Raw genomic sequence first — 123,825 nt, 5'->3', positions numbered from 1 at the left:
CCACACGCAGTATTTAAATTATATTAATAAATTTAGCCCTTGGAGCCATAAATAGTATAGCTTTTTCCAAAATTGGGCTTTTTACAAAATTGAACCTTAGTCCAATGCTTTTAAAGCATCTCATCAAAAATAAACCTTACCCAATATATGTACAATGGGCCAAACCATACAAAATTAAATATTTAGCACACATGTGCTTAGCTAGATAATCTCGTCCAATGTCCACCTTGGTTGTCCTAGACTCATGATCTATACTCAACATAATCCACAATGTTAGATCACAATTACTTTGGAATCACTCACAAAAAATAATTCTAACAAATGGAAATCATTCACTACCATGCTTCACACATGAAGCATGCATCATACATAATTAATTGGATTCATTCCCATGATAAAATATTCTGAAAAATCTCACTCCCGTGATAGTCCTCCCATTTAAGAAGCAACCGTCCTCCCATTTAAGAAGCAACCGTCCTCAGTTGTAACTATTAGCAAATGGAAATAATTCTAACAAATAGAAATCATTCACTACCATGCTTCACACATGAAGCATGCATCACACATAATTAATTGGATTCATTCCCATGATAAAATATTCTGAAAAATCTCACTCCCGTGATAGTCCTCCCATTTAAGAAGCAACCGTCCTCAGTTGTAACTATTAGCACACACGGGTGATCAAACACATTAATCGTTCCCACATTGGATTCACTCCTAATGTCCTCACACGCATCACACGTGTCTTAAAGTTGATCGGATTCACTCACGATCAAACTCACAGAACCTTTACACGCGTCACACGTGTCTCAGAGTTGATCGGACTCACTCACAATCAAACTCCTACATCGGATTCACTCACAATGTTTTCATACACGTCACACGTATTCACAAAGTATACCACATGTTTCACACATATCACAGCTGGTTGGATTCACTCACAACCAACTAGGATCACCCTCATCAAGAATTAATTCAAAAGAGTTGATTTGATTCACTTATAATGAAACTCTCACATTTCTTACATGCATCACACATGTCATAGTTGGTTGGATTCACTCACAATCAAATTAGTCACACTTGGGTCACCCAAGATATTCTTTTCACTTATTGGATCACCCAATAATAAATTAATTATCGTAACACACACACACACACGTGCGTGCGCGTGCACACACACACACACACACAGACATACATTCTCTCTCTCTCTCTCTCTCTCTCTCTCTCTCTCTCTCTCTCTCAAGTGTGTGTTAGATGATTATGCTCTTTGAAACTATATAATTTGTATAAACATATTAGATAATTTTAATCATTAACTTTAATACCTAATTTTTGTCAAATTTAGGTACATTTGTTAATTACTTAATTTTTTTTTGGCCTTTGGACCAAGATCCTCTCGTACTTACCGATTTTTCACTACCCTATAGGTGCTTAATTATCAGCCCCTAGGTGATGCCACCAAGGAAGCACCAAGGGGGGTTTTGAACCCAGGACTTCTTGGTCCTAGGCAAACACCTTCACCACTTGAGCCATCACCTCATTGGCTAATTACTTGAACTTATATATCTAAATTGATGTTTCATTAGATCTAATAGTTATTTTTGATAGTTCAACTTTTCATGAAGCTTGAAAACATAGACTTTAAATTAGCTAAGTATCAATAGATTACTATAAGTAACAAGATGAATAACTACATTTATTCTAATTATTAATTTGATTAAATTTAGATAATAAATTAGAATAACTAAATTTACTCAATTTTCTTACTCATAGGCAAAGTGACACATTGAATAAAAAACACTTCCCATGGAGATAGTAATAGCTTGCTTTCTTTTGATCCAAAACCCAACTTACGAAGCTAAGTGATTTCGCAACAAGTTAAAGATCACATTTGGGGGGATGGGTAAGTTTCTCTAAACAATGGAATTAGCAACCACATGAATGAAACAACCCTTTCACCATTTTAGATAGTGAGTTGTTTGTCCTGCGAGATTGTATTTTTTCTTCATTTGCTGGACCTACTTTTGGAGAAAAGTGTTTTATGAAAAGTAGAAAATTGAAAATTATTCCATGATGCGTTGGAAAAAGGCCCTCATGGGAACGGACTCTAACGTGTCTTGCATGGAGCTTGTTTTGTTTGACCCATCATCTAAGCACTTTTTGCCATGTGTGTAGGAGCAAGACATTGCCTTGGGCTTTAAGTCTCACATGTTTATAAAAAACTACATCGGTAATCCAGTTACAGTTGAAGACTTGAAAAAACTATTAACAAAAAACCAATCAAGATAAAGGTAATCTAGTTAGAGGTGAAGACCTTTTTAAGAAATACCAATCAAGATAAAGTTAACTCGTTGATTGGATATGATATTGATAAAATAAAATGTATACTATATGTCAATTTTATAGATGTATCAAAAGTAATACCTTAATACTAGTTTGTAATAGGACATGCAAGTGTCCTATAACATTTTTATGTTTTGGTAAGACATTTTTATGCCTTGTCTTATTATAAAATTCGTAGGATTTTATTTACATATCAAAGGTGTCTTTTGGATCCGTCTCTTTTGGATCACGAAATTACATAGTGACAAAAACTTGACATTTTTCCAAAGAACAATTTGACACCTTCATCATGTTCATTTCAATGCAGAGCTTAAAACAAAAATTTCATCTTGGGTGTGTGGTTTTTTCTTCCCATGTCAGTAATTTTCCCACAATTTCTTGGTCAATTAATTGGAATTTTATATTTTAGTGACTTTAGGCCCCTATTGAGCATGGTCAAGGAAATGATCAAATAAACATTTTCCCAAATGTTTTCTATTTTCAATCCTGGCTATACCAATATTTATGTAGCAAGGTGTAATTAATTTTTTTCGTTCCAGAGTAATGTGGATTGAGCATAGATAAGGAAATTAGGAAACTGTTTTTTTTTAAAAAAAAGGAGAATTTCCCCAAAACATTTTTTTGGTCCTATAAAAGGCCTATATGGCACAGGGAGATTGGGTCTAGCACGGTCACCTTGCCACCTGATGCTAGATCCTGGGCGTTCTTCAGTTCCTCTGTCATCAGATTTGCAATGAATCAGAATCGTCGCAGCTCCACTGGCGCTGCGCCATGGTCCCTTCCTGCCGCCACCACCACCAATCCAGTAAACAAAGAAGCATTCCCAGATCTCAGAAGCTCCCATCTCTCCAGTGAAGACGATGATGATCACAGTGGCAGTGAAGAAGGTGACAATGGGCGCCTCACAGTAGACACCCTAGAGTCCAGCATTTTTCAAGGCTATGATGAACCACAGGGCTCCCGTTCTCAACCTGCACTCTCCAAGATCCGTGATCTCCTGGTTGCTTCCAAACTTAGAGCCATCTCTTGCCTCATATGTCTGGAAAAGGTACGCACCTCTGACCCCATTTGGCATTGCACATCAGGTTGCCATGCCATCTACCATCTCATCTGCATCCAAGCATGGGCCAGTGAAGCTTGTAAGGCCGCTGGAGAGAGAGCTAGAGCCAGGCTGCCACAGGAGCATTTCCCTGCTGCTGACCATGGTGCAGCTTGGCATTGCCCAAAGTGTCGGATCGAGTACCCTCGGGCCAATATCCCTCGCGAATCATTGTGCTACTGTGGCAAAGTTGTTGATCCCCCCATTGATCCATGGCTCACAGCTCACTCTTGTGGCCAAATATGTGGACGGATTTTGTCGGAAGGTTGTGGACATGAATGCAAGCTCCTTTGCCATCCAGGTGCATGCCCACCCTGCCCCCAGTTTGTGAAGGCCAATTGCCATTGTGGAGCAGGGACTGATGTCCGCCGATGTGGCCGTAAACATTTCTCGTGTGGGAAGAAGTGTGGCAAGGACCTTGTGTGTGGAATCCATGTGTGCCAAGAGGTTTGCCATGCAGGGAATTGCCCTCCTTGTAAGAAAAGTGGGGCACATAGCTGTAGATGTGGTCGAGTAGAGGAAGTTCGTGCATGTTCAGAGTCTGATTTTAGTTGCGATCAGCCGTGTGAGAAACCACTACAATGCAAGAAACACTGGTGCAAGAAAGTTTGCCATCCTGGGCCTTGTGGGGAGTGTGAGCTTCAAGGCAGACAGAGGTGTCCTTGTGGGAAAGTTGCTTACAAAGACATGGCATGTGATGCTATAGCACCTACTTGTGGCTCAACGTGTGAGAAATTGCTGCCATGCTCATTTCACCGTTGTCAAGAGAGGTGCCACACAGGCAATTGCAAAACTGTATGCAGAGTCGTGACTATGAAAATCTGCCGATGCGGGAGCTTGAGAAAAGAGGTATTTTTTTCATCTCAGAACTGCTGGCAACCTCTACCTAGATTCTATAGCGGCCTGCGACAGCACCACCAAGCACAACTTTTTACTAAATGTTTAGGTTTCTTATGGTCACCATAAATCAAGATCTTTGGTATGCTTTAAGTAGGAATGCCCTTTGAAATTATTTTGCCTTTTTTTGAAGTCTTTAACAAGCTGTATTTGTATGAATATTCCAGTTAGATCTATGGTTTGAGTTCTAGAGTTGAGCAATCTTTTGCCATTTTACATATGCAGGTCCCTTGCCATCAAGATTTGCAATGCGAGAGAAAATGTCAACGATTGCGTGATTGTAAGCGCCATCCTTGTAAGCGTCGCTGCTGTAATGGAGACTGCCCTCCTTGTTCTGAGGTAAGATAGTGGAGCAACCATGCCACAGGTAATTGACTTGTAAGTTCTGAACGGTAATCCTTTAACAGCAATTCTTTATTCCCGGATACCATTCTGATTTGCAGGTGTTCTACTAGAACTTAACATATCCTCCTCCTCCTGTCTCTCTCTCTCTCTCTTTCATTTTGAGTACTTTTTGTTTCCATGTTCATGGTTTACACATGAAACTTTTGTAACACATGTTGGTTTCATAGACCCATTGGACTTTTGTAGACATTGAAAGAATCTCTCTCTCTCTCTCTCTCTCTCTCTCTCTCTTATCATTCAATATGCTGAGCAGCAGTGTTGTGGGTCACTCTCTACTGGAGTCCAGAAATTATAGATACAGTCTGTTGAGGTCCAGAGAGACTTTTGAGCAGTGACATAGACTCCTTCACTCTAACGTGCTATAGAGGATCTCAAGAAGAGGAACGGGGAAGCTTCTAGTCTTGGTCAACAGACCATGCCCAAGGTTTTACATGATACTGTAACTTGGGGGGCATTTTAAACACGTAATCATTAATGCGAAGAAACACTTTAAATAGCAGCTAAAACATTAAATCCTCAACACTGAAACGTGTGATAGCACATTAAGGCCGACCTACCCCTGAGATATTTATTATCCAGTGAGTAAACTTCCAACACAAGCTATGAGGGCCTCTCTTCTCCCGATTGGAGATTGGCCAATTCATCCAGATACAAATATATATTTTAAGATATAAAGATCATTCATAGATATTGTCATGTGTATCTTGCACTTGGATGCCACGTGGACATAACTACAGTCAAGCGCAGAACGTGATGCCGGAAACCATGCAGTTTCATTGGGAACCCTTGTCTAGGGATGAGTTGCAAGTGTACAGCCTAGGTTGGTTAGTTGAGTCATGTGTGTCCCACACCTTTGCCATACCTGTCCAGTATGCATCAACACAGGTGACCGGCTTTTATCCTGGTTCTCCCATTGTTGTGCACCAGTTTGTGTGGAAAGGTTCAGGTTAGTCCTGTCTTCGGCAGATTTCACCCCTGCTATTTTTACTCATTGAATATGTGCAGCAATTAAGATCCATTCATGGAGGGGGCCCTTTAGTGGGTATTGGGACCCCATCTGGTGTGCTGTGCCCATTCTCTCTTTTCTCTCTCTTTTGCAAGTTAATGCACCTTGGTTCCTATCTCTAACAGGAAAGCTTCCGTGTATTATAAATATCAAATATCCAACTTCTTCTCTGTGTAGTGAATATTGATCTTCCCCAACGCGCAGGTTTTTCAACATTTGCAGGATAACCAGCACAACCAGTTCTTCAGATAGCTACTACTGGTTCTCACCATAAATACCTCTGGCACAGCAGGTAATTAGATGATGTTGGCAGCAACAAAGTGTAGAGATGATGTCAACAGCAGCAAGTAGAACACAAGGTACAGTGCATACTTGGATGACGTCAGCAGTAGAGCGGGGGGGAATGCGGAAATGAGATAAATTTCAGCAGATTAGGCTATCTCTAATTCTCTAGTGTGTCTTGCTGAGTTTTGATTAGCGTTAATCTCTTATGTGCATTGCGTTAATTTATGTTTAAGTCTTATGCTGCGTCACTCATGTAACATTGATATTAGAGCATAGGTTCATCTAAGTAGGGTTTGCGCATGCTAAATTAGGGCTTTTTGAAATTAGGGTTTGCGTATTGGAGTTTGTAGCCAAAATTACGTTTTCCTTATTTTGAATTAGATCATCCCTTTCAATAGTGTTCTCAGCCCCAGATTCAGTGTGCAAAGTTCTAAATTACAGTTTGGGTTTAGCATCTGCAATCAACTTTGTGTATGTACGTTAGGGTCATATGCATAGGTCTTGCATGTAGCGTTAGTTTGCATGCATAACTAGGTCAAGTCTAGGAAGGCAGCCATTGTACTCCAAGGAACTCACTGGATCTTAATCCAACTAGCTTCATATATCTAGAGCATCTGTCATTGTATGAGAAGATCACTTCTGCCGCAAGCATTGGAGGATTTTGTCACTTGAGAGTATTGGGAGGGTTGGTTGGAGCACTATAGGAAAGAGGTTGAAGATGAAAAAGAAGAATTGGCAAGAGTTGAAGAAGCATGGCAACAAGAAGCATTGTATGAGAAGATTGCTTCTGCCACGAGCATGGGAGGATTTTGACACTTGAGAGTATTAGGTGGTCACTTGGAGCACTATAAGAAAGAGGTTGAAGATGGAAAAGAAGAATTTGCAAGAGTTGAAGAAGCATGGCAACAAGAAGAATGTGCAACAAGGTTTCAAGAAGAGTAACGAAACACCCACATGACTAAAATGGTGATAGATAGTGTGTGTTACAAAATTCCTTACAGCTTCTATTTTTCTACTGTTCATGTGTGGCATGTGGAGCCCGACATGACATACATGTATGGCTGGTGTAGCCTGACATGGTGTGTCTGTGTGGCATATGGAGCTTGACATGACAGTACATGTATGGCTGGTGTAGCCTGACATGATAGTACATGTGTGGCTTGTGGGGCCAGACATGGTGTACATGTATGGCCATGGAGCCTGACATGATGAAAGTCTCTAGGACTAGCTATCTTGGAGATCTTGTGTATTTATGTTTTGGGAAGGTTCCGGAAGGATCATGAGCCCTGGACATTTTATTGGGTACAACTGAGCAGATGGTTGTTTCTGTTAGAAGTCATCTCCTGTCTAGATTTATACACCAGGGCCTTTGTTGTGGGTGTGCCCGCCCTTATGAGGTGTTTTATCATTTTTCCCCACACTCCGTATTTTTCCCCTATTTTTCCCATTTTTTCTGAGGCTTGGGAGGGCTGCCAGAGGGTGACAAGAGCAGTACAGTGCTGGCCGACTGGGTGTTTATCAGTCGTGGGCACTCTTGCTGCTGGCCGACTGGTTTTGATCAGTTTTGGGCACCAGATTGCTGGCCGACTGCATTTATGCAGTCGTGGACCTTTTTATCAGTCGTGGGCTTTTCCTTATGCTGGCTGACTGCCCTCTAGGGGGGTATATATAGGTCCTCAGCCCCCATACCTCATTTGTATCATTTCTCGGGATCTTCTTGTGTATATAGAGCAGAGTTACATGCCTACATCTGTCTCTCTCTTGTGCTGTTTTTCTGTCTGCGTTTTTGCTCTTGTGTTGCCAGATTTGGTCATCATCTCCGCTGCATATTCTGACATGGCATTAGAGCCTAGGCTCTAGATAGGTCTTGGGATTTGTGTGAGCAAGAGGGGGCTGTTTTGTGGCTGATTGGTGGACTGTTTTGGACTGTTCGGGAAGAGGAGAAGCAAGAGGAAGGCGGGCTGATTTGCTGGACAGCCACTTGCAGGTATCAGTTCTTCTCTGTTCCCACCCACCCACCCTTTTCAGAGTACACCCCCGCTATGGCAGATCTGTTTGAGATGGCCGAGAGACATGTGAAGATCCCGACACTCCCCACGTTCCCGGTGGACCGTCAGTTGGACGGGGGCAACTACGGCATATGGAAGGTTATGATGGAATCCGTTCTGGAGTCTTACGACCTCGCCGATTTCGTCGTTGTTGGTGTTCCACGGCCGGAAGTAGAGGAAGGGGAGTTACCGTCAACCCGAAAGGATCGAGAGACCCAGACACAGATGTGGGATCGTGTCAACGCCAGGGTCCGTTCGTTTATTTTCCTCAACTGCACACCACAGGTAATCAACCATGTAAAGCATATGACGCTGGCCAGAGGTATATGGCAGCATTTGGCCTCACTTTACAACAGGGTATCGCCCATGAAGAGGATTTCCTTGGAAGTACAGATGCAGGTTATGAGCCCTGCAAAGTCGTCGACGATACGGGAGCATATTAACAAGCTGGAGGCTCTTCAGCAGGAAGTTCTCCAGGCTGGGAAGGAGATATCGTCAGAGAACATGGCCATAACGTTGCTGTCACATTTGCCCTCTTCGTACTTAGCATTTTACTCCTCTTTGATTACCAGTGGCAGGCTCAGCACCATCACGTGGGAGGAGCTTGTGCCCATGGTCCTGGACCAGGAGGAACGATTCACGAACCCTCCTCAGGGTGGAGGTTCGGAGGCCTTTACTGGCCAACGGTCGAAAGGCCGTAACACGGGCAAGGGGAAGGCTTCGTCGGAGAAGTCTTCTGAGAAGATGTCCGTTAGTGACCGCGAGAAACTGAAGGCAGAGAGGACCTGTAATGATTGTGGCGAGAAAGGCCACTACTGGAGGCAGTGTCCCAAGCGGAAGACCGAGAAGGGTGAAGATTCCTCAGTAGCAATCATGAAGACTCCGGCTTTTGTGCACCTGGAGGTGATGGACACCGATGCTTCATTTTCTTCAAGCAGGGAGGAGATTGGAGGACTCTCCGCAAAACAGATACTCGGGAGTGGATTCTCGATAGTGGTGCTTCCAGGCACATGACTCCTTCCCGTTCCGGTTTACAGGATCTCTGCAGGCTTTCTGGTCATATTCTTACTGGGGATACGTCCACTATCCCAGTTCACAGTGAGGGCAGGCTGGAGATAGTTCCCGATGGCAGAGGGGGGAAGCATTCCTCCCAGGTGTTGTATGTTCCGGCACTTGGTTTTCATCTGTTGTCAGTGCATCAGGTTTGCAAGACTGGCGTACGGGTGGAGTTTGATGAGCATTTTGTTGCTCTCCGGGACAAAGCAACAGGCCAAGTGGTTTGGGAAGGTGGAGCGGAGAATGGAGTTTACAGGCTTTCAGCACTCTCTCTCCCAGGTCCTCAGGATTGTGATGAGTGGCAGTCTGGTAATGGCTACTCAGGTGTGGATACGCTGCAGGAGTGGGCTTTCCGAGACCAGGTGGTGGATAACTTGCCAGTAGATGGCAGCAGTTGGCAAGAACTTTCCAGTACTGATGTTGGTAGTTCTTGTGTTCGTGAGTCAGAGGAAGCTGAACAGGTCACTTATGCTCTGATGTCTCGTAGTGTTCGGGACATAGAATTTCCAGTAGTTGAGGATGTTCTTTCCACGGGGACCTTTCGGAAAGCCAGGTAGGTGGCATGTGCTTACTTGCAGAAGGAGGTGGTTTCTCCAGGCTTTGTGGTTCCGGATTCAGAGGGGGTGGTTGACAGGTTTCATCAGGTTTCCAGGACTTGCTTGTGCACCGTAACAGGTGTTGATCCTTGTGAGCAGTGTGATGTCTCTGTGACTCAGAAGCTGTATGGTTCATTGATCTGGTTGATGGACACCGGATTGGACGGGAGCTTCCTGATGAGGCAGTTGAGCTCTTGGTTGCAGATGTCTCTTTGTGAGGCAGGATTGCGTTTCCTGTGGTTTCTGCGGCATGCGAAGGATCATGGACTCTTGTACACAGGAGGGGGATTGTTGGATGGAGTCCGACTCCACGGTTGGAGTGACTCGGTTTGGGGAGGAGATCCGGACACGAGGAGATCTACTTATGCCCCAGGAGCAGTTTTACGGAGCAGGAGGAGGTTACATTGCAGGTTTGGGCTTCCACTGGTGGAACCCTTGGTCATCCAGAGGCACTTTGTTCGTGAACAGATTGTTGCTGATGACATCTTGCTGGAGTTCTGTTCGACGGAGGACAGTACGGTGGACCTCTTCACGAAGTCGCTCTCAGGATTTGCTCAGGCGGCACCCCAGCTCCCAGTGGTTGGTCACACAGCCAGGAGCTGAGAGGGGGTGTTAGAAGTCATCTCCTGTCTAGATTTATACACCAGGGCCTTTGTTGTGGGTGTGCCCGCCCTTATGAGGTGTTTTACCATTTTTCCCCACACTCCGTATTTTTCCCCTATTTTTCTCATTTTTTCTGAGGCTTGGGAGGGCTGCCAGAGGGTGCCAAGAGCAGTACAGTGCTGGCCGACTGGGTGTTTATCAGTCGTGGGCACTCTTGCTGCTGGCCGACTGGTTTTGATTAGTTTTGGGCACCAGATTGCTGGCCGACTGCATTTATGCAGTCGTGGACCTTTTTATCAGTCGTGGGCTTTTCCTTATGCTGGCCGACTGCCCTCTAGGGGGGTATATATAGGTCCTCAGCCCCCATACCTCATTTGTATCATTTCTCGGGATCTTCTTGTGTATATAGAGCAGAGTTACACGCCTACATCTGTCTCTCTTGTGCTGTTTTTCTGCCTGCGTTTTTGCTCGTGTTCCCAGATTTGGTCATCATCTCCGCTGCGTATTCTGACAGTTTCTTCCAATATAATTGCACTTATGTGTGTGCATGACTTTGATTTTATCTTTGGATGACTTGTCTTGTTTGCCTGGACAATGCCTGAGATTTCTGCCTGTGTTGTCCATGGGGCCGGGGACGCTTGGACACCCTGTGGACGTGTATGTGCACGCCTGTTTGGGACTGACAGGTGGTCTACATGTGTTTTGTAGGTGGTAAGTTTTCCCAAAAACTCAATTTACAGCTTTATGAGTGCACATGTTAATAATTATGGATGTAGGTTCACACTCACTTATAAGTGACCGGACAACTTATAAGTGAGTACACATTGAGCAGGACTTATTTAATACACGTGGTAGCCAAAGACCGGGCATTGGACATTATTTGGACTCCCTTCATGTAGGCGCCCCTTTCTGGACCAAAAAAGCACACGGGGGGGCTATTTTCAGCGGGGAAGTATTATTGACAAAACTCTAGATTGGAGGGGGGGCGCATGCTTTTCAGGAGTGCATGAGGGCTGGTCGGTTGGTTTTCAGCCTGTTGGCAAGTTTCTACAGCCATCCATTGCGACTGAAGTTCACCAGATGCATGTTCTCCACTGCTGGTCGAGGGATTTACAGCTTGAATAGAGGCTGGACAGAGGTTAAAAACAGGGAGGAAGAGTTGGTCGTGGGCTTCTAGAGAGTTTTCCTTCCGACCGGAGGTTTGCAGGCTTGTGCACAACTACTGGTCGCTTTCTTCTGTGGCTATTGAGGGCTGGTCGACTGCGGAAAACAGCCTTTGAGGGCTGGTCGACTTGCTTTATGAGCCAAGAGGAAGATGACGATGTTGAGTTGTCCCGGGCTGATGTGGGAGTGCTATGGGCTGTCCATAGTTGTCCTGCATGTGCTTGATGCCGGGAATGCTCACTTGTGCTGAAATTATCAGCAAATTCAGACATTGTGATGTTTTTCTTGTTTTCATATTGTATTGGAAGAAATAGGTGCAGCCAGTGGTGAACCTTGGGCACCGCAAAGTTGTATTGGAAGCAGACTCCTTTTTGGTAATCTAACCATAAAAAGGGGGGGGGGGGGGGGGTTCAGCCCATCTTCTGGCTCCTAGTGTGGTGTACTGTGCAGCTTTGTCATCTTGTTTTATCTGGCATGCATATGTGTATTTTCAGATTTCATGATTGATTAGATTTTCCGTGTTCAGTTGCCCCTTCCATTTACAGTGTGATGAAGCAAGTACTTGCCATGGCAAGTGTCAGAGTGGACTAGGGTTGAAGAGTAGCCCAAGACCGAGTGTTGATCCAAGTGAGGGAAGCTTCCAAGGCAAGAGGAGATCCCGAGAGGAGGAGGATGAGGTTATCCTACATAGAGCTTGAAGATTGAGACGGTGGACATGAGGTTGAGCTTATAGGTGGATTGGAAGAGAAGTGGAACAAAGGCACATGCTTTGCCTTGCAGCCGCTTTCTAGGCAAAGTATGTTGTAGAGTAGAGGAGACAAGGTTGAGTTGGTGAGATCGTATGTATATTCGAGTTGACTTCATACAGACCAGACATGGATATCCCCAGACAAGCTTGCCCCAAAGCTCCAGTCCTATAGACAGCACTTCTTGAGGGTCGTTGGGGATGGATTCCAGATCCCGGACTTGCTTCAGTGACACAGAGAGGCAGCCCCAGAGGTAGTGGACATTGAGGCCATCATCCATGTACTTAATCCTCCAGGGGGGTGACACATTATGAGCTCAATCACATGAGGTACTCTTGCTACTTCTATAACCTGTACACACAGGGACTACGTAGTACGTTGGCCCTGTATTTTATTTCAGCATGGCTAGTATGTTGGCCCTGTATTTTATTTCAGCAGCTAGTTTTTCAGTTTTTGGTGTTGTCTTGCATAAAGTTTACTCATGGATCACATGTAACATCTTTTTGGTCTCATAGATCCTTCGGGTCTTTCATTGACGTTAATAATACTTTCTTTCTTTCTACACTCTTGATGTACTATCTTGGTCTCATAGACCATTGTGGCCTTTTGTAAGACGTAAATACATTTTTGTTTTTTCCCTTTCTCTCTTGGATGGGTGATGGTTGGCATTTGCCTCTTTAAATTGAATAAAATATGCGGCTACTTTGCAGGTTTGTGGAAGGAAGCTACGCTGTGGCAATCATAAGTGCCCTTCTCTTTGTCACAGGTATTGTATCAATTCTTATCGTGAAGTTTGCTTTGGCCCTTTAATTGCTTTAGCAATTTATTAAATATTCTTAGAATGGAATCCTGTGGTGAAAAAGCCTCTTTCTTTCTGCATTCTTTTTTCTCTTCAAACCTTAAGAAGGGTTTGATGGGCATTAGAAGTTTGACATGATTTTAGTCTTTTTGAATCGTGATAGGTGAGGAGAAAACTCCTATTGTCTCCTCCTCCAACACCACAGGATTCTACCTATATGTCAGAATGTCAGCCAATGTAGCTTTGGTGGTCCTCCACCATACAAGTAAACTGAAACTCTTGCAATTCAGTCAACCACTTGGACAATATCTTGGAAGGAATGTCAGATTGGATGAGATGAGGAAGCAAAGAATAATGGGTCAAGATGGTGAGGTGGGTGCTCTATTCCCAAGGAAGTGTCCCATCTTCCCCATAGGTCTTCAAAATGATCCACAAATCTATCAAAAACATCAGATAAATTATGCTTTAACTTTTGAATCTCTTGCCATAAAGCATATGGAGATTCACTTTGCTTGTAATGCTGCACCAAAGCCACTTTGATGTCTTCATATGCCTGACCTTGATTTGGCTGGGCTCTCCATGCCTGCAACCACCTTTTAGCATCCCCCTCTAGCAACATAGACAACAATGTCAACTTATCTTCATCCCTATCCTTACCAAAGGTGAAGGCTGCCAATTCCATCCCTGCCAAAAACTCCTCTGGATCTTCACGAACATGGCCATGATACACCGGATATGTCATCATGGCAGCCATCTCCACAACTGAAAACTTCTCAAACCTGCAAACGGACTGAAGGGTGCTTCAAAGCCCTCCTCAGTGGGGGCACCAAAACAATGGTGTGTCGGGGGAGACCTGCCTCTATAGCTTGTTGGAACACACCACTGTAGGGAGGGCTCTATAAACGAGCACTACAACACCACAACACATATCCAGGGCACCAATCCACTCAGCTGATATCCTTAGTCCTTCTGTTGACACATAAAAGCTCTCAAAACCCCTCAAACCAGCTGAGCTGACTCCTCCAATTCATAGTTGTCTGCGGGACGCGTACCGCACCAACTGGACGTAGAGCTCGAAACGAGACGAAACGAAACAGTACGGTCGTTTTTGTACCGTACTTATTGTAGGCCGTGGGCCACGACTCTTATTTATGGCATGTTCAGTGTTCATTGTTCACGACTCTTGAGTCTTTGACATTTGTACTAGTGTTTTAACTTTTTTCTAGTTTACGACAAGTTACAACTTCTCTAGACTTTGCATCTCTAATTGTGTACAAATATCTTTTTTTCAAGTGTTTTTTAAAGTGGATCTTACCTCAATCAAACTTATTTTCAAAATTTAAAAGTCCCGTATTGGTACCGTTTTATCGTACCTTTGTTTCGTAATTGACAACTATGCTCCAATTGTCCTCCCAAGTCAATCTTGACCTCCAATAGCTCTGATCCTCACTTATAACCCCTCAACTGACCTTAGCTGACCACCAGTTGACCAAAAACACTCCTAGTTGACACAACTGATCAGTTGTTGACTGAAAACTAAATTAGATAGGTGTTGTTGACCCCAGTCAGAATTATGTCCACCAAGCTTCCTCAAAGTTCCTCCAGCCTCACCTATCTTCAAAAACTTACTTCAGAACCTCAAGAACCTGCCAACACACACTTGCTGACTGAGATTTGTCTTATCGACCTCATCTGACTCAGTTCTGAGTCAGATCTCAACACCCCAGTGTCTGTTGACACCTCCAATTCCTCAAATACCTCAAATCCCACCAAGAGTCAACTCCACAGATCTAAGGTTGGCAGTAGTTGACACCTTTCTGACTTGAGAAAGCCCTCAACTGACACCTAAACCACAATCCAGTCCACAACCTATTAGACCGATTCTCGACTATACTTAGATTGTCAGATTAGACTCCACAGGCTTCAAACAAGTCAAGATCCACCTTTCAATAGTATCAACTGACTAACCCAAACACATAGCTGACTCCAGTTGACTCTTGTCAGACCCTGCTGACTCCAAATTAAAGCTTTCTGACATAGACCTACCTTAGCAATCCCCAGATCTTTGCTCACATGAGTTCTCTTAGCAATCACAAATAGCACAACATAAACCAGAGCATAAACAACTCATCAATCAAAACCATAGGAAACTTTTTGCATATAGATGATAAAAGAGCTTCTCTCAACGACCCTGAGACATGGGGTTCACACAGTAAAGAGGAAGCACAAAGGAAACAAATGTATCCACCACAAGATGATCCCAACAAAGCTCTTCAAGTCTTTCTTCAATTCCACAAGAACAAGTATCATTGAACACCGCAGCTACACTTTGCAGGTCTTCACCATCAAACATAGCAGAGAATTGTCAAGCAAGCTTTGGACTGGTCCAAGCTCTAATAGAATTGCTATTCCCAGAGGTCCTAGGGCACCAACCTTCTACAAGACCCTCTATCACCTCAGCACCCTCTGTTGTGGACAGACCCAAACCTCCTCAAGCAATTCCTACGTCGTCTTCTTCCCAAACAAAATAAACAACCCAGCAAGCTTCCACAGAGTTGCTACACAACAAGACCCGTTGGCTCTCTCACAACCCTTCACCTCTATCTGCTTTCCCGCAACTCTTCCTTCTCTTGTGGCTCCCGAGCATCTATCTTTTCTTCCACTCACGCATGCAAGAGCTCTTTCTTCTTTAAGTTGGGGCTGACAACGGCTAGATCTATTATAGAAGGTGGCAATGCAACAGTCCTTATTTCCTAAGGTTCTAACCATACTGGACGATTTATTCTTATTCCTGGGTTTGAGCGGGGACATATCTATTGGGCACAATGGTCTTGACACAAAAAAACCTATCAAAGCGAATGATGCACACCTGTTTGTTGACTGCATTGTGTCTAATTTTTGCTGTAGGTAAGTATGGATTTCTTTTATCTAACACATGTTACATGTCATGAAGAATACCATCAAAGACAAGCCATAAGAGGGAGGGAATGTAACTATTTGGCCTTCCTAGCACTATTCAGATGATGGAACCCTTGCCAGGACACTGGACTAGTGGAAGAAGGCATGGGGACAGGGACCATAAGGTTGCACATCGAAAAGCATCAGATTTTTTCAAAAAGCAAAGAAAAGCAAAAAGTCAAATTGAGTTGACCACGAGCCAAGAGCATTATTGGCAAGAGGGGATTGAGTAGGACCGAAAAGCAAAAGCTGCTTTTTCAAAAAGCAACTCTAGGGCCAAAAAGCAAGGCTCTAAAGCTAGAAAAGCAAAGCACAAAAGCACTTTGGCAAAGCTGGCCATATTTGAATAGTATTTTATTGTAAAAAGTGAAAAAGAGGAAAAACAAAGAAAAAGTAAAACAAAGGCAAAGTAAAAAAAGTAAAACAAAAGCAGAACTCACTCGCCCTCATCACCTGTTGCTGTCGCGCTGTTGACGTCACCTTGTACCTCATCGCCAACCATCCGTACGTTATACGGATCCGTACAGTCGTGCAGAACTGTGCCCTGTTGTTGTTTGCACCGACTGGGCTGCTGTTGTACTACTGCATGCGCCGACTGTCTGCTGCTGCGTTGCTGTTCTGCGCTGATAGGCTGCTGTCGTGCTTTCGCGTTGCTGTTCTGCATTGATAGGTTGTTGCTGTACTGCCACGTGGACATGTTTTTGCCCATACACTGTAAGCCCAGCGGGGCGTGCAGTGACAGACTCAACCACGTGTCCAAGAGATATAAATAAAAATATAAAAAGAGAGGGGGAGAGAGAAAAGGGAATGGGGATCTTGCACAGTACACCACATTGAGCGGGGAATAGGCCCCACCTCCTTTCAGGAATTCATTCAGGAACAATCCACGGGCACGCTGGCCAGGATCAATACAATCAATGAATACAAAACAAAGAAATATGCCGATGTAGGATATCCATGTCGATGTTGATGTCGACGTACAAGATCTTTGATGTCGAGCACACCACGGGGATGACCCACAAATATCTCTCACTGGGCTAGTACCAAATCCAAATATCCAAATCTAAATCCAACGAATCCAAGTCCAATGAATCCAAATCCAAGTCGAAGTCGAAGTCAAGATCCAAGTCCAAGTCCAAGTCCAAGTCCAAATCCAAGTCCAAGTTTCAGAACCAAGTTCCATGTTCATGTCCAAGCTTCATGCCTACAATATATGTCCAAGTTCCATGTTTATGTCCAAGCTCTATGCCCAAGTTTTCCATGTCCAAGCTATATGTCCAAGTCCAAGAAACACTCGCTCATCCCATGAGTAATCTCCACAACTCCTATAGCCTTGTCCATGAAGAAAACCATGGAAAAGCTCTTTCTCGCAAGAAAACTGATATAAAACCTGTTTTAATGGTTTTTGGGCGATAAAAACATCCAAAAAGTAGTTTTTAGGGTTTTTGGAGCAATTTTAGGGTTTCTGAATTTTCTGTCCGTAAAGTTCCGTACATGCGTTCGTATTGCCCATGCATATGCCCATACAAGTCTAGGGCTGACCGTACATGTGAAAAGCATGTTGGAGAAGGTGTTGATGGCGAAGAAGAAGCTCTTCATGATCATAATGATGTCCACACATACTCCACGATCTCCTTCAATCTTCAATGATCTTGTTCATGGTACTACAAGAGAAGTCCAATCCTTTTTATACTTGTAAGAGATCTTGCTTTTTACCAAAAAGCCTTCATGCTCTTGCTTCTTGTATGGTCTTTTTGGTCTGTTTCTACTCCGAATGGGGCGTCTAATCTGCTGTTGAACATCATAAATTTTATCATCTACACTTCTCACTTGTTTACCTCGTTTACAAGCTTGGGGTCCATTGGATTTGGGTACTAGCCCGATGAGAGATCTTGTGGGCCATCCCTGTGGTGTGCTTAGGCGGGATCTCGTGCCTCGATATCGACTACGATATGGGTTTCTACATCAGCATATTTGTTTGCCTCTGTATTCATTGATGTATTGATCTTGGCTGCTGAGCCCGTGGATTGTTTCTAAATAAATTCCTGAAAGGGGGCGGGGCCTTCCCCCGCTTAGTGTGTCCTGTGCAAAGTTCTCTAAGCCCTCTCTCTCTCTCTCTCTCTCTCTCTCCCTCCTCCCTGGCTGTGGGAAGGACTGCAGAGTGATCTGGAGGAATGGCCCCGAGTCTCCAAGAGAAACTCGAGGCCCTCGAGACGGCAATGAAGGCACTAATCAAGGAGAACAAGAAGACATCCGATTCCAACCTCAATGAGGTGGAGAACAAACTACACCGGCACATCATGGCTCTCGAAGCACGGGTCACGAACCTCTAACAAGAGAACACGGCACTCAAGGAGGAGGTGAGTGCATTGAAAGTGGAAATGGTAGCCATCAAGAATACTGAGAAGGAAGAAGGGGAGATCAATGACAACACTCTCACGGCCATCAAAGAAGAGATCTCCAAGGAGATCACAAAGGACATGGAGGGAAAACTCGAAGCCAAGCAGTCAGGATGGGTTGAGGTGGTGAAGAAGAACATCCGTAAAGAAGTGAGGGAGGAGACTCAAAGGGAAGAACACCAAATCATTCACACCACCATTGAGGAGGAGAAGATGAGGCATGCCCGCCGCCTCAACATTCGAGTCACAGGTATTGCCGAGACACCCAACTCCACTCCCGAGAAAGATGGACAGCTTCTATGCATGAAGCTCGGCTATAGGGAAGAGCACCCTCTCCCCTTCACCAAAGCATGGAGAGCCGGGAAAGACTCAACACGCAAGTGAGCCCTCATCCTACAGTTTGCAGGAGAGACGGAGATGTTCACCTTCATGAGGAAGAGGGTCATACTACGAGGTTTAGAGGGAGCTCCTATTTTGGATGATGATCTCACGAGTATGCAGCTTGAGCATAGGAGAGCTTGCATGCCACGAGTCTTACACGCGAGGAGAGAAGGCAAGAAGGCCTTCTATCGAGATGGTCGGGTCATCATTGATGGCCGGCCCATGGATTAGCGGTTTGTGGCCTATGGGACACAGACCAGGCCACTGACAGAGATACACATGGCAGTATGGAACTGTAATGGTTCACTATGGGTGCAGCCTGGACAACTGGAGCATGTTATGGTGGGGAGAGATATACTACTGACAGAGACACATCAGAGCTCAGAGAGAGGGCTACCTTGAGTAGAGGGATTCCAGTGGGAGTCAGCATATAGGAGGACCACACGCCAGGGTACCTCGAGAGGGTCGGGAGGAGTGGCAGTTCTATTCAGACGGGAGCTACAGGGGAGACTGAGAGTGGTAGCACAGGATCCAGAGGCCAGATACATGTGGATCAGCTTACAGCTCTCATAGGACAGGGTAGCTCTATGTTACTTTTCTCCATCAGGATCCTCCTATGTCATTACAGAGGACATGCCACAGGAGGAAGAGACAGGAGCCTCGCCATACACTTGTCTGTCAGAGGAGATTATACATTATTCTACACTAGGGGAAGTCTTACGGGCGACTTCAATGCCCACACACAGAGCAGACAGTGTGAGGTGTATGACTATGATGACATGGAGATCCTCCACCTTGTGGATCCAGAGGAGATAGCGGCTAGTCGGGCATCAGAGGACACTGGACCAGATAGAGGACATTATGGGGACCACTTACTAGAGTTGGGAGACGGCTCCTCCTCATGGATCCCCTGGCACCTATGGATACCATTACAGCCCAGCTGGCATCACTCCTACACACGGCTGCATTACAGAGCTTCCCACATCGTGTCCATTCAGGAGAGCCTGCGAGATCTGGGACTATGCCCCAGAACAAATGGTATGATGACGAGTGCAGAGCCCTATACTCACGGCTCTGCATACAGAGAGCCTTGGGAGCCATCACAAAGCAGGAGTCGAGGAGAGAGATGAGGAGACTTACTCGCCGCAAAAGGCGGGCCTTCGCAGAGATACAGGAGCTAGAGATCTTTCATTTCTTAATGAGTAGAGATAGCCCTGTCTCATGGCGGCACTTCAAAGAGCCCCGGACACCGACACCTATTGCAGACCCACAGACATGGCACACATATGCAGAGGGCCTATACCATGTCCCACAGCAGCCACCTATACCTCAGCCACAAGAGCCTCGACCTACCACAGGTAGCTTCTTTACCCACTCGATGGTACAGGAAGCTATCCGCCGCCTACAGCATGGACGGGCCGCCGACCATATGGGCCTGCAGGGTGAGCATCTCATATATGCAGTAGATTCTTTGGCTCCTTTTCTTGCACACCTGTTTAACAGGACACTAGCAGAGGGTTTGCCTGCGGAGTGGACGATGCACACCATTGTGCCGATTCACAAAACAGGGGATACGCTCGATCCGAGCAACTACAGGACGGTGATGGTTGGCCACGTGCTAGCCAAACTCTATGGTGCAGTGTTGGAGCAAGAGCTTAGCTTATATGTTGAGCGAGCAGGTTTATGCTCATCAGGGCAGGCAGGCTTCAGGAGAGCTTTCTCTACCACTGACCATGTATTCACTTTGAGATGTATGATTGATCAGGCCAGAGTGAGGAAGAGAAAGCTCTATTGCTGCTTTGTGGATTTCTGCAAGGCATTTGACACAGTACCACGAGAGAGGCTTTTTCAGCGCCTGCAGTCTCTAGGCATACCAGCAGATATGACATGGGGCATCTATGCATTATATGAGCAGGTTTTTGGGCGAGTCAGATGTCCAGGAGGTATGTCCGAGACTATTGCTAGCACCATTGGTGTGAAGCAAGGATGCCCCCTTTCCCCACGCTATTTGGGTTATACATTGATGAGGTGGCTGACTTCATTACACGGGGAGGCGGAGATGGAGTTGATTTAGCAGGTACCTCAGTACATATTATGCTTTATGCTAATGATATTGTATTTGTGTTTGAGTCTCCAGGTGGTCTACAGTAGCATCTACATGCACTCGATGATTTCTGCACAGAGGGGTCTTACTGTGAACCTTGGGAAAACCAAGGTTATGGTCTTTCATACATCGAGACAGGGCAGGAGTCAGCTGACATTCACTCTCGCAGGACGCCAGGTGGAGGTGGTGACATCATACGTGTACCTAGGGGTTACCTTCTCTGCAGCAGCCACACGCTTCACCATGGGTTCAGCAGCCAGAGCTAGATTGACACGGGGATATGCAGCATTGGCTATGCTAGAGAGATAGTGCCACCAGGCGCATTTTCAGGAGCCCCGAACAAAGGGGTGGCCATTTGACACATTAGTCACACCTGCATTGATGTATGGAGCAGCGGTATGGGCGCCAGGCCTTGCTACCCATTGATGGACACAGATAGAGAGACCATAGGCCCTCATGATGGCACGCATGATACGCAGCAAACCGTCAGTACCTCATGACATTATCCGAGCAGAGTTTGCTGCGCCTCCTATGATGGTAGAGGCCATATTTCAGACTATATGCCTGCTAGACAGATTCAGAGAGATGCCACAGGATAGATTGTCATACAGAGCTTTTGAGGCATCTAGACAACTGGCTGAGGCAGGAGACAGAGGATCATGGTATGCACAGGTCACACATTGGTTCTCACAGCATGGCCTAGACATGGATTATCTACCACCATTCCAGTATGACAGGGATGCACCACATATCTGTCTCTCACATAGTGAGAGGAACAGAGTATTGAGACAGGACCTATGGCAGCTCTATACACGAGAGACATGGATATCGCCTACACAGCCTCTTCCACCGAAGATGCTATACTACAGAGATCACTTCATGAGTATCACTGATGATGGATTTATAGGGAGGCCTACATACATGGAGGGCTTTTTACCACACGGCTCCCGAGTGGCTATTGGTCAGCTTAGAGTTTCATCACACCGATTGGAGATTGAGACTGGCAGAGCAGCACGGATCCCCCGAGAGGAGAGGGTGTGCAGATTGTGCAATACAGCCATCAGAGAGAGAGATCCCATTTTATTCAGAGAGCAACATTCCCTACGCCAGATCTTTGAGGCAGCAGACCAGCCCATACTTTTGAGATTCATTCTAGACATACAGCGCCACAGAGAGACATCATTATAGGCTCAGACAGCTCCAGAGAGGGGACGACAGACACAGATTACTACATTTTTTCAGAGATCCATCCCACTCCCAGCCCCTACACGGCAGGGAATTACTCTCCAGAGAGCAGAGACACTCAGAGCCTGCAGGAGACAGAGGACACCTGGCTTTCGGACACCACGCCTATACCAGAGAGAGATGGCAGAGATCAGAGCTCAGTTTCACAGAGAGGGTGCGGAGCGACTGGCTCGCTTCAGAGCACACCCTGGCATGTTCTTCAGGGAGCTGTGGACACCTCCTTCATTGATGTATACCATTTTATACCCCCAGTATGGTACAAGATGGAGCTAGCTAGGTTGCATATCATGATTGTATACTCCATGCATATAGCTTTGCATTCTCCTAGTAGTAGAGCTCCATCTCCTCCCCCACTCATTGTACTTATTGCACACCCAGATTCAGCTTTTTAGTTCAGTACTTTTTCATTTTGTTGGGATTACAGAGGATACCCCATACAGGTACACCGATTTGTCTCATAGGCCGAGTTCGGTCTTTTGGAAGACGTTAATAAAATCTTTCTTTCTTTCTTTCTTTCTATCTTCTCTCTCTATTTTTCTATCTCTGGATACGTGGTGGAATCTGTCATAGCATGCCCTGCTGGGTTTACATGATGAAGTGAAGACTCTTTCAAAAGGAACCGATGAAGGCTTCTGCAAAGGAGAAGAGCAAAGGATAGAACTTGTGTTATATCTACTAGGGCAAGATTGGTGCTAAGCTAGGTGTATGACACAAACTAGAAAGAGTGCTAGTTTCCACAAGGGCTAGCTTGGTCACAAACTTCGTGTAGGCCACTCCAACGTGAGGGTATAGGGACATATAGCAATGTAAATCAAAGTGTGAAATGTGTGTAATGACAAACTTTGCCTAAGGTTGATGATCAAATGTAATAAGGTTCAGTTGTATGGTTGATAAGTGATATGAGGAGGTGCACATGTATGCATGTGTAGGGTGATGCTAAAGGACATGGGATTCACATGAAAGGTGGCAACCACCTTGATCATTTGTAATTGTGTATTCATTCACAAGGAATAACGGAATAGCAACAGTCGTGTCTTCTTTCATCTGTTGTCTTGCTCTGCGCATGCTAATGTGTGTGAGAGAGAGGAGAGAACTGTCATTTCTGCCAACAAGCCTCCTGTTACGATCACTTACCATTTTCTTGGGAGTTGTTCCACAACGATCTCGGCCAAATTTGAGGCTTTGTCCACTGCCCTTACTGGAGTAAAGGTTGCCATCATAGTGTGTGATAGTGAGTCTAGCAATCACAACCTAGATGGAATCATGACCTTTGTGCCCTTGGTATGGCATTCACAAAATCCATTGAAATAATTTTCCATCTTTTAACCAGTATATCCAATGAGTGCAACAACCCAGCTTGTCTCAAGCCGTAATACTAGTTGTGGTAACTACAAGACCATAACCACATGAGACAATTGCCACTAACCATTTTAAGATTAGCTCATCCACAGAGATCAGCAACCAAAATCTATCCAACCCAACCATAGGCCCAACAGCTTGAGGCCACCCTCAAGCACATGGGTAGTTGAACTAGTGAGAACACCAGAGTGTGAGGTCTTCAGATCCCATACCCACTGGATCTAGGTCACAGACCACATGCTGATGCCATAGTTGTCAGGTAGGATACTGTACGGTTAGTACGATACGATACTGTACGGGAAAATACGGTTCAATATAAATGTTTTTCTTATCGCACGATAAAATACGGTGTTTTAAAAAAATACTTATAAACTTAGGTATTTCCAAGTCTAGATATGGAGTATTTTAGAAAGAAGGGAAGCATCATAGTACAGAGGAAGCTCGAACAGCCATAGATAAGCAAAAAAAGAACATTACCTCCCAAAAAAATTATTTTTTTTGGGAAAAAATTTATTGTTGAAAAAAAACTTGGGATTTTTTTTTTTGGGAAAAATCCGTACGAATCCATAGGGTATTCCGTACGATAAGCCATCGTACGCCGTACGGAAACAACCTTGGCTGATGCACACCACTTGTTATGGGTAACACCAATTCTTTTATATAGGCGCCAAGCTTCTATTAATAGCGCCCACTGCTTATGTGAGTATTCATTCTCTCTCCATGGGTTTGACTGCCAATCTCCTGTTACAACTTGCAAGGATGTGTGTGCTTCATCAAATGAGGGAGGTTAAGCCCACTGACATGGCATTTGATCTTGGGGTTCAAACAAGGCTGGGAACTGAGCAGTAAGCAATTGCCTTCTCTTCCACTTTTGAATTCATCTTTCCTGAAAATGGAGATCATGAGTGCTCTATGCTTTGCTGCTGATATTTTAGCTGGATTGGGCTGAATATGGGGCCGTTTTCAATGCCCCAAAGGCTGAAGTAGCTGGAGTGGAGAATGGAGGAGGAATGGGGAGGTAAGTGCCAGAACTTTAGGACACCCCCCCCCCCCCACCCCTTCGCTTCCCTCTCCTGCTGCCGAAAAAGAAAAGAAAAGAAAAGAAAAAAGGGACTGGTCAGCCTGTTGAGCTTCAGGGGACCAAAACATTGGAGGACTTCCCTTCCTTTCCCCTCTGAAGGGGCTGGTCACATGCCTACGAAACTTGGTGGAAAACATATTCATTTACATGCATTTATGGGTCAATTCATGCAGAGGTGCTTCAGCTTGCTTTGGTGCTATTGCCTAAACTGATTACAGGGGATTGTTTGCTGTACAAAACTGATAGACCCTATGCATGGTGGGGAGAAATGTGTATTCATATATTAGTGAGATGTATAGGTCAGCTGGTCTGCCCTTAAGCATCATTGACCTTGAGCAGTAGGAAAAGTTGTTTTCTTGGTTTGTTCAGTGGTCTTGCAGTACGATCTTTTGATAAGACAGACTTTTATGTCACGTTTCTTTACTAGCTCCCTTCAACAATTGGGTACTTAGGGTCTTTTCACACTTTTGGATGCCCAAGAAAAAGGGGTCATCTCCCCTGCCCATCAGTGACTGTCTATTTCTCATGAATGGGGGATCTTCCACGCCCAATCCCCCGCCTGTCAGATGGGGGGTGATGACAAGTAAGTCCGTAACTCTTCCTGGCCTCCTGAGGTCTAACGAAAATTAGTCACAAAGCATGGATTGCAAGATAATTTCTGTGAAGATGCTAAGAAGGACTGATCATGTGCAAAGTATGGTTTGCATAAAAAGAATGCTAGAGAAGGATCGGCTTGTTAAGTGAAGCGTTTGTTTTTAAGCGTTTATGCTGGAGTCACCTTTAGCTATAAATATTCTTCATTTATTCAAGCAAGAATAAATTTGTGTACTTTCATATTACAAGGATAATTACTAAAACTGCTAGAATTCTAAGCTATGCACTTATAATGTACTTGTTTGAAAGAAGTGTGGAACTCGAGGAAAAGTAGAATGGAGTTGGTGCCAAACACCGTACGGTGCATGCTGGGCCAAGTGGCTTGAAATCTTTCCTTATAGAAATTAATCAATCACTTTGCTTTTGCTTGGCAGAGGCCTATGTGCGCCTTGTCCTGTGTCCGTTCGGATCTCTTGCGCGTGTGGTTCTACGGCATATGAAGTTAGTTTACTGCTTTGGCTATTAGTTATCTATAACAAAAACGTGTTTGCTTGGATCTCCTTTCTACTTCACAGTCTAAGCTAGTTAACATTATGATTCCAACATGCAGTTCAATTGTGTCGATTAACCATGTTTGTTTTTGTGTGTGTATTCAATCTGTATGTATGCATTGTGTGTGCGTTGTATGTATGTATGCATGTATATATGTAGGTATATAATGTGTGTATGTTTACTGTTAGTATGTAATGTATGTATGTGTTTAAGCAGGCATGTAATGTGTGTATGTATGTATGCGTGTATGTCTCTGTGTGTATGTATGTATGCATGTACGTCTCTGTGTGTGTATTTATTGTATGCATGTATGTTTTTTTTTTGGAGGAGGCGTGGCATATTTGAATGAATAGCTTCAAGCTCATGGAGGACATCTTAGAAAATCTTAGGTGGAGGGTACATTGGATCAATATTTTTTTAACTTTGATGTTTTGTCATTTTTCTTTTGACATTGTGATGATAGGTACCATGTGGTGCAGAGAGAGACAAAAGGCCCCCACGGTGCTCAAAACTTTGTACCATTTTACCTCAGTGTCGACATGGGGTGAATTGCAAGGTGCAAAAAAACGGGGCCATTTTGCAATTGCCATTGTCATTGTTTGCATTTGGGAGGAAAGCTGTAACTCTTTTATGGGCATGTTTTGTTTCCTATGTGCTGAATACAGCCACACAGGTGCCATTATGGTGCCTGCCCACCATGTGAGCTGGTATGCAACGAAGAGCTTTCTTGTGGCCATACCTGCAAACAAAGGTGAGATTTTAAAGTTGCTGAGTCCAGTAATCTTGCATTACTAATGATCTACATACTCCAGGATGAATAATGAACTTTTAACCTTTTTTTCTAGGGTCCCTTGATGAAACATCCCAAGTAAGTGTCCACCTACATGTGTGTCTGCCCAAGACCGATACCTCACATTTGATAGCTTGAGAAGTGCACCCGTAGCACTGGAACACTGCACACAAACCAATGTAACCACGAACAAACAAGGGAAACGAATATGGGTTCGGCTAGCACTCGCCACGCAACCATAGGCTCCAAACCACACGCAGTGGTGGGTAGTAGCCCTCTGAGCTAGACACTGGCACAACCCTGGCAAGCCTGCACCCACAAAGCATGTGCGTCCCATACCACACCCCCCCAGCCCTCAGGGCTGTCACTGGTATGGCTAACCAGTGGGCTAACCATTAGCTAGGACCCTTGGGATGCCCTAGTCCCATGGTAGGGCTCTCCAAAGGAACACACTACAAATGAGCCATAATCCCAATTATATAGCCACAATCACCAGTTCACACTGCTATAAGAACTGTCTGGCCGGCCTCTAATCGCTAGCCTCATTATGTACACATAACATGGGACATAACACTTGTGAGAAAGGTTTATGGGTGGAGAGCACGGTGAAATAGGTTGAATAGAGAGTAGATTGACGTTAGAGTCTATAGGTATATTGTTCGAGTGCAAGTAAGAGATCAAGCTGAGTACATCCCATTGCACTAAGGCACCTCTTAAAAGTACCCTTTGTGAATCATCATTATGCAGTGTACAAGGACTTTCATGTTACTGGTGGAACTAAAGATTTCCTATATGACCTTTAGTTGTGCTAGAAACTCGGGGTTAAAAACTCCTTAAGGTAATTTTGGCTTGGTAGTCCTTTTTGGTGTCACATGCATCTGCCCAACCCCCCTTAAAATGCGTGTCATTGTGAATGGGCAGTCTTAGGGTTTAACAGAGGACTAAGGCCTTTGTGAGCCTTGTTTATAAAGGGACAGAAGGCTAGAGAGATGCAAGGAAGGGAACGCAGTGGGGTTTAGAATAGGTAGACACCTAATAACAGGGGAATGACAGTACGGAAATGGCCAAGAGAATAGATGTGGCATGGGAATAGGCAGTGCAAACAAAGACCATCCAAGCAAGAGAGAAGCAGGACCATACACGTGCAAGTTGACAACTATCACATGGTGAAGGTGACGGCGAACCGTAGAGCAGGCTTAGTTCCGTACGTCGTATGACTGAAATCGTACGTACTTGCTGTACGGTACGGTACCGTACGGATTCGTACGATACCGTACGATTTTTTTTTTTTTTTTTTGGGGGGTCGTCGTTGTTGTTGTTGTTGCTGTTGTGTGGAGCAATTTCAGTCTTCTAGAGAGCCATTCATCGCCATTTGCAGCCTATAGGGAGCTGTTTGTCAGTGTGTGCACTTGCCATTGCCATATTAGGCAAGCGATCATATTGCCTGATGAGGAGGACGAGGCAATCTTCATGGAGCTCTATAGTGAGCTTGTGGCAGCAGATACTCGCAGCACCAGGAGTCAGCATGGACGGGGGCCCGAGCAGTTGGAGTTCATAGGCCTCCGCCTTCGGCATCGGCAAAGGGTGGCCTTCGCACATATGTGAGGCGGGGATCCTCGAGCTCCAATCCCCGCCTTCATGATGATATTCCATTGCCCCCTCATGATGATACCCCACTGCCTAGAGAGCCTTTGTTTGATGATGATGGCAACCTACTTAGCGAGAATGATCCCCAGAGTGTCTCGTCCACCTTCGAAGAGTCCTCTTCAGAGAACTCTCTTGATGGACACTCTAGTAGTGATCATGTTGATGATCATGCAGATGTTGGTGATGATGTAGACTTTTGATATGTTATAGCTCTCTAGGCATTGGGCATCTATCTCCTTCTAGCCCATCGATGATGTATTGTAGTATGTAGTATCATGTATGTACGCATGTTTGCGGTCGCCCATGCCATGAGTTTTTGGCCTATCCTTTTGTAGCAATTTTGTACTCTAATGGCATGATGACATTATGTTCATGGTTCTACTATTTTGTAACTTCTTGACTACAATTTTTAAGTTTAGGAAGTATTAAAAAAAAAAACGTACTAATATCGTACCGCACCTCAAAAAATTTTAAGGTACCAATTAGTACCGTATTTTATCGTACCGTACCGTATCGTACCTTTCGTACTAACTAACCATGCCGTAGAGGGAGAAGGTGATGACCAGACAAGCATGAAGAACATAAAAAGCAGTTTGGGCAAGAGTTCAGTGGCCAGATTACTAATAAGCGGGGTGCCCAAGGGTGCCAACAAGATAGCCCACATTTTCTTATCTAAAAATTGCAAGGAAACTGCATGAAAATGCAAGTAAGCTGCATCAAACATAGTTTGACCTATGTAAGAACTTAGTATCTTGCGAAACATTCATAGCATATAGCAGCGGGGTTTTTTTGAGTGGAATCAATTGCTTTTTTAAATGTTGCACATGACTTTTGTTTGATTGTTTCTGATGCTTTTTGCAAAATAACAAATCAGGTGTCATGGTCCTCGACCGCCCCCCAATCTAGAATACACATTGAAGCAGAAAAAGAAGCGGAAGGAGACGGAACAGGACAAGGATAGCTTAGGATCATCTTGTCCACCATGTGCCGAGCGCATTCGCGGACAATGTCTTGGTTGTCATATGGGAGGGGAGAGAATTGTAAGCTCTATGAATCCAAAAACTACATTTGGCAGCCCTTTTCTCTTTCCATCCCAGATTGTGACAGACATCCAAAAATCTTATTGCTTTTTTTAAGTTGGTTGATGCAGATGATTTGCTCAGAGAGTGTTGCATTTGGTTGTGAAAGGCTGTGTGGCAACCCTCTTGCTTGTGGTAATCATACATGCCAAAAACTGTGCCATAAGGTTACAGTCCCTAGAAAGGCAGGTGCTCAAGCTAATGCTCCAAAAGAGTTTGAGGATGTAATTGATACATGTGAGCAATGCATGCTCGCTTGCCAAAAGGTCAGTCACACACACGCATCCACACACTCTTAAATTTGTTTTGCTATGGATATGATTCATGGCAATGTTATTAAACCTATTTCTTGGCATGCAGAAGCGTGTTCCTCCGTGTGCTCATCCATGTGTGCAGGCATGCCACTCAGGTGCTTGCTCTCCTTGCAAGGCTCCTTTGAAAAGATCTTGCTACTGTGGTACCCTTGTGCACACTTTTGAATGCAGCTTTTTCAACAGTTTGGTAGATGAAGAACGGGAGAAGCAGCTCTCCTGCAGGGGTCCTTGTCACAGGTCTGATAGTGGGCTCATTGTTTTGTGGTTTGATTTATTTTTTACAAGCAAGCTGGAAAACCTATTTTTCCCTTCTTCTGTGGAAGAGGTATCATTCCATGTATTTATTTTATTGTATTATTTGGAAAAAAGTGTGTTTGAATTAATAGCCTAGATGATGCCCTCTGCAAGCTAGGTGTCATATACTGCATGCGTATGTCATATGGGGTGACATTTGGGGTGTCCTATGTATCTTGACGTCATAATATTGGAATATCATCAAGGGGCTATATATTCGCTTGATATAGAGAAAATTAGCATCACAACTTGCCAAACTATATATATTAAAAGAGATGTTCTTACTTTTCTCTTATGCAGAAAGTTGCCAAATTGCACACATTTGTGCTCAGAAATATGTCATCCTGGTCCTTGTAAGATGGCTGCAAACTGCCGGAAAAAAGTAAGAAACACCCTTTTAAAGAAATTTCAATTGCTTAACAGACGTTTAAAAAAAAAGTGTTTTAACCTCTATTTTATTAAAAATTTAAAGAGAGGCCAAGTGGAATGCATTGAAAGTATGTGTGTGTGTTTTATATGTAGAAATATCATACGCATGCATGCATGTATGCACTTATATATCTTTCCCGGCATTCTAGGTATCTGTACGGTGTCCTTGTCAACGGTTGAAGAAAGATTGGATCTGTTCAGATGTTCAAGCTGCTTGCATCAATTTGAAGCTACTGAGTCCAAAAGGCCACCTGGGTGTGGGACTGCTTGCATGCAATGAAGAATGCTTGAAATTGGCTGAGGAGCGCAAATCAAAAGAAGATATGGATGTAATACGTCAACGGAAAATAACAATCCTTGAGGCAAGACACTTGTTTCTGCACATTACACAAATATCTGGACTATCTTGAACTTATCAAGGTTAGGTACCCTTGGAAGTTGAGGAATTTTGATGATAGATCAGATGCCATTTCTTCTTTTTTCCATTCCTTGTGCACTTGTGCAGGATTCTTCTACTAAGAAGGTGATAAAGCGACGCCCACGATATGCTTCAGATCCAAAAAACGAGAAATCAAAATTCAAGGTCCACTTTACGAAACACAAAATTTAGTGTGAAATATGGAGGACGTTATTATGTCATGCTTAATGTATTAATTGCATTTTTCTTCGTAGATAGTAGAATTTAACAAGTGAGACTCTCACAAAATCATTTTAAGTTAGGGGTAGAGGTCCACAGAAAATGCTTAACATAGAACTTTCATAAGAGCTCATTTCGTGCAATACTGTTAAGAGAGGGCATGCTGCCTTTGAGGTGGCCTTTTGAGAGCACTTATATCAATGAGGAGATTGGCAGGCAGTACTGTGAGAACGTGCTGTAGTCAATAGAAAATCTTGGATATTTTTAGAAAAATGGCTGCCTCATACTGATTCTTGGATTGTGGGAGGGGACTTTAGCATGGTTGAGCAGCTTGTAGAGAAAAAAGGTGGGCGAGAATGTGTTCTACGTAGCTTGGAGAAGGCTGCTTGTTGGGAGAGAGGTATCTGAGGCAGCGATTGTTGGTATGAGGATGATGCGTGTGAAGCCACCTAGTCTTCGATTTTCAGTCTGGAAGGTGGATTGGATACATTCATGCAAGAACAGACCAATACATGTGCTGATGGATACATATTTGGTGCAACTTTTTTGAGGAGTATTGTTCTTGATTTTGCTTTGTTCCTTCAGGGTGCATTGGAGTTGGTGCAAGTAGGTATTATGATTGTTCTGAGTCGATGCATTAGTGTCTGGAGTGTGGATAGCGGAGCTTTACCAGGCCAGTCTGTGGAGTGTTTTTTCCATGGTCTACTGGGGGATACTCCGTGGCTTGTAGTGTTTCTTCATGGACGGTTGGACAAATGAAAAGTGCTGGATTAGGGAGAAGTTGGTCATCCATAGGCTTCTTTGTAGGTCTTTGTGTCGACGTGGTGTGGACAGAATGTGAGCCTTTACATTGGAAGCAAATTGGTCTCATAGTGTTCGGAATTTTGGGTGTAAGATCCCCCAAGATCTTCCTAAACACAAGCAACAAGATTAGCGTCCACAGACCACCCTTGGACTGACTTTAGGCCCAAGATCCTCCCATAGTCATCGTTTTTTCACCGCCTGTAGGCGCTCTTTTCCACCTGTATGCGATGCTGCCGAGGAACCACCTAGTGGGAGTTTGAACCTAGGTCCCAAGACAAACATCTCATCACTTGAGTTACCACCTCATTGGCGCATCCACAGATCACCCTCGAGCTCATAGGCTAAGGTTCCACCATGGACTGACTCCCAAGCCAAGTCCTAGGCTTGCTGGCCTCCATAGCACTCTCAAGAGAGCTCAAGAGTATAATACAATCTCAATAGGCTCACCCCACTTATACACCCATAAGTCAACCTATAAATAGCTGTTGACTTAATGTAGCTTATAACTTATGGGATCTTCTATTAAACTCTTATGAGCCCATGTTGCTTTAGCGTGGTGCACTAATCCTCAGGGTCCCGCAACCCAAGATTAGACTCTCTAACCATGTGATTCATGTCAGATATGTAACATACTTCCCCAACTAGAACATTTCCACTCTTGGAAATGAATCCAAGACAGCAGTCCAGCTACATCAGACAACTGACTCCAAAATCAAGTTCACACATGTCTACTCTTTCCAATTATTTACATATATAGGAATCAGCTTTAGTCATAAGCCACCACTCCTACAACACTACCTCGTTTGAACAAAAGACAATCAAAAACAACTCAAAGGTCGTAAAAAACCCAACAACCTCCAACTCCCGTGGAATTGGATAACGTGAAATTGTGGAGAGAATTATTGTAGCTATTCAATTACCTTGGGTAATTAGACTCTTAAATACACAAGCATTCCCTCAGAAAACTTCCTTGGCGAACACCCCCTATGAGCATAAAATTGTGCTCCAACTTGAGCACTGCTGAATAACCTACAGTGAAACTGCATAAATGTGAATACCCGAAGTCCTGCCGTTACCAGGGATCTTAGGCAAACTAGATCATTGGGAGGTACCTCTCCCAATCAGGTGGTCACCTGGAGATGTATGCACGATGCATATCCTCCAAAACTTGATTCACCCTCTCTGTTTGCCCATTGGATTGAGGATGATTAGCAAATATCTCCCTATTTGAGAATCATATAACTCTTAGGTATCTTAGCACTCTTATCATGAGTAACATCAGAGAATGCACACATCAAGACTGTGTTCAAAACAGAACCACTAATAAAACATATCAAGCGTGTGTTCAAACAAGAACAGCATTGATAAAAAACTCTAGTGTGAGCCAATATCTGGCAGTGCACATCCATGCAATGACTATACAACAATTCATCTGCCCTTTCCGAGGGCGGACTGCTCCTAGATACCTTCAAGTTCTAAAGTCTACTAGAACTAAATCCGGGCTACCAGAACCTGTAAATATAACCTAGTTGTCACTAGGAGTCATATGCTCAGCATAATCATAGGCAAATCCGACCAATCAAAATAATCTCCTAGTGCCAAACACATATAGCACTCCACCAAAATCCTGGTGCTGAATGTATACAACATTCCACCAAAACTGGTATATCCTTCTGCTATTTTTCAATTATTGAATGAGTGAAGTGTCCAAAAACCTTCAAGTTTCTCTCGAACACTATGTCTGGGTAATCGTGATGCAAAATTGCACCATTGCTCTATTGGGCCTGGGTAGAACTGGTATAACCCCCACCAGTCAACACATTACCACATAGTCCCGGACATCTGCCACATCAGAGGCTAAAACACTTGCCTGATCAAGGGCTAGTAAAATTGCACGTGGTAGATCCTAGCGTCCCATACCACCAAGATGTGCTTCATATACGTATGTGTCGTGCCACGACTAGTTTCTCCATGGCGCAAGTGACCTTTCGAGCTGGTTTTGATGGGGACTAGTAGCAATTTGTGTGAGGGCGAAGCCGCTCCAAATATGTTCGGATGCGACTGAGAGGTGTATCCATTCCTCCCCAGCCTACTGTCTGGCCTCCTCTAGCACAACCTCTTGGTGGAGGTGTCTGTAAAGTCCACTCTTTGCTTTGACATTTAGGTAGAAGTAGATGAAGAGATGACGCCTCTTCCGCCCTAAAAGAAGCTGAGCAAAATCCTCGTAGTCCCCCAAGAAGTATTGATGGAATCTTTGACCCAAATGTCGCCCACCGTTTGAGAGTGGTGAAGAGCTTGGCCTTGGAGGGTTAGGGCCACGGCCTCATCATCCCACACCATCCCTGGAGCCACGCTCAAGAGGAAGGAGAAAATCACTGCTCCGATATTGGCAGGAGTGGGGTGGGAGTGGTATATGATGATGCAAATCTGAAGGGATGGGTTCGAGGACCCGTGAGGGCATTGGTTGATCCTGGGGAAATCGATCTTAAGGTGAGTCTGGGGAGAACTCCGAGGCTATGTAACCACTAAGGCCACTGACTCCACCGACTCCACCGCCTCGTAGGAATCATTAAAATGGTTCCTTAGCCCATTCTTGGGGCATCCTTTTCCATGTAGTCCTATTCATCGAGTCTTGTTCATTGAGTCGTGTAATTTCTTGTTATTTTGTCTTGTGTGTCGTCCTACTAACTGCGACCACTTCTGGGTATGCATAACAGCTTCTTGGGAGTAATGCAAGTAATGCTTACAGTATTCTTGTCATTGTGCTATGCTTATATTCTAATCTGTCTTAGTCTGTTTATGTGTACATTGTGTCGTGAGTGTTGAGGACTCCGGACATATTGTCCAGAGGAGAACCACTTTAGTGTGTCGGGCAATCAACCCTGCTAGAGGTACACTAAAAATTTGGCATGCCCGGTGGGACACTCGAAGCGTGGAGTCCCCTAGCTCACCTCTTGTTTCTGTGTCCTTTATATGCCTAATACACGCTTCCATGCTAGTTTGGTCAGCCCAGCGAAGAGTCTCCTCTCAATACGCTGCTAGAGCCGGAAGAGGTTTAACAATCTACCTCCCAGAGGGAACCCCTTCCACTCTTTCCTATGGCGGCCAATCATGGTAATCCCACCTTTGGTAACAATGCTGGAGGCTCAACCAACCCTCTTGGCCTAGCCAACCCCCTTGTAATTGCCCCGTCCTCTGTTATAGATGTGGGAAGTATGCGACTCCACCAACTCTCAATCAGAACACTATGAGGCAGTAGGTCTAGGAGACCCGGTCACGAGCCACAGAGGAGACGAAGGGTTGCAGACCTCTCTCGAGTAAGATCAAAAAGCACCTAACCACGGGTCTGACCGATCCCCCAATGCCCCAGCACAAAGAATCTATACAGGTGCCCTTGGAAGAACCTACCATTCCATTGGGGGAGTGTCCTAAGTCTTGGAGGGAAGAACAATATAGCACATTTCCAATTTATCAACAGTCGGTTCATGATCCCACTCTTGTCTCCAAGGCAGCTTGTGACAGGGGAACCCCTCTCCCTTTCCTCATGCCAAGACCCTGTCTGTGAATTCAACTTGGGTACTACATAGGAGTCACGACCCATCTTGTTAGCGTCTTGGTTGTGGGACCACCCAACCCTTCTTGAGCAAGATACTGCCTTATTCCAATCTTACAAGGATGTCTTTGCTTGGACATACAAAGACTTGGATGGTGTCCCTGTTGACATTGGTGTTCACATCATACCCCTCCAAGAAGGAACTTGACCAATCTGTGGGCGGGCCTACAAGCTCGATCCAAAGTTTGCAGAGAAAGTTAAACTGGAGCTGGAAAAAATGGAGGAAGCCTACATTATCTATCACTGGAACCATAGTTGTTCACGTACGGTCGTACGGTGCGGTGCGGTATGATATCGTATGGGAATTTACCGTACTGTATGAAATTTTGGAATACGATACGGTAAAGTACAGTTCAAAAAAAAACACTTATAAATTTATAGATTATTAATTTGAAAGGATAGAGAGCTTAGAGGTTGTTACAAACCAAAATTTCATTAAAAACAAGTTACAAAAGTACAAAGCATGGTACTAAGGCCCAAGGGCGGCAACCGGCTAGACCGGAAGATCGGTGCAATGCGCTAGGCGCAAGTACAAAAAATGAGTACAAAGAAATGGATAAGAGGGTGGAGGCTAGAATCTAAATCCTAGGACCTAGATGGAGAAGGTGTCGTTGCATCACTATCGGAGCTCTTGCTAAGATCATTTGTAGGAGAAGAGGGCACCTCCGAGCTCTCGCCTAAGTTGCCATCGCTAAGGAGGTTGCCATCCTCGTCAGACTTGGGCTCTCTGACCTCATGTGAGAAGCCAAGGGGAGCATCCTCATCTTCAAGAGCGGCTGAAGAGCTACCAGAACTGCGCTGCATGTAGGCTTGCACGGCTCCTCTCGAACCGTGACGAATGGTGCATCCGCGGGTGCCTACTCGCACTCCTCTCCCATTAGGTGCACGCCCACGAGGAGTACGAGTAAGTCGTCGATCAACCGCCTCGAGCTTTCTATAGATCTCTGCATAGATCCTCTCCTCCTCCTCATCCTGCTCTTTATGGACACTCTCAAGAGTGTCCATTGTCAGCTTGAATGCATCCACATTCCTACAATTTACAAATTACATAATTAGTGAATCACATTAATGATTATACATGTATTAGTAAATACATTGCAAATTGCAATATGACAAGTTACAACTTGACAAGCCTCATACCTGCCTTGCCGATTCCATCTTGTGCATGGCACGCACCATACGTAAGTTAGCGCGGCAAATTGCAATACACTAGCTGCACTAACTGTCGCGTTCTTAAGTGATTGTGTATCTTCGTGTGTATAAGTGAGTAGGAACTCCAGTTCCTCTTACATGGACCTGAAGAGCAATCCTGTGCTAAGAGCCTCAAAGCCACCTTTTGGAGGCGGCTATGTACATACCCGAATGTCTCCTTGCAAAAGAGAGGCTTCACCATTGATTCCCTCTTCCAGCAAGTGGGAGATGTAAATGCGGCTTCCCCCCTTCGGTCATTGTAGCTAATGAGTTCCTCCAGGAACTTCCCATGATGCTCCTCTGGCAATGCTTTTGGCAAGAAAGCATTGCGGTCCTCAAGGAACTCCACGTCGCTGAAGAGGGTTGGTGATTTGTAGGCTGGATGCAATAAGACAACTAGACCATGGATAGGTCTTCGCATCCACTTCCACCTCTTCTCCACTATGGCCAAAATATTGTCGCGCTTCTCCTCGTCGATGGAAGGAGAAGCGTGCAACTCCGTAATGGCCTCTCTCAGGAAGTGAACGAGGAGGCTACAGGTGGTCCCCTCCATGTCTGTCATGCGCAAAACCCTATAGAAGGGTGTGACCGCAATGATGATGGTGCGTATGGCTTGCCAAAACTCCTCCTTTAGGCAAAGCCGTTGCATGGCTTTGGCCTCCTCCGATTCTTGCTCATCCCATTCTTTCTACATTGTCAAGACCACCGTTTGGCGAAGAGAAGACTTGGCATCATAGAGCCACTGCAATAAAAGCCACATGTAGGCAAAGTGTTGTGAGAGGCATTTTGGTGATGTATGCCTGAGGGATTAGAGCCCCAGCAGAAGCCTATTGTGGGTGTGAGGTTAAGAGGGGATGGCTTTAGGTGATCATAGAATGTTTATGATGTGAGGGTCAGAATTAGATGGGAGGGACCATATGTGATACATGAAGCTTTCTCCAATGGAAGTTACCAGCTCAAAGATGTGAATGGTAGACTACTGTTAGAAGTCATCTCCTGTCCAGTTTTATACACCAGGGCCTTTGTTGTGGGTGTGCCCGCCCTTATGAGGTGTTTTATCATTTTTCCCCACTCTCCGTATTTTTCCCCTATTTTTTTCCCATTTTTCTGTGGCTTGGGAGGCAGCCCTGAGGCGGCTAAAGGACCCAGTAGCTGGCCGATTGCTCAGACATCAGTCGTGGAGTGTCTCACTGCTGGCCGACTCGATGTATGCAGTCGTGGGCCCCTCATGTGCTGCTGGCCGACTGATGATGCAGTCGTGGAGCGTTTTTCAGCAGGTCGACTGCTCATCTGGGGGCATAGAAATAGGCCCCCAGTCCCCTTGCCACTTGTGTATCATACCGGGATCTTCTTGTGTATATCAGAGCAGAGTTACATGCCTACTTCTCTCTCTCTCTCTTGTGCTGTATTTTTCTGCATGCGTTTTTGCTCTTGTGTTCCCAGATCTGGTCATCATCTCCGCTGCGTATTCTGACATGGTATCAGAGCCCTAGGCTCTAGATAGGTCTTGGGATTTGTGTGAGCAAGAGGGGGGCTGTTTTGTGGCTGATTGGTGGACTGTTTTGGACTGTTCGGGAAGAGGAGAAGCAAGAGGACGGCGGGCTGATTTGCTGGACAGCCACTTGCAGATTTTAGTTGCAACCCACCCACCCTATTCAGAGTACATCCTCGCAATGGCAGATCTGTTTGAGATGGCTGAGAGACATGTGAAGATCCCGACACTCCCCACGTTCCCGGTGGACCGTCAGTTGGACGGGAGCAACTACGGCATATGGAAGGTTGTTGGTATTCCACGGCCAGAAGTAGAGGAAAGGGAGTTACCGTCAACCCGAAAGGACCGGGAGGCTCAGACACAGATGTGGGATCGTGTCAACGCCAGGGTCCGTTCGTTTATCTTTCTCAACTGCACACCGCAGGTAATCAATCATGTAAAGCATATGACGCTGGCCAGAGGTATATGGCAGCATTTGGCCTTCGCCCATGAAAAGGATTTCCTTGGAAGTACAGATGCGGGTTATGAGCCCTGCAAAGTCGTCGACGATGCGGGAGCATATTAACAAGCTGCAGGCTCTTCAGCAGGAAGTTCTTCAGGCTGGGAAGGAGATATCGTTAGAGGACATGGCCATAACGTTGCTGTCGCATTTGCCCTCTTCGTACTCAGCATTTTACTCGTCTTTGATTACCAGTGGGTGGCAGGCTCAGTACCATCACGTGGGAGGAGCTTGTGCCCATGGTCCTGGACCAGGAGGAACGATTCACGAACCCTCCTCAGGGTGGAGGTTCGGAGGCCTTAACTGGCCAACGGTCGAAAGGCCGTAACTCGGGCAAAGGGAAGGCTTCATCGGAGAAGTCTTCTCAGAAGAAGTCCGACGCTGACCGCGAGAAACTGAAGGCAGAGAGGACCTGTAATGATTGTGGCGAGAAAGGCCACTATTGGAGGCAGTGTCCCAAGCGGAAGACCGAGAAGGGTGAAGATTCCTCAGCAGCAATCATGAAGACTCCGGCTTTTGTGCACCTGGAGGTGATGGACACCAATGTTTCATTTTCCTCAGGAAGGGAGGAGATTGGAGGACTCTCCGCAACGGATACTCGGGAGTGGATTCTCGATAGTGGTGCTTCCAGGCACATGACTTTTTCCCGTTCCAGTTTACAGGATCTCTGCAGGCTTTCTGGTCATATTTACTGGGGATACGTCCACTATCCCAGTTCACAGTGAGGGCAGGATGGAGATAGTTTCCAATGGCAGAGGGGGGAAATATTCCTCCCAGGTATTGTATGTTCCGGCACTTGGTTTTCATATGTTGTCACAGCATCAGGTTTGCAAGACTGGCGTACGGGTGGAGTTTGATGAGCATTTTGTTGCTCTCCGGGACAAAGCAACAGGCCAGGTAGTTTGGGAAGGCGGAGTGGAGAATGGAGTTTACAAGCTTTCAGCACTCTCTCTCCCAGGTCCTCAGGTTTGTGATGAGTGGCACTCTGGTAATGGCCACTTAAGTGTGGATACGCTGCAGGCACAGGCTTTCCGGGACCAGATGGTGGATAGCTTGCCAGTAGATGGCAGCAGTTGGCAGGAACTTTCCAGTACCGATGTTGGTAGTTCTTGTGTTCGTCAATCAGAGGAAACTGAACAGGTCACTTATGCTCTGATGTCTCATCGTGTTCGGGACAAAGAACCTCCAGTAGTTGAGGATGTTCTTTCCACGGGGACCTTTCGGAAAGCCAGGCAGGTGGCAGGTGATTACTTGCAGAAGGAGGTGGTTTCTCCAGGCTTTGTGGTTCCGGATTCAGAGGGGGTGGTTGACAGGTTTCAAAAGGCCTTGCATGGTCTTCAGCAGGTTTCCAGGACTTGTTTGTGCACCGTAACAGGTGTTGATCCTTGTGAGCAGTGTGATGCCTCTTTGACTCAAAAGCTGTATGGTTCATGGATCTGGTTGATGGACACCAGATTGGACGGGAGCTTCCTGATGAGGCGGTTGAGCTCATGGTTGCGGATGACTCTTTGGGAGGCAGGATTGCGTTTCCTGTGGATTCTGCGAGATGCGAAGGATCATGGACTCTTATACACAGGAGGGGGATAGTTGGATGGAGTCCGACCCCACGGTTGGAGTGACTTAGTTTGGGGAGGAGATCCGGACACGAGGAGATCTACTTCAGGCCCAGGAGCAGTTTTCCGGAGCAATAAGAAGCAATCATCTTTTGCCTTGTCGCGGACAGAGGCAGAGTACCAGGCTGCTTGTGATGCTGCTTGTGAGGTGGTGAGGATGCAGAGGTTGCATTGCAGCTATGGGCTTCCACTGGAGGAACCCCTGGTCATCCAGAGGCACTTTGTTCGTGAACAGATCGTTGCTGATGACATCTTGCTAGAGTTCTGTTCGACGGAGGACAGTACGGTGGACCTCTTCACAAAGTCGCTATCTCAGGCTTTGCTTTGGCGGCACCCCAGCTCCCTGTGGTTGGTTTCACAGCCAGGAGCTGAGAGGGGGTGTTAGAAGTCATCTCTTGTCCAATTTTATACACCAGGGCCTTTGTTGTGGGTGTGCCCGCCCTTATGAGGTGTTTTATCATTTTTCCCCACTCTCCGTATTTTTCCCCTATTTTTTTTCCATTTTTCTGTGGCTTGGGAGGCAGACCTGAGGCGGCTAGAGGGCCCAGTAGCTGGCCGACTGCTCAGACATCAGTCGTGGAGTGTCTCACTGCTGGCCGACTGGATGTATGCAGTCGTGGGCCTCATGTGCTGCTGGCCGACTGATGATGCAGTCGTGGAGCGTTTTTCAGCAGGCCGACTGCTCATCTGGGGGCATATAAATAGGCCCCCAGCCCCCTTGCCACTTGTGTATCATACCGGGATCTTCTTGTGTATATCAGAGCAGAGTTACACGCCTACTTCTCTCTCTCTCTTCTCTCTCTCTTGTGCTGTATTTTTCTGCATGCGTTTTTGCTCTTGTGTTCCCAGATCTGGTCATCATCTCCGCTGCGTATTCTGACAACTACATCCCAGTAGAGTGATTGGCTTGAGGCTGAGGCCTTACCATATCAGAATTATGTGAAGACCAGAAAATGGTGGAACACTTGAAAGTGTTCCACTCTGAGGTTGGGGCAATATGTGAGAGGCATTTCGGTGATGTATGCCTGAGGGATTAGAGCCCCAGCAGAAGCATATTGTGGGTGTGAGTTTAAGAGGGGATGGCTTTAGGTGATCATTGAACGTTTATGACGTGAGGGTTGATGGAAGATGTGTGGATGTATGTGGGAGGTGATGGGGTGATCTATTGCTGATGATACACATGGTGATGATGCCTTGTCATATGCATCTATTACTTGTGCATGGTAGACTTGTCCACTTGGCAGCAGAGGAGGTATCATCAGTCGGGGAGAGCAAAAAAGGGTAGGAGTAGAGAATGGTAACTGGAGTAGTTCCTAATTTGGTATGCATGCATCTGAGTAGGAAAAAGCAGAGGAAAAAAACGATGAGGGAGAGGATTTTGGATAACCAGGGAACTTGATACAGGGGTTGAATCGGAGAACAGGTATCTGTGGCAGAAGGTGTGTGAAAAGAAAGAGAAGAATTTGAGCATCTTGGTCCTTGGGATCAAAAACCAGAGTAGGGTGAATTGAGCAGGTAAAGGATCAACTGGATTGGGTGAACCTTAGTACCTTTGGGAATTGCTCTGTTGGAATTTGGTTTTTTCCCAGGATTCTTTTTGTGATTGAGGTTTGTGTCAGCTTAGGACTTATGGTCTCTTGCTGGGAATTCATCATAGAATGCTTCTTCTTTTATGCTTGAATAGAATTGTCCAAAATTAAATGTGTGACACTTGCCATCGCTTTGATCCTATTCATGAAGGTTCAATTGAAGGAGAATTATTTCGAAATTTGTCAGTAGGAGAGTGTAATCTGGATGGCTAAAGCATATTATGTCTAATTAGAAATGATTGGTCAGGTTATTGGTTTTGTGAACTCTAAACGTTGAGCTTGTAGGGATGAGCATCTGATAGAGCAGGTTTCATTTCATCAATCATTTGAGTTTGATTGGAATTCAGAAATTGTGCAGTGGCTGCTAATTGTGATTGGGTCTCTGATTGGCTTGAGCCATTAGAGGGGGATCAACTGTGAATAGGGGAAATTATTATAAATGTCTCAGGTTTGAATGAGACAGAACCACTTAGGGGACATAGGGGCATACAGAATTATCTGTGTTTTGATCAAAGTAGCCTAAGGAACACAAAGGGTAGGTTTCTCTGGACTGTTAGGAAGCGATTCAATTTAGGACAAATTTTATGCTAAGAGAACTGTGAAGCAGGACAGATTGAACTTGAATTGGGGGATGATATGAGATCAAAGATTGTCAAATTGTGAACTGTTAGTCTGGGATCTTCTGAGATTTGAGGAGAGTGAGAATCTATGGATTTAGGGGACCAGTAAGATGCAATAGATTGGATCAACCTCCTCAAAGGGACAACATCAGCTGGTTTGGATCTGTTTTGATCAACAAAGGATAAGAGGAAATCTTCTAGATTATTAGGAGTCTTGGAGTTGAGGATTTGGGAGACCCCAGTTCTGGTATCTGTACATCTCTGTCTTGTGTGGTGTCTGGTGGTGTAGTAGAGGCCACCACCCAGTACCCTCACATGTTTTGGTGCCCCCATTGAGGAACAGAGAGTTCCTGTTGAGAGCTTTGATCAACAGGTTGGAAGCCACTTGGTGATCAACTCAGGGTCTATGGCAGGAATGGGATATGAAGTGTTCAGTGGGCAGAAGACCTGAACAGACACCATCCTAGTCTGCTACAAATAGTGATTGGAATGGCTATTTTGGGCTATTATTGGCACCAATCGCTTAGAAGTGGAATAATGGAAATGAGTAGGAGGATTGAGTTGAGGAGTAACAGAGATGAGGATGCCTACAAGTTGAGGATGGTGAGTTTGTTTTTGGAAGGTCCAGCCAGGGAATGGTATGATGGTGTTGTTACAGATGCTGAAAAAGAAGATTGGGATAGATTAAAAGAAGCTTTGAGGAGGAAATATGGGAAGGCAGACAGTCCTGAGGACTTATGGAGAGAGCTTAGCAAGTTGTATCAAAGAGAAGATGAGGGTGTGTCAGCCATTGTTGGTAGGTTTGAAGCTATCTGGAGAAGAATACTGAGAGCTTTGGAAGAGAACTAGATACCACCTGACTTTTTAAAGAAGGATAGGTTTGTTGGTATGTTGCATGGCAGCATCAAAGAGAAAGTGGAGTTGAAGGACCTTGATACATTTGTTGAAGCTGTGAGGATAGCTACAGAACAGTGGAGAAAGAAGTTGAGGAAGTAGGAATTGACAAGGAAGGAAAGAGAAGCAGGTATATAGATCAGACATGAGCAGGTTCAACTTGGTCCTATAGTGGATCCTTTGGCTATTGATATGCATCTGGAGAGGGGGATCCCTTTGGAAGTTCCAAGAGTGGTGGAATCAAATAGGGCTCAAGATGGATTGCATCAGGAGATCCAAAGACTCACTGAACAAATTGGTAATTTGAATCTTGCTGTCCAACTAATCTAGAATCAAGTGAGAAGGCCACAAGGGGAGAGACAGCCAAGAAACAGGTTGAACAGATACAATGCTTTAACTTTGGAGAGAGAGGTCACATAGCACCTCGATGTCTTTAGCCTAGAAGGGAGCCAGGTGGAATATATCCTATGATTCAGAGACAAGAGAGGGATAGACTTGTTGACCACATAAATAGAGAAGATGGGAATCAAATGCCAGCACAGGGCTAGACTCAAGGGCAATGTGAGCATTTTAGAAGTTGTTCGAGAGGAGACATATGAGGTTGATGTGATGGCTAACAAAAGGATAAGGTTGCAAAGGTCAGGATCTGAGGAGGCAGATAGGGAAGCTAGAGTCAAGAGAAGGTCAGAGAAAGGGAAGGCTTCCATGGATCATGGTGAATCTAGTAAACAAGGAAAGGTTAGGGCTAGGAGAAGAAAGATTGGGATGGGAGATTTTCAGTTGGGAGAAGGTCAGACACCATATAGTTTGTTGTCAAATGTAAAGCACAAAAAGGCTGTAGATATCACTAGAAGAAAGATGTTGGGAGCTCAGTTAATGTGGCCAAGTATGAATAGGGATGTCACCCACTGGTGTAGAAGTATTGCTGAATGTCAAGCCTTCCAAAAGAGGATGCTGGTACCAAAACCCATGCAACATATTATGAGTTATGGGGCATTTGAAAAATGGGGAGTAGATGTCATAGGACCTGTTCCAGGAACCAAGAACAAAAAGTTTTACATCATCACTGCAATAGATTATTTGACCAGGTGGCCAGAGGCAAGAGCAACTAGTAGAGCAAGTGCAAAACAGGTTAGTCCATTTTTATATGAAATGATATGCTGCAGGTTTGGAGTTCCTTTGGAGTCGGTGACAAATCAAGGCAGAGAATTTAGAGCAGATGTGGTCCAAGATCTTGTCAAATTGTTGCACATCAAACACAGGTTCACCACTCCCTACCACCTCAATGCAATGGGTTAGTAGAGAGCTTCAATGGAGTTTTACAGAGACCGCTATTCAAGCTTGTAGAGGAGCATCCTAGAGACTAGGATTTGCACCTAGACAGAGCATTGTGGGCCTAGAGTGTTTCAGAGTAACATGCAACAGGGTTTACATCCGTTCATCTAGTCTATGGGGAAGACTGTGTGCTGCCTATCAATATTATGTTGCCCTCTCTTGACTTTATGCTATAACACAATATAGTACAAGAAGAGCGAATTTGGGGTAGAAGAAATCGATTATCTGGGATATGTCATCAGTTCAGATGGGATTAGCGTAGACCTTGAAAAGATGAGGGAAATTCTCGAATGGGCCTTGAAGCTCCTCTCACCAATTTGCTCAAGGGCGTGAAGATGCGTCGTCAAAAAGTGTCCGTCAATGGGCAAAGCACTCCAGGCATTTCATGCAATGAAAAAAGTGGCCTCAAAATCTCTGGTTCTCAAATTGGCTTAATGGGATCACCCTTTTGAGGTAATCACCGATGCCAGCAATTTAGCCATAGGAGCTGTCCTCCAGCAGGAAGGGCGCCCAGTGGCTTATTATAACCGGAAATTAAATGATGCAGAAAATAATTATTTTGTGTATGACAAGGAGTTATTGGTTGTTTGGAGGTATGATTGAATACATTCTTGGCTCAAAAACCCCGTTGCTGATGCTCTTAGTTGAAAAGGCACAATTCAAAATTTGCAGGAGTCCATTGTGCTTGAAATACAGGGCAAAGATCTTGAGAGTATGAAGGCACAATTCAAAATTTGCAGGAGTCCACTGTGCTTGAAATACAGGGCAAAGATATTGACAGTATGAAGGCACAATACGAGGATTCTTTGTAGAAGTCCACTGTGCTTGAAATATAGGGCAAAGATCTTGACAGTATGAAGGCACAATTCAAAATTTGCAAGAGTCCACTGTGCTTGAAATACAGGGCAAAGATCTTGACAGTATGAAGGCACAATACGAGGATTCTTTGGAACTTGGGACTCAATTTAGATGGGCCCTGCATTTAGAACCGAGTCACTACACCATTTATGATGACTGGTTATTTTACAAGAACTGGCTGTGCATTCTCAGAGAAAGGCGACATGCACTTCTCCATGATGCTCATGATTCTCTCGTTGGAGGGCATTGTGGTATCAACAATACGTTGGAGAAACTTGAGCGATCATTCTATTGGCCAAAGATGAGACGAGATGTCTATCAATATGTCCAATCATGTCAAATATGCCAAAAAGTGAAGGTACCTCATACGAAACAGGTAGGGTTACTCCAACCTTTGCTAGTTCCAGAGGGTCCTTTCCAGGATATTAGTATGGACTTTGTTGGATCTCTTTCCGCTGTATTTGGATCTCAAAACACAGTGCATGACCATTGTGGACCGGTTCAATAAATTCTGCATGTTGATCCCATGCAAGGAAACAACCACAGACTTCCACAGTTGAAGACATCGCTTGCCTGTTCATCCGCCATTGGTACCCCATCAGAGGTTTGCCGAGGACAATAACATCAAACAGGGATCCCAAGTTTACTTTAAATTTTTGGAGCGCATTGTTCGATAACTTTGGGACCAAGTTGCATGTGTCCAGTGCATTCCATCCACAAACAGACGGTTGGGCAGAAATATGCAATCAGTTGGCTTTTGATGTTCTCAAATCGTATTGCCATGACATGCAGTCAAAGTGGGAGCATTATCTTCCTTTGGTTCAAGCCATCCTCAACGAATCTGGCATTGGTCGAACTCCATACGAGGCAGCATTTGGTAGCCGTTTCTCGTCACTTCTGACAAGAATGGTATCACCTTCCTTGGAGGCCAACAAGACCACCGAAACATTTTCAGAGATAATTGAGTCTGTCAAAGAGCGCATACACCAGGCAAGCCAACAAATCAAGAAGAGATGTCAACTTTAAAGGGGACTGGGTATATTTGTGGATTATGAAGCAAAGATTGAAACAAGTGGGCAAACATTGTCCAAAATTGTCCTTTCACAACTTCGGACCCTTTCCTATCATTAAGAAGATCAATGATGTCTCTATTAAGCTTAAGCTTTTTGATAGTTGGACTATGCATAATGTTCTCCATGTTTCTTGGTTGAAGCCCTATATTGGTCCAACTTTGCAGGATATTACAGATGAGCAACGACCGGATGTGGTAGACAAAGCTGAAGTAATTGAGCTTGAACAGATTCTCCTCCACAGGTGGAAGCATGGATCCAGTCGAAGACGACGACAATTTTACATGAAGTTTCGAGACCGAGGTACCCATGAAGTAGTATGGCTCGACGAAGAGTTCTTCCCCGAGTACCCCCAGCTCCTGGCGGACTACTTGGAAGCGATGAACGTGCCGCCAAGCTAAGCAGGAGGGAATGTTACATGCACCCTGCACTGGAGTGCTATGTGACAAACTAGCTCTACATCAGTGCACCATTCATCAGCAGGAATTACCTTTTTTTAGGAATATTTTGTCGTATGCCCTGGCCCCATTGTGAGCCCTCAGTCCAGGGACAGTCAGGCACGAGCTACGTAGGTTAGTCTCTCAGCCTTAGAGGTCAGTCAAGTGTCAGTCCTCTTAACCCACTTGGAGAATCTATCATATAGTGCATGTAGAAGTCCAGCCATAGTTGTAGAGTTGCATTAGGGCATTTAGTTGCATAGTATACAGGCCTATGGGCCAGCCAAAGGCCAGTCCATGGCCACAAGGGCTCAGCCGACAACAGTAGCACACCTGGCCATGACAAGGATTCAGCAGACAGCTTCTGAAGCTTCATTTGTTTAGCGCTGCATTTAATGCTAAATTTTGTCCAATTGCTACTGGCTGACAGCATCTGCTGGCTGACCAGCAGCCTTGGAGCATATAAATGAAGCGCTTCAGTCCCTCATTAAAACATTCAGGTATTCAGCATAAAATCAGCAGCCAGGACCAGTTCTAAGCATTGCTAGGTTTCCTTGAAGGGCTAACTTCAGCATTCAGTCAGCATATGTGCATCCCTGAGTTTTGGGGTTGCATAGTGGTCATTGAAGTGCCATTCAAAGGAGCTTGGACCGCATCTGGATCAGCCTGCGTTGGGTCTACATTGTCCTTGCGTTGGCAGTGTGAAGTCATCCTTCATTCTCATTGTAAGTTCTCCAAAGATTAATATAAGCAAATACTCTTGCTTGCAGGGGGGGCCCTTCAGTGGGTAAGTTGGGACCCAGTACTGTGTCGACTCTTATCTGCTTTCTCTCTCTCCTACTCTCTCTCTCTCTAAGTGGAATTGCACACTCATGGGTATAAAGAAGGCTTTTTTGCGTGTTACGACGATCAACCACTTGCATGCTACACCCAGAGAACGAGATGCCACGGGCAAAAGAAACTTAAATGTTGCCTGGCTAAAAGAAAACGTTGCCCACCCAACTCAATTTGGAAATCTTAAAAAAAAAAATTTAAATGTTGCCTGGCCAACGTGCTGATTTTGGAAAGGTGTGTGATCTAATTTTGGGAACGTTTTTTTTCGTTTTGAGGTTTTTTGGGGATTTGTTTCGAAAGGTTTCATTGCTCGGCTAAGAAACCGCGAGGTTTCAAAAAATCAATAATTTCATAAAGTATAAATACTTTAAAAACTTATAGTAGCCATCTAAAAACATAGTGTAATGATGAAAGTCTTCTCACACATCTCGGGGAACTATCCTTATTTTGTTGAGACATTATGGCAATTTTGCTTGACTAGATGCCACAAGTGGTTCAATCAAGGACTCTTAAGTAGAAATTGGGAAAGATTTAAGACATTGAAGAATGGTGTATGAAGAAAAAGGGGAAAGAAGAGAGGAGAAGAAGAGAAAAGGAGAAGAAGAGGAAGGGAAAAGAAGAGGAGAGAAGAAGAGAAAGAAAGAAGAAGAGAACGAAGGAAGGAGGAGTAGAGGTGAAAGCTGTAGGAGAAGATGGAAAAGGGAAGGAGGGAGGCACGAGAAGAAGAGGGAAGGAAGATGATGAGGAGGATATGGAAGAAAAACAAAAATAAAAAAATGCCAAAAAAATTGGGAGGGGAAAAGAAACGAAACCTAAAATTTGGGTGAAATTGTCGAACTGGAGAGGTTTTAAGGTTTTTAAAAACCGTTTTGAAGTTTCAAGGTTTCGAAAGCTAGAAACATGTTTTTTTGTTACTATGATTAGAATATAAGCATAGCACAATGACAAGAATACTATAAATGTTAGTTGCATTACTCCCAAGAAGCTGTTACATGCCCTTCAATGTACTTTACATACCCAATAGTGGTCATAGTGAGTAGGACGATGACACACCGGATGGAATAACAAGTAATTACAGGACTCAATGAATAGGACTAGAAAGGATGCCCCAAGAATGAGCCCAAGAACCCATGGAGTTGATGTCTGCCGCTATCCATGGGCAGGCAATAGAGCTCTAGCCTCTCACACCATTTGCATGATCTGCGTATCAGTGATGTGCTTGCCCACCTCTGGCCCTTGATACGGATGGAATTTGGTGGCTCGGGCCATAGAGATCAGGAAGGGGAGATGGTGTCCTCTAGCTTGGAGGTGCTTCTTTTTGTTTTTCTTCATGTTTCAGTGGCAGTACCCCTTCCCTCCTCCTACAGATACCTACATTGCGATAGGTGGAGTATAGAGTATGCATATTCTAGGGCTCAGACTGAGTGGCTTCACATGGAGGTAGGATTCGTGCCCATCTGGTATGGCTTCACCCTAGGACCGACAGTGGCTGCTCTCCATCAAAACCCACGCCCAAGACTCTGAGTGGAGGTCAGTTCCGACAGTTCCGCCTCCCATAGACTTTAGCTATATGGTTTGTCTCATGGAACATTCAAGGTTTGGGGGTTCCACAATGCTTTTAGAGGCTTGGTGTCCTTAGAGAGGAGCTTTAGAGAGTAGGAGTTGGTGGACCCATTGACATTCTCTTCATTCAAGAGCACCATCTTTCAGAGGGGCATATCTACCTGTTGCGGGAGTATCCTGTAGGGCAAGAGTCACACCTTCTGGTCCCATTCTTTTGGCCCCTTCGGGGCACAAGGTGCAGTATGCATTTCCGTCAGTGAGGAGCTATTGCCGGTAGTGGTTGACTCAGGCACCACAGTCACTGGACGAGCTCAATGGGTGATCATCAGGATTGGAGAGGACTACATGGGCTTTCTAAGCGTATAGGTGCCGAATGTTGTAGCAGGTAGAGCAGCCTTCTGGAGTACAGTTCGTCACTCCCTTCCACAAGCAGATTTCTGGTGTATGGTTAGGGATTTTAACATGCTAGATTCGGCAGAGGACATACTCGGAGGTGGCATGTCTACAGTTTCTGGCACAGAGTCTGAGCTTCTTGAGATCCGAAAGGGGGAGTACCAGCCCTAACCTATCTAGATTAGATCAATTCTATGTAGATGAGTGGGCTCGTGGCCGTGGTGGCATGATTGGTATTTTGGTAGGAACTACTTTTTCCGATCATGCACTGGTTATTCTGGCATAGAGTCTGAGCTTCTTGAGATCCGATAGGAGGAGTACTGGCCTTGACCTATCTAGATTAGATCAGTTGTATGTAGATGAGTGGGCTTATGGTCGTGGTGGCATGATTGGTATTTTGGTAGGAACTACTTTTTCTGATCATGCACTGGTTATTCTTTGCTTGGAGGACCCCTGGAGGCAGGACACATTTGAGCACCCGGATCCCTAATAGCCTCATCCAAGACCTTGAGATTTTCAGCAGGATAGAGGAGATTTGGGGGAGGCTAGATTTTCACTTGGGATCAGCCAGGTGCCTTGGAGAGAGGTTAGTAGTTTATTACAGGAGGCAGTGTAGAGAAGATTGGTTGGCTTCTGAGAGCAGGAGAGGAGCATTTGTTGGGGCCTTGCTTCCTTACAGCGGCTTCAGGAGAGTGCACCAGATAGCCCATGGATTGAGGGCAGTTGGCTGTCGCCCGTATAGAGCTCACATCCATAGAGGAGCGGAGGGTGGAGTACGGATACCATGCCAGAGCCTCCTTTCGGAGGCAGGCAAGAGACAGGGTCATGGGGGGTTTCTTTGAGATTGCAGGCCCACATAGGTGCGAGATGGTATCCGCATGTTGTGAGGCGAGGATGGATCCATTGTTACAGGCGACGCCCCCCATGTGAGAGCCATTGCCACAGATTTCTTCAGCTCTCTTCTCACGGGTGTCCCCATATCATCACAGATGTTGGATGCACGTGAGAGGGTTTGGTGACATACGAGAGAGGTGGTTCCTCCCGCTCTCCGGACCGTCCTATTGAGCCCCTTCACTGCAGAGGAGCTGGCATAGGCTATGATGGCACTACCTAGGGGCAAATGCTCGGGAAAGGACGGGCTTTCAGTCTCCTTTTTTCTCCGACACTAGGATCTCTTGGATGGCGGTCTCAGAGCTGCCTTCAATGAAAATGATTACGGGGGCCATGCTAGAGAGGTTTTCAGAGGGATTGATCCATTTGATTCCCAAGGAGGGTGGTGACAGATTGGAGATTCGGTAGTGGAGGCCCATCACCCTCCTAGGGACTGCCTACGAAATTGTGGCCAAAGCCATCAGCCAATGACTGTAGCCCTTCCTCCCCGACTTGATACATGGTACACAAACAAGTTTCGTTCAGGATTGGAGCATTCTGGATGACATCTTCACTTTATCGGAGGTGAGCGCTCCGGCCAGGATGCATCAGTAGGATCTTATTGTTCTCCTTATTGATTTTGAGAAAGCCTTTGACAGAGTAGATTGGGGCTTTCTAAGAGGGATGATGGGCAGGATGGGATTTCCGGAGGAGTGTGTATGAGGTGTTTTTGGACTCTACTCAGCTTCACACAGCCAGGTTCTCATCCAGGGAGCCAGAGGTGACAAATTTCCGCTTTCTCTTTCGGTCCGGCAGGGCTGCTGACTAGCACCTGTGACCTTATCTCTTTCTGTTTGTAGCCGAGGCCATGAATAGTTTTCTCTTTGCCTAGGAGATTGCTTCTTCCCATCCACGCATAGGAGCAGCTGCTTGATTCCGAGTTCACCGATGATACAGCAGCATATTTGTCTGGGGACAGGGGGAACCTCTAGAGATTCGCCGAGGCGATAGAGATCTTTTGTCGAGCATCCGGAGCGTAGATCAAGTGGCACAAGTTGTGTGGATTTTGGGTTGGCTAATCCTTCGCCCCGGCTTGGCGTCTAGTTGAGGCTTTTCAATGGGTCTGGAGGGGCACTCCAATTCGTTAACTTGGATGCAAGGTTGGCATCGATATCTCCCCTGAGTAAATGCTAGCCCCTCTTCTTTTGAGAATTAGGAAGAAGCTGTTAAACTGGAGTTCAGCCAGGCTTTCTTTAGCTGGCCGAGTTGTGGTGGCGAACCAGGTTCTTCTCACCACCATGTGGTACATCACCTCTTGGTGGGCCTTCTCCCGGGCTTGTATTGGTTGGGTTCAGTGGTTGATCTGCAACTTTCTGTGGGCTGGCAGCGATAGGAGACTTGCTCGGGCCAAGGTGGCTTGGAGAGTGATCGGACAGCCCCGACACAAAGGGGGCCTAGGCATCATCTACCCCTCCACATCCAGAGCCGTGCCCTTTTGGGCAAGTTGATTGTTCGATGGAAGGACTTCCTCTTGGCTAGGATCTCCGCCTACAACCCGATTCTGGGAGGCCCTTGGCCTCAAAGCACGAGAAGGATTTTCATAGAGATGCTAGCTCGTGGCTTTAGCCCAGCATTTGAGGACAGATTGCAGCCAATGTCTCGTGTGCTTGGGATCATCTTATGCTGGCCCATCAGTAGTCAGATCCAATCGCCCTTGAGGAGCGTCTCCGATAGCCTCTGATCCGGAACCCATCCGGGGGCAGGTTCAGGGTGGTTCAGATCACATGCAGAAGTTTTGGGAGGCCTTCTTGAGGATCTCGTGTCACGGGCCCTTTCTCACTGACAGTGGTGGTGAGCCCACTTGGCACTATAGATCTCCTGTGTGGTTGTTTCCCCCTCCCCCCATTGTATGAGATAGCCTTCTCCTCCTAGAGCGGCCAGCCGGAGGAACATCTTTTTATGCTTCTTGACGCTCGCTCCCCATGTGGAGCCGAGTTTGTACTTAGCCATTTTGGCCGTTTTTCTTGGTAGCTAATAAAAGGATCTTTTCCTGGGAAGAAAGAAAAAAAGAAAAAAAAAGAACAGTAGCCCTTGTTACCCCCGTCCTGAGAGATCCCCCCCCCCCCCCCCCCCCCCCCCCCCCCCCGGCGGGCGCTCGCGCTTGGCGACATCCGCTGCCATTGCCATCTAGGAGGTGCCTGCATTTGTGCTAGCAAGGAGGCCAGTGTTGCCAACAGGTTTCCCATGCTTCTCAGCCAGCAGCCCCCCCCCCCCCCCCCCCCCCCCCAACTGTGACTAGAAAAAGAGAGGAAAAACACAAACACAAATGCACACACGAGAATGGGCGTGGTGGGAGGGGCAGCACCTTCGTGGCCTTTATGGGCCTCCTTTCCACATGGCAACTCAAGATGTGGGATAACTTCAGTGCTGCCTGTGCCCTCTTCCCCCCCACCCCCCCACAAACAGGGCGAGATTTGCACCTCCAACCCATGCATGACGAGTTTGTTGAAAAATGTTATTAATGCAATTTGAGTTCTACTATTTGTCATGTAATTGTCCTTGGGTCCATAGCAAGCCTAATTGTTGTAGTAAAGGATGATGTGAAAAGTTTTCATTATAAAATTTTGAAAGGTCTTGGCTTAGGAGTCAAGGTGCACACAATAACACTCCAACATAGACGAGACAACGGGAACACATGCATGAGCACGCATAGGCATTGCACACACATACATATGACACATCAATGTAGTTCTCATTTTGGTTGTGAAGCTCTCTCTCTCTCTCTCACACACACACACACACACACACACGAACGCATGCACATGTTTCACTTTCAAATTTATGTAGTTTTCAGTGCTATGTAACTCATTGCAAAGTGTGACTTGCAGGAGATCTCTTGGAAGTTCCTTAAACGGTTCCTGCTCGTAATGTTGATTCTCCTAGGAGTAGTAGGATTTTACTTTGGAATACGAGGGCTGCAAGCCCTTTCAGATTGGATGAATGAGCTTGATGCTAAACGCCCACGAAAACGGCCAAGTGGGAGCATCATCATGTAAGAATCTCAATATTTTATATAGTTTTTGGCTTGGAGGGTCATCTAATTTGGTCTATAGTATGAAGGATTTCATGCAAAAGAGTCAGCACAATTCTCAAGCATTTGAGATTCCTGCTTGATGAGCTTCTTGTTCATCTACATTTTGTGTTTATATCAAAGCATTGTTTGTATGATCCACTAACTTGAGTAGAGTTCTTATTCTTGTTTGACACACAAAGATTTGATATTGATGAGCTCTTTCTCAAGAGGCGGATATTTCCTCACTTATATGAGCTTCTCATTCATCATGTTTTGTATGATCTCTTTATGAGCGTTTTATTCAACTGTGCATTGCTTTGTATGATCCGGTAACATGTCAATATGGCCTGTTGATACTTACCATATTTGCCATAACTATTTTTCTCAATCCATGCATCATCTTACAAGTTAATTTTACACTATCAAGGCACACCATCCATTTGGTAGAATGGCTTTGTTAACATGTGAACTAGTCTTTGAGACATTGTTTCTTTGTTTACTAATATCAAACAAGTTTTCATTATATGAGATGTTATAAGAGTTAAACAAGTAAGCAAATGTTTAGAAGTTACCTTTTCTCACGTATAAAACTCACTCAATACTATGTTTACTAATATCAAGGTTATTTACATCCTTGGAAATTCATGCCTTAATAACTAGTACTACTTATTAGTACTATTATTACACATTAATACCTAAGATACACAATATTGTAGATTAGAAATATTCAAAATTTAGTACTATTCAACATCACATCATTGTAGACACATCATTATAGAATAGTACTATTCAAAATAAGTGCTTTTCAACATCACTATTGTTGTACTATTCACCAAGTATACTAGGAGCATACTATTGTACTTTATTGTATACTAAGTTAGTATAGAATTGTACATTGATCATATAATAATGTTATAATGTATTACTATACTTGGAGGCATAGTAGCAATTAGTATTATTCAACATCGATTACATAGCACTATAGAATAATACTAATCAATATTACACAGTACTACATAAAATACTATAGAATAGTACCAGTTAAAATAATTTAGTATTATTATCTATTGCTATAATATTGTTGCACTATTCATATGCTAGTACTATACTATTATGTAGGTTTTACTCAATAGTCTACTAAATTAGTATACTACTCTAATAGTATAAGATTGTTTTATTATTATAATTAGAGCAATAGTAGTAATAATTTAGTACTACACTACACTAATAGTATGTATGGAAGTACAAAAGGTTACAAAAGGGAAGCACAGTCCTCTAACTTACAACCTCAAGCTTTCATAGTTTGGCATTTACACAATTTAAAGCATCCTGATCACCCTATTTGGGATGGTACAAGACCCAAATATCCTCCTCAGGTAGAGGAAAATCTCAGGAAAATCTTAGGTATTAATGTGCAATAATAGTACTAATATGGTACAAGACCCAAATATTATCCTCAGGTAGAGGAAAATCTTAGGAAGATCTTGGGAAGCATGTTAGAAGAACAACAAAAGATGCTTGCACAAAACATATCAAAAGCATGCATCGAAATTGAAGATCATGCTTCTAAGCGAAGCTCTTATGGATGAATAGAAGGCCATAGAATACTCCTCTGATGATGAGGAGGGAAAATTTTTGAGTAGAGTTAGAAGGCCTAGAAATACCACATACCACTCCAAAGTTTCTAACCATAGGCTCTCACTTCCAAGTTTCTAACACGAAAAAGTACTTACTAGTGGGCCCATAAATACCATAGACGTCCACTCCCAAGTTTCTAACCACTCCTAGGGTCTTAAGCCTTGTGTTGTGAACACAAGGCTTAAGACCACTCCCAAGTTACCACGCCTAGGGTCTTAAGCCTTGTGTTGTAAAATACACTCCCTCCTAGGGTCTTCACCTTTGTGTTTTCAACCAGCTTGATGTGGTAGGGAGAGTGGTAGGGAGAGTTGGTAGAAGACAACTAAATATTAGCATCCTTTCATAGTCTTTTCACTCATGATATTTATTGATACCCTTCCATCAATGTACACATTAGAAATCAATTTTCCATGATGACATCGACCACTAGTACATCATCTCTTACATCTATGTCTACATTAGGCATCCCATCAACCTTTTTCTTCTTCTTCTTTGCCTTGTGCTAGCTAATCTACACCACTCATTCCTAAACTTTGAGAAAAGTGCAAGGAGTTAAACAAATGTGATCTGAGATGTTTTCTTTAAGATTCATTAGGATATCATAACTAAGAGATCCTTGCCCAAGGTGAAAATCATATTTCCCAATCTTCCTTCTAGATGGCTTCTTCTTCTTTGTTAGCATTAGGAAAAATTTACACAAAAAGGGTGTCTAAGAGCTTTCTTTCTCTTTCACATAGATAAGAGAGAGGAAAAAGATAATACTAAAATATTAACTCTCTCTCTCTCTCTCTCTCTCTCTCTCTCTCTCTCTCTCTCTCTCTCTTGTAGACTCTCTAGGACCACATTTTAATAATGCTATAATAGATTCATCGTAATAGGGGGGTTTGCAAGATGAGGCTATCTAGTTTTGTTTAGCGGGCGATCTTATGTTTAGCCTGAAAACAAGTAGGTTTTCAAAACGAATGGCCAATCTCTCCTAGTTAGCTAAGGAAATTTATATTACGGTCTTCTAATGAAGCATCACATGCAAAGTTGAGCATCTAAAAGTATAATAAGATATTGCAAATCCTCTTTTATTGGATACAAAATTGCAAACTATAATCCGATCGAATATTCAACTACTGTAAACTATAATCTGATCAAATATTCAATTATTGCAAACTATAATGTGATTGAATATCTAATAATTACAAACCCTCTTTTATTTGGATACAAAATTTATGTGCAAGTCTTATCTTAGGTTTGGAGACAGGTAGACGAAATGAGAGTAAATCGTCTATAACTTTTACGTCATTACTCATATGTTCCTATTTTGCATATCACAAATTTATATAACTTAACTTGATTTATCGTGTATTTTTGATGTATTTTTTTTTCTATTTTCTATATTATTTAAAAGGTATTAGAATTGTATCCACCCACCACAACTACAATTTAAAATGCTTAATTTGTATGGATCTAGTGATTGTTGGATTGAGGAAGATTACTAGAATGTGGATGAAAGGTAAAATTACATCTAGCGATCATTGGATTGAGGAAGATTACTAGAATGTAGATATAATTTATAAAATTTATTTTAACTTTGAGAGGCCCAATATATCACTTGTAATTTAAATCTAGAAAACTAAATATTGAATCTTTTTATATTAAAACTTTGGGGATTATTAAAATTGCTACCATGAATTAATTAAAAAACAAATGGCTTAATTTGCGTACGGGAAGGTCCATTTTCACTTCTCCCAAGTGAAAATCTCTATATCGCGTGTCCAGTCTTCCTTTTTCAAGTCTAAAACCAATCCTAGTTAAGGTTGGAAATTTAAGCTTGGTAATCTACAAAGCCTAGAGATCACAACATGTGTGATCCTTGGGTGGGCACATGTACATATGCCACTTTGTGTCCACATTATCTTGGGGCGGATCCACATAAGCATCATGCCACCTCACCTTGTCTCTATGTCAACATGGTTAATCTAGTTGACTTTCCACCTCATCATCCTAGTCATCATTAATGCCACATCATCTTGCTACCTTTGCATGCCACTTCACACTTGGTGACATGCCATGTGACATCATGGAATGCCATGTTATATACACACTTTCGCATCATCCGTCCACATGTCAACCCACGTAGACATGGAAAGTAGCCACATCACCCATAGAGGTGCCAAATCGTAGGGTGGTGCCATGTGCTAGGGCATGCTTACCATGTGGCACCTCTCCCCTTATTTTTATTATTTCTTTTTAATATTTAAAAAATATTTTTAATACTTAAATTAATTTAATACTTTTTTTTAATTTTGAAGATAACATCATACATGAGAAATACACATAAAAAGGAAAAAAATAAAAATTTAAAGAATAAAATGTCTAATTTTTATGTATTAAAAAAATTTTAAAAAAATAATTTTAAAGGATTATATTTTTAAAATTATAAAAAAAGTAATTTTTTTTAAAAGTCCATGTTATTGCATTTCAAAAAGTCCATCTTTGAATTTAATATTTTATGAAAATATTTTTTTTGTAAGAAAAACCTTGGAATTTTATTTAAAAAAACATCTTATGAAAGATAATGTACTTGTATTATCAATGAAAAGAAATTTTTAAAAAAATATTTAGATATGATAAATATATAAATGTATAAATATTTATTTTATTAATAGATTTCTATTTATCTATATGTTTATCTTGATTATCCAATCAATTATGTATTATTTAAATAGGAAATCTAATGAAACGTTGAGTGGATAAGCTGATTTTCGTATATAAGCACACATCTCTTGTACTATCGTGTACAAGCACACATCTCTTGTACTATCGTGTCATTGAGCCCTCATAAAAGTTTCTCTCTTAGCTTTCTTGAGAATGGGTTGTAAAAGTCGTAGGAGTAAAAAATGTGATAGGACTAGACTTTCCTCCATTCACCAAGCTCAAGAGGAGGAAAGGAAAAGGATAGCTCCAGAGAGAAAAAGAGAGTAGAGAGCAGGTTAACAAATAGCACACACTGTTGGGAAAGATCCAAGCCTTGCCCCTCATCTCCCTCTCCCTCCACCCTCTTCTCCACCACTATCCCTTAGTGTAGATAATCCACATGAACTACCCCTTCCTCCTCCCAAACCCCCCTCCCTTCTCTTCCACAAGAACCCACCGCCTTCTTTGGGCGTCCATGGTGTGGCTAGGAAAGAACTATCAAAGTCAGGGGCGCATCATTGTGCCCATGCAATCTTCCAATCCTATTTCAAAGACCTCATGCCTGTATCATAGTCGTGTGTGCTTAATGCTTTGATTGATCATCCCAACATGATAGAGTGTAGGGTGCTTTTTGACATTAGAGGTCGCATGGCAGTGCTACAAAGTGTTTGTTGTTCCTATGCAGTTATCAAGAAGAGGAACTATGCAGATGCGTTGGTTTCTCGATGGGCTATTGTGGTGGCCATAAATAGCTCCTAAATCATTGGTAAGGTGAGTGCCATATCTCATATCCTTTCCATAGTACCACATGCACTTAGAGTTGGCTCTACTAGACAGAAAAGTTTAGATAACAATGAAGGTGCTTTGTGGGTGAGTAGTGTGTAGCTAAGCATACTTGCCTACTAGAGCCTTAATAGAAAGGTTTTGGGAGGATAATTGCTATACCTCACTAGTTTAAACATGATGCAAGGGAGAGGGAGAGTAGGGTCGTGTAGCTAGGCATAATCACCTACAAGACGAAAATACTAGAGCCTTGATAGAAACGTTTTGGGAGGAGAATTGCTGTGCCTCACTTGTTTAAAGAGAATGCGGGGAAGAGGGAGAGCTTGAGTTCCTTACAAGCAAACACACACACACACAAACACACACGAGAGAGAGAGCAAGATACTAGAGAGAGATGGATGGCTAAATTTTCTTCTTCTCTTCTTCTCTTCACTACAACCATTAACATAAAGAGATAAAAGTACATATTATAAGAGAAAGTACTCTTCTACTATAACATATATAGCGGTCGGTCTATAGTGTGAACTCGACTATATGAGTTGGTGCTATAACTATGCCATACTCTAGTAATCCAAATATGGTTGTCACACAGCCTATCATCCTGCTCGTGACATATTAACCAAAATCTCACTAACCATGCCAGTTACATAAGTGTGCGGATGCTATCACCCATGTGGGTCATCAATGTCCGTAACACTAGTTGAGCTTGATATCTCAGTACTCCCCCTTGAGCTCAACTTCACACATTGCACTACAAGTAAGCTTCTAAACCTGTGGAGATTCTCTATACCAAGTGCAGTTACATAAGTGTGCGGATGCTATCACCCATGTGGGCCATCAATGTCCGTAACACTAGTTGAGCTTGATATCTCAGTACTCCCCCTTGAGCTCAACTTCACACATTGCACTACAAGTAAGCTCCTAAACCTGTGGAGCTTCTCTATACCAAGTGCCTTCGTGAAGATGTCAGCCACATGATCCTCTGTGGTGCTGACATTTACAAGATCTACATTACTTGCTAGAATATTCTCCCTGACAAAGTGATAATGCAACCCAATGTGCTTCATTCCTAGCATGGTATACTAGGTTATTGGCCATAATTGTATGGCCAGGTGTATGCTCCTCATGTTATCACAATTGTATGGCCAGTTGTATTCTCCTTTCACGACCTTATGCAGGCTCCCCCAGATCACCAAGAAACAAAGCTACCTCACAAGCTACCATAGCAGTGCCCTTGTACTCTTTGCACAATGAACTATGATTGACCACTCAAAGCACGGAGTTGTAACATGGGTGTAGGAGCACCATCCATGAGCAAGGATAAGGGCAAGATTCCCATGAAATCTTGTTAGCTTCTAATTCTTGATTAGTATGAGTTAATTGTGATTAACAGTTCACATTATCCTATATACCATGGCCCCTTTTTCACACATACTTATTAATGTCCATCCTACTCCTTTGGCCCATAAGCCTATGTCTCTCACTTACACTTGGCCCCTTGGCCTAATACAACTTATGCTTGGCCCTTGGCCCCCTATGTACAATTTTTGTCTACACTCATGTGTTCACTGTGCTTCATTACAAACCATCCCTACCCAAATATGTTTTATCCTCAAAACATGCACAAAGTAAAACCATAGTATGGATGGTTTGCATACGCATCAAAATGAACCACTTCACACTTCTTTGCCAAAGCTATACAAAAGAGCATGATTTGAGCCTTTGAGACCTCCAAAACTTCATGTAATGCTCCCCAACTCATTGGAAATCATGGCTAAGAAGTGTATATGTCAATTGCATCCATTTGAGCCTCTCTTATGCCTCATAATAGTAAATTACATCAAGCCATTTTTTCACTGTTTTGACTCAAAAATCCACCTCGGATGCATCAAAAAGGTGTTTCATCCCTCCAACATAGAGGCAGGTTGCCATGTTGTTTCATCTTGAGGTAAACCTTTCCACTTGACAAGGTATCATGAAAAGTGCGGTTGCGTAACACCTTCTCTATTTCTCCCAACACCTTCTTAGGAATGTACTCCACCATGCCATTTTCACTCATGGGTGGAAGCTCATCCAATACTTGCACCTCTAGCCCAACATATGCCTTCAAATGTGATACGCGAAAGACATCATGTATCCTTGTAGTAGATGGAAGTAGCAATTGATAAGACACTTTTCACCAACCCTTCTCAATACTTTGTATGGCCCATAATAATGGTGTGCAAGCTTTGTGTTGGTACTACCTTCTTTGAGAGATCCATATCGAGTCTTAGGTATCCTCAAGAACACAAAGTCCCCTTCTTTTAATTCAATGGTCTTTGATGTGCATCTTCATAATGCTTTATCTTCTCTTGAGACTTCTTGATGTTCTCTTTGCATGTTTGTAAAAGAGTTTGCATTCTCACTTCCTCTCTTGCATGTGGATTTGCATTCTCTTGCTTGAATGCTACAATCAGTACATGCACCTTGTAGCCATACATAGCCTCAAAAGTGGACATTCCAATACTATTGTGATAGGTGCTATTGTAGGCAAACTCTACCAAATGCAACCAATCGTCCCATGCATGTTGCATTTCACGATGGCAATAATGCCTCAAGTAAGTCTCAAGCCACTTATTGACCCTCTCGGTTTGACCATCGATTTTTGGGTGATAGGCTCTGCTAGGAGTACCATGCTATCAAATAATGTACGCCAAAATGTGCCCATGAACTTCATATCTCGGTCACTCACTATTTGCTGCTGCATACCATGCAACTTGAAAACATTTTCCATGAATTGGTGTGCCACCATAGATGCCAAATGTCTCACTTTTGTTGGTACAAAATGGGTAGCTTTTGTCAATCAGTCAACCACCACATAGATGCTCCATTTACCCTCTGAAATAGGTAAGGGATGAAGCAAACCACCAGGCTTGTGTGTGGGATCCTTGTTGAGTTGACAAGGCATACACTTAGCAACATACTCTTTGACTTCCCTCTATTGACCTTTCCAATGAAATCTCTTCCTTATGACATGATAGGCTTTGAACAAGCCCAAATGTCCCGCGAGCGATGGGAGTTGAATGCATCTCATCCATGACTTTTTTCTTGAAGGATGAGTGGGGTACAAGATACACCCTTTCGTTATGATAGAGGAGACCATTTTGTAACCAAAAATGAGGTAAATCATCACAAACACCATGCTCCAATTTCTACACTATTTGTGAAGTCTCATCATCAAGCATGTATTCCTCTTGAATCTCCTCAATCCAATCGTTATGCACTTCCGTGATAGCTGATAATGAACATGCCCACATTATTCGAGAAAGTGAATTGGCCACCACATTTTTCTTTCCCTTCGTATATGTGATCTCAAAGTCATATTGTTGAAGGGTAGCCAACCACCTTCTTTGCTTAGGTGAAAGATTTGATTGTGATAGGAAGAATTGAAGAACCCTATGTTCACTTCGCACATAAATTTTGCTTCCATAAATTTAGTGATCCCATTTCTTGATTGCATGCAAGATAGCGCGATTATCTCTTGGTCATACACATGTATCCCCATCTCGTTGTCATCAAGTTTGTGGCTTTCATAAAGCAATTACCCCATGGTCTTGATACAACACATGGCACCAATGCCTCTTCCACATGTATCCTCTCTAATGGTGAAAGGCTTGGAGAAATCTGGGCATACCAAGATAGGTGCCAAAGTAAGCATCCTTTCAGCTCATCAAATTTATTTTGTGCCGTTACATCCTAAAAGAATGCCTCCTCCTTCAACTTATCTGTCAAAGTAGCTTCTATATGTACATACTTCTCATCAATGAACCGATGATAGAATGATGAGAGACCTAAGAATCTCCTCACTTGAGTGAGATTGGTGGGAGTAGGCCAATTCTTCACACATTTCGCCTTCGTAGGGTCCACCTTTATGCCATCAATGCTCACAATGTGACCGAGGTATTCCACCTCTTTTGCCACGAATGTACACTTGGTTTCTTTGGAATACAATTCAATGGATTAAATACTTCCTTCACATGAGCCAAGTGCTCCTCTTCACTCTTGCTGTACACCAATATGTCTTCAAAAAACACCAATACAAGCTTGAAGAGGAATGGATGTAGCACTTTGTCATCAATGCTTGAAAAGTGGCAGGTGCATTACATAGCCCAAATGGCATCACCATGAAATGATAGAGACCTCTTTTGGTACAAAATGCCATCTTGTGCTCATCCCCACTTTTCGTTCTCATTTGGTGTGGTAACCGGACTGAAAGTCAATCTTGGTGAAGAACTTAGCACCCTTCAATTCATCTAAGAGATCATAAATTCTTGGGATTGGGTACCTATTCTTGATGGTGATTTTATTTACATCTCGATAATCTATGCACATTCTAAAAGTCCCATCCTTCTTCTTCACCAATAAAATGGGCGATGCAAATGGTGATTGACTCGGTTCCACCCACCCTATATCTTTGAGCTCTTTAACTTGCTTTGCCACTTCGTGTTTCTCCACTTTTGATAATCTATATGGAGGTTTTTTGACCAGCCTTGCATTCGGCTCTAACTCAATGGCATAATCTACCTCCCTTATTTGGTGGCAAGCACTTGGGCATATGGAACATATCTTCATACTTCTTAAGTAGCTTTCCATGCCCACATGTGTAACTTTGCTCTCTTTTTTCATTGCTCTCATCTTCACAAAGCTGCAAAACATACATTAATATAGCCACTCTTTTTCAATTCCCTCTTGAGTTGTGTGCTATTGATGGAGGTTAAATTTGAGGTGCCTAAACCATGCAATGTAATGGTCTCTTTCCCATACATAAACCTAAAAAATCCTTGTTGCAAATTCATAAAGAAGGTTCCAAGAGTTGATAGCCAATCACATCCCAAAACCATATCTATTGGCCCCATATCTAGCACCAACAATTCAGCTTTTTGCAAGTGTACTCCTTTGAGAGCATCAATTCCACATTGCTTTAAATCATTGTGCAATATCCATGTTATCCCTCTTTTACACTTCAACTTTTTTCTTCATTGCTTCGGGTACAACTTGAGATTTCTTAATGATTTGTAGTTCACAAAACTATGTGTCCTACCACTGTCCACCAACACAAATGCATCTCTTCCCTTGACCTTAGCCTTGAATCTCAATGTTTGTGCCCCTTTGCAACAACCAGCATAGGATTCATTGGATATGGAACAAAGAGTAGCATTGTGTTTATATGCATTTGTAGCACCTAAAGTATGAGGTAAGCCATCATCGTAATCATAAAGATTACTAAGAGAACCATCGGGGTCAAAAGGAAACTCCCCTTTGGGTTCTAAAGAATGGTCAGCATCCACAACCTCATATGGCTCATCAAGTGGCTCCATTTCTTTGTCATTAGTCTCATCAATCACTTCCGAATAAACCATATTCATTTTGACATTGCGGGTTTTGAACTCCTTCCAATGCTTCCCACCACATTTGTAGAATAGGTTTTTGTTCCTCATCTGATTTGATGCGGTCTTCCCTCACAAATTTGGTCTTGGTAACCCCATCATTGGTTGGTTTTGCACCCACTTGTGAAGGATTTTGAGAAGTATTCCCACTTTTGAAACCACCTGCATTGTATGGTTTGCCACCACTACCATAGACGGTAGGAAATTTAGGTACATTGGGAATAGTAAAAGGTGGCTTTGTGAAAGCATTTGACCCATAATCTAGCTGATGATTCACCCATGTATTTGCATACTTTTCCTCATCTACCTTGGTCAATATCATTGCATCTTTGAGAGTTTTGGTCTTTGAGCCTTCACATCCATTCCAATTGCATTCTTTAAGCCCTTGATTAACCCTACAACATGAAGCATAAGTTTGAGAAACTTATGTGTGTCCTCCTTCACACTTGAGTACCTTTGTTGTAGATCATCCCATTCACAAATCATTTTATCTTTGTGCATCTTGGAAGTTCATGCTTCTCTCGTAGAGCTGCCTTGAATGCATCCTAGCTTGTGACTTCATAATCTTGTGATTGGAGATGCCTCCATCATGCATGAGCATACCCTTCCAAGTCTAAGGTAGCAAAGTAAACCTTAGCTTTCTCACTTTGAGGGTTCATCTCGAAATAGAGATCCAATTTATTTACCCACTCCTCAAAGATGTCATTGTAAGTGCCTTCACCACTAAACTTTGAAACGACAATCTTATCTTTCACACCCTTAAATTTATCTCTATCCCCATGACAGGGTCACCGCGCCTACACATGGGCCCATCCATATAATCATTATTATCATCAAACTCACCAACAAGGTCTTCCTCAAAACATGAAGTCTTGAAGCACCACCTCGATGAGTATTCCCCTTCAATGGAACATGACCATCACTCCTTAGGAATCTTGAGCCTTCATTCCTTGGGTTTGCAAATGCATGACCCTTGCCTTTGGTTTCATTGGGTATGTACGAAAACATTGGATTGCGCATAGCACCATATGTAGAATGAAAACTTGGGTGATGGTTCTCTTTGTCTTCAACATGAGCTTGTCGAATATTGTGAGATGGTCCACCCTTATCTTCATCCTTGCTCTTTATGTCATCACACGAATGCCCCTAATCTCTACACAATTGGTTGCGTCATGCTTTCCACAAGTGGTTGCGTCATGATTTCCACAAGTGCTTTCCACAAGTGGTTGTGTCATGGTTTCCACAAGTGGTTGCGTCATGCTTTCCACAAGTGGTTGCATCATGATTTCCATCATGCTTCTCATCATCATCATCATCATTTGTGACATCATTTGTCATAACAGGCATAGATTGTGCATTTTCTTCTCCCAATTGATTTGATGCATTGACCACATTTGCAAAACTTGGCCCAATTTGCACATTATTTGTCCTACGTGTCATATTTGCATTTTTTTAATCCCCTTGTAAATTCATGTCCTCTTCACCAATCACCTCTGCATGATCCTCATTCACCATTTCCCTATCTTCTCTTACCTCTTGAAGTCCCATCGCTTGCTTGGATGGATGCCCCCTTGGTGGTGACTGAAAATGGAAAATGGCTAGTAGAAGGCTTAAATGGTGTCGAAAATTGGCGATCTAGGGCTCTATGGGTAGCTCTTGTTGTGTACTATCCAAATATGCAAGAATAGAATATTTTTTGGATAGCTCTAATTTTCTCTGTTTTAGGGTTTGTACAACATTACTGAAAATAGTAATTTGGGTCCAAATTCCTAAAATGAAGTAAAAATTTTGTTGGCAATAGCTTTTTGGAAAGCTCTTGAGTGGTACTATCCATAAACCCAATCCTGTTGCTTGAGTCAAAGTGGAAGTATTCTCTTTTTTGACTTTTGTGAAAAAATCAACTATGTGTGTGTTGACCAAGCATGCGGTACCCAATTCCAAATTGTTTTGTGCCATTTGGTAGGTCTTAGGGAAGAGTACTATAAGCATATCCAATCACTTTTTTGAACCTCCAAAACCCCTCAGGCTGAATTAGGGTTTTATGAATTCGGTGAAGCCCTAAATTAGGCCCACTTTCGGTATCCGATTTGTGCAATCAATAGCTTGTTTCAAAGCTCTAGAGAAGCACTTTGCAATGATGTAGCGACCTTGTCACTTGCCCAAAACCATGATGACTAAATTACGGTTTTTGTCAGCCACACATGAATTTCTGAGCAAAATCGAATAGCATCTCCTTTGAAATCGGGGCAAAATCTCAATGTAATGAAGTGTTACAACACTCATGCACTCATTGCCAAATTGCCCTAATGTCCAATGAAATCCAATTGCATGTGCATTTGACCATTGCAAGTGGCTTTTTGCATGCCAAAATCACTGCATAAATGTCCCAATACCTCACCCATGCATCATGCTGCCACAATATTTGTCTTGATGTTTTGGCTTGTTGTCTTGAGGATGTATATCGGTGGAGCGCGTTGAAGCTTGCCGATTTGCTGGCCAAGCTCTTCCAACCCCTTTACCCAAGTTTATAATCAAAGGGCAAAGGTTTGGACTATTTCTTCACCACCATGTACCTAATCCCTCACCATACTGCTTTTCCACAGCACGATATGGTGAGTTCAAGATATGCTCCCCTAGTCTCTCCTCCATATACCGGGCTACCCTCACACATCATTTTAGTATGATAGAAATAGAAGGTGTAATGCAAAGTGATGTGGAGAGTGAATTAACTCAAATAGGTGGTGAGATGACTTACAAATTGATTTTAAGCATAACTCATGCTTTTACAATTGTTCGTACATTCAAGTATGTACTTATGCTCCCACCAATCATCACCAATGATTCAACACATCCAAAATGGCATCCAATAGTGATTAGGAATCAAATTTCCCAATGATTCAACACATCCAAAATGACATCCCCTATTCTTGTTTTCACCCTAAAGAATTAGTAATCCAAGCATGCACTCTATTGCTTTATCTCACATAATTATGTTTTATATTTTGTCCTCTTTCTTCTCCTCTTTAAACCAATTTTTCTTCTCCTTCTCTTACTAATAAGTAGGACATATGCGGGTTTATGTTTTCACTACAAGGGAATAGACGCCTACCAATGTTTTGCCATCATTATCTACTAAATGACGATCACCACTGGTACAGTCGCCCACTAGATATACTAGAAAAAATAGCATTGTTGTTTTTTGCTAGCACAATTGTTGGAAACCAGCAAAAAAATCGCTGGTATTCAGTGATATTTTTTTGTTGGTAAAAATGCTCGATAAGTGACTTGGGTTCAAACCTTGATTTTGTCTCTTTATAGCCTGTGCATGGTCAATACATTAACAAATACCCCAGGTTACAAAAAATTATAAGATTAGCACACACGTCCTCTTCCTTCTCTCTCTCTCTCTATCTCTCTCCCTCTAAGCAACACACACAAAGCACACAACCAACTTTATCTTGTATAAATAGCTTGCAAAATCCAAAAATAAAGAGGCTAATATAATTCTTGAATGATGCCAAATATATCGAATATGCTTCATCAATCCCATCTTGTAGCAAATCTGCCTGGTAATTCATGATCAATGTCAAGCTCAAGTGAGAGATCAATAAAACGTTGAACCAAGCTATCATCGATCTCAGGCTTTACATCTACATCATCACCATTGTTGAGATCTATTTCATCTTAATGTAGACCCTCCTCCACGTTGTCTTGGTCTTCAACTTTCTCTCTTTCATCTATAGCCTCCAATATTGATTGCAACAATTGAAAGTAGTGAAGAGCTAGTGGACAAAGAGATGAAACTTTTCATAGTATTCATGATCGTGGTCACCATCCACAACATTTTCATCCACTTCCTCCTCACTTCTTCATGTTCAATGAAGCTTAATCAAACTTTTCATGGTATTCATGATCTTGGTCATCATCCACAACATTGTCATCCACTTCCTCGTCACTTCTTCATGTTTAAATATGTGGGTGGATCACGGGGTGATTTAAGTCACATACCACCATCTTGGATCAATACAATTGGGTTGTAAAATAACTTACAAAATCCCAAAATAATGAATAAGTAGCCCATTTTAATCTATCATGTAAGTTGTTGTATCTAAAGATTGGTACATACTTGCTCACAATGTTTATGGATCTTAAAAATATCTTTCTCATCTCTACAAAGCACTGTGGAGTCAATTGCAAAGAAACCATTTGTATGCTTCTTCACCATTGCACGTGCACCACTACATAGCACTTTGAACCACTTCACATCAAAGTTATAGATAGTAAAATATCTAAAACTGACCGCTGATGTCTTAAATGGCTCCACAATAATCTAATTAGTTAGGTATGATGTTTTTGTCATGTCTACTTGCTTCACTATCTTGCTCAAAGTTTGCCATGACACCGTGATCAAATGTTTTTTTTTTAAATCCACAAGCTTAGTATGAAAATGTCTCCCATTTGACCACATTGCATTGTACACCTTATACTATTATAGCAAAAACATGAGTTGCAATTAGGATGCTTCCACATACTCATTAACATTATGTGCATATCAAATCAAAATAAAAATTACATCAAAGATTATATTCAACACTACTAAATCAGGTATGAGTTTACTTACTTGATAGTCACATCCTCGTGCTCCCACTCATCCTTTGTCACCTCTTCTCCATTTCTTGAAGCATATCCACATTAGGAACTCAATGGAGTCTTCTTGGGCCCTTTTATTTGGCAGTTTAAGGGAGTCAAACCTTTTCTCTTAAGAAGAAACGTTTTCTAATTTGAAGCTTCAAAACGGCTACTTTATTCGAATTTGAATTTTGGAGGGAAAATGAAATTTAAAATCTAGCGGATAAAACCATATCATGTAACATATCTATGGAAAGCTCTTGATGCGTAGATCACGGATCTGTAATCTCCGCTCAAATTGGAGCTTGTATGTAGAAGTTATGAAGGTCCGAAAATTGTAAAATTGCCTCCCCCCCTTTTTGGGGGAAAAAGTACACCCTTTGACCACTCTTACACCTCTCTTACAAACCATTGGTTTTTGCTTACATGGCGGGCTCCTATTTGTCAAAAAGTTAAACATTTCCATAACCTCATGGCAAATTAAAGGGCCCAAAAAGACTCCATTGAGTTCCTAATGAAGTTCCTCATCATGTAGTCATTCAAGGTTAACTTTTTCATTTGGTAATTGCCCTTTGGTTTTCTCTCTTCACTACAAGGGATCGGGCTCATACCCACGCTCCCTAGCCGCTAAAAATGACTTGTGAAAAAAAGTAGTGGGCCCGTGTATGAGCGCGTGTACAATCGCGACCAGAGACATGCGTGTAAAAGTGCGTGTACAGGACTATTCAAACGCGCTGATACACGGGCGTTCGTATACACGCGTTCTGTCAGTTTAGCTGCGCTCTTAGACGCACTGATACAAGCGTCTATACACGCGTTTTGTCAGTTTAGCTGCGCTTATACATGCGTATTTCACAGATTTGACACGTCTATACATGCGAGTTTTATAGATTATTTGCGTATATACACACGACTTTTTTCAGAGTTGACGCATTTATACACGCGAACAGAGCGCAAAAAAAAAATCCAAAGAGTGCTCTCTGTTCGCATTTATACACGCGAACAGAGCAAAAAAAAAACCACGAGGAAGATATCTACGAGGAAGATATCGACAAGAATGACATGAATGCATACATTGTCAATACACGATTCAAGACAGACATGAATGCAATATTATCGATTCATGATTCAATATTACTATCAAAATTTTATGTGTACACATATATACAAGGGAGTCCATATGTCAAAGTAGCCCATGGCTTCAGTTACAAAAATATATATACAACCACATCCTCAATATTGAATGTGATACTATAAGTCTGAGTACTACTCAGACCCAGATGATGACTCGGTGCTCCCTCCATGATCAGATGAGCTCACATCAGTTGGAATGTCCGATGAGTAGTGCTCACGTCAATAGTGATTAGGAATCAAATTTCCCAATGCCTTTGCCGCCTTGATGCATACCATTCATGATCTTCAAAGCCCCTTCATAGCATAGGGTTTGCCAAGATTTTGCACATTTGGCATACCATTTACATGTATTTGAAGCATCCAATAAGTAATAGCAAGGTAAATGATGCTTCGAAAAGCTTGCAACAATCAACCACAAGGCTCCTCAAGAGGATGCAAATGATTCATTCTTAGCAAGATTTCTCTAAAATTGAGAGCAATGGTTGATTAATTGACCATATGGTGAGAAGCTTTGCTTAATGTCATCATTAATTGGTTTTGATGATTAAGCAATGCTAATGGCATGGATTAATGGCCAATGGTGAGAAATTAGGTTTTCTTGGAAGAAATCCCTAAATCTCAATTGTAGATTCAAGAAATCTAACAAATCAATCAATTGACGCAAGAAAATGTTTAGCAATTACTCAAATGTTACCAAGAAGCCTCAAGCTTGAGTGTTGGTTGAGAAATGCTCTTCCCATGATGAAAAACGTAGACCTCTATTTGTAGCCTTTGGAAGAGTCCATGGCCCTCATATCTCATGAAATAGAGCTCCAAGATGGTAGAAATTGATAGAAGACACCATTGCTAAACACAAGGGAGCATTTAAGCTTGTGTTGAAGCTTGTTTAGCACACCATCTCACGATTTTCGCCACCACCAAGCTGTGCTGGAATTCACGCCACCTTGCTACCACCTCTCCAAACCCTAAATAAGATGGTTAATATTCTCAATAATATCCCCATAGAGTTGCCTAATTGATGTGATACAAAGATGAGGTGATTAGAGCAAGAAAAAAGATGAAACTAGGGTTTTCTTGAAGCACAAAAAGGGCTGGAAATTTCTAGAGAGCTTTCCATGGTAAAATTTGGGGAAAATATGATTAATAGGAAGCTCTGACATCACTACAATGAACTATGATTGACCACTCAAATAATGGAGTGGTAACGTGGGTGTAGGAGCACCATCCATGAACAAGGAGAAGGGCAAGATTGCCATGAAAGCTTGTTAGCTTCTAATTCTTGATTAGTATGAGTTAATTGTGATTAAGAATTCACATTGGCCTATATACCATGGCCCCCCTTTTCACACATACTTATTAATGTCCACCCTAATCGGCCTTTGGCCCCATAAGCCTATGTTCCTCACTTATACTTGGTCCCTTGGCCTAATACAACTTATGCTTGGCCCTTGGCCTCCTATGTATATCGTCCACGTGGCCAAATGCCTCACACATCTAATTAAACATTTCTAAGTGTGGTATGGGATCTCCAGCTCCATCAAACTTGGTGATCAACTTAGAGATTTTGGCGGGTTTATTTTGTTCTTGTCTCGGCCCTTGTGCAGGCTGAGCTGGGGTTGGCGAGGTGATTCCGATAGCTACACCCTCCCTATTTCCATGGCTATCCTTAACATTTCATGGGTGCCCTGTGAGGTGGATATTGTTGGTACATGAGTTCCGTTGGTTGATATAATTGGGTCGGGTAGGCTCTCTCTCTTCTATAGGATGTTTTAGGCCCCTGGAGAGTTGGTTTCAGACCTAGGTTTAGCACTGGCCTATGGTCTTGGTATGGGTTGACCATTCTTGTGGGGCAGGCATGGCCCCCAGATTGGAGGATTAGTTTGGGTTGGGTTACTTTCGCTTTGCCCCATTTCCATTCTATGGTTTAGAGGCAGCATGGGCTCTCTTTTGGGCTGGCGTTCCATGCCTCTATCCATGGGTTGCGGATTGTCTGTGATTGTGTGTTTCCGAGGATAAAGTTTCAGAGTCTCGAAGTGAGATTTCTCTGTGAATGTGAAGAAGACTTTGGTTCTTACTCTGATGTTGGTGGTTTGTCCATGCACTGAGCCACCAGTCCTCTTGTCTCTAAGTCGGGGGTAGCACATCCTATGCTAGGATGCTCCTCACTTTCATTGGTGCTGTCAAAGACAACACCATTTGTCTTCAAGTTGTGTTGACCGTAGGGTCTGATCTTATGATGAGTGAGGAAGTGTTAAGAGGATTTGTGTTTTCAAATAGAGGGTTTTTTTCGTACCAATTGCCCTGAGCATAAGTGCATGAAGGTGGGAAGTGGTAGTGCTGGATCCTCCTTTGGACAACTTTTGTTTTCTTTGGATTTTTTTAAAAAATATGGTACGACCATACGCTTGAAAGATGAAATGGGAGTACACTTCTAAAAGGCATGAACATGGCTAATAGAAGGGTAAATGTGTGTGCTTGATGGAGATGAAGACACAGACATGTCTTGAGATGGCACGGGCATACCCTGAGAAGGACACGGGCATATACTAGGATGGACATGAACATACACTGAGATGGACATGGGAATACACTGACACGGACACGGGCATGTCTTGATGAAGCCATGAGCGTACGTTGAGAAGGACATGGGCTTATGATGAAAGGTGGACACGAGTGTGTCTTGAGGGAAGATGCGGGTGTGTCTTGAGGGAAGACACGAGCATGTCTTGAGGGAAGACACGGGCTTGTCTTGTGGAAGAGGAAGATATGGGTGTGGCAAAGGAAGACACAGGCGTACTCTTGGGATGGTACACACGTACACTTGAGATGGTACGAGCGTATGCTTCTTGGATCAATTAATTATGTAGGGTAGACATGTCATTTGATAGGCCACCCTCTGATATTCCCCTGCTGATAGTACATTAATACCTAATTTGTACCCTTTTTTTAATGCTCTTTATACCTAGTAAATGAAATTTATTCCCCTTAATTTTCCTCTGATGATTTTAATGCAATTGATTCTAGAAGATTTGTTTAGGAGGAAGACACGGGTGTGGCAAAAGGAAGACATGGAAGTGGCATTAAGAAGGGTACGGCGGTATGCTTCTCATAAGGTAGACATAATGGAAAATTTGCCTCTTCTCCTCCTCTGATTTATGATGTTTTGGGTCCTTCCCTAATGATTTTTTTGTGTTTTTCTTTTTATAGGTGGCTAGAGCTAGTCTTCAGCTACCCAATGATGCCTATAATGCCTAAGAAAATGTAATTACCTAAGATTAATTAAAGGATTAAGCTAATTGTGCAAAGTTTGACAAATGTTGACAAAAACTAAAAATGATGAACTTCAAGAACAAAGTTTAAGCACTTGTGTCTCCTGCATCCGATGAAGACTCCCAATCTCCTCATGCTCCATTGCTCCATTGAACACCATAGTTGAAGTAGACAAAATCAAACAACAAACAAACATACCAAACAAACAACCACGGTGGATTTACACTCCAACCGAGCTAAGCAATGACTCTAGAAAGTGGTGGATTGTGGAGGACCCTAAGCTAAATACCCATCCCCGATAGTGGCACCAAAGATGTTAGCTCTAAAAACATACGACCCTGCATAAGAGGAGAGAAGAAGAGAAATATTCCATGCAAGGGTCTATTTGGAGACTAGCACTTAGGAAACCCTAATGAGGGTTAACTCCCCGATGTGGGCTGTTAGGGGCTCACTCCACCTTCACTTGTGTCACTCAAATGGAGCCTCACAAGCCAGGTAGTATGGAGATCTCTAATGAGGGTTAACTCCCCGATGTGGGCTCACTCCACCTTCACTTGTGTCACTCAAATGGAGCCTCACAAGCCAGGTAGTATGGAGATCTCTACCTCAACTCAATGCCAATGTGTATGCAAGAGGGATCTTGAGAAGGAAGTAAGAGGGAAATGAGAAGAGAAGACAAGAACCATCCACTCCATGAACACACTACAATTATGCAAGAAAGCATTCGCCAATACAAGCTTAATACCATAGCCACAAGAGAGTGTGTGAGAGAGAGGCGGCGGCAAGACTCAATTGTGATAATGAGATTGTCCCTTTTCATATTTCATAAATCACTTATATACATGAGCTCACTTTTTACAATGGCTGGCCGCCCATTTACAATTGGGGGTCCAAAAATGGCTTCCTAGCTCTATGTATATCTAGGCTTATTCTTGTGAGATTGGCATTACACAAGTTGTAAGCTCGATCATCCCATATATCTTTTTCATTAAACACTTAGCGCAGTTACATAACAATGGATTGCAAGAAGTGTAACCACACTTGAAAAATGATGTTAACCAGTGTGGTTAACAAGCCTTAGGACCGTAGCCTTGATCTTCATGGGATCGGACCTTGTGGCTTATTATCTTTGTATATCACACATTCATTATCTATCTATCATCTCATTGTGTGTCCCCTTGAGCCTCCTCACTATGTGTGTGTGTGTGTGTGTGTGCATTCCTACAACCCAACATCCCATGATCTGTGTGTGTGTGTGTGTATGTGCACCTTAATCGCCAACAACAAGAAGCTCCAAGCATCATAAGTAATCCCACTTTTAGCCCAATTAGCTCTTGCCTATGGTGAACCAATCTCATTTTGAGCCTCAACCATTGCATGTGTCCCATAGTATAAACCTCCATAAATAGCACCTATGCTACTATAGTGCATCAAGCCTTGTCTAATTGTAACAAAAACTAGAATCTTCAAGTGTCCACACATAACAATGACCACAATTCATCTCACCTTTAATGTAACAGTAACTAGCAACAATTCGTAATTACAACTAGAGATACTTGATTAATTTCTTCAAGAATACATGAGGTCGGGGGATGAGGTCTTGTTTCAGTGATACCACTGACACACACGGGACCTCATGTTCACATGGAACAACTTTTAAGAGTGGGTCACACATCCAAGAATGCAAAATATTTCCATTGTGGGTACATTGGAGTCACTAAGAATACCTCTAACCACTAACCACTAACCAAAACAAGTGGCCTTGCTCAAAACAAATCAATAAATTACAAGAGGATAATGTTGCACAATCAAGGGATGCCTTCATCAATTAGAAGATTACCTTGCAAACCTAGAAAACAAACCAAGCCCCAAAATTGGGACCCCACAAAAAAGGATCTAAAATAAGGGATGACACATGAGACATACAGGAGAGGAGACCATCAACAACATCAAGAGTTAAGGAAGTTTTGAGGGAACAAATCAAACCAAAAGTCGCATTGTGAAGTTAGGGGGGATAGTTAAAAGCCTTCTAGATTCAAGTTGGTTATTTATCTGAAGAATGGTACATGGATAGAGTTAAGGAGGGATACTTAGAGATTCAACAACACGACTATGTGTGTGATTAATTAGGAGCTAGTATTTTATGAATTTCACTATAATGCAGTCATACAATCATTACTTATCATTCCAAACTCAATAAAACAATAATGCAATCATGAAATAATTACTTATCATACTAGACTCAATAAAATTGGGCTCCTAAAATAATCTTGAACAAACTAAAAGTCACATAGATATGGATCACAAAGGAATTAGCACCAATGCAATGCAAGCACATAAATGCAAAATTATCCAAAAAGAAGGAAAATTGGTAGTATATCATGAGGGAACAACTCTAATTGAGTATTTTCAAACATCCAAACAAAAACCAAGATCAAAACCAAAATGACCACAATAAGCACACCCCAATGATGGTTTTTTATGCTTGTGGCATTGTAGACCACAATAAATGCACCCAAATGATGTTTTTTGATGCTTGTGGAATTGTAGATCTAGTTGATCAGTAGGACATCTTTTGTCTTACTAGACCATAGATTCAACTCGAGACCAACATGGTCTTCATGAAATGTATTATAATTTTAGCCTTTTGTAGATGTTCTCTTCTCGTCTTCTCTCTCTCTCTCTCTCTCTCTCTCTCTCTCTCTCTCCTCACACACACACACACACACACACACACACACACACACATGCATGCACACATGCACATACACACACATACACATGCATGCATGCACACATGCACACACACACATATACACATGCATGCATGTACACACACACACACACACACACACACGCACACACACACACACACAAAACTATCTTGATTCTCTCAAAATCATACTAATCTTATCTTGTTCATTTTGTAGCTCCAACTTTGCCTTCAACCTCCTTTTAAGAAGAGGGTGAGTTCTATTTTGACTAACATTTTTTAATTTGTTTTGATACCATGGGGCTTATGTTTTCTCTTTTGCCTCCGAAAGAATCTTTTCTTCTTCTTTCTTTTTATGTAATGATGACGTATGGCATTGTAGAAAAAAGGTTGCAAGAAAATAAAAAGGTTCCATGTCTTCGTCTTATTCTTCTTCTTACCTCAGAGAATACAAATTTTAACACTTTAGAATGGGGCAAAATGTGTCCATGGCCCCATTCTACCCAAATATTTTTCTACATCATTACTATAAAGTTATGCTTTTTCCATACATAAAATAGAGGTAGTTCAATGAAAATTTAGTGATGATTAGAGATGGCATGGGAGTGAGGCTTATGGTAGCTAAAAGCAAGTTTTTAAGGAGATTTTTTTAAAATAGATATAACCATCACTATTTGGCAATCACGTGTTACTACCATCCATTTTCAATAAGCCTTTATATTAGCTATTAGGCTAACATTAGTCCAAAGTTTTTCCTTGGTTAGTATATTGCTACTCTTGGACCAAAAATTGAAGAAACAAAAGCATATGGTCCATTAAGTAGTATAGATTATGAAGTCTCTCTTTGAAAAGATCTTGCAACCACTTCATTGAAGATCTCTTTGAAAAGCTCTCATAACCACTTCATTGTGCATGTAAGTGTTTTATAGCTTTTATCCTTATATCACTTGCATTGATGTTTTTTAATCACAATATAATGAGATAACTTGATGCATGAAACTTATGCGATCTTACCTCTTTGTACAAAGTAAAATAATGGAAAAAGCTATAATTGGTATTCATGTGCATATCTTTGCTCGATGAAGTGTGGAGGTGATTAGAGGAATGTGTTGCACCTTACAACTACATAGTCTATTACCAGACAGACCATCATGACTACTTTGACGTGAAACTTAATTACTGCCTAATGAGGGAAATGGAAGATTTTCAAGTCTTCCATAGTCTTTAGGCCTAGAGAGGGAACTATGTAAGAGTGTGTGAAAAATAATATTCTACTATCAAGAAGTGTCCTAGGGTTCTTGTTGGCAAATAAAACCTCACCTATGATGGAATGGAAAGCATTGAAGGTCCCTGTTATGCTCTTCAATGGTTGTTCCTCTATGTAACTTGATGGGAATATGTTTACATACACAAAACCACCAAAAAAAAAGTGAACAACAAGGGTATAACAAAATGATTTGAATAGAACCACATTGTAACAAAATACTTACAATTACAAGGAAGCTTAGTTTTTTCCATTTGAGGAGGAAGATGAATGTCTGAAGCCATGTAGACATGTTGAACCACTGCCACCATGCCTTCATTTCAAGTTTTCTTGAAAGCTAGTAATCTTTCCTTCCAATGATGTTCCAAAACACCACAAGCTTTGACTCTGTGTGGCCCTCTCTTAAGCTTGGATATAAGTAAACCCAATCATTAACCCTGAATCTCTCTCCAACCCTTATACCTTGCTCATTCCTAGAGTTGTTAAGAACATACTTAGACATGGAATCACTAGGTCTCCTATTCAATAATGTTTCCATGGCTAAGAACTTTCTTACAAGAGGATAAAGTGACTTAAGTGGGATTAGAGGAGGAATAGGGAGTTTACAAGGCTGCTAAAGGATTAGACAAGATCTTAGAGAACCATTAAACCTTGCAACAAGATTTACAAGTGGTTAGAGAGGGATTAAAGAGGTTATAGCAATATTAGTACACAGATATGGAAGCTTGCAAGAGGGTTAGAAACTTGTTGCAAGATTAAGGATAGATTAAAGACACACAAGAGGATTGGAGAGAGATTACAAGCTCACAACAAGATTAGAAAGATATTAGCAGGCTACAGGCAAGATTAGAGAGGGATTAGAGATGTTATAGCAAGATTAGTAGAGATATGGAAGCTTGTAAGAGGGTTTGAAACTTGCTACAAGATTAAGGAGAGATTAAAGACATACAAGAGGATTGAAGAGAGATTACAAGCTTATAGCAAAGATTATAAAGAGATTAGAAGGTTGCAGGCAAGATTAGAGAGGGATTAGAAAGCTCTAGGACTAATGGTTTACATGTGTAATTAGTTTAAGAACATAGAAAGGGGCTACGAAGCTTGGAGAATCCTTTTTTCACTATAGAATAATATGGAAGCACTTTTGGGGGGGGATAAAATCATATTTTTTGACGGAAAAAAATCACTTTTTAGGGTTACGTTTTGGCTATGCATGTCTGGTGGGACCCAAGGGAGGTGAAGTGATACTAGTGTGGGGATACAAGATATAAAAAAAGGTGATGTGATTGGGGTTTACTAGGGACACAAGCCTAAAGTATATCAATAAATACCCCTACTTTAGGTCCTAAAGCTAGTGGATAGAATGTGCACTCCCCCACCCCCATTGGTTTAAACTTGATTAAAATGTCATTAAAATTAATCCTAAAGGGCCCTTTTGGTTTGACGTTTTCTGCCGAGCTTTGAGCTTATTACCTCTACCAAGGTAATTTGCTACACCGTGTACAAGTTCACACCATTCACTTCACATGGGGTTTGTTAGCCTTGGAAGTCCTAGTGTGAATAATCCTACACACGAGCACTTTTTACCCTAGTGTGAATAGCCCTACACATGAGCACTTTTTACCATGTGTTGGTAGGGATTTTTTCCCATGCGAGCACACTCTAGTGTGTTAGCCATGTCATCCCCCTAAGACTAGGGCTACTAGTACTTTGTACTCCACACATTCATTATCATTATCATTGAGTATTTCTAACTATCGCAGATCGTCTCTCTCACTCTCTGAGCCAGTGTGTGACTGTGTGTATGTGCAGAGCATCTACTCCCTCATCCAATAAGGTGCTCTATTTTCAAGACTCTTCACCTTATGGTGGTGACATGATGATGCGATGATAGAATGATGTGATGAGAGTATTGGTCGTCATCATTCACAACTATGCTCCAAGCCAAGGTTGCATGGAAGAGAAAAAGGAAGAGTACAACATGCCTTGGTGCACGTGCACTTAATATGTAATCACACATTTTCTTGCATTAAAGATAAGTGTGACCCACATGCATATTGCACGTCCTAGTGATGCATATCATTTCCATGTTTTGCATTGGGATAGACACTAGCCATACAGGATAAGACCTTCCCGTAAAAATATTGCGTTTGTTGGGTCTTGGATACTACCATAGAGTCTCAAGAAGATCATGGTAAGAGCACCCACCACTACACGACATAACGTCATATTAGTGTGTAAGAAAAAGAACCAAAGGCACAGTGAAGAGGCAATGCCAAAATGAAAAAGAAGAAAAGAATTCAAGGGAAAAAAAGGCCAAACAGATGCAAAAAAGCATGAAGTCAACAAATGGGCCAGCAACTCACTACCCAAGCCAACATTGTAAAGGCCATAAAATGAGTAGGCCAAAAGTCATTTGAGATGGTGTATCTACCCAACCACTTGAGAGTAGCTAGTTCAGCATCCAGGGGTAATGACAGAAGAGACCTCTAGACCTCAAACATAGGTCAAGTATCTATCAAAGGGGGGACCTCACTCTTAGAGATGACCTCTAGGCCTCAAAGATAAGTCAAGTCACCATCAAATGGGGGTAAAAAAAATGTTGTAAAATCTCGCATCCAACCACCTTGAGTAGCCCAAAGATTTGGCACCAAGGGGGGTGTTGAGAAATATAGTGACATTAGAGCACACTAGAAGGTTGGGAGTGAGTAAGGGACAAGGTCATCTAGCAAGTTTCCACATCATCAAAACTAATTTATCCCACATGAGCTCTCAAGCAACTTAGTAGCCACCTCATATAAAAAGAGCACCTTCAAGCAATGTAAACACACCAACTCAACTCAAGCATCAATATCAAGTAAGTCTATTTGGTTCATATTTGTCTATCTCTTTTGGTCTTGCCATTTGATCAAGTAATTATGTTTAGCATTGTGTTTAATCCACCATAACTTAGCCTAGCTCTCGGTCCATGTTTCTCAACAATTTTCAAATGTATATGCCCATCTATGTCTTATGTCATGATGTTACCTATTCCAATGTTATGTTTATGTATGTAAATATCAAGATATGTTGATGTCTATGTCATGTATGTTATCCCAACCTCTAAGCTCAATGTGAGTGAGACAAGATAAAAATGAGCATTTATGCCAATGTATGTTTTCATGCATGTATGTCACCTCTAGGCACCAATAATGTAGGCTATATGACCATGTAATGTCATGTATGTGCATATTTTTCTTGAGATGAGACCCATTTGGGCACCAAGGGAGGGGGGGTGTTGAAATGTGGTGCCCATCGTCATGTCATGTATGTGAGAGTAAGAAAGATGAAGCCTTAGATGTTAGGCAAAAATGAATAGTGCAAGCTAAGGTTATTTGGACATGTAAATGGATGAATGTAAAAGGGAAAAGGTAGAGTCTAGAGGATTCCAATGAGGTCATGGGTGATGTCAAAGTGTTGACTATTCACATGGAGGAGATGAAGAGATGTGTTCACTTTATGTGGTGCCACTTGGATGACTAGGAGAAGATAAGGATAATATTGATGAGACTAGTAGTGTCTTTAATTAAGTGTTAAATATCATATTCTTAATCATGAGTCTTTTCATATGCTTTGATCCTCCATCGCCATGCCTAGATACATGTATTTACGAGGCCCATTTGAGGGTCCAAATGGTCTTAGATGGCCAAAGGAGCCACACAAAGACCCTCCTATGGGAATATGTTGTATTCTAATATAGTCCTAGTCAGATAGCAAAAACCCTCAGGCTACGGGAATATGTTGTAGTCTAATATAGTACTAGTTAAATGATGTGGTTGGTTGGTCATTTTATACTAAATCATGGGTTGGCCAATGTGGCCAACCTGTCTATGCTGGTGAATGTGAGTACTATATATATATAGACTAGTTTGGTAACTTTAGTTCATCAATGAGTTCATTGTGTTCAAGCACTCTTGTAAGCAAGGCATCCTCATCCAAAGTCTATCTAGATCAGCATCAAAGCTCCTTACGCAAAGCACACGGAGGGTGGATGATAGATGCCATTAATTTGTAATCAACTTTTTTTACAAGCAATAATATTGTTTACTCTCCACTTCTCTTTGCAGTTTAGTGCTTTGTATTTTTTGATCTAGCTTCTGCTATGGTCCCAATCTAATTTGAGAGCCTACTAAGGACACCAATGCTAGGCCATGCATTGCATAAGAAGATCAAATTCCTCACCAACTTCCTGTACTCCTTAATATCAAGTGGAGGAGAATCTTCAATAGAAAGCTTTGCATCAACCTCCATGGGTATAACCACTGATTTGCATTCAACCATGCTAAATGCCTTTAGAATTGCTCTTGCATACTTTTGCTGAGAAATGAACATTCCATTTGACTCTTGCTAGACCTCTATCCTCCCCAAATAGAAATACATAAGCCCAAGATCTGTCATACCACACTCTGAACTCAAGATCTCTCATGTCTTGATCTTCTCTTCATGGTTCCCCATCATATTGAGGTTGTCCACACATAGGACAATGATCATGTACCTTCCCTGTTTAGAGAAAATACACAAATTTGTATCTGATGGGAATTTAGAAAGAACAATACTTACAAAGAAAGTATCTATCCATTGGTATCATGCCAAAGGAACCTCTTTTAGCCTCTATAATGCCTTCTAGAGTTTGCACACTTTGTTTCCTAAACCAAGTATCTCAAACTTGGGTTGATGAACCACATAAACCTCCTCCTTGAGGTGGCCATTCAAAAAAGCTGACCTCACATCCATTTACAATATTGGCCACTTCTCGTGAGCAGCCAAGGTAAATACTATATGGATAGTGGTCAATTTAGTTGTGGGGAGAAATGTCTCCTAAAACTCAAACCCATCAACCTGTGCAAAACCCTTCACTCATGAGGCTTGCCTTGTCCAATGTAACATCAAACTTATACAAGTAGCCTTCTAAACTCACTTAGTACCAATAACCTTCCATTTTAGAGGATGATCGATAAGATCCCAAGTGTGGTTTCTTAAAATTGAGTCAAACTCTGACTCCATAGCCCCTCTCCTGTTTAGATCTACTAATGCTTCCTCCAAGTTGACTAGCTCTTGTACTTTTATCTTCTTAGCCATCAAGGCCATATTGATAATTGGAGCAAAGGCCCTTTTCTGCTCCTCTATTCTCTTGCATATGTGGACAGCTCTGCTGGCTCTTTTGGTAGAGCTTTGTCATCCAAGAGCTGCTTCACCCATTTAGGATATGTCCCCTTATGAGGTGCAGGCTTCTCTTCTTCATCATCTACTGAATCCATGTCTTGAGGACTTGATATTGTCACTCGTGATGGTTGCTGCTTCTTTGTTAAAGGAAGTAGAAGACGAAGCCCTCTCCTCCACTTGTTGATGCCGATGTTCCTTGAACACCACATCACGACTAACTATTATCTTCTTTGCCTCTAGGCCGTATAGTTGATAACCCACCAATTGATGCTTAAAATTTAAGTTGTTACTATTTGTTTTCAACATCTCACATCTCTTTTTATGGTAGGTGGAATGTGGCAAAGCACCATCTTTACTCTCACTCTCACTCTCTCTCTCTCATACACACACACACACACACAAAGTAATAGAAGGGGGCCATCAACCACACTCAATTAGTTGGAGAAATCACAATGCATGCGATGGAGACCAAGCTTGCTTTGAAGATGCATCTATCTAAGTCTGAGATCTAGAGCAACAAAGCTTTTAAGAAGCCAATTTGCACACTCTTACTTCCGATACTTTTGTCATGGGGACAAGTTGGAGGAGTACAAGTGAACCACTAGTGATGCCAGATATTTGGGTTTGGTGGTGTTGGCCTCATGCCCACATGCATGGAAGACACAATAGACAAGTGAACCTTCCCTAGGGCCTTACACAGTGTCCCCATGATTTAAACCCAAGACCTCCACCCTGCCATTGAAGTAAACTTGTGCTTTGAAAATTCTACAACATCAACTCTAAGATAGCTTCCAATCCTAAAATGAACCTATTAAAGATGTTAGAATGAAAGTTCTTGGGTGCCATTTTCTTTCTTCCATCCTTAGATGTGTGATCATGACAAGTAGCACCAATTTTGTGCTTGTGAGATTGTTGGTGAACAAGCCTAGCCTCGAAAAATTTGTGTATCATGTTTCGATCAAATATGAAAACAATAAGAATTTATTTTATTTTGATCTAAATATGGTGGGATACCACATAGAGTATTTGAGTAACATTGATGAGAGCTTAGATCATGATTGTCATTTTTAGTAGCAGGCGGGCCGTCAAGACATGCCACACTCGATCAGTTGGAAAAAACATCATACATAATCATTAGAAACCATGCAATGAATACAAAGCTTTAAAGATGCATCTATCTAGGTCCTAGATCTAGAGCGGCAGAAGAAGCCAATTTGCACATTCTTGTTTCCAATACTTTTATCATGGACAAGTTGGAGGAGTACATGTTGAACCAGTAGTAATGCAAGATGTTTGGGAGTGATGGCCTTGGCCTCGTGCTCACCTACATGAAACACACACTAGACATGTGAACCTTCCCTACTAAGACCTTACATGGTGTCCCCATGATTTGAACCCAAGAATTCTACCCCACCATTGTCAGAAAGCGAACTTGTACTTTAAAACTTCTACACTAGCCATGTGAACCTTCCCTAGGGCCTTGCACAGTGTCTCCATGATTTGAACCCCAGACCTCCCTCAAACCTCCACCCCACCATTACGTGAAAGCAAACTTGTACTTTGAAACTTCTACACCATCAACTCCAAGCTAGCTTCCAATCCTCAAATGAACCTATTAAAGATGTTAGAATAAAAGTGGGTGGGTGCAATTTTATTTCTTCCTTCCTTAGATGAGTGATTTAGCCACCAAATCCATTTATGCTTGTTAGATTGTTTGCTAACAAGCCATGAAAAACATATGTCTCATATTCTAATCAAATATGAAGGCAATAACCATTTATGTTCTTTTGATCTAAATTTGGTAGGCTAACCACATACAAGTAACATTGAGGGCTTAGATCATGCTTTGGGGTGCGGGATTCTAGTTAACTCCTTGTTGTACTTTGGGGTGTGGGTGGATTCTAGTTAACTCGTTGTTGTACTTAGGCAAGTTATAGACAATCATTAGCCCACTCTTACCTCTCCATGCATACAATTCAAGGAAAACCTAGAAGTGTGTGTTTTTAGCTCACCCATTACATGCCAGTAGAAAGCCCCAATTATTCTATTGTTTGTGGGGCCTCTAGAATTGGAAAGGAAGAAGTATCAGTTTTGTCTTTTGCTAGTTGAAATTGCCTAGAAGGTGGCTTATTTGTCTTTTGTTGGTTGAATGTTTCTTGGCCACCGTCCCAATCTCCATGGAGGGTTGTCTTGCCCATCTCGACCCAAGGTTGTCTGGCTTGTCAAATTTGACAGGGAAGGGTGAGAAGTACAAGTTTTTCAGCATTTACATGTAAATTTTGACAATTAAATCTTACTTTTGTCGGATTTTTTGTGATAAAAGTGCCCAAAAAGAGGCATGATGGCTGTCAAAAATCACGTCAAAAAATCAAGGCTTTATCTCTAGGCATGTGTTGGCGTTCTCATGTGCATAAAGAGCCTTTTAAAAGAGAAACTAAACACTAGAGTCATCGAATCAAACTCATCAACATATATATTATGGGTAGCACAAAGATGTCAAGTTCATTACCACGACCGATATAAAAAATTTGTGTGGAAGTCCCGCCAAATCGGATCTCTTCAATGCGTGTGCAGCTCACACAGAGAGAGATCTACTCATATTAATTATTTTAATGAGTCCACGTCCCGACGAATCTGATCTCTTCAATGCATGCAACTTGACCTTAATCGGACAGCTTACATAGAGGGCGTCACAATCTTCTGCCCACCCCACAACAAGCCTTGTACATTTTAAAAAAAAAAATTTAATTTTGTTAATCTCCTTAATGCCTCTACTCTTTGAAAAAAAATCATCTCTCAATTTAGAAAGACGGAGACATTGCAGACCTCGAGTTAGTGCACTCGATAAAGGTGTTGCTTGAGAGTCCTAACCTCTTGGGTTCAAGCCCTCACTCTGCAAACCGTGGCAGTCATAGTTGTGTGTGTTGTATTGTCCTTTCTAATTCTAGCCAGTTCCACACAAAACCAAAAAGAGCAAGACAAAAATAACACCATACAATTTTTTTATTTGTGTCGACAAAAATTCCCATGGATTCAAAAGATTAAAAGTGTCGTTTATTGCGGCCCACAATTTATCAACACCCACAAGTTTTAATTTTTTTTTTCATAGGAAGAGGCTCTAGAAAAAAAATTATTATTTTTTCACCATAAGGTGTTCCTATCTTTGATTTTATTTGTGAACCACAAAAAACTGAAAAATGTGACCTTATTCGTGCCGCGAGTTTGCTGATGGGAGATGACGACTGCATGTCATTTGCTTGCTCTTGCTGCTTAGCAATGCTTTGTTGTTTTGCCATGATGCATCATCATCGCTATGTAGTGCTACCTCTGCTGATGCTGCTACTCATGCGCAGCTGCATGCCTTGTCTAAGCAGCATTCTCTTGATTTGCTTTTGCTTGCTTGTGCCCTGCCCAGCTTTCTTGGTGTTATTTTTCTAGTGCTTCCAGTTTGTTGCAGCCGCTTTGCCTTGGTTGTCCCCATTCTAGCACTTGATAGCCTTGATGGGACACCTGGCTTTTGCTGTGTGATGCCCCGTGGCCTTGCTTACCAAAGCTGCTATTGGGCTGGCCTAGTAACTCTTGTGTAGTGCTTGTCTGCAATAGTTGCTATGCCTTGATCCTTTTATCCAAAGATAGTGTGCTACTCTCAAGATGGTGCTCACCTTAGTATACAAGGCTGCTTGCTCACCTATGCTACACATGCTGCCCAAAAAAATAAAAACTCTACACTTAAAGCTTTGATGATGAGAACTTTGAGTTGCTGATTAGTGCTACAAGACAATATGCCACCCCGACAGATGAAAAGGAAAATAGGAAGGCTATGATACTAGTGTTGGCTGATGAAGGCTATGGAGATGTGTAGAAGAGAGTGGATAAGAGAGGGTTAGTGAAGCTCATGAAATGTGCTTATGCAAGAGAAAAGTGCATGGGAAAAAACTAATGCAACCCTAATCTTTCTCTACCTTGGACAGTAGCACTTCTATTTGGTGGCACGACTTTCCAAGAGTGGAAGAGAGAGAAGGACCTAACCCTAATGACCTATGAAGCTGAGCCTAGCCATCTTGACTCTGATACCATGTTGAGAAACATGGACCAAGAGCTAGGCTAAACTATGGTGGATCAAACACAATGCTAAACGTGATGACTTGATCAAATGGCAAGACCAAAAGAGATAGACAAATATGATACAAATAGAGTTACTTGATTTTGATGCTTGAGTTGAGTTGATGTGTTTACATTGCTTGAAGGTGCCCCTTTTACATGAGGTGGCTACTAAGTTTATTGAGAGCTCATGTGGGATAAATTAGCATTGATGATATGGCAACTTGCTAGATGACCTTGTCCCTTACTGACTTCCAACCTTCTAGTGTGCTCCAATGGTACCATATTTCTCAACAAACATAGGGCATATCATCCACGACATGACATCCATCATCATAAGACATCCCATCATACACATGGACATCAGTCATAACACATACATGGGATCATAATATCTGGAAATGATCATTTGTAGTCGTATCATCCCATTCATCATGACATTGGTAAAGAAAATTCTTATTGATAAAACATTTTCATTGTGGAAGCCCATGAGTGCATACATAAATACATTTTTTTTGAGTGCTCCATGTGAATAGCCCCTTAGGTGAGGCCCATTCACACCAAACTTGAAAAGGACCTTCGATTATCCAAAATGTTCTCTCCTCATATGACGATCTATGTGGCAGCCCCATGGAAGAAGTTAGATCTGTGCGAGCTATGGACAACCACGGAGGTGAATATGGTGAAGGAGCGGGTCTGTTTGTCGGTGGATGAGGAAGTTAGATTTGTGCGAGCTATGGACGACCACGGAGGTGAAGATGGTGAAGGAGCGGGTCTGTTTGTCGGTGGATGAGGAAGGCAAAGGCGGAGATGGAGGTGAGGAGGGAGACGAGCTAGACTTTACAGGTGTTAGGGAGGGCCAAGACAGATGTCCCCATTCACCATTGCCCACCAGCATGCCAGCTAGTAGCAACACCAGAGCCATCATCGCCTCCACTGGCCATCTCTTCATTCTCACAGGCTATAGTTGCAGCTTCTATTCCTCTCCTTCCCTTCTCTCTCTCTCTCTCTCTCTCTCTCTCTCTCTCTCTCTCTCTCTCTCTCTCTCAGTCTCACACACACTCTAATGCAAGAGAGAAGAACCTAGCTAGAAAGGAAAATAATTTAAGCAAATCCTACATCACTAATTACCTTCTTAATGACAAGCGCATCCACCTAGCCTAACCACCACATGGCTCTGATACCATGTTGAAATACATGGATCAAGACATGGAGGCTCAAAGCATATGATAAGACTCATGATCAAGAATATGATAATTAACTCTTAATTATCATATTGAAATACATGGATCAAGACATGGAGGCTCAAAGCATATGATAAGACTCATGATTAAGAATATGATAATTAACTAATCAAGGAAAGCACATAATCTCATTGTGTAATCAAGCTTGTGGATACATCAATATATAGCTCAATGGACCTTATCCTCATCTTCTCCTAGTCATCCAAGTGGCACCACATAAAGTGAACACATCTCTTCATCTCCTCCATGTGAATAGTCACAACACTTTGACATCACCCAATGACCTCATTGGAATCCTCTAGACTCTACCTTTTCCCTTTTACATTCATCTATTTCCATGCCCAAATAACCTTAGCTTGCACCCATTCATTTTTGCCTAACATCCAACGCTTTAGCTTCCTGACTCCCGCATACATGTGACCCATACATGACATGATGGGCACCACAACGGCTACTCATAAAGTGGGACTTAAAAACTAGAGCATGATTGTCACCCATAGAAACATCACTGAAGGGTGGAGCAAATGCTTTTCCAACACCCCCCGAATGTCCACCTATAAGGTGAACTACCTCCTTGGTCCAACATTGAGTTGATGAATTTGGCGCTCCAACAAATCTCTTCCTAGAGCCTTTGTGAAAATGTCTGTACAATTCTTTATTGTCGAGGTAGATAAGATCCACCTCTCCATCCATAATTATTTCATGCACAAAATGATATTGTATCTCAATGTGCTTAGTGCTTAGTGTGAGTATGAAACACCGGCTTCTGGCGATAGCCATGTACGTCTAATTGTGGCACAGCAATGCTATCGCTCCCTTTTGAGCATCACCCATGTATCTTGAGATCCTTCTCAACTTGACTGCTTCACATGAAGGAAAGCATGCTACCTTTATATTTAGCCTCTATAGAAGAAAGTGCCATTGTAAATGTAATTCCAGATCCAATAAGAAAACAATAACGAGAAATAGATTTCCTCCTATCACAATCTCCTACTCAATTTGAGTCATAAAATCCAGTCAAGGAATTACCCGATTTGTAAGTGATGCCATATCCTATGGTACTTTTGATGTATTTTAACACCCGCGTCCTTGCCTTCCAATGGTTCTCTTGGGGCTGATTTAAGAACCTACTAAGGACACCAACTATAAAACTGATGCCTGGCTGTGTATTGCATATGAAGATCAAACTCCCCACCAACTTTCTATACTTCTTCGTATTTTGATGTATTTTAACACCTGCGCTCCTTGCCTTCCTCCAATGGTTCTCTTGGGGCTAATTTGAGAACCAATTAATGGTTGTGTATTGCATAGGAAGATCAAACTCCCCACCAACTTTCTATACTCTTTCGTATGTACCAATGGAGAAGTATCTTCATAGAAAGATTCGTATTAACCTCCAAGGGCGTAACCACTACTTGCACGTAGCCATGAAAATGCCTTTTGAATTTCTCTTGCATACTTTTACTGAAATCAAGACTCAATCTGGCTCTTTGCGAGACCACTATCCCTAAATAGAAAGGCATAAGCCCAATGTCTATCATATCAAACTCTAAACTCAACGTCGAGAATTTAAAATTGTAAGATAGATATAAATGTGATGGTGATGTCCACCCATGCGGTCTCAAGTAGAGATGGCAATCTAGACAGATCGTATGAATGGAGGATGTACTGTGTAGAGGGTGTGGATACTCACAAAAATGCAACCAATCCATCATCGCTCACTAATAATGATCTTTGGTCCCAACTAATACTCAACCCCTTTTCATCTCCTAACTATCGATGGTCACAATACTGATCTCATCGATGTCTAAGCCATTGGAGTTTCCACCAAAGACACATGCAACAATGTCCTGAAATATGTAACTGAGGGTTTCTTATTTCAATAAGCTTCTTGAGGTGTCATGTCCGTCATTGCCTTTATGTAACTCCTGTTAAGGATATGCACTAGAGTGTCAACTGCCTCAACCTATAAATAATTTCTAATCCTTTGCCTTTGAGCATACTCCATGCCATCTCCATCATTGTACAATTCTTGCAATCTGTAATACCATTCTATTGTGGAGTATGAGCAAATGTCAAATCTCTAGCCCCTTTCCACAAAAACTTCAACCTTATCTCAAAGAAAATACACCCATATCTTCCAACTAAATTCATTAAGAAGTATGAACCACCCAATGCAATGGTTGATATTTTACCATAGAGATCTGCATGTGTTTTTCTTTCCTGTGCTGATGCTGCTTGCCCATCATACAAGCTTCACACACATCTAACGTCTTTGAAGCTACTGGTAGATGTGCCACAATCCTAGACTAGTGCATCTCTTTCAAGACTTTAAAGCTCATGTGCCCAAATCTCTCATGCCATATCTTAATTATCTCTACATCATCTCAAGCTATAAAAGGTGATAGCTTATACTTGGATTCCTTTTGCATTGGTGATTATTGCGGCAAGCTTATCGAAGAGATTATTCAAGTCATGGTCAGCTATGGCCACAATGGATAACAAATTCCTCGTGGTGTATGGAACACAAAGGACATTATGTAACTGCTTAGTATCACCACATTGCTAGAAACAAAAGAAATGATACCTAGTATCATTCCTGACCGTTACCAAGATGGACTCTCCCACATGCTTGGACTACCGGCCTTTTTGACTAGTTATATGTCAGGATGCTCTAATGTCGATGATTCATGAACCATCAGACGTTAAGGAATGTTCTTCTTTTGTATAGATTTCTTCTATTGCCAGAAACCGCTCCAATTTCGTTTCAGCACTGTTCTCAAACTCCTTCCAAGGCTTCAAAGTGCCATTCTTCTCATCTGCTACCTTCAGTCTACATGCTTTAACCACGTGACTAGGCTTGTCGTAGCAGAAACAACTTGCCTTAGATTTCTTCTTCTTTTTAGAAGCATTGGGATTACCAGAGTCCTTCTTTTTAGCAGCATTGGGATTACCAGAGTCCTTCCCCTTGCCTTCCTTTGCATTTATGGAGAATGCCATGTTGCTACCATCCCCGGCTTTGAAACACATCTCCTCCTCTACACTCCTTAAAGGTAAGAGGTGGGTTATGCACTTGCATGTTGCATGTTGGTGAGGTCACCAAACTATCATACTTCAAGGGTAACACTTTGATGCATTTTCGTGTCAATTCTTCACTGGTCTTAGTGATTCCCACCGCAATGCTATCTTATCTTACCATCCCCGGCTTTGAAACACATCTCCTCCTCTACACTTCTTAAAGGTAAGAGGTGGGTTACATGTTGGTGAGATCACCAAACTATCATACTTCAAGGGTAACACTTTGATGCATTTTCGTGTCAATTCTTCACTGGTCTTAGTGATTCCCACCGCAACGCTATCTTATCTTGTAGATTTGTATTCGCGATATGAAATCCTGTGCTACTTCTCCATTAGAATGCCTTTCTTCCTATAAGCTGAAGCTGATTCTCAAGGTTTTGAATCCTTGTCTGATTCCTTTGATATTGATTGTTTAGAACTTGCCATGCTTCAAAAGCTATGGTAGTATGTTGAAGCAGAGTCATCACACTGAATCAGTGATGCTGGTGACGATATAGCATCTCTGCATTCCTTCACCTCCATGTCAAAGCGAGAATAGGATCTGGTAGTATGATCTATAGTTGATATATTGGGGATCCAAAGTAGGACCTGTATTAGATCAAAGCGAGAATAGGATCTAGTAGTATGATCTATAGTTGATATATTGGGGATCCAAAGTAGGACCCGTATTCGATCAACCCCTGTTGTGGTTTCCCACAACTCATATGAATCAATAATGGACCTAATCTTGAACTTCCCATGACCGAAAGGTGGACCAGGTTGGATCATCTCTCCAAATCTGCTTCAAATAGCAAACTACCAAAAATAAGCTTTCCCTAGAGCCTATGCTCTGATACCATGTAAGAATACACAATAGAAAGCTAGATCAACACAATACAAATCATTGAATTGCAAAAAGAAGTAGAGAGTAAACAATATTACTACTTGCAAAAAAACTTGATTAAAAATTGATGGTGTCTGTCCACCTGTATGCTCCGAGTATGTAAAATTCTACTCAAAATTACAAGGGTTTTTTTAAATTTAAAAAAAAGTAAAAAAATAAAATTTATTTTAAAGGCCTGATTCAATATAATTTTTATTTATTTTTCTGTCCGTTGACCTCTTGGTCTGATGATTTGATACGTATCGTCTTCTTCCACTCGCTTCTCCCCACCAACCAGCTTCATTGGCACTCTCATCTTCTTGTTGCATTGGCTAGTGGTTTTTTCTCCCGTGCGCTCAACCCTTGCGCTCCTATAAAGCCCGCCCCCCCGCCCCCCCCCCCCCCCCCCCCTTCATTCGAGGCCGGCACTGGTCATTGTGGTGTTCAGCAATCAACCCCCTCACCACTCTTTTGCCCAGCCATCACCTCCCCACTCTTTCATCCAACCACCCCTTCGTAGCTCATTTGCCATGCACCCCCTCTCCTCTCGTCTCAGTGACAGACCCCCTCTGCTCGTAGGCAGCCACTCACCCCTCCCCCTTCCCTACGATGCGCCCACCCCCCCTCCTCCCAGTTCACCCCTCTCTAGCCACCCCCACATAACCTCCCTCACCAACTCACTTCAGTAGGGCCTTCTCTCCTCTCCCCTCCCTTTTGGTGACCCCCCTCTCTAGGTTTAATTGCTCGCACTCCTCTCCCTCACTCACCTTCCTATTTACCCTATTTACCCTCTCGTAGCTGCGGCGCCTCACTCTCTCTCTTGGATCTATCCAGCCACCCCGTTAATACCCTTTCTCTCATCTCCTTGCCAGCCAATCCCCTTGCCACCTTTGGCTAAGTGAACCCCTCACTCTTTCGCGTCTCTCTTTACCCACCACGACGACAATATAGTAGGGAGTCTGGGGTACTAGACTTGCTAGGGGGGGGGGGGGGGGGGGGGGGGAAGTAGGGTGCTTTGCTTTGGCAAAAATAACACTAGGTCTCCCGATGCGTCTCCCCATTAGGGGGGCTCTTCATCTACACACTATGAGCCAACCCCTAGGAGACCCATTCCACCATTCGATCCACACACCCTACCATACAACGTGGATGTTGATGGTTCCCTCGTGTGATGGATGCATGAAGAAAGCAAGTCATGAACCATGTGCATGTACTTGCAAACCTGGAGTTTGAAAACTCCATCAAAAAGTGAAAATCACAAGATGAACTTTCAAAGCAATATGTCATTGATGTGTTGAAGTCAGAGTTGAGCCCCGTCAACCGACTCCCTCACTCTCCTTGCTTTGCTCATATGTAGCCCCTCACCACCCTCGCCAAGTACCCTTCTCTCTCTCTCTCTCTCTCTCTCTCTCTCTCATAGCCCTCGCCACCCCTCTTATACTCTCTTGCTAGCGAACCCCCTCACCACTAACATACTTCCTTCTCCCTCTAGAATTCTTGGTCTTGGTCTCTTTCTCCCTTTCTCTCAATCTCTAGTCCCACTCTCCCTCTCTTGGTCTTTTCTCCAACTACCTCCACCTCTCTTGTTTTGTTTTCCTGCTACCATATCTCTCCCTCTCGGTCATTCAAGATCTTTCTCCATTTCTCCATTTTTCACTAGTATGATAAAGAAAATAACTACAACTTGATATTATGCCTAAAGCCTAGTGGTTAAACTGAGGGATTGGAAATGTTACCTCCAAGGGGTTCTCAATATATTCTAAATTAAGAGAGGATTTCCACAAGACGTGTGAATTACTTTCCGACAACAAGAAAAGGCTCAACCATGACAAAGAACAATGGTTCGTGGAGGACGTGCAGAACGCCAAAGATGTGGGCATCCAAGGCTAGTTGACCGTGATGAGGATACCAAAAACGGTAGCTACAAATGTTTCCCAAGGAAGTGGAGGACCAGTCCACTTTCCTGTAATTGCAAATATGTGACTTTCACCTCACCGTGTAAGTGGGACCAACCCTAGAGGTTTTGATTAAGAACAGAGAATTGTTTGATGTATTTAACTAGGAAAAGTTTTCTTTAAGAAAATAGAGAAAGGATATCTCTCTCATGTGAGTATGTTTGTTGCATGATTGCTATGTGAAACATGGATGCAAGATTTCGACAAGATTGGAAACATATTTTAAAGTTGTTGTAAAATTAAATCAAGGGACATGTTCTCTTGTGAATAACCATTTTGAAGTGATCGGTTTGGGGCAAATGGGTATTCTCCCACCGGGGGCAGCCAACTCTTGAGTATTACAGAGTTGGGGCAACTGCTTATGATGGTTAACCCACCACAAAGAAGGGCGTGGGCTCCTTCCAGGGTTATAGACCTGAGCTTCATAGGTTTCATGTTTAGTGTAGGTGAGTGAGGGGACGTTTCACCTTACTAATATGCGATAACTTATCACCACAATGGTGACAATGCTTAGATTGTATGTAACTTAGTGCGCCGAGGGATGTTTTTTTAATTGTATTGTAATCCAATTTTATGATTATATATGTATTGATTTTAAAATGATTTGTTGGCATTAAGGGATGAAGGAACCCATGAAAGAAATTAAATCAAAGACTTTTGTTATGTGATGCATCTGTACCAACAAATGTTCTTAGTAATTAAAAACCTTATAGTTGATTGTATCCTAAATCTGGAAAGTGGGTGGTAGGGTGGACTCAATTAGTTAGGTACTTTCCAAAGAACAAAAAATATAGTTAAATATTAAGTAAGACTCCCAAGACCATGAATGTATTCGTATATCGAAGAGTCAAGAATTGTCTCCCGATTAGGCAATCTTGATAAGAAATCTTGGGGTGTTACTTACTAGTGAGATCCCTCCCTACCACGAAGTATGGAAGGGTACAGGAGGTATCTTACATAGTAAGGAGTTTTGATGGTGATAGATAGGATCTGGATAGAGGATGTCTCGCTTACAAGAGTGCTTGAACATAATAAACTTGATGATGAACTAAGGTCGCCAAAAAAGAGAACCCATGGTAGGCATAGACGTAGGTTGACCAACCCACGACTTGGTTCAAAATGACCAACCGACCATATTATCCAACTGGAACCATAGTAGACTACAACATATTCCCATACGTCCTTTACGCAGCTCCCCCATAGGTCCTTTACGAAGCTCCCCCATAGGTCCTTTACGTAGACCATTTGGACCCTCAAATGGTCCCAGCCTGAACAAAGTGTATCCTATCCAACACTCACTAATGTGGTCACATAGACTGCACAAGCATGCATCCTACTTGGCAAAGTGCCACGTTTACATAAGCCATCTCTTAAGTATTTGGCAACACTTAGGTACCATCTAGTGTCTAAATTGGGAATTGTTAGGGTGCCCAGACGCTCACCACAAAACGACTACTCCTCATAAAGGAGACCTTACAAAATAGAGCACATCCGTCACCCATAGAAACGTCACGAGGGTGGAGCATTGAGAACATGGTTTTCTAACAATATATAAGTTAGCACGTGAATTCAACAAAAAGGCTTTTATCTTTTATAGACTTATAAATTCGCATAGACAAGGTTCTAAGTGAAATTTGTATAAGTTTGGATAAAAAGGGTTACTTTTATGACTCTTAAATTAACAAATGGAGTGTGGTTAAAATCCATAAATGTATTGATAAGGGGTTTATAACTAACCTTCACATAGTGACCCAACTCCCACCCCACAAAAGCTAGTAGCCACATAATCATTGGGAATTTCCTTTGACATAAACTCTCCAACATAGGCGAGCACCCACTCGGCACACCAAGCATATATATTGATTGAAAACCCTTTGTGCATATACATCTCTCCACCTCTTGTCCACATGTTCTAACGAAGAAAGCAATGGAAGAAGCCCCTTCTAAAAATAGACTTCAAACACCACCAAGGCTTGAACTTTTGAGAGAACACATGGCCATAGCAAAGTGATGAAGATGATGTGTGAGAGAGAGGGGGGGGGACAATTTGAAGAGATACCATTAAAACCGAAGCGGTAAGGTTTTTAAGCAAAAAAAATCAAAAATAGGGTTGAAGGGCGGTTTGCACGCAAGTCAAAGGATACCATAAAGACTGGTCAGTGGAGGTAACACGAGCGAGAGTCAAAACTCGGGTGGCCCGCCGACCAAGCCCTGGAGCTATCAGAATTTAGAAATGCATAGGTAGGCCATTGGTGTATGGGCACGTGTGTGGAATCGTGGATGCCATCCACGTACACCTTGTTAAATACGGAGGAACAGATGCCTATACATCGTTGGCTGCTTGTGAAAAAATGGCTCCTCGCCCGCCGCTGGGGGTTTGCTTGCTTCTCCTCCTCACTGTCTCTGCACTCTCCGTGAAGCCCCCCGAGGGTCGGTCTCTCTCTCGCGCGCGCACACTCACACGGGAAATCATCTTTAAACGCACATACTGAGACGCCAAAATTCTCTCAATCTCTCTCTCTCTCTCTCACACACGCACACGCACACGCACACGCACACGCACACGCACACGCAAACATCTTAAACCCTAATGATCTCTCATACTTTCAGGTGACGCGCTGCAATTGTTTTCCCACGAATCGAGCGGCCAACAGTATGTGCAGGTCCTCTCTCTCTCTCTCTCTCTGTGTGTGTGTGTGTGTGTCTCTCTCTCTCTCCCCCCAATCCTGTTTACATCAAGGCGTATTTCTGTTTTTCAACCACCAGGAACGACAACGCGAGCTTTGGGTGAATCGTGAAGACTATATCTGCAGCCCAGCATGTAAAACTGTCTCAGCGGATCATACGCCAGAGCCTTAGTCAAGGCTGCTCTAAATCTCCTGCTATTGAAGAAATTTCAGAGATCTCTATGTCTCAAGAATTAACGGCTACTTGTACCCTTCTTGATAAGGTTTGAAAACCGGTGCTGGTTTCGCTGGTGTACAGTTGTGATTCTAATGACCTTTTGAATTATAATCGAACATGCTTACGTTTGTTGTATACCCCAGAACTTGTACATAAAGTTTCTGCTCCATATAGAGATGAAGTTATGTGTGTGCTTGTGTTTGTGTAAAGTTTTTCGTTGAATTACTTAACTAGTAGTTTTACTTTTGGTATCAAAGCCTAACGTTTGGGGCAAAGTTTTTCTTTTCAAACGTTCCGTTTGTGTTGGTGGTTATTCTAGAATATGAGTTAGCCTATAGAGTTAGGGGAATATAATCTGGTTTGGGAAAAGTCCACCCACTCTTGTCATCCCAGGTAAGGAATTTTGGTGGCGATTTAGATAGACTCCCAGGTAAGGAGCTTTGGTGGCGATTTAGATAGACTCTGGTTTGGGTAAGGCACTTTGATGGTGAATATGAGTTAGCTTATAGAGTTAGGAAAATATGATCGGTTTCGAAAAAGTCTATCCACTCGTCATGTTGTCCTAGGTAAGGAGCTTTGATGGGGATTTAGGCAGACACTGGGTAAAGTGCTTTGATGGCGATTTAGGCAGACTCTAGATGGAGAATGTCTTGCTTACAAGAGCGCTTGAACAAAGTGAACTTGATGATAAACTAAGGTTGCCGATCTAGTCTTTATATAGTAACCAAGGTCGGAATGGATGTGGGCCGACCACGTTGGCCAACCCATGACTCGGCCCAAACTAACCAACTGACCATATAATTCGATTGGGACCCTTATTACACTACAACAAAATCCCGCAAAGACTTTGGTGTAGCTCCCAAAGCCATCTTAGATTGTCTAGGTCCCCACAACCCGAGAACAGTGTATCCTCCTCGGTTTGCTATCCATCACTAACTAATGTGGGCACATAGCCGACACAAGCATGTATCCTTCTTGGAAGAGAGTACCAAGTCTACATAAGCCGTCTCCTATTTGCCTGGCCACATTTGGCCATCATCCATGACTATTACTCATATAGGAGACTCACATTTGGCCATCATCCATGACTTGCTCCTCATATAGGAGGCCTTATTGTTAACTCACAGAATGGAGCTGGACTCACATACACACAGTTCTTAAAGACAAGAACACAGAGGTGTAGAGTGTGTGGGAGATTCGCACACTCAAAGGAGAGAGATGAAGTTCTCTACAAGTACAAAGGAGAAAGTACAAATGAGTAGAAACCATAAATTGTGGATGAGGTTTCTTATACACTAGCTAATCCTAAGGTGTCCATGGCGATGAATAAAAACCTCGTGGGCTAAAAGTGCCCATGGTATAAGTACATAGCCTCAAAGTGCAATACTACCATATATCTAGAAACCCTCCCATGTGGTACAAATGTGAAGTTTTACAGAGATTGCAGATCAGTCTTTGAAAGGGAACATGCCCAAAGCTTTGCGAAAGGCCTTAAAACTTTTCACATGATAAGGCTTTAGTGAAAAGATATGCCACATCGTCATGTGTACTGCAATAGGTTGTATTGATCTCACCTGCATGGAACCTCTCGTTGACATAGTGGTAAAGCACCTCAAACATGTGCTTGGTCTTAGCATGAAAGACATGATTCTTTACAACTTCCATTGCGCTCTGATTGTAAGTGAGAAAAGGAGTAGGGGTGTTAGGGACACAAAGATCCTCCATCAATCTACTCAACCATATACATTTAACTGTCACAATGAATGCTTATCTGTATTCAACTTCACAGGATGATGTTGCCATAGTTGGCTGCTTCTGCTAAGCCAATATATGCATAAATTTCCAAGAAAGAAGTAGTTTCCATATGTGGACTTTTGTGTATCATATTCGCCTGCTTAGTTGGAATCAATGACCTACAATTGTAATCACTCTCCTTGGCATAGAACAATCCAAGATCTTGAGTGCCTTGCAAGTATCTGGAGATATGTTTATCTGCCTCTGCCAAAGATTAGTGCCTATGGGCAACGCATAAACTTTGAAAGCTGTGACACACCATACTAGATGTTTGGTCGTGAGTTGCACAAATAGATTAGGCATCCAATAGCTTGATCATAGTGGTTATGTTGAATGGTTCATCGGTATCCTAAAAATTAAGCTTAACAGCAGGTTCCATTGGTGTAGCAATTGATTTACAACTTTCTATATTGAACCTTTTGAGTAGTGCCTTGATGTACTTAGATTGCTTAATGACTAGACCATCATCTTGCTGTATAAACTACATACCCAAGTAGTAGTGCAAAAGACCAAGATCTGACATCTCAAAATTTAAGGCAAGTTGCTATAATGAAATTGTCATTGGTACCTATTCACACTAGCAGTCATCTTAATAGAGAATGACAACAAGAAAATCCTGCTTATCCTTCTTCACATATAAAGTGCTTTTCGTAGGACTATTTTGAAATCTCTGTCCAGTCAAATAGGCATGAATCTTGTGGTACTAAGCTATGGGTGCCTGTTTCAAACCATATGAAGCTTTATTAAGCTTGCATACCTTTTGTTCTAAACCAAGTTGGGTAAAATCAACTAGTTGTGACTCACATAAACTTCTTCCATCAAATCAACTACTTGGGTAAAATCAACTAGTTGTGACTCACATAAACTTCTTCCAGCAAATCACCATTCAAGAACGATGTGTTGATGTACAATTGGTGCACTTTCCATCCATGATGGGCTAGTAAAGCAATAACAAATCGTATCGCGGTCATATGGGAAGTGGGAGAAAAAGTCTCATCATAGTCAATTGCTTTTTGCTGAGCATAACCTTTTGCAACAAGTTTGGCCTTAAATCTATCAACAGATCCATCTTCCTATCTCTTGACTTTAAAAACCCACTTAGTACCAACAACTTTCTTACTAAGTGGTAGACTCCTAGATCCACTAAATCCCAAGTATCATTTTTCTAAATGACATGGATTTCATCTTGCATGGTTTTTACCCAATTTGAATCTTCTCATGTCTCTTCAAAAGGCTCAGCTTCATTTTATAGCATGTAAAGAATTAAGAAATGTAATCACAATAATATCTGCTTAGTTTGAAGAAGTGGTTCTAGCCCTAGATTTGGTTCTACTCTGCAAAGGAGAAAATAATTTGCTATCTTGCAAGGTGCTTCTAACCCATTTAGGCATAAGCCTAGATTCATTGATTGCTCTTTCATTATTTATTGCATCATCCAACTTATCTAAAGTTGGTGCATCAAGTCCTTAAAAAAAAAGGATCAGTAGAGGCAAAATCTGCTGAGAATCAACAAATACTGGTATAGGTGATAACCCATCAAACATGTCCAGAGAATTGGCATATGAATTCTTATTGAATTCCATCATTGGATATACATAATCCTATACAAAAATGACACCTCCATTGACAATAATATTTTTTGTGAGAGTATTTTAGAGATGATAAACTTTGCTTTTAGCACTCTAACCAATAAAAATGCATTTCATTGCCTTGCCATCAAGCTTAGTTTTGCTTTGTGCTAGCACATGAGAATATGCCAAATAACCAAAAACATACATATGGTTAACTTAAGTTTTTGATTGAACCAAGCCTCATAAGGAGTGATAATCTTCAAAGATTTAGTATGCCATACTTGTTCAACACATAGGTAGCACAAAGAACTGCTTCCATTTAAAACTTGTGTGAAAATTGCTACCCTTTAACCATGCATCTAATCATCTCCATGAGTCTTATTTCTCCTCCCAGCAATACCTTGTGGTGTATAAGGAGTTGTACACTGATCCTTAATGCCTTTTTGTATCAAAAAATATTTAATTACATTAGACATGTATTCCTTCCCTCTGTCAGAATGCAGAGTTTAAACATTTAAGCTAGTTGCATTTTCAACCATAGCAACAGTGTTGAAAATGAGAAAATTTTTCTGATTGTTTCTTCATAGGGTAAGACCAACTGTACTTATTATAGTCATAAATAGTGAAGGTAACAAAGTATAAGTTTCATTACAGAGAAATAGTCCTTATCATTGGACCATGCACATCATTGTGTATGAGCTACAATTTGTGATCAGCTCTATCTATTGTATTGATTCTCAAGGTTTTGAATCCTTGTCTGGTTCCTCGTCTCATATTGGTTCTTAAGAACTTGCCATGCTTCAAAAGATATGGTAGTATGTTGAATCAGGGTCATAATTGAATATTGTGGAGTGGTATAATGTATTATCGTCACATGAAGCTTTAGCTCCTTCATTATTTACACACCAAGGTATCCATGCATCTTTAAGTGTCACTACATCTTGTATATGGCCAATCATAGAATTCGACACACTAATAGAGATCCAATATATATCCTTGATCGCGATGTCAAGCCATGCTTTGAATGTCACCTCTACGTGTTGTGTAGTGGGATTCTTGAAAGGAAGCTTTAGCTCCTTCATATCACCTATAGGGTGGTCATACAATAAGGATCCTCACTTTGGATCACCTTGCAAGTTTTTTAAGCAAAAAACAATCAATCTTTTACTAAATTTGGCTAATCTCACCCACTTGGTAAAGGAATTTGACATTGAGCTCATTTAATGAAACATCACACTCTTAGTTGTGCACTTAAATATATGGTCCGATTGAAAATCGAAAATTTCAAACGCCAAATTTCCTACATCACAAATATAGTACATATGGTAGGTCCCAAACTCATATAGGGAGACAATACGATCATAAAATGTTAAAAACTTCCTTGTTTTAACTCTTGCATGTAAGTTCTATTTTAAAATAATTATTATATGTTTTGAAAGTATACAAAAAGAGTAGTTTTTTTGTACATCATATCTTTATATCAAACATTATGTATTTTTACTTGATTAAATGATCCTAGCGTAGATAATTATGAGGATAATGTGACTATATGGTCAAATTTCATTCTTAACAGTTAGATTTTTTGAGATCTCCATTGGAAATTTACTTCAAAGTCTTAGAGCAATTGAAAATAGTTAGTATATAAATTGTAGAGATTCGATTTTATTTTATTATGCAATAATTTTATGTGAGAAATTAGTGCTAATCATGGTAAATCTATAGAAAATATTTTGGTTTAATTTGAGTAAGAAAAGGTATATTTTCATCCATTTTATGTGAAAATAGCACTACTTGAGTAGTTTCTTGTCTTCCAAGCCAAACCCAAGTCTAATTAGGCTTGGTAAAGTAGGTTAGGTAATGTACCCCTAAGGTGGCCATAAATGTGGCCACGTGTGTGACATGTCACCTACACATAGCATGCATTCCATTTCAACATGCCATCTCAATGTGTCACCTCACTATGCCACTTCAACATTGATGACATGACATGCCACCTCATCATTGATGACATGGCATAACACTATTACCCCACTTGGTTTGGTTGAAGCATGTGGGCCTCCTCCTCCTAGTGAGAGTGTGAATGTAAGAGCCACCATAGACAAGCTAGCCATACACGTCGTGTGTCCAAAATCATTCACAACTTTTTTCAAGATCTCACTCACTTGTCACAATCTGTTATTTCTCATATCTCTTATTGACCATCCTGACCAAGCTGAGTGTAGGGCTACTACTGGGATTGGTGAGTGTCGAGAGAGGAAGCAGGTGTGCTAAGGTTCTTAATAGTGTTTGTCGCTCATATGCATCCATCAAGAAGAGGAATAGCTTGGATGCATTGGCTGCTCGTCGCGCTATTGTAGCCACTATATGTAGACTCCACTTGGCAAGCGAGATGAGAGCTACCTCTCGCATTATTCGCATAGCACCACACACTCTTAGAGGTGGTTCTTTAAGGAGGAAAAGCCTAGATACGGATGATAGTTGTAATCGTTTGATTAATGATTATAACACCATAAATTTTGGGAGGAGAATTATAGAGCTTCTCTAGCATTCAAGAAAGCATTGCAAAAAAGAGTCTCAAAGAGTGTGTTAATCAAACATGGGGTTTGCTTTCTTGAGGTGAGTCAAATCGATTTAAATACTCAATTTGTGGAGGCATGCCCTTGTCTCAAGATTGGCCAAATTAGATATTTTGAGCAATGCAAGCCATGGTTTGTGCGCTATGCGTGAAAATTAGGCCTTTCCAATGCACATTACAACCAAATATGGTTTGATGGTGACCAAACTTTGCAAGAGTGTATATGTGGATCCCACCCTCACTCTTGCAAAGTTTGGTCACATTTAGTTGCCAAGGCCCAAATTTTAATGTATTGTGGCCTTAGAGCGTCCCCTAAAAATTGGGCCTTTCCAACGCACATTGCTACCAAATGTGGTCCGATGGTGACTAAACTTTGCAATAGGGTATGTGTGGACCCCGCCCTCACTCTTGCAAAGTTTGGACACCATTGGAGTACATTTGGTTGCATTGTGCATTGAAAAGGCCCAATTTTCAATGTGTTGTGGCCTCCTAAAAATTGGGCCCTACCAAAGCACATTGCAACCAAATGTGGTATGATGGTGACCAAACTTTGCAAGAGTGTATATGGGGACCCCAACCTCACTCTTGCAAAGTTTGGCTACCATCAGACTACATTTTCTTGTAACTAGTGTGACTAGTTGGTATCTCTTTTCTCATCTTGCAATCCCCATATCTCCCTCCAATCAAGCACGTAGGGAAGTGGCCTGAGACCATGAATTGGGGCTCTAATACCATCTTAGCAACCAAGAGTTGCCACACTGCCTATGATGTGTCATGATACCACACCACAAATATAAATATTGCCCAACATATGTGTCTAGCATGCTTTCTAGAGCCACTAACATCCCTAGAGGAACACCAACCTCACTCTTGCAAAGTTTGGTTACCATTAGACTACATTTGGTTGCAACTACTACCTTTGTAGGTGTGGGACTAGTTGGTATCTCTTTTCTCATCTTGCAATCCCCATATCCCCCTCCAATCAAGCACGTAGGGAAGCTACCCGAGACCATGAACCGGGGCTCTAATACCATCTTAGCAACCAAGAGTTGCCACACTGCCTATGATGTGTCATGATATCACACCACAAATATAAAGATTGCCCAACATATGTGTCTAGCGTGCTTTCTAGAGCCACTAACATCCCTAGAGGCACACACACCCCTAGAGCCACTAACATCCCTAGAGGCACACACATCCACATGGGCCTGCAGAGGCTTTGACATGCTAAGGTAGGTCCCCCCACTTTGCCTAACCAACCCTCCCGTCTTCCACAAAAGACAGGCTTAGGGGAGTTGAAGATAGGAGAGGTCTCTTTGGACTATATATACTCTTTCATCTTCTACACTACCTTTTCATGTGGGATAGGCTTGGCATTCTTTTTTCCATCTTGCAATCCCCACTACACCTATACACGATTTTAATGCACCTCCAACATCCTTCACATTCCCAAAAAAAGGTGCGATGATGGCTAGGATATTTATATGATAATAGGATAAAATTCATGATGAAAATTTATAATACTTACGTATAATGGTCTACTGATCATGTTGTATATCTTAGGAAGGATAGTCGAATCCTAGATGTTGATTTAAAAACAAGGAAGATGCACCCCGTGGGTAGAAAACTATTTCAACATCCTCTTTTTCGACTATAAGTAGCACAACAAACACCTCTACCACTGAAGATGTAACGGGCAACAAAGAAGCCCAATCTCTATTTCCATCATGAGATTTGGAAAGGTGTGCCAAAGATTTCGGGACCACTAATATTATTAATAGTAGCCAATCAAATGGGCTATGATTGTGAGTAATGCATGTGTGTGGTTCTAGTATGCATGTGCGATGACATGCTGTTGTGGAGGAGTGCATGTGTGATGTATTATGGTGTGTACAACCTATCTTCTTCAATGACATGCTGTTGTGGATGAGTTGCATGTGTGATGTATTATGGTGTGGACAACATATCTTCTTCGATGGCATGCTGTTGTGGATGAATGCATGTGTGATGTATTATGGTGTGGAGTATAAGGCTTGACACATAAGAGATGAACTAAGATTGATTGGCGTGCTGATTTTATGTATGGAAGGCGGTAAAAGATCGTATCACATAATGACAAACTCGAGGGTATTTATGCTCTCTTACACGTTAATGACGTTCAAGGCTGCACCTTCAAGATCCATGTACTTGGCCGGCTCTTCACCAAATTCAGCGCTTGCTGCGATTAAGGTCTCCACAGACTCGTTGTGGTAGCTCTTGCATGAAAGGTAGAGAACTACATGCGCAGCCATGCTATAGAGGGATATGAAGGCCTGCAGGCTAACGCTCACAGCTGCAACACTAAATTTCCAAAGCATTGAAGCATCCCTGGAAACCGAGATGGGAAGAAACAGCAAGCTTATTAAGCAGACGAAGAAACCTGTCAGCCGGAAAGCCAGCCATTTGCTTCCATTTATCAGATAGCTGCTTCTCCTCATTGCATCCCAGCCCCACTTCTGTTCAAGAACTGTAACAAGGTAAGACAGGCTCCATACTATGCTTAAGTAGACCAACCCTACTTTCAACCCAAGGAACAAAATGATCACAGGGCCGGCTAGCTTTACTTTGATAGCTGATAATATGAGAGCAAAAAAGATGATCAAGATCGTCGTAGCTGTGATGATCCCCATAAACGTTGCAAAGAGGCAAAGCTTGGTGAGGATGATGTTTGTGACGGATCTAGGGATGGCCATGAGAGAGCTTTTGAACTGGAGGCTCTTGTGGAGATAGCCTCTGCAAATGCTGAAAGAGAGGGGGGGCATCGAAACCAAAGCGATGAAGAGGGCAAAGATGAAGAAGATGACGGAGTTGAGGAGAGGGTTAGGGTAGGGTGGCCGGACGGCAATATTATCATCTGGAGATGGTGGTAACTGGCCTGTGGTGGCATTGTAGATCATGGAGACGGTAGCTGCGATAGTGTCTTTGTTGGAAGCTGGAGTAAAGGCTACAAGGAAAGCATAGGGGAGAAGCTGCAAGGTCAATGCAATACACAGGAAGTGCTTGAAGTTGCTGTGGATGATTCGTGCGGTAACCTGCAAGATGCCGAAGAAGCCAAGGCGATTCATGGCGGCACTCATCATGGCGATGGAGGAGGAGGAGGAGGAGGAGGAGACCATCGTGACTAACCTTTTTATCTAACACCACCACATCCACCCACTCTTTGGGCCGGTTTTTCTCCTCTTAAGACTTATCTTGTATTTTTAAAGAATTGTGAGCGAACCATCCGAAGAAACATAATGCCAAGACTTCTGACTTCCGGCCCCATCCACAACATGACAAGACCTTGTGGATACTCTTTGGGCCGGTTTTTCTCGTCTTATCTTGTATTTTTAAAGAATTGTGAGCGAACCATCCGAAGAAACATAATGCCAACTTCCAAGACTTCTGGCTTCTGGCCCCATCCACAACATGACAAGACCTTGTGGATACACATAGGCCACGTCTTTTTGTATTTCTTCCTTTTTTTAAATAAAAATTCTTGTGTCTACAAAATTGGGATTTACACATTCCTAGACCCCCCCCACCACCCAAAAAAAAAACAAACTCATATCGACAACAAAATTGGGTGTACACATTCCTAGAAACCCCAAAAACAAATTCAAATCTACATGAAAATCTCAAATTTAATCAAAAAAATTTACAAACATATGTGAAAAAATGTAAATGTAATGATATCATATGGTATGTGTTAAATAGTAATAAATCCTAATGAAAATTGTAAATGTAATGATATCATATGGTATGTGTTAAATAGTAATAAATCCTAATGAAAATTTAACACACAAAAAACACAGTTATCCAATCATTAAGTGGCACATGTCACTCTTAATTGTACAAGTGGATTGATATATCATACTTTTAGAAAAAAAATTACGTCGTACAAATTTAATTATACCTTGGACAATTGGTATTGTTCTATAGACAATTTGTTTTATGCACATATTTTTTTCAATCATGCATTTGATAATATATATTATACAAAATCTTATCACTTAGATTGAGCATGCCATAAATTTTGTTTAAAGTATGTTGTACAAGTCATTTTATATGCATGCATGTGATTCAACTTGTACAATTTAAACAAAGAGAGAAATTGCCATGTATCATTTATATACAATGTACTTCTATTACATTTCTTACTTGCGGCTTGCCGCGTGGCATGTTGCATATGTGGCAAGCAAAGAAGCCATATGAGAGGCGAAACATGCGACTAACTAAAGTGACCCCCACCACAACTTGCTGCTTTTGAATCATCATGAGACGTCATGAGAGGCGATGAGAGCCGGGCCAACCTGCACACCAAAGAATTAGCTAGATCGAGGTTGATTGGAATGTCCAGAAGACGAAAGTTAGTGAATAAAATAATGCCAATTTAATTTCAAGCAATCGCTAATAAGGAGATGAGATGAGAAGATTCTTATCACGTCGTGGGAGAAGCAATCGCTAACCATGTTGTGGCCTCAACTCTATTTCCCCCACGGGCATGGCCAAGGGGGATCCACGATGGAGAAGGTTTGGGGAGTGTGAGCTGTGGATCCAGGGGGCCGTTGAGTAATCGTAGGCCTGGCAGCGGCAATGAAGGCATGCCCAGCTGGTAAAGAATATTCGACCCAGTGAACACCGCCGTCATGAAGGTTCACAGCCTGAGATTACTACACTCCACGCTCCTAGAGATCACCCAAACCAGGCGTGCGCTCTTCATTAGCTGCCGCACCAGGGCGTGCACCTGACTGGTGCTCTTCTTCTCTCCAACCTCAGCTCTCCAGTGTCTCCACCGTTCGCGTCACCCAAACCAGGCGTGCACACTTCATTAGCTGCCACCCCAGCCTGGTCATCTTTAGAGGCATGCGCTCGACTGGTGCTCTTCTTCCCTCTAGCCTTAGCTCTCCAGTGTCTCCACTGTTTGCGTCACCCAAACCAGGCGTGCGCTCTTCATTAGCTACCCCCCAGCCTATCATCTTCAGAGGCGTGCACCCCAATGGTGTTCTTCTTGTAGATTCGCTACAATCAGCTTTCTCCATAAAGCTCTTTGTTGTCCGCAGACATCTTGCCACCCGTCATTACGGCACCTGGCTTGCCTTCTCTCCCAGTATTGGCAATCTTCTCTCCCTTTGTTGGCTACACCTTCTTGTAAAACGGGTTGGCTACCCGAGGTGGAGGGGGCTACCCCAGCCTGAGGGGATTGGTGAACTGTCTCGCTGCCCGAGCTGGAGAAAACTGCCCGAGTTGGAGGGGATTGGTGAGGCGCCCGAGTTGGAGGGGATTGGTGAGGCGCCCGACTGGCAAGACTAGAGGGGACTGCCGCCCGATTAGCTGTCGCCACCTGTAGCTCTATTTGCTGAGTGCGCCTGCGTTAAGATACCACTCGATTGTGCTCGATCGCCACCCAGGTAGGTTGTTTTGGTCTTTTTACTTGTATAATTTTTCATTCTGACTTGCAAACAAGGTGTTCTTTTAAACACATTAATTAGACAAGCTTTCTAAGTGTGGGCTAGGCAACATCACAATTGGGATGGCATCAATGAAGTCTATTTATAGCTTTACCATCATAATTTATTAGATATGGAGAACTTGATACTTGCTAGTCTATTTACAATTTTACCATCATAATTTATTGGATATGGAGAACTTGATACCATATCCAATAAATGATTCTAGTTTCCATCGTTTTAAAATGGTAGTGGGGAGGGGACTAGGTAAAGTCAAAGAGAAAATGCTGAACACCTTCTAGGGGTAGGGACTATACGTAAGGTTGAGAAAGTGTTGAACACCTTCCACACAAGAGGGTAAGACTAACAAGATAAGAAGCCTTGCTTGTTTGAAAAGGTATGACAAGAATGGATTTATGACACTTTTTATATACATGAGATGGCTAAGCCATTGTATTGCTAGTGTGAAGCTTTCAACAATCACCATGACACATTGTTGAAACTTGGGCAATTATGGGAGGTCCCACAAAGATCCTCCCATTTTCAACACCCCCACCTTTCTCGAAAGATGCAACCAATGTTTCCACAAGAGTGTGAAGAGAGAGAGAATCATTTGGGTATGTTCATGGTCATTCCTAAACCTTGAACTTCTCATTGGAGCCCTCACCATTTGAAAACAAGGTGGGATGATATGGTATTGATGTGATCTTTTTTACACCACATTGGAATCCTTTTCGTCTCCTTCATTTCGAGTTGGGACACATAGTAGGTACTAAGTAGTTAGTGGAGGGGTTTCGAGTTGGACACATAGTGCATGACATGGCTTACTATTATAAGTGATATAGTAAATGTAATATACAACAATGCAAGTGTCTCTAGCTTTTTGCATGCAACGTATGTTTTTTTTTTGGTGAGGGGGGGTCATAAATACTCAGAAGAAACAATCCTGATCATTAAAAGTGCCAACAATCCATGAAAGGGTGGCAGATAGGTCCATGGCAATCTGCGTTAGTAGTCATGAATGATAGCTAGTCTGGAATACCCAACGTCGAATAGCACTTTGTTGTTCCTCCTTTTCGTATTGCCTTTCTAATTCTTGTGAGATAGGTGTAGCTTCTATCATCGTAGGACTTCCTATTGCTTTGTGGATTCCCCATATTTAGAATGGCCAAACATATGCATGCGTGTAGCATGAGAGAGAGAGAGAGAGAGAGAGGAGTTCTAACATCATATGCAAGTCATTGGACCACATATGATCCATATGATGGCATTGATTTTTGTCGAGCACCCTTGTCCTTAAAAATCGACGAGTTTGGCATTGGACCACACTTGTACAATTGAAGCACTCCACTGCTTATTGTAGGCTCACCCATCTTGTTCTTTGTCCAGAGGGCATATCAACTAGTAGAGCTTGCAATGAAAAACAACATAATGAAAAACTAGTGTATGCGTCTTTTGTATGTATGAATGCTTAACATGTAAGTGGTATGCAAAAACCTCCACTAATATATGTGTATGTCTCTTTCATGTAGTTACAGATTTTCAAAAAGTACCTTCGTCAACCAAGGCTACTCTTGTGGCCAGTATGCAAACATAGGTTAGTCTCATTTGTGTTATTTGTAAGAGATCTTTAAAATTTTAAAAAGAAAGTGGAATCTAGTTTTTGTACAAAGTCTTTGAGCTTATGACTTCAGGTCGCTTCTATAATAGTAGAATAAAGTACAACCCCTTGTGCGGTAAAATGTAGCCAATATTTGACATTGCGTCTCCTGAAGAAAGTAGCGAAAATAGAGACATGAATGTTGTTATCATCAGCAAACAATAGAAGATTTGATTGCCAAAGTCCAGCCTTGATCTCCATGTCAGCTTACATGGATAGGTAATTCTAATCATTGTATGCTTCTCACAGTATCTTACTTGTATGATATCCGTTCTTTGGCTAAATTCATTTGTAAATTGTAATAGGTTAAGACATGGTATGATTTACCATTTGAGATCCTTGAGATCGACACTACAGGTGGACTGTGACTTTAAACTTGTGGATAGAGGGGGTGTGGATGTGGAGGCTAGCACAAACTCTATGAATCTTTTTGCCTTGTAAGTTTTTTTTTGTTGCATCTCTTTTTCAGAAACTTTTTTGTGTATGTCCTAATACTAAAGAAGTTTCATATAGGTGGATGGAGTACACATTGCCAAATAATGTGCTAGATCATGTGTGGTTCGTAGACAGCTTATGATTATCCTTTATGTCCTTTGAAGTTGATGATGTGTCACTTCAAAATTTCTTTGGGACCCCAGATCTCGGGAGCTATATGTTCACCTTTTTCCCGATCATTGATAGGTAATCCCACTTGTGAATTGTAAATCTTGAATGTTGCTAACTTCATTTGTATAGTTGCTAATCGTAATGGCACAGATCTCATTGGACCCTATTGGCATTCTACAATGGACACATTCAACGTGTCAATGGGTTGCCTAGAGAGCAAAGTGCAATCTTATTTTTTGATTCCTTATCTATGCACTGTTTGACAGATTACTTGCCATGTGTTTACAGGTGTAAATCTACTTTTAGTATTTTATTGTATACGTTGTGTGTAAAGAAGTAATCCCATAAGCTTGTAAAGATGGAGGTTATGTTATTATTGTAGGGTGTTTGCATTTTTAGCATGGCATAGTTCTCATCCTGTGGTACAGAGACTTGTATGTTGGAGACAGCCATGCGCAGTAGATGAGACATCATATGTTGCTAGATGATGATGTGGGTGCTTGTAGATTCTACATCTTTTGTATGATCATAGAGACTTTCACATCTTATTTATGAAATTCTACATCTTCTATATGAGATTCAACCTCTTTTGTATGAGATTTTGTAACTTTTGTATGAGTCATGGCTCATGTAATCTTGTCAAACGCAAGTTATGGTTTTGGGTTTATATTTTTCCATAAGTGTTGTAAAAGAGATGATCATTGAGATTCCACATCTTATTTATGACATTCTACATCTTCTATATGAGATTCAACATCTTTTTTATGAGATTTTGTAACTTTTGTATGAGTCATGGCTCATGTAATCTTGTCAAACACAAGTTATGGTTTTGGGTTTTATATTTTTCCATAAGTGATGTAAAAGAGACGGTCATTGAGATTCCACATCTTATTTATGACATTCTATATCTTCTATATGAGATTCGACATCTTTTGTATGAGATTTTGCATCTATTACTGACCACACTATTACCTCTATTGTAAAGTATTCTCAACTATTAACTCTATTGCTAATTATGTTTATTGACCTAAATTACAAAGTTGTATAAAGTAATCTCGGGCTGTGAAAGTAATCTCGGGAACCCGAGATTACTTTCACAGCACAATATTACTTAATGAAACAGACACCTAAGTGCTTTGTTGTGAAAGTAATCTTGGGCTGTAATCTCGGGTTTTCAAGATTACTTTCACAGCCTGAGATTACTTTTACAATAGAGACCCGAGTGCCTGTTGGAAAAGTAATCTCAACTATTAACTCTATTGCCAATTATGTTTGCTGACCTAAACTACAATGTTGTATAAAGTAATCTTAGATTGTGAAAGTAATCTCGGGAACCCGAGATTACTTTCACATCCCTCATTAAGTAATCTCGGGCTGTGAAAGTAATCTCGGGTTCCAGAGATTACTTTCACAGCTCGAGATTACTTTTACAGTAGAGACCTGAGTATACTGTTGGAAAAGTAATACCAACTATTAACTCTATTGCCAATTATGTTTGTTGACCTAAACTACAATATTGTATAAAGTAATCTCAGGCTGTGAAAGTAATCTCGGGAACTCGAGATTACTTTCACATCCCTCATTAAGTAATCTCGGGCTGTGAAAGTAATCTCGGGTTCCAGAGATTACTTTCACAGCCCGAGATTACTTTTACAGTAGAGACCTGAGTGTACTGTTGGAAAAGTAATACCAACTATTAACTCTATTGCCAATTATGTTTGTTGACCTAAACTACAATATTGTATAAAGTAATCTCAGGCTGTGAAAGTAATCTCGAAAACCCGAGATTTACTTTCACAGCTCGAGATTACTTAATGAAATGGTGCACTCAGGTCTCTGCTGTAAAAGTAATCTCGGGCTGTGAAAATAATATCGGGTTCCCGAGATTACTTTCACAGCCCGAGATTACTTTTACAGAGCAGAGACCTGAGTGCACTGTTGGAAAAGTAATACCAACTATTAGCTCTATTGCCAATTATGTTTATTGACCTAAACTACAATGTTGTATAAAGTAATCTTAGGTGAAAGTAATCTCGGGAACCAGAGATTACTTTCACAGCCCGAGAATGAAACGGTGCACTCAGGTCTCTGTTGTAGAAGTAATCTGGGGCTAAGAAAGTAATCTCGAGTTCCCGAGATTACTTTCACAGCCGGAGATTAATTTTACGATAAAGACCTGAGTGCACTGTTGAAAAAATTATCTCAATTATTAACTCTATTGCTAATTATGTTTATTAACCTATACTACAATGTTGTATAAAGTAATTTCGGGCACTGAAGGTACCATTGGCTGTATAAATAAGAGATTTAAAACACCAAAAACTTGAATTATTAGAAAGTTTCAAGGGAGTTAACGTAAAAATAACTCGGTTGGCATGTGTTGTGTATACATGAGCAAGATCCACCAAAGTAGCTTCTGAAACCAAGCTACCTCACAAGCTGCCATGCATCACCCTTGTACTACTCTGCCTCTGTACTCAACAAGGCAACTGTTGGCTGCTTCTTATTGCTTCAACTCACACCAGCACTCCCAAATGAGAACATAAAACCAAGCTACCTCACAAGCTACCATGCAGCACCCTTGTACTACTCTAGTGAGCAAACACCTCACTTTTCTCCTTCATGAAATAAACCCACACTTTTCTAGTGTAGTCATCAATGAATGTAACATAGTACCTGCAACCTACAATTGTTGTGCAGTCTTGGTCGGTCCCCATACATCTGAATGTATAACATCCAATGGCCTTGCACTGACATGCTTTTCATGTGGAAAAGCATGTTTGGCCTACTCACCAAGTTAGCATGCTTCACATACCTTATGCATACCGTCAACCTTAAACTTTGGCAGACCTGCACAATAATATTTTGGGCCTGCATAGACTTCAGTTGCTGTACATTTGCATGACCAATGCATTGACAACTGTTCCATGCGTAAACATGGCTCTCTTTATCTCAGGCATGTTCACATCCTGCCATTTTTGTTACCCTTTGTAACCAAGCGACACTTATTTTTGAAGTCTTTCACAAAACATCCTTGAGGATTAAACCTTACTTGTAGACCCTGCTCAAACCGACAGAAACCAGGTTCTTTGTAATTTTCAGAACATGAAGTACATCAGCCAAGTATTTCATTTTGCCATCTTGCATAGACAATGGCACTTTACCAACATGCGCAATGGGATGCACAGTATCATCACCTGTTTTTACATAACTTGATTTTTCCATTTTCTACATATCTTTAAACCACTAATAAGCATGACTGGTCATATGTGGTTAGAGGTGCCAGAATCCATATACCATATATCTTGAGATCCTAACACATCCCCTGTTATGGAACTAAGCATGTGCTGCATCACAAACATCTGCTCATTTCTGTCATCACCTCCATGTTTGCTAGATGATGCATGGTTACCTTACTGCAACTTTTCACTTTTAATGTCATTCTACTTTTTCTAGCAGTCCTTTGCCATGTGTCTTGGTTTGCCACAGTAATAGCACTCTATGATATTTGCATTTTGATTTCTTTGCCAACCACCTTGGCCTCTTTGGCTCCCCCCACCTCTAGATTGGCCTCTTCCACCTGTGTATGATTGCTTTTGTGAATCATTGGACTGTTGTTGTCCAGAATTCTGATTTCCTTGTTGGCCACCACCTTGGCCTCGACTACGGCCTCTACCTCTGCCTTTATGTGAATTAGAGTAGAAGGCCCGTTCCGATGTGTTCTTGCTTTGTGAAGAAGAATCCTTACCTAAAGCCTTTTCTTCTATGATCAACATAGATATCAAGTCCCGAAAGTTGGGAATATTCTCCCTAACTGCAATGGAGGTCTTGAATGGCTTGTACTCTTTGCCAAGCCCATTTAGACAGAAACTCACCAAATCATCATCCTCCACTGATACATTGATAGACCCAAGGGATTCAACAATGTCCTTGATATTTAAGGCACATTCATTGATGGACATGGTTTTCTTTTCCACAGTATGCAACTATTGCTTTAGCTACAACATCCTTACCTTTGTGTTAGTCTGGAACATCTGAACTAGATTCTGCCATGCAATTGCTGGAGTGTTTGCATCCTGTATGTGTCATAGTATCTGTGACACTAATTGAAAGCCAATACATGACTTTTATTATACCCTAATTTCAATCCTTGAATGCCTTTATATCTACAGGAGTGGCATTCTCCTCAGATAACTCTGGAGGCTCCTCATCGTCTCCTTCTACATAATCCCAAAATCCTTTACCCATTAGGAAATTGGTTATTCTAAATTTCCAGGCATGGAAGTTATTCTTATCCATCTTCTCACTAACAATTTGATTAATTCCATTAGACATGTTTTCCTGGCAAGCAAATAGATAACTTTTGTATGCAACCTGTAATACAACAATATCTCCTATAAACTGCTGCAGCGATACTTCAGCACAACCTGTGTGTTAACAAATGTGACTAGAGTACATGTACATACACCCAGTATCAATAATACATGTGCAACTGCACTTCCAAATGCACTGCTACACTGCAATAACCAGATTTCAAGCAAAAATAGTTCTCTACTAGAACTTCTAGAGAACCGCTGAAAATACCTTGCAGTGACGCACGAGGCCCATAACCTACCCGAAATGCGAATATGGCGAAAAAAACTCTGTTCAATAGGAAAATTAACCTTCCTTGTAGTTCTTCCCCTACGAAGATAGCTCCTCAATCAGAGATGTGTAGCTCCCAGAGCTATTGAGGGGGGGTGTTGTACCTAAACCAAGAAGGGGAAAGAGATGATGGTGCTCTTACCTGTGTAGTACCGCTTCCTTCCTTTCTTGTTCTTACCTCTTGCTTGCCTCTTTAGCTCTCACATGAACCTGGCTCTGATACCATAAAAGAGAATGTGGGGGAGAGGGAGAGCTTCAAACCCTAGCAAGCAAACACACACACATAAGAGAGAGCAAGACATAAGAAAGAGATGAATAGCTGAATTTTCTTCTATCTTCTTCTTCTCTACTCAACCAACATAACATAAAGATAAGAGTACACACTATATGGGTTAGTACTCAACTACTACAACATACAAGGGTCGGTCCATAATGTAAACCTGACTAAATGAGCTGGCGCTATAACTATGCCAGTCTCTAGTAATCCAAAATGGCTGTCACATAGCCTGTCATCCCACTGGCCGCATATCACCCATAATCTCACCAACCATGCTAGTGGTGTAGATGCGGAAGCTATCACCTAGGCGGGTCATCAATGTCTGCCCCGTAGCACTAGTTGAGCTCGATATCTCAACATATATCCATGAATACATTATGATAAAGTACCTTGTATATAAATGATAAATGGCAATTTCTATCTTTGTTTGGATTGTACGAGTCCAAATATGAATGTAAGATAACCTGTACAACATACTAAAAAAAATTTATGGCATGCTCATCCTAAGTGATACGATTTTGTATAATATATATATTATAAAATGCACGATTGAAATCAATATGTGCATAAAATCAAATGTCTATAGAACAATACCAATTGTCCAAGGCATGATTGAATTTATGTGACATAATTTATTTTTCAAAAGTATGATATATTAATTCACTTGTGCAATTAAGGGTGACATGTGCATGCAGCTCAATGGTTGGATAATTATGTTTTCTATGTGTTAAATTTTCATTAAGATTTATTACTATTTATCACATATACCATATGATATCATTACATTTACAAGTTTTTCACATATATTTGTAAATTTTTTACTTTTTGATAGTTTCATGTAGATTTGAATTTGTTTTGGGGGTTTTAAGGAATGTGTACACCCCAATTTTGTTATCAATTGGATGTATTACACACAAGATTTTTTTTAACAAAGATATAAAAGAAATACAAAAAACCAGTGATAATTTGACTCCAACTTTAATATTTAATGTGGCCTATGCATATCTGCAAGGTCTTGTCATGTTGTGCATTGGCCAGACGTCTAGCACCTTTTTAGGTGGTGGGAACTCGAAGATTCACTCATGATTTTTTAGGGGGTGGGAACTCATAGGTTTGTTCACTATTATTGGTGATTTTCTTGTAGTTTAATTGGGGCAATACCCTCTTGATGCTTCTAACAACAACGAGCATATTGATGCATTTTATACAGATCTCAAGCACGTCACATCACCAGCTTGTAACTCAGCCTATGTCCATTGGTTCGTTCAAAAGTAAAGGTAACAGTTCTTCTAGAGGTCCCCCCTCTTGGTCATAAACTACTATGAAGGTCCCTTGAAATCACATCCTGCTTTAACTCTAAATCCTGTAGAGGTCCCTACTCTTCGCTTCTAAACTGATTTCAAGGTCCCTTGAAATTTCATCCTTATTTAACTCTATATCCCCTTATGGTCCCTCTTGGGTAGGGTTTTCTATGATAGGGTTTATCCCAAAATACCTTAAAATTTCCCCTAATGGACTATTTGTGTAGTTGGTGAAAGTGGTATGATAAGATTAGCATTGCAAGTTCACCCCCACCCCCCACCCCAAATTGAAAGTTATGTCTAATGATTCTTGGCATCTTAGGCCAGCTACACTTCCTTGTGTATCCCTTGCATGATTATTCAAACTTAAACTAGGTTGATAAGAGGACCTCAGGTAAAACTCATTTCTAAAATGATTCTTCCTAGCTGTAAGTGCATTAATTGGATTGATTTAAGTTTGGATCTATCTTGCTTAGAAAACTCAATCTTTTTAAGCTCGTGGAAGGTACCCTAAGTATTTGTAAATCAAGATTTCAAATGGTCTCACTAAGTCTTGGTTTTCCTATAATCATATGCATAAATTGTATGTCATGTATTAAGACTTTTTTAACGTATGTTTCAATTGTATCCATGCGTACATTATGGTAAAGTACCCTAAATCTTTAAAAATTAATATTTCACATCATCTTAGTAAGTCTCTATATTCATATAATCATATGCATAAATTGTATGTTGTGTATTACTACTTTTTTAATGCATGTGTTATAGTTGTATCCATCCATACATTATGATAAATATAACATATATTATCAAATGCATGATTGAAAACAATATGTGTATAAAACAAATTGTCTATAGAACAATACCAATTATCCAAGGTATGATTAAATTTGTACAACGTAATCCACTTGCACAATTAAGGGTGACATGTTCCACTCAATGATTGGATAACTATGTTTCTTATGTGTTAAATTTTCATTAGGATTTATTTACTAATAAATTTATCACATACCATACAATATCATTACATTTAAAAGTGGTGGCAGGCCGCATGCTGGTTCTCTGTGGTGGGTGTGTATGCAGTGGTTTCTATGCAGCCGAGAGTGTGTGTGGGATTTTTGCTAAGCCCTCTTGTGCACTGTCTTTTGGATATTAGTTTTTCAAACCATTGAAGGATGGGACGCTATTATTGGTGATTTTCTTGTAGTCCCTCCTCTTGGTCTTAAACTAATGTGAAGGTCCCTTGAAATCACATCCCTTTTTAACTCTAAATCCTCTAGAGGTGCCTACTCTTAGCTTGTAAACTGATTTCAAGGTCCCTTGAAATTGCATCCTTATTTAACTCTAAATCCTCTTATGGTCCCTCTTGGGTAGGGTTTTCTATGATAGGTTTTATCCCAAAATAGCTTAAAATTTCCCCTAATGGACTATTTTTGTAGTTGGTTAAAGTGGTATGATAATATTAGCATTGCAAGTTCACCCCCCCCAAATTGAAAGTTTTGTCTAATGATTCTGGCATCTTAAGCAAACTACACTTCCTTGCGTATCCCCTAAGTGATTATGCGAACTTAAACTAGGTCGACAAGAGGACCTCAGATCAAACTCATTTCGAATGATTCTTCCTTGTTATAAGTGCATTAATCGGATTGGTTCAAGTTTGGATCTATCCTACTTAGAAAACTTTATCTTTTTGAGCTCTTGGAAGGTACCCTAAATCTCTAAAAATCAAGATTTCAAATCATCTCAGTAAGTCTCTATTTTCCTATAATCGCATGCATAAATTGTATGTTGTGTATTACAAATTTTCTTAATATATGTTTCAATTGCATATATGCGTACATTATGATAAAGTACCCTAAATCTTTAAAAATCAAGATTTCGAATCGTTCTCAGCAGTTGGTCTCTATTTTCAAATAATCGTAAGCATAAAATATACGTCGTGTATTACCACTTTTTTAATGTATGTTTTAATTATATCTATGTGTACATTATGATAAAGTACATTGTATATAAATGATACATGGCAATTTATATCTTTGTTTGAATTGTATGAGTCGAATTATATCCATATAAGATGACTTGTACAACATGCGTACATTCATGCGTACATTATGATAAGCTAACCAGTGCTTTGCACGTCTCCTCAAAACTCCAAATTTAAATTCTAGCCCTCCTCCTCTTCTTCCTGAACCTCTGAATTTGTGCCACATGGCAGCTTTGTGAAACTTTTCCTTTGTGATAATCAAATCCCTCTTCAAAAATATAAAAGATCTTGTTTCTACAAGTTTTGGCCTAGAGAGAGAAAATCTTCTAGAGAGTGATAATTCAGTTTTTAAATATTTTTGGATAGAAAAATATCTCATCTTATTAAAATAAGCTCCCCTAAAATAGAAGTTCAAAAAGATTTTTAGAAGGTGCATTAGAAATCAAGTATAATCTGTTCAAGATGCCTTATCCTAGGGGTCAAGATTTTTTTAAAATTTTAAATTAAGGTTCCTATGGACCAATAAGATTCATCCAAATGTAGGGAGGAAATAAATGAAAAAATAAAAGAAAAATCTCCCAAAAATGAGTAAATACTCACATAAGATGAAGAGTTGACTAAGGACAAGGTTAATAGTTAAAAAAGAGAGATATTTAGAAGAAATGATGCATTTTTGACACCTCAGTATGGGGGAATTCCCCTCATGAAGGAGGCGCCTATTTCACATCTGTGGGAGAGTTTTAAACTCCCAAATAATGATATATTTTTATCTCTCATCTCTCCTATTTCAACTAAATCCAAAAAGTGGACTAAACTGACCCAAAAATGGTTAAAAATTGACCAAACTGATCTGGAAAATTCTAGAATCAGTTGGCTTGGTTAGAAGATCACTTTTTCCTATAAATAGAAGACTTCTCCTTTGTTGAAGCTTAATAGTGTTTTTGCACTGTTACCCTACTTCTCCCAAGAGCCAAAAACTATGAATTTACTCATAATTCATTAGTTTTTGACCTTCCTTCTTCTAAAGATTGGTGGCCACTCTTGTTTCAAACAAGAGTAGAACCCTCAAACCATCAAGCCAAAGGAAAGCTCTCAAATTCCTTCGTAAGTTGGAGATTCTTCTCTTTTCTATTCATTTTATGGTTTTTTATGATTTTTGTCTTCTCTAAATTGAATATGATCTTATGCCTCATTGAAAAAAGGCATTCCTCTCTCTTCTTTAGTAAATCCAACCATTCTTTATCCTAGATGAATGATTAATGGATAAAATCAAGTTTTCATAATGTTTCTCTTTGATAAGTATAAAATGTTTACATTAGAATGATTTAAATTAAATTCTATTGTCATGTGTACAGCACATAGTTTATGCGCATGGTGCGTATTTCATGAACAAGTATGGATCTCTCGACATGTGGAGTACCCAAGGGATGGAGAAATCACATTATAAAGCAAGAGGGGTTTATTTCAAAAATACAAGACATGGAGGTGGAGCTTCTATAGGAGGCACACGTACAAACTATTTACAAGAGATGTTCAATTGGTTTTATCGCACAACCTTTGAAAGGGTATTGGTTAGGGAGCGGGCCCAACAATCTAAGCTTACGCAAGAGGCACGCAAGGCTGCAAAAAGTCATGCTCAGCTTGAATTGCAGACCAATGCTCCCCATAGGCATGGTGCTTGGCATGCACGAATGAGGAGACAAGGGAGGCGTTGGGTTGTGCACACACCAGCATAGATCTAGATGTAATAAGGCTAAGAAAATAAGTTTAGTTAGGTTTTTTTCCCTTAAAAAAACTATTAATAGTTCCTTCTCTCACTTCATTTTCATTTCATTTTTTTAGAGAGCTTGAGCTCAAGATCTACGTAGACACCCACGTAAGGACACCAGCACATCACCACGTTAGCATAGTCGTACATGGATATGGCATGCACCAAGAACACCGCACATGTTACCATGCCTTCACAAAACACAGTGCAAGGCACCCAACAACCACATACTAGTGGCGACACCACAGAAGAGAGTGACCCCTTGGATTCTAGGACACTCCGAATGGGATCACCAGAGTCCAACCCTTCTTCCACAACAGCAACATCAGTGCACACACATGCAGGCCCTTCTAGTGAGAGGAAGCGTGTGAAGAAGACCCCACAATGCAGCCACCCCAGAGATCAAGACAGAGAGGCAAATGATGAGCAGTTCGACTGGGTAACATTCCTACATTATTGCGCAGCACCATAGGTGGCAAGACCCTACTACCAGGACACAGTCCCCTACCTACTCGGGAGGAACTTGATACACAGGTACCACAGCAACAGGAGGAGGAGGATTTAGACTATGAGAGAGACCAAGAGGAGGTTCCTGCAAGTGCGGCAAGCGTAGAAAGGTCAAGCTCTTCAAGCCAAGGAAGTCCCAACCTCGCCAATGCACTACTCTCTTTGTCTCTTATCATGGATTTCCTGGTGTGGTTCAACCCACCTCAGTTTATGCTTAATCTATGTTTCACAACACCATGATTAATCCCATATTAGGGTTTTCAACATGGTATTAGAGCTAGGATGGGCTCTTGATGATGGTTTAATAATATGTACATTTTTATTATTATTAAGCATATGTTATATTTTCTTATGAGATAAAATTTAAGCACAATCTATTATCATTAAGATTGCATTCGCAAGGGTATGAAGCTACCAATGGAGTTACAAGAAGAGAATCTTGCATTTGGAGACTTGAAGCTGCCCATGGAAGCTGGAAATGAATATTTTTAGCAATGTAGAGATGTTGGAGATTGCATCATCAAGAGAGTGTTGTGCCAAGAAGGTTAGTATTTTGAGAGTTTTGACTCATGAAGTTTTGTTTGAGCATCAGAGAATGCTCAATTTTGGAAGGGTTTCTATGTGTGATGGGATGGGAGAATTCCATGGTTCTTTGCATTGGGACAAAGAGCATAAGAAGGTTCTAGCTTAGCCATACAAGGGATAAGCAATGTTGGGCTAAGCAAAGAAGCCCATGTTTGAGCACACCAAAAGGGGGTTGTGTTGTTTGTATATTTTTTTGCTTATGCAAGATGAGCAATGTGGTGCGGAGGCAAATGAAGGCGTCCATGATTGTTTGCACCAGTGGTTTTTGAAGATAAACCTTATGAAGCACCCTTGGAAGAAGTTGAATGCAAGGAAAATTTGCATGCATGTTGTAAGCTCAAATTTTGAGCTACACTAGCCATGTGGATGGCTGTATAAACCTCTTGAAAGAGGTTTGATAAGTGAGGTAAGAATATTGAAGGACTAAATGCTATAAGGTTATTTGTTGGTAGGAATTCTCACAAAGAGTTGAGAATTTGTGGGTGCCTTTGATTAAGGATGGCACTTTTTTGGTGTACACAAAAGGATGCAACATTTTGGAGCTTGGTCATCAAGCTTCTTGGAGAGAAGAAGGTTTCTTAGTTTTACCATTATGTTTTGGAAGCCATTCGATGGTGCCTTGGTGTAAAGGCTAATGAAGGGTGTGGACATCTCAGTTGGGAGGTATTTTTGCACATTGCAGAGAAATGCTCACAACAATGTGAGAAAGAAGATAAAGAATAGGAGCTGCGTGAAGGTGAACACATTGTTCACCTTGTGGCACAAGATTACAATGTTCACAATGTGGCACAATATTACACAATAGGAACAAGGTGAGCTAGCATTGGGAAGCCTGAGAGAGAAGAACTGCTATCTGCCACTAGTAGAGCAACTGCCTGCTACATCACGTGGCCATCTGAGTGCAAGCAAGGAAGACGCGACATTACAAGCAAGCAGCTGGACCGCTGATCCGTTGTGTGTAGCTCAAAGAAAAAGGTCGAGAGTAGCTACGGAAGCGATTGCAGTTAGAGAGAAAGCAGCAGTAGGAAAAGGAAAGAGACGCCGCACAGCAGGAGAGACTACAGAGGTGGAATGAGGAGTGCAGGTGCAGCACATGATGATGGTAGAGGGGGCACGACCTCCTTCACATGGTGATTGTACAAAACGACGACACAACAAGATCTGAATGGAAATAGCATGAGAAGAGCAACTATCGCACATAACTCTGAGAAACATCAGAGAGGTTCATGATTCGATGAAGAAACAATGGTTGGAGAAAATCCGCCTGATTTGATTGTAAACAATAGAGCACAGAAGCAAGCACGAGCAGGTCAAATCCGCCTGATTTGACTGTAAACAATAGAGCAGAGAAGCAAGCGAGCAATGGTCATTGGTTAGCAAGGTTTCCATGCAATATCAGAGCGCAGGAGTCGGGTGCAGAACGTAGAGAGCACCATGGAGAAGATGACTTGCAAAACAAAGGCGGGTCCTAGCAAAGACTACTCAGCCTAGAGAAGCTGTTGGTCCCGTAATTACAGATGCTCACATAGTCTGGTTTGGCGCTTAGCAGAGAAGGCTTGGCACTATGCAACTGCTAGCAATGATGTGTTATTGAAAAAAAACAAATTATGTTTCTTTATTGGTTCTTATTAAAGTTTTAGGGTTGATTCACACACACTTCATATTAAGACCTTGATCATATGCTTTTTAAAGTATAGTTGTAATTTTTGGATCTCTCTCACACAAGGACTTGTTTACAAGAACATTTGCTTTATGTATCCGTAATGTGGGTCTAAATCCATAGCCCAAGGATAAAATATCCATAAAATGTATGGCTACATGGCCATATCTCCAATTCTTGAGCTGCCTACCTTTGGAAGAGATATGACGCCAGACATTTCTACACACGAACGTCTAAAGGCATGAGCCAACCTAGAGCCTTCCCAAAGGTGGAAAACCTACTTCCATATCTCAATATCATGCGCTACCCACCTACAGTGCCTTGAGATAGTCCTAATGTTGAAGGAAGGAGAAAGAGAGACATGATACACCAAAGACAGCTCCCAAAAGTGTGTGAAAAGCACACCGAGGTTAGGTATATATAGGTGAGACCTAGGGTTAGGTTGGACAAACTATATATAGCTCCAACACCCCCACTCAAAGAAAGGTCTCTAGCTGTGGATAAAAAAATCCTTGGGGAGAGTAACAAGGGAAAAACCCACAGCCCCGATATATGCCTACCATTTTATTATTATATTTGAAGTGTTATAATGGAAATATTGCAAGTACAATGGTCTCACAAAGACCCTTCATAGCTTGTAGAGCAATAGAATGGTCCAAATAGATGTCCAATGAGATAGTATAGCAGCATCAACATCCAATAGTTGTCCAAATAGATATCCAATAGAATGGTCCAAATAGATGTCCAATGAGATAATATAGTAGCATTAGAATCCAATAGTTATCCAAATAGATGTCCCATAGAATAGTCTAAAAACAGATGCCCAATTATAGATAATATAATAGCATCAGCATCCAATAGTGGTCCAAATAAATG

General features: G+C 42.0%; 2 protein-coding genes and 1 long non-coding RNA gene across 3 annotated transcripts; 2 read left to right on the top strand and 1 right to left on the bottom strand.

The window, feature by feature from the left end:
- The first annotated feature begins 2,972 nt into the window (after window positions 1-2,972).
- Window positions 2,973-53,986, top strand: NFXL2 (NF-X1-type zinc finger protein NFXL2). Its single transcript, XM_086801495.1, has 13 exons — window positions 2,973-4,294; window positions 4,568-4,681; window positions 12,962-13,017; window positions 25,606-25,672; window positions 26,187-26,279; window positions 26,389-26,474; window positions 29,035-29,200; window positions 29,311-29,505; window positions 29,600-29,790; window positions 30,148-30,229; window positions 30,426-30,638; window positions 30,782-30,859; window positions 53,477-53,986. The coding sequence occupies exons 1-13, from the start codon at window positions 3,080-3,082 to the stop codon at window positions 53,642-53,644; spliced, it is 2,724 nt and encodes a 907-aa protein (XP_086657621.1). The 5' UTR covers window positions 2,973-3,079; the 3' UTR covers window positions 53,645-53,986.
- Window positions 53,987-95,945: 41,959 nt separating this feature from the next.
- LOC147636063 (uncharacterized) lies at window positions 95,946-96,686 on the top strand. The gene is made up of 3 exons (XR_015266388.1): window positions 95,946-96,075; window positions 96,256-96,308; window positions 96,412-96,686. It is a non-coding gene; the product is annotated as an uncharacterized LOC147636063 (long non-coding RNA).
- Window positions 96,687-104,243: 7,557 nt separating this feature from the next.
- LOC147636062 (uncharacterized) lies at window positions 104,244-105,704 on the bottom strand. The gene has a single exon (XM_086801494.1). The coding sequence runs from the start codon at window positions 105,642-105,644 to the stop codon at window positions 104,631-104,633; it is 1,014 nt and encodes a 337-aa protein (XP_086657620.1). The 5' UTR covers window positions 105,645-105,704; the 3' UTR covers window positions 104,244-104,630.
- Window positions 105,705-123,825: the final 18,121 nt, after the last annotated feature.

Source organism: Cibotium barometz, chromosome 8 (assembly GCF_041138505.1).
Source record: "Cibotium barometz isolate CiBa-2024 chromosome 8, ASM4113850v1, whole genome shotgun sequence".
Lineage (NCBI taxonomy): Eukaryota > Viridiplantae > Streptophyta > Polypodiopsida > Cyatheales > Cibotiaceae > Cibotium > Cibotium barometz.
This window is presented reverse-complemented; position numbering and strand designations above follow the sequence as displayed.

Excerpts from the sequence above, each read along its gene's own strand:
- NFXL2 (XM_086801495.1), top strand. The coding sequence starts at position 3,080 with ATGAATCAGAATCGTCGCAGCTCCACTGGCGCTGCGCCATGGTCCCTT. Across the intron at positions 26,280-26,388 it reads GACATGGGGTGAATTGCAAG|CCACACAGGTGCCATTATGG; the intron begins GTGCAAAAAAAC and ends TGCTGAATACAG. Across the intron at positions 30,230-30,425 it reads CTGCAAACTGCCGGAAAAAA|GTATCTGTACGGTGTCCTTG; the intron begins GTAAGAAACACC and ends CCGGCATTCTAG.
- LOC147636062 (XM_086801494.1), bottom strand. The coding sequence starts at position 105,644 with ATGGTCTCCTCCTCCTCCTCCTCCTCCTCCATCGCCATGATGAGTGCC.